The sequence below is a fragment of the Pinus tabuliformis genome, chromosome 7, assembly GCF_031772625.1.
Source record: "Pinus tabuliformis cultivar Carrire ecotype Pingquan chromosome 7, CPIR1, whole genome shotgun sequence".
Taxonomy (NCBI): domain Eukaryota; kingdom Viridiplantae; phylum Streptophyta; class Pinopsida; order Pinales; family Pinaceae; genus Pinus; species Pinus tabuliformis.
The window spans coordinates 759,349,381-759,493,559 of NC_142293.1; positions in this window are offsets into that span (position 1 = coordinate 759,349,381).

The following is a 144,179-nucleotide window of genomic DNA, read 5'->3' on the forward strand; positions in this document are numbered from 1 at the left end:
TAAACCGACCCTCTCAGCCCATTGGTGGATTTCCTATTAAACACCTCCTCTCAACATGCAACCAATGCATTAGTTATAACATCACAATATCATAAAAAATAATTCATATGCCAAATCTTGCATGCCATCATGAAAATATAACATCATAATTATTACAACATCCTAAATAGTAAGGAACTACATGCTCATGCATGTCATCATTATACATCTCATCATTAAAGCTGCATGCAACTACCACATACCCTAAAATCATGAAATTTCATCATAATATTATAATGTTAATATATCTATCAAAGATATAGCATTACATCAAGATCATAAATATAACATTTAATATAAAAACATAGCTTAACATCGCAATATGATAATCATCTCAACACATACCACATGGAGAGAAACAAAACCATTCTTTTCGTGATTCATCAATCACATTTATTAACATGCATAAAGAATAAATACTATCTATTTCATTATAATGCAACAATATCGCTAAATATCCATTTAGGATTTATTTGGCTAAGTTGGTTAGCTTAGTTTGGATCCTCAACAATATGAGTGTCATGTTTTCATCAAAATACCAATTACTTTTCAATAATCATTTCCACTTTTTTCAACTAGGAAGTTAGCAATATACACAGTAGGTATAGTCATGTATTCTTCCTTCTCCAAGGAAAATTAGTGAATTTAATCATTAAGATATTACTAGTCGCACAATTATTCTTTAAATCTTCAATATCAAAATTAAAATTCCATGACGAGCATACATATTTTTCATATCCATATAGGTATTGGGGGAGGCAGGGGAAACCTTTTCTCACGAGAAACCCTCGTTCGGGTTGCTTTCTTGTGCTTGATGCTTATTTTTTTATGCCTCTATTTCCATCGCCCTACTAGTGTGGATCTCATCGACCTATTGTCTTGGATAATTGTGTGGATTTCGGTGGTGTTTCATTCTGCCGTTGATGTTGCCTATGTGGATTTTGACTACCTATTGCTATTGTTGTTTGTTACCATCATTTTTTCCCTCTGAGTTGTCATCATCATTGCCCTCTGAGTTTCTATCAATTGCTATCTTTTTTCTCCAAGTGTGGTTTGGGGATGTTCAGTGCTTTGGTCACTATGGATTTTTTGGATGGTCTACCTATCAACATTGTTTGTTTTGTCACCATCGCCTCCTTCTACCTATGCCTATATGCAGTTCTAAATGGTTTTCTTCAGACATATTTTTTGTTGTTGTTATCCCATATTATTGTTTCAACGATTATTGTTAGAAGTTGATTTTTTCTATTGTCACCTCGCTTTGTAAGATTGAACTAAGATCATCTTGTGGGCTCTAGGGTTTATCTTGTTGAATAAAAGAAAGCTTTTTTGGGCCCTGTTATGATGTTTCTTAAGCTTTTTTTTGGTTTTTTTTTGTTTCTACATACTTCTCTTTTGTAATAGCCCCTGGTTGATTTTCCATGTAAAAAATATAATACCAAGCTTATGGGACACGTATTCCAAGCTGATGATGGGCAAACATCATAGTGGATGTCACTTTGGTTTATTTATGACTAAGGAAATTGGAAAAGGAATTGGTAAATTCAAATAGGCAATAATTGGCATTTTATTTATGAAAATAAGGGAAAATGAAGAAAATAGAGGCCTCAATGATAAAAAAGGCTTCTGAGGATCAATTCACAGACTTTGTTAGGCCCCTATACTACTAGTGTAACCCCTTATTGTTATTAGTATAACCCACTTATTATATTGATGTACCCATGTAGTGCCCATATTGTTACTATTGTGCCCCATAGAAGCCCACTATTGTTATTATTGTGCCCTTACATTATTATTGTTATGTCGGCTCTGATTATGTTATGACCCCTTAGACTCCTATATATAGAAAGGAGGCCTTTTCATTTGATCATCCAAGAATTGTTCATTTATGTAATGTAAAGGAGGTTGCCCCCTCGAAGAGGCTGAATTCTAAGGCGTGGATCTCTCTTTTCTATCTTTTTGTGAGCTGGTTTCATAACATTTGGTATCAGAGCTTTCGATTCTAGGGTTTCGCTGCTCCAAACAGGTCATCATGGAATTTTCGCTATAACTTTTTTTCTGTGACATTTCAGAAGTCACAAAAAAAACTCATTTGAGAAAAAATCGCGCTGAACCTTGGGTCCGAATTTCAGAGCTTTTTGCGCAATATTTGCGGAGATATGATCTGAGGAAGTTGGTCTTTTTGTAGACTCCTGAATTACACTCAAAACAGGTGACCTGGGGAAAATCGTCATAACTTTCTTTCTGAGCATCGGATTGAAACTTCGTAAGAAGGTATAGAAAGAGGACGGACTGCAGTCTTTTTTTATATATTTTTCAGAGTCAAATATTGAAACAGTGACACGTGGAACTTCATACAAATTCGCTCTACTGAACTAGCCTACAATCAGGTCACTGCGGGAGATTGTGCATAACTCTTTCTTGGAGAATCCAATTTGGATCAGACTAGTGGCATTGGAAAGAGGACACAGAAGGCTACTACAGGTTGCAATTTTAGAACTTAAAGATCGAAAAGTACAGAGTTACAATCGTTTCAAGGTCGAGCTCCTAAAATCAAGAAAAAGCAAGATGAGGAAGTTTGATGGCAAGGATCCGGTAAATTGGATACTCCAGATGGAGCAATATTTTGATCTACATGGTGTACAACTGTTACAAAAGGTAGGTATTGCATCTTCATATTTAGAACCAGATCATTTTTTATGGTATTAAGGGCTTTGTTCTCGTAAAAAACTTGTTACGTGGTCAATTTTCACGGAGGAAATGATAGCACATTATGAGGATACAAAGAGCAACACCACAACAATTGGAAAGAGTAAAAGGGCTTTGTGACATAATGGAAAGCAAAATTATGGAAACCAGGAAGCATACCCCTCACAACTATAAATATGGAAGTGTTGTTTCTCCCAGCCTTCCACAACCTACAAGGGTTACACCACAACAATTGGAAGAAAAAAGAGAAAAAGGGCTTTGTTACAATTGTGATAGCAAATGCACTAAAGGTCATAGGTGTGCTGAGAAGAAATTATTCTACATAGAATATGAATAGGAGGAAGAAAAGGATCAAGAAACATCAAAAGAAGAGGATATACGCCAGGACACCACCCCAGAGAAAGAAGAAATGAATCAGACTATATCTTGTAAAGCATTGGCAAGAATTACCACTCCTGAAACTATCAAGATAGAAGGACACATCAAGAAGAAAAATGTTCAAGAAGTGAAAGATCACATCGAGCATCAAGAAATGAATCCGACCATATCTTGTAAAGGACTGGAAGAAATTACCACTCCTCAAAAGATAGAAGGACATATCAAGAAGAAAAAGGTTCAAGCAGAGAAAGATCACATCGAGCATCAACAGCAAGTTCCCCAACTTTTAAAGGATAACGCCACTTCGGTGCAAAATCAAACGAAACAACAGGTAGATCAACATCATAGTGAAAAATGTTTTGATGTAGGTGATTGGGTATTTTTATTGCTACATCTCAAGCAAGCTATTTATGAGAAGGAAATGTTGGCGATACTACATGCACTTAAAAAATGGCGACCTTACCAAATGGGAAGACTCTTCAAGGATGAGGATGTGGAAGAATTGTTTTGTGCTATTTATATTATCCAACCAGATTGGATAAACGAAGCAAGGGATGAATGGAATAAGGACGAAGAAGCATGGCCACTTATTCAAAAGTTGCAAAAGATCCAAATTCAAGCAATATTGCCAGAAATTGAAGAGGAAGGAAAAATCATATTGGAACCTGAAGCAGTCACAGAAACAAGAACCCGACAGCTACAAAATCGATCAATTTCAAAGTATCTCATCAAGTGGAAGAACTTACCCGCTGAATATTCCACATGCGAGGACAAGAATTTTATACAGAAGCATCAAGAACTACTCAAGCGTTGAGGACAACGCTTTTTGAAGGAGAGGGGCATGTTAGGCCCCTATACTACTGGTGTAACCCCTTATTGTTATTAGTATAACCCACTTATTATATTGATGTACCCATGTAGTGCCCATATTGTTACTATTGTGCCCCATAGAAGCCCACTATTGTTATTATTGTGCCCTTACATTATTATTGTTATGTCGGCTCTGATTATGTTATGACCCCTTAGACTCCTATATATAGAAAGGAGGCCTTTTCATTTGATCATCCAAGAATTGTTCATTTATGTAATGTAAAGGAGGTTGCCCCCTCGAAGAGGCTGAATTCTAAGGCGTGGATCTCTCTTTTCTATCTTTTTGTGAGCTGGTTTCATAACAGACTTTTTTTAGTTCAATTTTGGAGCTCTCTTTTATTCTCTTATTCTCTCTTACTCTTGCACACTTAGATCATTCTTGGAGAATTCTAGTTTCACTTGGATTGGAGAAAGAAGGCAAAGGAAAGTAGGAAAGCGAAAGAGAATAGGTGGATCAACAGCTATAGCTAGAATTCTTTGCAGGTAACAAGTTGCATGTATGATTTCCTTGCTAGTTTTAGCATACATGGTACATGCATGTGGTTTCTTGGTATGTATTTTAATTGGCATGGAGATCTGCCTGGATTGACAGTGGGTTTAGCCTTGCCTTGCCATTTCCTGGATAGCTATCAGGGAAAATTTTAAGAATCCCCCCTAAATTTATAAATATAATAAATGGGCGAATCTTCATGGTATATAGGAAAAATGGAAGGCGATTTTATCAATAATATAATATGTATATATAATTTTTTGGCGAATCTTTCACCAGGCATGGCGAATATTTTACTCAATTATAAAATCTTGTAAGATCTTGGCGAGTCTTTCACTAAATAATAAAACTTTGTAAAGTCCTAGTGAATCTTAGCATAGGCTACATGCTGGTTTAATTCCCCCATTTAAATAGGTTACATTCCAGGTGAATACCATGGGTCAATACCATGTGCCATTTTGGTGAATACCATGGGTCAATACCATGTGCCATTTTTATTTTTATTAATTCTAATATTAGGGTTAATAATGGTTTTTTGCATGGTATTAATAACAATCTAGTCCATGGTATTTGTCCCATAGTATTTTGGCCATAGGTTTCACCTAAATATAACCCATTTTTTGAGTGTTCGTAAATATAAGGTGACTTATGGAGTAAATATAAAAAAATGTTTTATTTGTTTACCATACCTCTCGTTTATTTATATTTTTATTAATTTACCATACTTCTTTTACAAATATGGTATTTGGCCCATAGGATTCACTTAAATAAAACCTCTTTCTTGAGCCTCCATAAATAAACGGAGGGTTATGGACTAAATATAAAAAGAGGTTTTATTTATTTACGATACGTCTAGTTTATTTATATTTTTATTTATTTACCATACCTTTTGAGTAAGTATAAAAAGACATTTTATTTATTTACCATACCTCCACTTTACTTATATTAGTAAATATAAAAAATGTTTTATTTATTTACCATACCTCTCATTTATTTATATTTTTATTAATTTACCATACCTCTTTTATAAATATGGTATTTGGCCCATAGGATTTACTTAAATAAAACCTATTCTTGAAAATGGGCGAATGGATTCACTTAAATAAAACCTATTCTTGAAAATGGGCGAATGGAAGGTTCTAAGTCCTAATTTCAAGGGCTAAATTTACCTTTTTTACCCTCTCCCTTAAAATAAGGTGGGCTATTTGAGGTGATTTGTAAAAATGTACTATGATACAAAATATTCGCCCACTAAAAATTTAAAACCCCTTAATTTCGCCAAAGGGCGAACATTCGCCCCTAAAATTATCCTTGATAGCTATGGTGTTGTGGGTTTTTCCATTTGTTGTTTTCTAGTTGGTGCTCAAGTTCCTTATCACTGTGGGTTGAGTTACTAGTTCCTAGAGCCGTTGGTTGGAACAAATGCTCTGGAATCCTTGGAACAACTTGGGTTGAGTTACTAGTCCTAGAGCCTAGATTAGGACAAATACTCTGGAGCCCTTAGTGGATTGAGTTACTAGTCCCTAGAGATGGGTTGGAAAAATGCTTTGCAGCCCTAGAAGGTTGTGGGTTGAGTTATTAGTTCTTGGAGCCGTAGTTGGAACAAACACTCTGGAGCCCTGGACAACTTGGGTAGAAACGGTTGGTGTTAGTGATGTCTGTTTGTGAGGTGGAATCACTGGTTGAGGGTTGAGGTAGTTTAGCCTCTGGAATCCCGGGCCTGGTTTTGTTTGTTTTATTCTATGAGACCCAAATTCATGCTTGGAATATGGAATTGGGGTGATTGGTTGAAAGAGAGATTTGATTCAGCCCAATTTATGGTTGGGTGGTACATGGAAGTCCTTGACTTGGTTGGATTTTGCATATGATAATAAGATCTCTTTCCCTATTATATTCTATGAGTATTTGTACTTGTTATTATGTGGGTTTGGTGGATGTTCTATCATGGTTAATATTATGGTTAAATGTTGGTTATGAGCATGGTTCCATAACATGTTCTAGCTATGGCTCTTGATATGTTTGATTAGTTGATGAATGGTTAATGAATGCATGATCTAACAAATGTTATTGGAACTATTATGAGAGGGAATTAGACCTTATTGGTGATTCTCAGATAAGTTTCATACCCCTACATTCAAATATGCATTCATGACCTGTAGATTACTTGTTCACCATATGTTTGACAAAATGACGATCATGGTTAGGCTTAGTTAGGTCAAGACCTTGATCAAGTTTTGTATGAATGGATCATGAGGGCTTCACTCAATGAACATCTGACATAGCATGTGCATTTGTGGCATACTAAACAATACCCTTAGTTTGACTACATATTGGAAAATACCTCTAAAAATCACATTATTTAACCCCCTACCAATATGAACCCAATACAGATTCTAAATTTATAAAACCCCTACTTTCCCTAGATATTGTAGGTATCCATTTTTTCATTAACATTTTTTATACCCCTTTATATTTTTTCATTAACATTGATCTCCATTTTTTATACCTACCAATATAAAAACCCTTTACCCCCTATTTTATGCTCAATATATTATGTTAATTTTTCCTCAATATATATCCCCCAATAAGAATGCAAGTGGTATGGTATTTCCCCCAGTGAAGCCCCCATGGAACGGATTTGTCGTGATATTATTTATCATTCTGGAAAATCTCTTTGAGTTTTTTGTAGTGGTTTGGAGGCTATCCTAAATGGTGGCTCAGAATCCAGGACCGCACCCTCTGAACTAGAATTTATGGGCTATAACTCCACTCTTACAAGCTTATGCATGCATTTGGACCCCTATAATGGCATGGAGGCCTTATCATGCATGTGATTGTTGGCCCAGGTCACTAAAACAATAATCCAGCTGGCACCTGGGGTGGTTGTTCTGCCTCTAAATGTCTTGTAAGCCCTGTAGGATGTTATTTTGTGGTTGGTAAGTTCCAGTTGTCGGCCCCACTTCCTTAATTGGATCTAGGAGGTTGGGTCATGTCATTGTAGCCCTCAACTCATGTTTACACCAATAGGCCAGGTAAAGTGGATAAATGTGGGAGGGGTGGTTATAGGGTGGTATCATAGTGGGTTTATGTTCTATTTGGGTGATATGTGATACCACGGGGTGGTATCAAGGCTCCCAGGCTCAAACACTTAGAGTAGATGGGCAGAATGTGTTTGTCATGCATGCATGTTAGTTGTATATGTGTCATTATGCATGCATGGTGATGGTCATTATCATGGCTTTGTGTCGTCCTGATGCTGTTGGTATGTTATGATGTTGATATGATTGGCCGAGATGGGTGTTGAGCCTCCATTTTGTCCATATTTTCATGCCTTTCGCTGAATAACACTATGAATGTATTGAATGTTTATAGTCATTATTATTCTTTTTATGCATTATTGGGTTATTATCTAGAGGCATTTAGAGGTAACAATGATTGATTTATAAATTCTTCTTGTTTGGTTAATTTGAAAAGCATTTAATGTGAAAGTAGCATTAGTAATAGGCTCTCTTGGTGGCAAGTGAAAAATTCTTATTTTTGCAATTCCTGTACCAGCAGTGCAAAGATACTAATGTTGTTGGATTTGATTATGCACTAAACAGGGCGTTGTCTGCCATCTCTGAGCTTTGTGGAATGGCTTGGCATGGACTTTGACATTCACCGGGAGATGCCCTCTACAAGGAAGATCGATACAATATTTGTCTCTAATGCTTGTTAACATATTTAAGATCCACAACATTTAAACAATGACTGTTATTCCTAATTAGCAGTGAAGTGGAACCTACACCAACAGCTTCAAATGTGCTTCACAGTCAGATTACAGACTTTTCCCAATGCATTAGTATCTCTTTAGCATCACAAGACCACTTCTTTGGTTGAATTAACATAGAAGTAGCAGTTCCAATTGTTGACTCTAAAATTGGCACGGAGCTTGTTTGGAATTCCATGAAACCTCTCCTAGAACCACTTGTCACTCTAGAAACTATAAAATACCAGCCTGTCCGTGAGTTACAAGAGTTGTGCCAAAAGGAGTCTTACAAATACCATTTTCATCATTCTCAAGAGGAAGGTGACTTATCAGATGTGCAGAGAATTAGCTTATACTCATAATGAGATTGGGGTATGTCATAGAGACATCAAGTGGTAGAACCTTTTGGTCAATCCCCACTCACACCAGCTCAAGCTATGTGATTTTGGAAGAGCCAAAGTTCTAGTTAGGAGTAAGATGACAACTATTAGTTGCGCATCTGATATATATTCAGTCTTGGATGTCATGCTTACCATTTTCTTGCTCACAGACCTCTTCTGGAATGTAACAACAATGCTCAGATATATACAAGTAAGAAATTTCCACATCCATTGCAATACAAGATTCTTCTCAGGATCCAAACTACAAGCCAATCTTCTCCAATGCAGGCTTATAACTTGGCAATCGATGATCTTGATAAAAAGCTTGATCATTTGAAAAGAGCTTTCGAGGATGAATTGGTGTGTTTTCAATCAAGAAACATAGAAGGTTTATAGAAAATAGTTCCTCTAACATACTTGTCCCATGAGAGCTTTTCAAATGTCCCTCTAGAGCTTATACAAGATTTACGACAAATTTTTAGTGCAAACGAATCATTAAGGCTAGGTGCTTTGGATTTCACAGGTTCTTCCTTCTTTCATGATGGTACAAGATTATGTGCTCTCCGTTTTCTCGATCATATGTTGGAGTGGTCCAAAAATGGATCCTAAATAAACCTCTAAGTATAAAAGACTTCATATAAGAGGTAAAAGGTACCAAATGGCACAAATCCTTTGTAAATCAAAGGAAAATGAAAATCCAAGGAAGTTCCTAGAAATAGCCCCATTGCAGAGATCGTCTCATTCTGAATCTACTGCAACTTTAATGGAAAAAAACTGACCTAGGATGCAGAAGTTATAACAAAATGAAGCTGCCCTTTTTCCTTTAGAAAAAGAGGCAAAGTCCTCTAAAAAGGCAAAAAAACCCTTCAAAAGGGGAAATCGGATCGGACCAGGGAAAAAGAGTGGATTAAGTGAAAAAGGGAAGCCACTCCCAATCACTGATCCCCGACATATCGGGTCAAAGGAAGGCACATGTGATATAACATAGGGATCGGGCCGAGTGATATCTCGATCGCCGATATCGGCGGATTGCAATCAGCGTCGACATCGGTCATGCCATATGGGAAACCCTGGGCCCATGCAATACGCAATTGCGATATCGCAATATCGCGTTGGGGTCATGCGACGGAGCGGGCCACATATATCTGTGCCGATGTGATGCGATGGACCCGAAAGGGTTTTGTAAATGCCACTGCATAAATATTTCAAGTCTCTCTAAAGCGATTTTACAAGCTTTTTCAGTGTTTTAACATATTTTCCAAATGCAAAGGAAATCCACGAAACAAGTGGGGTTTTGGGAGGAACAAGGCGATAAGAGGTTTTGGCTGGGCTCTGCCCAAGCCCATACAATGGTTTTCATGTGTCCAGGCCGAGGAGAGAGAAAACTACCCTTATCGGATGGTTAACCCCCATACGAAAGGGCTGCCGAAATGAACTGCCGCCGTTGGATCTAGATCTCCCAAATCAATGATGGGGATGCGATACATGATTTAAAAGGCGGACTCGAAGGAATATAAGGTTGAGTTCATAGTTTTGAAGTCTGATAGACGCGTTTGGGTGGATTTTACAGGCTTTCTGTGTGTTTTCCTATGTAAGCCAAGAATGGCCGTTTCAGGGATTTCAAAGGCCCGGTGCACTCATCCATTGCATAACAAGTGGCCACCTCCCCAAAAGGCATTATGCCATGATTACTAACGCTTAGAAGAGGGATTCGAGCAGACAGAGGTCGGGAGATAGAAATCCGAGAGGAAAAATGAACCGACAGCACCGATTTGGCCTAAAAAAACCACAAAACGACAAAGACAAAGGTGGAAGGTTATTGTTGGAATTGTTGCTGAAACCAAGCATAAGCTGAAAGAAAAGCCAAAGCAAGAAGTTAAGGCAAAAAAGAGTAGAAAGAGGTAGCGCAGAAGGAAAAAGAACAGCCAAGGGAGTCACTTGGAAGTCAAGTGAAAAGCCAAGAGAGCTGTAAACTGATAGAGGGTCAAAGAAGCCAGAGCCAAAGCCAAGAGCTTCAAGAGCCAAGGAATGACATGGTGTCTGAACCCACTATTTTTTTGTAAAACAGTATGAGTTGAGCCAATAGCTTGTAAAAGTACCTACCATAATCCTAGAGAGCCTAGTCAAGTTGACTAGAGCTCAAGGAGACGTAGCCCAAGAGTTTGGGTGAACTCCAGATTAAATTGTTGTCTTATGTGCTTGTTTTACTGCTGCATTATTTATTTTTGTATGTATTTATATATCAGTTTCATCACATTAATTTACAACACCAGAACAGTTTAAAACAAATACCAGCATACACCTTAATATCAAGCACTTATTAATTCCGCCTTTGTTAATCAATAAGACTTGGGAATATTTAAAGCTTTGGAAGTGGGAGAGGTTCTTGTAAGTTAGACAAGAAGCCTAAGTGCCCCATTTTCAGATCAGGTGGTATCAGAGCTTAATATTGATTAACCCCACCTTCAAAGAAGGTTATATTAGAATGCTTGATTGACAAAGCAAAGACTACTTGCCTAAAAGGTGTTTGAACAACAAGAGGCTGATTGTATGCTTGTTTTGCAGACTGACTATTTTCTGAGTTTGCAGAGGTAAAGGATAAGTTGTCGCTAGCTCAGTCCAGGAAGAAAAAATAGGAAGAAGGTTTGAAGGCATTCTTCTATCCCAACAAGCTCAAGGCAATCCTTGGAGCACAAGCGGTTTGTTGCAAAAGGTTGTTGAAATAAGCTCTTTATTAATCTTGTTCGAAGTTGTTTGTTCATTGGCATAATGACAACTTCTTCAAGTGTATCCTCGAATTATTCCTTCTTCATCACAAGACTCTTTGATGGAGACTTGAAGCAGGACTTGCTCATCATGATGGAAAAGGTGAGAGAAATGTATGAGGATGGAAAAAAGAGCAGCATACTTAGAGAGCAGTTGAATTCCATGAAGGAAGAGAAGCAATTGCTTTTTGATAGACTGCAGGAAATGGAGAGGCAACTTCATATCGCAAATATGAACCTGAAGAGGATGCATGAGTTCGAGGCACAGCTCTTTGTTGACCAAGAAGCCTTGGTCAAATATCAACTTGAAGAAGAGGTAAACCATTCCAGTTTGTCTTCAAATTCTTCTAAGAATGCTTATATTGGTTCTTTTGAAAAACATACTAGAGGCATAGGTTCCAAGCTAATGTCCAAGATGGGCTTTGAAGGAAAGTGCTTGGGAAAGCATGCACAAGGTATTTTTGAACCAATAATGGCTGAAGAAAGGCCTAAGTATTTGGGTCTTAGCTATGGACAGTCTTATGGGGAGAGTTCCAAAGCTGCCATGAAGGCCATTGAAACAGCTCCAAGAAAGAGTTGCATTGCAGAGTGTGAAGGTTGTATTCAAGAGGAATGCAATGGCTTGAAACATCATTTGCAAGATGTAGGTGTTCAGAAGCACACACTTGAACCAGAGAGTTGTGGGAACTTGAACAACCTTGAAGAGATTGATGGTGTTGCAAAGGGAGCCACCTCTTCATTTGCTTCACCTCCTCATGAAGGCAATGTTAATGTCGGTATCTTCATCCCTCCGTCAGAGATCAAATCCTCTTGTTGCATTGCATATTAGGTGTCCCACTCAGTCAGCTGCATTCCATTAGGAAGCATGGATCATCTGACAGTAGTGGCTTGTTGTAAATTTTCCCTCGTGTCCTTTACCTACTGACCCATTTTTATTCATCAAGATCATCTGCAGTCACTTTTGTCATTAAAATTTCAAGAGTCATCTTTTAGGGTTTCACTGTCATTAGATCTAGGGTTTCATCAAAAAGGGTTTTAAAATGTCCAATAACAGGCAGCAGGCACATGAGGAGGTTCCAGTACCAATAAATTTTATAAAAAATTGCTCAGAGATGTAGGAAAAACAGAGTATTTCAAGTTTTATTGTATAAATTCATGTAATTTCATTTCTTTCATATGTAAATCACTTCACCTACAATCCTGGTCACTTTCCCTAGCCTCAGTAGCTCCAATCCCCTACAAAGAAAACAAAACACAAGTCATTCAGTTCATCACAAGCTCAAATAAAGTCAAAAGTTCAAAAAACAGAGTTCAAAAGTAAAGCTGTATTGTAAACATTGTAAAAGTGGGTTTTTATGAAACAAAAATTAAAAGTCCTTGTATATAAATCATTTCTTCAATTCAAAGGCTCATTTGCATTCAAAGAACAAAGTGTGAGCAGAGCAAGGCCGTGTGTGAGCAAACAAGTGAAATTGGAGAGAAATTGTGCAAAATCAGAGGCACGGCGCACTGGGTGAGAGGCACGGCGCATATAGTAGGCGCGGCACATAGGGCCGCGATTCTCAGTGTAAATCTGAACTGGCACAGTGCACACAAAGGGCACGGCGTGTTGGGTTTGAGGCACAGCGCATAGAGCTGCCAAGCCCAACTCTCTCCAAAACTCTTTGAAATTGCCAAAATCATTCAAGACTTCCATTGTCCAAGTAAGTTAAGATCTCTTCATTGCTAGTAAACGAGTTTTTTATACAATTTATGGTGGTTGTCTAAAGGAAAAATCAAACCCTACCTTCTTGCCATTTATCCATAGGGTTTGCATTTGGTTATTTTGGCTGCCAATTCCATTCTGCCATTCCCTCACCATTTCACTCCTTTACTCATTTTCTCATCTTATTCCCCCATTTCCTAACTCCCATATTCCCAAAAATTATCTATCCCTATCCCCAATTCCCATTTCCCAAATCCTAACTACAAATCCCTAAACCCTAAGTGTTGTCCCTAAAGCTTACATATCACTCCCTAACTCCCTGTTTCCCTAACAAAACCCTATCCCAACAGTCCCAAAATCCCTTATACTCACTCCCTCCACAGTCCCTCATATACTTTTCCCTTGGTGGCATAAAATTAAAGATACCATAAATTCCTACTACTCATTCAGAAAACTCACTTACTAGCAAAAATGGAGTCTGATCCTTCATATGGTCATGAAGAGGAGACACACGGTGACGCTCCAACAGAAGTACATGCACCAAGGAGGCCTCATAAGGGTGGCAAACACATATGAGAGGAACCTACTACCCTTGCTGAGCTACAGGCCTGCCCTCTTGCCATAACAAGTTTCCAGCACCAGTCCTTCTATGAGTTCTGTGACATGGTTGCTAGAGTCTAGTTTCACCATGAGTTGGCCCGTTTGTTTGTGCTTCATTTACATGATGGTCAAGCCACTCTAGCTGGTGTCACATTCACTTTAGCACCAGAATCTATTTCTCTAGTGATCGGTATTCCTAATATTGGAGAGCAATGGAACAAGAGGCAGCAAATTGACAGACAACATTATGAACCATACATCAAGCCCGGTTATTTGAGACAACTCAGCAAATTTTTTCCTTTTCAGTACTTGAAAGATTCCTATGCTCCTTTGATGAAACTGATAATGAAGTATTTCAGCTGTGAGGGCCGGTTTTCTTGTTTATATGCCTATCATATCATGTTGTTGATGCATTTTACCAAGGTGAGGATGATGAATCTCCCCTACTTCATGTGCCGAAATATTGAGAAGATGACCACCCTAGTACAAAAAAAGACTCCTTAGCAGTAGTTCAACAGTATTTACCATTTTGCTCTCATTAATATTGTGGTCATCCATCAGCTTGGTTTGCAGGGCATCACTTGGGAGGATTTCATTTCTCGTGAATTCTTCATAGCTCTTCAAGGACCTCCAGAGGCAGTGAATGAGATAGGTGGACCTTCACATCAGCGGGAAGGTTATGAGACACAGATCGCTAGTATGCTGGTGTTTGTCACCTATCAGAAGGGCACTAGATGGTTATTTGCAGCAGCAAAGCGAGTATTATCTCCACCCAAGGTGGAAGGGGTCCCACTTCCTTCATCAGCATAGCAGGTTCAGGACAAGGGAAAGAGGCCAGTACATGATGAGGGGCCTTCAGGTGAGCAGGAGACAGATTTCATTCTCATTCATGATGATGACACGAATTTGGGCCCACAAATCTCAAAGCTCAAGGAAGTCATCCAAGAGCAACAGACGGACATCAATGTTCTATCCCTCAATTTAGACATATCCAAATGGATAATAAAGTACCTGGAGCAAAGAAATAAGCAGCTTGAGGATCAGCAAGTGATTATGGAATTGCAAAATATTCGGGAAAATCGCCAAGCTGCCAAAAGGAGGAAGGTGAAGCTCACCTCACTTGAGCAAGAAATCAATGCAGATCAAGAATCATGGCTTGAAAGAGCTAATATCCACTTGTAGAGGAGGTTGGAGAAGGCCAACAAGGAGAAGGCATTGTTGAGGCATATGGCTTATCATTACATGGCGAGAAACAAAGTCTGTAAGGCAAGAATCAGGAGCTTGAAGGCAAAATTGAAGAGGGCATCGAGGAGGCGAAAGGAGAAAGATAGATTTCAGATATTGGCTGAGGCTTCCTTGGCCCAACACAGCTCTTGATGGAGTAGACTGAGCCCAAATTTCAAAAAATTTGGGGCACTTTTTGCATTTTTGGAATTTTTGGCTCAAAAAACAGGATTTTCTGCCCTATGCACCACGCCACCTGGTACTCGCTTTTGATGGGAGCCTCCAAATGATAAAAACTTAGCATTTTTGGATTTTGCATGGAAAAATATGCTTTCTTACCAATGGCCAAGAAATTTTGACAGGTTTTGAGCCCTCAAAAAGGTAAAAAACACTCAAAAAATGACCTTACTGCCCTTATTTTGACACACATGAAGCAGTGTTGGGAGAACTAAATCTTGGAGGGGAAAATGGAGACCAAATTCAAAAATTCCACTTGGGTTGGAAAGTAGATTAGCAGACCTTTTCAACAATTACACTTGGAGCAAATTTGGACACCAGGAAGGCCTCCAAAAGTGGCTGCAAACAGGCGCTACGCCTAGGGAATTGGGCACGGCGCATTGGGTAAATTTGGCACAGTTTGACCAAGAATGCTCTGTTTTTCGCCTAGCTTTTGATAGTTTGACTTTTTCTCCTTCTTAATGTCAAAATTATGTTGTAATTTAATGTAAATGGATGGATTATGATGTAAATATGTTAAATTTTCACTTATGGAGGTAGATTCATCTATCAAAAAGTTGTTTGAAACTGAATGAATCAGTTCCCTAGTTTCTAGAGGCAAGCTATTCCACTGCCTGATTTCTAGTTCTTAGTTTAGAATTAGTTGGAACAGCTCCTAAACTTGTGAGCTCGACCCCTAGAGTCTAGGATGAGTTATGGTTTGTCTATATCTTGTGATCTTTTAGTCATTAGCATGGTTGGACTTTTGAGAAAGCAAGGAGCTTCATTGTATACTCATCTCAGCATTTTGGCTAAGGAATTGAGACCAGGGATTGTAGCAGTCTTTGGGATTCATGTGGAATTTTGTCTTGGAATAGTGCTTTCTTATGTAATTTTGAATTTACTTATGTGTTATGTATGCCATTATCTATCTTGTTTCTTCTTAACTAAAACAAACAAGGGAAAAGGTAGAATCCATTGAAAGTGCAGTGCTCTACCTAGGGTTTGCTTTAGTTTTTTATGTTTTCAGCTATTTGAAGAGGATCCCTGAGCTTTCTTACCCTCTTCAACCCCTCACCTGTCTAAACTCTCCATATCATTCAATTTAAAGTGCCAAATCAGTTTTCCTACCTTGCCCCATTGAGATCTCTACAAAACTGAGCCTCATTCCCTACACCCAAAATCTGCTTTTCCATTTGAGCCACCAAAAACATCATTTTATTCAATGAAATTCTTTCGCATACATACCTAGCCTAAAATCAGTCAGCATATCAGTCATCTCAAGCTCTTGTTGATCATATCTTTTCTGAGATTCACCAGGAGAGATCCCTCTCCCGACCTGGGAGGGCTAGCTACCAGGTTAAGCGTGGTTTGATGTTGTCCTAGATCCTACCTTTCTCAGCCTGAGGTAGATTTAGGCACTAACAGGAAAGAAAGGTGAAAGAGGCAGGTATAAATCTGGTTCTAGTCATATTCCTTTTGATTTTGCAAAGCATGGTAAATTTCCACATAAGCATGGGAAAATAATTGCAAGTTCCTTTTGTGGTTTGGATAGCCATCATGTTTCTAGATGTTGGAAGAGTACGACCACATACAGGAAACTTTTGAAGGAAAAGAATAAAAAAGCCAAAATTCCATTGGACAAGGCAAATCATGTTGTCAAGAGAATGCACATGCAGTGCACTTACTACCATAAGCAAGGGCATCTTGTTGAAAGGTGTTGGACTCTGAATCCAACAATGCTTCCACAAAAGCTGAAGAAAGTGGAAAGAGAAGATGGCAGAAATGGGAATGAAGTTTCCATGAATGATGTGCTTCAAAATGAGTCACATGTTGATGTTGATGTGTAGACAAAGGCAAGTCCTTTGAAGTGGATTGGTAAGAAATGTTTAAAGCTCTTTTGCAATTAAGGTTGCATGTCTATTGATGCATCTATTTGCATTTCTTGTCAATGAGATGCAAGTTGCAGGTTTCTACCAAGATGGTGAATGGAAAAAGGTTGAGTAGGAGACTCACTTTGTTGTTGCAACATTATATTTCATTTTAGCTTCGAAAGTACAGTGTGCTTAAGTGAAAGTTGAAAGATGAAATGCATGCATAAGCATGATGTGCATGAACACAGGGATGTTGATGTTTTCCTTGTATTTGAACATGTATGAGTAATTAACTTAAAGGGTTGATTGCTTTGTTGTAAACATGCATGTGATTCCATATTGACTTGAGAAAAGTTGACTTGGTCTCCAAGATGGAGATAGTGATGAAATGTTTATCTTTTGAAAGGAGTCCTAATGGTCTTTTTCTACATGCTTGGCTTGAAGGATCATTTGTTTTAAATGCATGTTTTGTGGGCTTGTTGTCTAGTCCATCATTTATATGAAGATGTAAGACATGGAGGTGTTCACAATATGTGAAATTTGTTTCTTTGTTGAAGCAGGAGTTTAGTCCATCCAGTTGTTGTCTGTATTTCTGTTGTTGCTAACAGTTGTTGTTGACAGCTTGTCAAATAGGTACAAATGAAAATTTTGTGGAGCAGTTGTACTTCAAATTTGTTAAGCCACCTTGGATCAATGAACAAGGCAGAGAAGCTAAAAACTACCTTCTATAACCATTTCAGCAGGAGTTCTACAGGAAGGCAAGGAGGAAGACAGTTCTTCCCAGGAAGATCAGCCCATCCAAGAGGGGAAGTGGTCAGAGACTTTGGTTCAGAGGCACTATGCAAAGGCAAGTGTAGGGAGGCTAAAAGAAGAGGGTGAGTCACTCTCATTTACTGTTCGGATTAGTATATCAGTCTTTTGGAGACCAAAAGTTCTTTAGTGGGAAGGTGTGATCCAAAAATGGATCCTGAATAAACCTCTAAGTCTAAAAGACTTCATATAAGAGGTAAAAGGTGCCAAATGGCACAAATCCTCTGTAAATTAGAGGAAAATGAAAATCCAAGGAAGTTCCTAGAACTAGCCCCATTGCAGAGATCGTCTCATTCTGAATCTACTGCAACTTGAATGGGAAAAAACTAACTTAGGATGCAGAAGTTATAACAAAATCAAGCTACCCTTTTTCCTTTAGAAAAAGAGGCAAAATCCTCTAAAAAGGAAAAAAAACCCTTCAAAAGGGGAAATCGCATCGAACCAGGGCAAAAGAGCAGATTAAATGAAAAAGGGAAGCCACCCCCGATCACCAACCCCCAACATATCGGGTTGGAGGAAGGCACATGTGATATAATATAGGGATCGGGCCGAGCGATATGTCGGTCGCCGATATCAGTGGATCACAATCGGCGTCAACATCGATCATGCCATATGGGAAACCCCGAGCCCATGCGATACACGATTGCGATATCACAATATCGCATTAGGGTCATGTGACGGAGTGGGCCACATATATCTACGTTGATGCGATGCGATGGACCCGAAAGGGTTCTGTAAACGCCACTGCATAAACATTTCAAGTCCGTCTAAAGCGATTTTATGGGGTTTTTCAGTGTTTTAACGTATTTTCCAAATGCAAAGGAAATCCACGAAACAAGTGGGATTTCGGGAGGAACAAGTGTTGAAAAGTGTGCAACAAGAAATGCTTGTTGAGTGATCATAGTATGAGTGATCAAAGTCTATTTTTAGACTGGCTGTCAAAAATAGAAAAGTCAAATATTATTGTCTCATAATAATATTTAGACTATAAACTTGATCTTATTCTCTTGGAGCACTTCAGTTTGAGCTACAGAGGTGGCACATGCAGCTGTCAGAAGGAAATACGATTTTCTTATGAGTCAGTTGAGTTGTTGCATGCATGACTTCAGTTAGAACTCAAGTGAGTTGAGTTTAGTGGACTGGAGGTGCAGTTGATGGAGTTGTGTTCAATTTAGCTTTGTTAAACTAGTTGTATTTAGTCTAACTGATCAATAGACTAGAGATGAGTTGGGTGAATTAGTTATTAATTAATTCACAAGTTATTAACTCATAATGCAACTATAGAATACATCAGTTAACTTAGTTGCATGTCAGTGCATGTTCAGTTCAACAGGGACAGGTGGTAGAGAATCAGATTGCTATCAGTTTTGACTATAGTTGTGCACCAGATCTTGCACAATCAAGGGATTGAGTATGCCAATGAGTTTTCTCACGTATTTGCCCAGTATTGTAGCCTCTTCTCACGTCCAACAAAGTGTGAGTGATTATTTTGAGGTGAAATACGAGTTTGGTGAGCCATTCTCATCAGTTCTTGAGCAGGTATTGAGCTGGAGAGGCAGGCAAGCAGTGGAATAGATTTGGAGATCAGATCTGAGCTGTATTGTGTGTAACAGGTGGAGCTGGTACTGGATTGCTTGTGATAAGCATTGTACTTTGTAATGTTACATGATTCAATCAATATAATATACAGATAGTGTGGGGTTTTTAGCGAGATTCTTTCCCCGGGATACATACTGTGTTAATGAGTTTGATTGATGCTTCTATGTGTGCCTGTGAATGTTTCTGCTTCTGTAAATTGATGATCAACGTAGAGGAGATTATGTATTATACATGTTCCACTTATAATTGTATGATCAAGATAATCTCTGTGAATATGTGTTAAATTATTCAAAATTTCTACATTGTATCAGAGCTGCTTGATTTGTAGAAGAGATTTTTACAGGATATCAAGCGAGGATTGATCATCAGATCTATTATTCGGGAAGTGCTTACATTTTATTTCTTCAGGCAGAGTCTGTAATCAGGCCAGGTAGCCTCTGGATTCATCCTTCTTTTGGAAGGTGAGATATCCGGTGAATGCCCATACAGTCAATCTCTGTACAAGAAATACTTTGTTCTCACGAATTCTAGATCGAAAGCGGTTGAGTTTTGTGCTGGTGGAATTTGAATTTAATTCCAAAGCAAGAAATAAACTCAGAAACATTCAGTGTGAGAATGGAGACAGTATGCCCCAGTATCTCACGAAGTTCACCCAATGCCGGGATGAGCTGGGAAGTGTGGGGGTGACTGTCGGATGAGGATGGTGAGTCTAGCACTCCTTGACCTTCCTAAGAGTTGGCATAGCTACCAGGACTCGGTGAATGGAAGGGAGAAACTGCCAAATTGGGAACGACTATGGTCGGATTTGATGCAGGAGGAGATTAGACGGAGCACTAGAGACGGTTCTTCATCCATGCAGGATGAGGAGAACTGTGCCTTAGCGAGTAAGGCGAAGAAGGGGAAGGGGAAGGTTTCTCTTTCTGAATCTAGTTCTTCCAATGATGGGAAGAAGGTTGACAAGGCGAAGGTGAGATGCTTTCGTTGTCATGAGTTGGGTCATTATGCTACTAATTGCCCAAAGAAGAAGTCCAAGAAGGGATTCGGGGAAGGATCTAAAGGTGAGGTAGCCTCACTTGCTTCATAGTTTGAGTTGGACTTCACACTCTTCGCATGCATGGTTTCATCCATGGTGGGAAGTGGTTGGTTTCTTTACAGTGGAGCTTCTTTCCACATGACCGGTGACAAAAGTTTGTTCAGTACTTTGGAGGAGAAAGATCTCCAGATACTCATAGGGATGGGTAATGATGAGAAGTATAGTGTCTCAGGTGTAGGCATGGTTATTTTTCAGAGGGAGCATGGAGCTCGCCTTACCTTGACCGATGTCAAGTATGTACCAGGACTAAAGAGAAACTTGGTGTCGATCGCGATGTTGGAAGACAGAGGCTATGATGTGGTCTTTAGTAAGGGAAAGGTTTTCCTTAGACACATCATCACTAGACAGGTGAAGCAGATTGGTTCATGGGTCAAGAACCTATATGCTCTTGAGGTTAAAGATGCATGCAAAGCCTTGAGCAACGAGGCAACTGATGGAGACTTGGTGGTTGAGAGGGAGCGTATATTACCTCTCAACATGTAGAGCCGGAAGAAGTCTCAAACGATTGTGGAGGAGCCACGATTGGTGCAGCAGCTTCAGGAGGTTGTGGAGGAGCCACAACAGGGGAAGCTGAGAGGAGATCGAGTAGAGACATCTACTCATTCCAGAGACCTCCAGTAGGGGGAAACTTCGAGCCAGATGGGCTGAAGGATCACATGCAGGCATAACTCCAGGTAGGAGGTGGGGTGATGTGGATTGATTGTCCCAAGGAGGAGGGGCAGGATCCTTGAGGTACCCAACCTCTTAGATGAGACCTTGCTACGGGAGCCCCGATGTGTAGTAGCAGGAACTGACTGATTGGGTAGAAACAGATGCGGATGGAGCGGCAGAGAGAGCGACAGTGCAGGGAATCCCAGGACAGCGCATAGCTAGCAGGTTGTAGCAATGCGAGAGGCACAAGTGCTTTGCACAGTGCTAGGTGGCACAGAGAGGTGTGAAATGGTGCGAGATGCATGGAGATGTTGCAGTAGTGCAGATGTCAGAGAGGGAGCACTTGTCAGCAGCAGGTAGAGCTTCAGCATCATAGGGTGTTTCTATCCCAACAGGGAGGTCAGTTGGGAGGTGCAGTGCGGATGCAATGCTGGGAGATAGAATCAGCAACAGCACGGATGCAGTCAGAGATCAAAGTGACAGAGGCTAGAGCAGTCAGATACTGAAGAGCACAGAGATGCATAGTTTCAGTCGACAGAGGCAATAGCAATCAGAGACTTTGATGACAGAGCAAGTGGACCGGCCAGATGTGTTGCATGGAGAACATTCCAGAGTTACAGGATCGGGTTTGAGAGGAAGCCTTTCTTGTTGAGAGGGAGTGTTGAAAAGTGTGCAACAAGAAATGCTTGTTGAGAGTGCAACAAGATGATGGAGCTTAGTGAAAAGAGTCGCCTTCACTAAGTGGGCCCGTAGGCTATTTTTGGTGCAAGTCTATTTTTAGACTATGTCTATTTTTAGACATATGGATCATGTCTATGGATTGCAGGTTGCTGTTTATGGATGATTGGTCAAGTTGGGAAAAATAGATGGACTTCTATTTTTGATCAAAGTGTGAGTGATCACAGTGTGAGTGATCAAAGTATATTTTTAGACTGGCTGTCAAAAATAGAAAAGTCAAATATTATTGTCTCATAATAATATTTGGACTATAAACTTGATCTTATTCTCTTGGAGCACTTCAGTTTGAGCTACAGAGGTGGCACATGCAGTTGTCAGAAGGAAATACGATTTTCTTATGATTCAGTTGAGTTGTTGCATGCATGACTTCAGTTAGCACTCAAGTGAGTTGAGTTTAGTGGACTGGAGGTGCAGTTGATGGAGTTGTGTTCAGTTTAGCTTTGTTAAACTAGTTGTATTTAGTCTAACTGATCAATAGACTAGAGATGAGTTGGGTGAATTAGTTATTAATTAATTCACAAGTTATTAACTCATAATGCAACTATAGAATACATCAGTTAATTCAGTTGCATGTCAGTGCATGTTCAGTTCAACAGGGACAGGTGGTAGAGAATCAGATTGCTATCAGTTGTGACTATAGTTGTGCACCAGATCTTGCACAATCAAGGGATTGAGTATGCCAATGAGTTTGCTCACGTATTTGCCCAGTATTGTAGCCTTTTCTCACGTCCAACAAAGTGTGAGTGATTATTTTGAGGTGAAATACGAGTTTGGTGAGCCATTCTCATCAGTTCTTGAGCAGGTATTGAGCTGGAGAGGCAGGCAAGCAGTGGAATAGATTTGGAGATCAGATCTGAGTTGTATTGTGTGTAACAGGTGGAGCTAGTACTGGATTGCTTGTGATAAGTGTTACACTAAAAAATGTCACCATGGCTATTTACAGTTGGTATGGCTCTATCAACAGTCATACTACCCTCTTGAGCAAGTCTTATGCCTCTACTATTCATGTCAAACTCGAAGAAAGAGAGAAAGTCCTTATAAAAATGTTTATCTCTGGGTACGCAGGTTCTCTCAAGCCTTGCCTGCGGGTACGCACCTATTGTTCATGAGGTCTGCGTCCAAGGACGCTCTGTATCTAAAGGGGCAGGTGCGTCCCTCTGAAAAGGTTAAAATGCGCAAGTTTTATCTTCAAAAACTTACTTGTGGTCATTTCTAGAGCATTCTAGAAGGTTGTTCGACGTGTATTGAGCGCCTCCAGATGGTTCATGCACCCCTACCAAAGAGGAACTTATCCCATCAATAAGGGAGTGATCCCATCTAAAGAGGGGACTATCCCATTGATGGTGGACCTGATTAACCTCCTCTTGAGTACTATAAATACAAGCATTGGGCCAAAAGGAGGGGAGGTTGAAAGCTATAGATTTCTAAGGGTAAATGCTGCAGGAATTAGGACTCCCATTTAGAAGCTTGTGAGGAGAGATTGTCATCTTTACTTGTTCTATTTGGAAGTGGGTGAGCTTTGTCAAAGTAGAGGAAGACTCTTGTGGACCCTGGAAGGAGCTTGCACAACACCAAGGCTCAGGTTGTAATGGTTCCTTTTGATTACCTTTAATGCAAATTGGTTCATTCTTCTCAATAACTTGTTGTTGATGGGTTATTTCATGTACTCCTTGGTCTATATGTTGAATATGCTTTGTTTTATGTTATAATCAGGTGCTATTTAATTGTTTGACTGTTGGTGATTGCAGGTTTTGGAGAAAAGGAGGAGCTCATCCAGATCAACAAAGCTTGGACTTCTACAACAGCGTTTGGACAAAGGTAAGAACGAAACACTTGATTTCTCATATCATAATGTATGTTTAGAGAAGGATAGCTCCAGTTTGTTTTGTTTGTCATTAGAATGTCTTAGACTTCATTAGAATGTACCTTGATTTGCATCATTATGCTGGAGGCATGTGAACTTATAACAAGCATAGTTTTTCGTTTCAAGCTTGCATAAACATGAAACCGGATACGAGGATAGTTTTGTTCCTGTCTCAACCTCGTTAAAAAATGAAACTGGATGTTGCGAGGATAGTTTTTTCTTGTATCAACCTCATTAAAAAATGAAACAAGGAGTACGAGGAAAGTTCCTTTTACTGTGTCAACCTCGTTAAAAAATGAATCAGTGTGTACGAGGATAGTTTTTTCCTGTATCAACCTCGTTAAAAAATGAAATAGGCTGTAACGAGGAAAGTTCCTTTTACTGTGTCAACCTCGTTAAAAAATGAATCAGTGTGTACGAGGATAGTTTTTTCCTGTATCAACCTCGTTAAAAAATGAAATAGGCTAGCGTGAGGATAGTTTCTTCTAGTCTCAACCTCATTAAAAAATGAAACTGGAAGTCATGAGCATAGTTCCTTGTCTTGTGTCAAGCTCATTAAAAAATGAAACAAGGAGTTGTGAGGAAAGTTCCTTTTACTGTGTCAACCTCATTAAAAAATGAATTAGTGTGTACGAGGAAAGTTCCTTTTACTGTGTCGACCTCATTAAAAAATGAATCAGTGTGTACGAGGATAGTTTTTTCCTGTATCAACCTCGTTAAAAAATGAAATAGGTTATTATGAGGATAGTTCTTTTACTGAGTCAACCTCATTAAAAAATGAATCAGGTAGATTTTAGGATATGACGGTAGATTGTAGAAAGTAGGGTTTGAGGATAGTTCCTGTTACTGAGTCAACCTCGTTAAAAAATGAATCAGGTATGAGGATAGTTCTTTTCTTGTGTCAACCTCCTTAAAAATGAAACAACTCCCTTTTCAAGTTAAATATTGAGAGTAAACCTTCATTCCTTTCATCCATCTAGTTGAATGCAATGAAGCCTGGGGGGCATGTACCTCATTTTGCATCATTAAACTGGGGGCATGCGAAATTTTTGAGCATAGTTCATTGTCTTGTGTCAAGCTCGCTAACAAATGAAACAAGGATAGATTAAGCAGGTAGACTGTAGAGCGTAGTCATGAGCATAGTTCCTTGTCTTGTGTCAAGCTCATTAAAAAATGAATCAAGGATTTTAGAGCATAGTTCCCTGTCTTGTGTCAAGCTCGTTAAAAAATGAATCAAGGTTTTTAGAGTAGAGGTTTTGTTAGGTAGATTGTAGAGAGTAGTTATGAGCATAGTTCCTTATCTTGTGTCAAGCTCGTTTAAAAAATGAAACAAGGGTTTTGAGGATAGTTCTTTTCCTGTTTCAACCTCACTAAAAAATAAAACATCTCCCACAAGTCTTTCCAAGATTTTGAAAGTAAAGCTTCATTCCATCCACCTCATTGAATGCAATGAAGCTTGGGGGGCATGTACCTTGATTTGCATCATTATGCTGGAGGCATGTGAACTTATAACAAGCATAGTTTTTCGTTTCAAGCTTGCATAAACATGAAACCGGATCCGAGCATAGTTCTTTTCCTGTGTCAAGCTCGTTAAAAAATGAAACAAATCCTCCTCTAATTGAGTCGAGAGATTGACGAGATCTTATAAATGTTAAGTTTTTAGGTTAGTTATTTCAGTGTTTTGCATAATTTTCTTATAGTTTTAGGTCGAGTCTTTCAAATGATCTCGTAACTCAGCCTTCATTTCATCCAACTGGCTGAATGAAATGAAGCTAGGGGGGCATGCACTCTAGCAGTTATGCTTAGGGGGCATCAAGCACAGTTTTCTTTCTGTTTCAAGCTTGTATAAAAATAAAACTACTTTGAAGCATAGTTTTTCTCTGTTTCAAGCTTTTGTAAAAATGAAACCTATCTCGAGTCAATTTCAGTTATTTTCAAGACTCGTTAAAACTCATGAAAATCCCGAGATTATTTTGCTATCTTTCATTCTCGTAAAACAAATGAAAATGCCGAGTTCTTTCCGTCTTTTCCTGCTCGTAAATTAAATTGAAAGTCGGCCATATGAGTACATTTTTATCCCTTTTTCGAACTCATTAAAATTTACGAAAAAGTGAAAACCATGAGTACATTTTTATCCCTTTTTCGAACTCGTTAAAACTTACGAAAAAGTGAAACCTTGGAGTTCTCTTTTAAGCCCTTTTTAGACTCCTAAAATATGAAAAGATTGTCGAGCGTTTCTTTTACACTCGTTAAAACGGAATTAAAAGACGGTCCCCTTATAGCTCTTTTCTGACCGTAAAATCAGGAAAAGATTGCCGGGTTTTTGTCGTTTCAAACTCGATACGGAAATAAAACGACGTGTCCTTGATCGCTTTTTACTTTTCAGGTCAGTGGCACTAATTATGAAAGTACTCCTTGGTCGCAATATCAAGCGGTTCCCCCAGGTATTATTTTATACTTTTTCGGGCTTGAGGGACACAAATCTACGAAAAAGTTCAACTTGGAGTTTCCTTAAGTTTTTCAGACTCTCTAAAATTGAAAAACGCCGAGTTTCTCCTATACTGGGCTCGTTAAACATTTCACAGTAAAGGACCTGTTCAATTACAAACAGGAACGAACCACTCCTTCCTAGGGTTCGAATCAAAACTGGGTTGGACTCATCCGAAGGATGAGCTTATAATCAAGCATATGTTATCCTCCTCAAGCTTGTTAAAAAATAAAGGGGTACTTGCCAGAAATGGTGGGGGAAAAAAAGAGAAGAATGAGCCTATTTGTTACCTTTTGTCTCAAAAGAAACTTTATTACCACTCTTGGACACGACACTTTTCATTCACCTGGGTTGGGAAATCTTTTACCTCACAGTCAATCAAACCACTTTTGAAAGTCTTCAACCGGGTTCCGAGGATTAACTTTGAGTTATTCAGCACCAAACCATCTGTCGTGTCGTTATGTGTCCAAGAGGTCTGCAAACAAAACTTTCACCTACAAAATACTTGTCATCCATTTGACCATCCCTGAGTCAGTCCTTACAACAATATTTCTTCAACTTGAACAATGATTTCGTGTTGTGGGCTTGCCCGCAACGGGTCACTTTCTATCGACATCAGCACATTATCTAGAGAGATGACTTAGAAATCGTCAGTGCCTTGAAGTCTGCATGCATCAATGGCAGGTTTCTCGCCTTTGACGTCAGTTTACATCATTGACTTTCGATCGAAGGATTCCGTGAAATGTTCGACATCAACTCATTCATTCACATCTCATGGATTGTACTGGGTACTTTGAGAACCATTGACATTACTGGTGGTCTCTCTCACACTTGTTAACAGTTTACATCATCGACTGGTAATCAAGTGGTTTCTACCATGTTCGACATCAACTCATTTATTCGCATGGCTAGAATCGTACCAATTCGAGAAGTAGGAATGAAGACCCTGGATCAAATCTTTACCATCCAGGCTGCGAGGAGTTTTGTATTCATTATCTAAGTAGACTAATCATAAACAGATGGTTGCGCCCATACTGTGTCTACAAAAGTCTATGATTATGATGTACTGCAAAAACATTCCTATATCAGAGTAGTTAGTCTGTTAGTTAAAGTTTTTATCTGAGTATGGGAATGCCTACCTCAGTGATGATATAATCTTATCCATGTATTTTGTGTTGAAAATTGCAGGTTCCAACCAGGTTCTCCACGAGATAATCCTCGAAATGATAAAGCGCTTCACCCTTCCTAGATAATACAAAACCCTAATCTATTCCAGGCTTCGCACTTTAGGGGGCAATCTGTTACACTAAAAAATGTCACCATGGCTATTTACAGTTGGTATGGCTCTATCAACAGTCATACTACCCTCTTGAGCAAGTCTTATGCCTCTACTATTCATGTCAAACTCCAAGAAAGAGAGAAAGTCCTTATAAAAATGTTTATCTCTGGGTACGCAGGTTCTCTCAAGCCTTGCCTGCGGGTACGCACCTTTTGTTCATAATGTCTGCGTCCAAGGACGCTCTGTATCTAAAGGGGCAGGTGCGTCCCTCTGAAAAGGTTAAAATGCGCAAGTTTTATCTTCAAAAACTTACTTGTGGTCATTTCTAGAGCATTCTAGAAGGTTGTTTGAAGTGTATTGAGCGCCTCCAGATGGTTCATGCACTCCTATCAAAGAGGAACTTATCCCATCAATAAGGGAGTGATCCCATCCAAAGAGGGGGACTATCCCATTGATGGTGGACCTGATTAACTTCCTCTTGAGCACTATAAAAAGAGGCATTGAGCCAGAAGGAAGAGAGGTTGAAGCTATACATTTTCTAAGGGTAAATGCTGCAGGAATTAGGACTCCCATTTAGAAACTTGTGAGGAGAGATTGCCATCTTTGCTTGTTCTATTTGGAAGTGGGTGAGCTTTGTTAAAGTAGAGGAAGACTCTTGTGGACCCTGGAAGGAGCTTGCACAACACCGAGGCTCAGGTTGTAATGGTTCCTTTTGATTACCTTTAATGCAAATTGGTCCATTCTTCTCAATAACTTGTTGTTAATGGGTTATTTCATGTACTCCTTGGTCTATATGTTGAATATGCTTTGTTTTATGTTATAATCAGGTGCTATTTAATTGTTTGACTGTTGGTGATTACAGGTTTTGGAGAAAAGGAGGAGCTCATCCAGATCAACAAAGCTTGGACTTCTACAACAGCGTTTGGACAAAGGTAAGAACGAAACACTTGATTTCTCATATCATAATGTATGTTTAGAGAAGGATAGCTCCAGTTTGTTTTGTTTGTCATTAGAATGTCTTAGACTTCTAGGAAGGTCAGTTGTGTCCGCACCCTTGACTGATTCCGTGTGACAATAAGCATTGTACTTTGTAATGTTACATGATTCAATCAATATAATATACAAATAGTGTGGGGTTTTTAGCGAGATTCTTTCCCCGGGATACATACTGTGTTAATGAGTTTGATTGATGCTTCTATGTGTGCCTGTGAATGTTTCTGCTTCTGTAAATTGATGATCAACGTAGAGGAGATTATGTATTATACATGTTCCGCTTATAATTGTATGATCAGGATAATCTCTGTGAATATGTGTTAAATTATTCAAAATTTCTACATTGTATCAGAGCTGCTTGATTTGTAGAAGAGATTTTTACAGGATATCAAGCGAGGATTGATCATCAGATCTATTATTCGGGAAGTGTTTACATTTTATTTCTTCAGGCAGAGTCTGTAATCGGGCCAGGTAGCCTCTGGATTCATCCTTCTTTTGGAAGGTGAGATATCCAGTGAATGCCCAGACAGTCAATCTCTGTACAAGAAATACTTTGTTCTCACGAATTCTAGATCGAAAGCGGTTGAGTTTTGTGCTGGTGGAATTTGAATTTAATTCCAAAGCAAGAAATAAACTCAGAAACATTCAGTGTGAGAATGGAGACAGTATGCCCCAGTATCTGTTGAAAAGTGTGCAACAAGAAATGCTTGTTGAGAGTGCAACAAGATGATGGAGCTTAGTGAAAAGAGTCGCCTTCACTAAGTGGGCCCGCAGGCTATTTTTGGCGCAAGTCTATTTTTAGACTATGTCTATTTTTAGACATATGGATCATGTCTATGGATGATTGATCAAGTTGGGAAAAATAGATGGACTTCTATTTTTGATGAAAGTGTGAGTGATCACAGTGTGAGTGATTACAGTGTGAGTGATCACAGTGTGAGTGATCAAAGTCAAAAATAGAAAAGTCAAATATTATTATCTCACAATAATATTTGGACTATAAACTTAATCTTATTCTCTTGGAGCACTTCAGTTTGAGCTACGGAAGTGGCACATGCAGCTGTCAGAAGGAAATTCGTTTTTCTTATGAGTCAGTTGAGTTGTTGCATGCATGACTTCAGTTAGAACTCAAGTGAGTTGAGTTTAGTGGACTGGAGGTACAGTTGATGGAGTTGTGTTCAGTTTAGCTTTGTTAAACTGGTTGTATTTAGTCTAACTGATCAATAGACTAAAGATGAGTTGGGTGAATTAGTTATTAATTAATTCACAAGTTATTAACTCATAATGCAACTATAGAATACATCAGTTAACTCAGTTGCATGTCAGTGCATGTTCAGTTCAGCAGGGACAGGTGTTAGAGGATCAGATTGCTATCAGTTGTGACTATAGCTGTGCATGATGATTTGCACAATCAAAGGATTGAGTATGCCAATGAGTTTGCTCACGTATCTTCATGATATTATAGCTGTTGCTCACGTCCAACATAGTGTGGGTGACTATTTTGCAGTGTAAAATCGAGTTTGGGAAGCTAATTCTCATCAGTTCTCGAGCAGGTTTGAGCAGTGGAGGCAGGCAAGCAGCGGGAGAGATTTGGAGATCAAATCTGAGCTGTATTGTGTGTAACAGGTGGAGATACTTGTGAGAAGTATTATGCTTTGTATTGTTACATGATTCAATCAATATAATATACAGATAGTGTGGGGTTTTTAGCGAGATGCTTTCCCCGGGATACATACTGTGTTTATGAGTTTGATTGATGCTTCTATGTGTGCCTGTGGATGTTTCTGCTTCTGTAATTTGATGATCAACGTAGAGGAGATTATGTATTATACATGTTTCTCTTAAATTGTATGATCAGGATAATCTCTGTTGAATATGTGTCATATTATTCAAAATTTCTACATGGTATCGGAGCTGCTTGATTTGTAGAAGAGATTTTTACAGGATATCAAGCGAGGATTGATCATCAGATCTACTATTCAGGAAGTGTTTACATTATATTTCTCTAGGCAGAGCCTGTAATCGGGCCAGGTAGCCTCTGGATTCATCCTTCCTTTGGAAGGTGAAATATCCGGTGAAAGCCCATACAGTCAATCTCTGTACGAGAAATATTGTGTTCTCACGAATTCTAGATCGGAAGCAGTTGATTTTTGTGCTGGTGGAATTCGAATTTAATTCCAAAGCAAGAGATAAAACTCAGAAACATTCAGTTCGAGAATGGAGATGGTATGCCCCAGTATCTCACGAGGTTCACTCAGTGTCGAGATGAGCTGGGAAGTGTGGGGGTTACTGTTGATGATGAGGATGGTGAGTCTAGGACTCCTTGACCTTCCTAAGAGTTGGCATAGCTACCAGAACTCGGTGAATGGAAGGGAGAAACTGCCAAGATGGAAGAGACTTTGGTCGGATCTTGTGCAGGAGGAGATTAGACGGAGCACCAGAGACGGTTCTTCATCCATGCAGGATGAGGAGAACTGTGCCTTAGCGAGTAAGGCGAAGAAGGGGAAGGGGAAGGTTTCTCTTTCCGAATCTTGTTCTTCCAATGATGGGAAGAATGTTGACAAATCGAAGGTGAGATGCTTTCGTTGTCATCAGATTGGTTCACGGGTCAGGAACCTGTATGCTCTTGAGGTTCAAGATGCATGCAAAGCCTTGAGCAGCAAGGCAACTGATGGAGACTTGGTGGTTGAGAGGGAGCGTATATTACCTCTCAACATGCAGAGCCAAAAGAAGTCTCAGACGATTGTGGAGGAGCCACGATTGGTGCAGCAGCTTCAGGAGGTTGTGGAGGAGCCACAACAGGGGAAGCTGAAAGGAGATCGAGTAGAGACATCTACTCATCCAGAGACCTCCAGTAGGGGGAAACTTCGAGCCAGGTGGGCTGAGGGATCGCATGCATCCATACCTCCAGGTAGGAGGTGGGGTGATGTGGATTGATTGTCCCAAGGAGGAGGGGCAGGATCCTTGAGGTACCCAACCTCTTGGATGAGACCTTGCTACGGGAGCCCCGATGTGTAGTAGCAGGAACTGACTGATTGGGTAGAGACAGATGCGGATGGAGCGGCAGAGAGAGCGACAGTGCAGGGAATCCCAGGACAGCGCATAGCTAGCAGGCTGTAGCAATGCGAGAGGCACAAGTGTTTTGCACAGTGTTAGGTGGCACAGAGAGGTGTGCAATGGTGCGAGATGCATGGAGATGTTGCAGTAGCGCAGATGTCAGAGAGGGAGCACTTGTCAGCAGCAGGTAGAGCTTCAGCATCAGAGGATGTTTCTATCCCAACAGGGAGGTCAGTTGGGAGGTGCAGTGCGGATGCAATGCTGGGAGATAGAACCAGCAGCAGCACGGATGCAGTCAGAGATCAAAGTGACAGAGGCTAGAGCAGTCAGATACTGAAGAGCACAGAGATGCAGAGTTTCAGTCGACAGAGGCAATAGCAGTCAGAGACTTTGATGACAGAGCAAGTGGACCAGCCAGATGTGTTGCATGGAGAACATTCCAGAGTTACAGGATCGGGTTTGAGAGGAAGCCTTTCTTGTTGAGAGGGAGTGTTGAAAAGTGTGCAACAAGAAATGCTTGTTGAGAGTGCAACAAGATGATGGAGCTTAGTGAAAAGAGTCGCCTTCACTAAGTGGGCCCACAGGCTATTTTTGGCGCAAGTCTATTTTTAGACTATGTCTATTTTTAGACATATGGATCATGTCTATGGATGATTGATCAAGTTGGGAAAAATAGATGGACTTCTATTTTTGATGAAAGTGTGAGTGATCACAGTGTGAGTGATTACAGTGTGAGTGATCACAGTGTGAGTGATCAAAGTCAAAAATAGAAAAGTCAAATATTATTATCTCACAATAATATTTGGACTATAAACTTAATCTTATTCTCTTGGAGCACTTCAGTTTGAGCTACGGAAGTGGCACATGCAGCTGTCAGAAGGAAATTCGTTTTTCTTATGAGTCAGTTGAGTTGTTGCATGCATGACTTCAGTTAGAACTCAAGTGAGTTGAGTTTAGTGGACTGGAGGTACAGTTGATGGAGTTGTGTTCAGTTTAGCTTTGTTAAACTGGTTGTATTTAGTCTAACTGATCAATAGACTAAAGATGAGTTGGGTGAATTAGTTATTAATTAATTCACAAGTTATTAACTCATAATGCAACTATAGAATACATCAGTTAACTCAGTTGCATGTCAGTGCATGTTCAGTTCAGCAGGGACAGGTGTTAGAGGATCAGATTGCTATCAGCTGTGACTATAGCTGTGCATGATGATTTGCACAATCAAAGGATTGAGTATGCCAATGAGTTTTCTCACGTATCTTCATGATATTATAGCTATTTCTCACGTCCAACATAGTGTGGGTGACTATTTTGCAGTGTAAAATCGAGTTTGGGAAGCTAATTCTCATCAGTTCTCGAGCAGGTTTGAGCAGTGGAGGCAGGCAAGCAGCGGGAGAGATTTGGAGATCAAATCTGAGCTGTATTGTGTGTAACAGGTGGAGATACTTGTGAGAAGTATTATGCTTTGTATTGTTACATGATTCAATCAATATAATATACAGATAGTGTGGGGTTTTTAGCGAGATGCTTTCCCCGGGATACATACTGTGTTTATGAGTTTGATTGATGCTTCTATGTGTGCCTGTGGATGTTTCTGCTTCTGTAATTTGATGATCAACGTAGAGGAGATTATGTATTATACATGTTCTGCTTAAATTGTATGATCAGGATAATCTCTGTTGAATATGTGTCATATTATTCAAAATTTCTACAGTATCTCACAAAGTTCACCCAATGCCGGGATGAGCTGGGAAGCGTGGGGGTGACTGTCGGATAAGGATGGTAAGTCTAGCACTCCTTGACCTTCCTAAGAGTTGGCATAGCTACCAGGACTCGGTGAATGGAAGGGAGAAACTGCCAAATTGGGAATGACTATGGTCGGATTTGATGCAGGAGGAGATTAGACGGAGCACCAGAGACGGTTCTTCATCCATGCAAGATGAGGAGAACTGTGCCTTAGCGAGTAAGGCGAAGAAGGGGGAGGGGAAGGTTTCTCTTTCCGAATCCAGTTCTTCCAATGATGGGAAGAAGGTTGACAAGGCGAAGGTGAGATGCTTTTGTTGTCATGAGTTGGGTCATTATGCTACTAATTGCCCAAAGAAGAAGTCCAAGAAGGGATCCGAGGAAGGATCTGAATGTGAGGCAGCCTCACTTGCTTCACAGTTTGAGTTGGACTTCACACTCTTCACATGCATGGTTTCATCCATGGTGGGAAGTGGTTGGTTTCTTTACAGTGGAGCTTCTTTCCACATGACCGGTGACAAAAGTTTGTTCAGTACTTTGGAGGAGAAAGATCTCCAGATACTCATAGGGATGGGTAATGATGAGAAGTATAGTGTCTCAGGTGTAGGCACAGTTATTTTTCAGAGGGAGCATGGAGCTCGCCTTACCTTGACTGATGTCAAGTATGTACCAGGACTGAAGAGAAACTTGGTGTCGATCGCGATGTTGGAAGACAGAGGCTATGATGTGGTCTTTAGTAAGGGAAAGGTTTTCCTTAGACACATCATCACTAGACAGGTGAAGCAGATTGGTTCACGGGTCAAGAACCTGTATGCTCTTGAGGTTCAAGATGAATGCAAAGCCTTGAGCAGCGAGGCAACTGATGGAGATTTGGTGGTTGAGAGGGAGCGTATATTACCTTTCAACATGCAGAGCCGGAAGAAGTCTCAGACGATTGTGGAGGAGCCACGATTGGTGCAGCAGCTTCAGGAGTTTGTGGAGGAGCCACAATAGGGGAAGCTGAGAGGAGATCGAGTAGAGACATCTACTCATCCAGAGACCTCCAGTAGGGGGAAACTTCGAGCTAGATGGGCTGAAGGATCGCATGCATGCATACCTCTAGGTAGGAGGTGGGGTGATGTGGATTGATTGTCCCAAGGAGGAGGGGCAGGATCCTTGAGGTACCCAACCTCTTAGATGAGACCTTGCTACGGGAGCCCCGATGTGTAGTAGCAGGAACTGACTGATTGGGTAGAAATAGATGCGGATGGAGCGGCAGAGAGAGCGACAGTGCAGGGAATCCCAGGACAGCGCATAGCTAGCAGGTTGTAGCAATGCGAGAGGCACAAGTGTTTTGCACATTGCTACGTGGCACAGAGAGGTGTGCAATGGTGCGAGATGCATGGAGATGTTGCAGTAGTGCATATGTCAGAGAGGGAGCACTTGTCAGCAGCAGGTAGAGCTTCAGCATCAGAGGGTGTTTCTATCCCAACAGGGAGGTCAGTTGGGAGGTGCAGTGCGGATGCAATGCTGGGAGATAGAACCAGCAGCAGCACGGATGCAGTCCGAGATCAAAGTGACAGAGGCTAGAGCAGTCAGATACTGAAGAGCACAGAGATGCAGAGTTTCAGTCGACAGAGGCAATAGCAGTTAGAGACTTTGATGACAGAGCAAGTGGACCGGCCAGATGTGTTGCATGGAGAACATTCCAGAGTTACAGGATCGGATTTGAGAGGAAGCCTTTCTTGTTGAGAGGGAGTGTTGAAAAGTGTGCAACAAGAAATGCTTTTTGAGAGTGCAACAAGATGATGGAGCTTAGTGAAAAGAGTCGCCTTCACTAAGTGGGCCCGCAGTCTATTTTTGGCGCAAGTCTATTTTTAGACATATGGATTATGTCTATGGATTGCAAGTTGTTGTTTATGGATGATTGGTCAAGTTGGGAAAAATAGATGGACTTCTATTTTTTATCAAAGTGTGAGTGATCAAAGTCTATTTTTAGACTGGCTGTCAAAAATAGAAAAGTCAAATATTATTGTCTCATAATAATATTTGGACTATAAACTTGATCTTATTCTCTTGGAGCACTTCAGTTTGAGCTACAGAGGTGGCACATGCAGCTGTCAGAAGGAAGTACGCTTTTCTTATGAGTCAGTTGAGTTGTTGCATGCATGACTTCAGTTAGAACTCAAGTGAGTTGAGTTTAGTGGACTGGAGGTGCAGTTGATGGAGTTGTGTTCAGTTTAGCTTTGTTAAACTAGTTGTATTTAGTCTAACTGATCAATAGACTAGAGATGAGTTGGGTGAATTAGTTATTAATTAATTCACAAGTTATTAACTCATAATGCAACTATAGAATACATCAATTAACTTAGTTGCATGTCAGTGCATGTTCAGTTCAACAAGGACAGGTGGTAGAGAATCAGATTGCTATCAGTTGTGACTATAGTTGTGCACCAGATCTTGCACAATCAAGGGATTGAGTATGCCAATGAGTTTGCTCACGTATTTGCCCAGTATTGTAGCCTTTGCTCACGTCCAACAAAGTGTGAGTGATTATTTTGAGGTGAAATACGAGTTTGGTGAGCCATTCTCATCAGTTCTTGAGCAGGTATTGAGCTGGAGAGGCAGGCAAGCAGTGGAATAGATTTGGAGATCAGATCTGAGCTGTATTGTGTGTAACAGGTGAAGCTGGTACTGGATTGCTTGTGATAAGCATTGTACTTTGTAATGTTACATGATTCAATCAATATAATATACAGATAGTGTGGGGTTTTTAGCGAGATGCTTTCCCTGGGATACATATTGTGTTAATGAGTTTGATTGATGCTTCTATGTGTGCCTGTGAATGTTTCTGCTTCTGTAAATTGATGATCAATGTAGAGGAGATTATGTATTATACATGTTCCGCTTATAATTGTATGATCAGGATAATCTCTGTGAATATGTGTTAAATTATTCAAAATTTCTATAACAAGGCGGTAAGAGGTTTTGGCTGGGCTCCGCCCGAGCCCATACAATCGTTGCCACGTGTCCATCCCGAGGAGAGAGAAAACCACCCTTATCGGGTGGTTAACCCCGTATGAAAGGGTCGCCCGAAATGAACCGCCACTGTTGGATCTAGATAACCCTGATCAACAGTGGGGATGTGATACACGATTTAAAAGGTGGACACAAAGGAATATAAGGCAGAGTTCATAGTTTTGAAGTCCGATAGATGCGTTTGGGCAGATTTTACAGGCTTTCTGTGTATTTTCCTGTGTAAGCCGAGAATGGCCGTTTCAGGGATTTCAAAGGCCCGATGCACTCATCCATTGCAGAACAGGTGGCCACCTCCCCAAAAGGCGTTATGCCATGATTGCTAATGCTTAGAAGAGGGATTTGAGCAGACATCGGCCAGGAGATAGAAAGCCGAGAGGGAAAATGAACCGATAGCGTCGATTTGGCTTTAAAAAGCCATAAAACGATAGAGACAAAGGTGGAAGGTTGTTGTTGGAATTGTTGTTGAAACCAAGCATCAGCTGAAAAAAAAGCCAAAGCAAGAAGCTAAGGTGAAAAAGACTAGAAAGAGGCAGCACAAAAGGAAAAATAACATCCAAGGGAGTCACTTGGAAGTCAAGTGAAAAGCCAAGAGAGTTGTAAACTGATAGAGGGCCAAAGAAGCCAGAGCCGAAGAGCCAGAGCTTCAAGAGCCAGGGAATGACATGGTGTCTGAACCCACTGTTTCTTTGTAAAACAATAGGAGTTGAGCCAAGAGCTTGTAAAAGGACCTACCATAATCCCAGAGAGCCTAGTCATGTTGACTAGAGCTCAAGGAGACGTAGCCCAAGAGTTTTGGGTAAACTCCAGATTAAATTGTTGTCTTATGTGCTTGTTTTAATGCTGCATTATTTACTGTTGTATGTATTTATATATCAGTTTCAGCACATTAATTTACAACACTTGAACAGTTTAAAACAACTACCAACATACACCTTAATATCAAGCACTTATTAATTCTGCATTGGTTAATCAATAAGACTTGGGAATTTTAAAGATTTGGAAGTGGGAGAGGTTCTTGTAAGTTAGAAAAGAAGCCTAAGTGCCCCATTTTCAGATCATGGAGAGAGATAACATGCAGAAGTCTAAGTTTCTAAAAGCTTTTTCAGGGATGTGGAAATACTTTGATGCTCATGTGTGCATATTTCATTCTCATTCCATGTTCGAACCATGTGGTTGACAGCAATGCGATATCGTCAAACTACTCCTAGAATGACATAGTTGTCAATAGCGTATTGGCACTGGTTGTTGTATTATCTTCAGAACTTAGTCAAATCAGATTTCCTTGTTTTGGTTTCAAATTAGTTTTAACAACCATGCTAAAATTGTACGCATAGATCCAAGTAATTGGGGAAGCGTTGCCGCTATAAGACAAAGGGTTGTGCACTGAAAGGGGATAGAGAATTATATTATGTTCATCGCATTTGTTGCAGAAGAGGAGGATCGATTTCATTGTGCAGGGAAGGGAGGAGCCTGCGCGCCCAGTGGGATGATCCTTGGAGGGGACCACTAAAGCCCAGCGCTGCATTGTCTAGTAATTCTGTAACAGGATTCATCATCAATTTAAATTGGCATTTGATTCTGTGTTTTTGTTTCTTCTGAATGTTCTAATATTGTGATTTAATTGCTGCAAGGGCAACGAGCTGGGTGGTTGGGTCCACGAGCCAGTTTGTTGCCCCAAACCTCTTAGAATTCTTCCGAATTTTATTTTAGATGCATGGTGTGAGTGTGATTTAATATAGTTCTGCAATTTCATTTCTCATTTCTTCTTCTTTCTCTAGTTGTTTGATTTACGATTTCATTCCATAATTTATTTTCCATTACTCTGGTAATTTAAGTTCAATGATGTTGTTGTTCTCTTGGAACGTATTTTTATAAAAAGAGTACATGCAGTGAATGCTTTTAACTACATCTCCTATTTAGTGTGACACTTACCCTGATCTTATTTGATGCATAACAAGGATATTATGGTTTACTAAGAATTATGGTTGATTAAACTCATGACTACCTTAAACTATTTGAGATGCGAGACTGATTCCTGCACTATGAAGAGAAACATTTGTTCTTGAAATTTTAATAATTAAATTCCGAGATCAACTTGAGGAGAAGTTGCAACCTTGTATTCTATTTGGAAAAATGGGAGCGCTCACAAAATTCCTTCATTATAATTGAACGATGCACATATCATAGAGAATATTTTGGTGTTGCAGAGAAAGTATTTAGTGATTTTATAAGATCAGGGTGAAAAACAGAAATGTCTTTATCTTATTCACTTCTATTGCACACTTTCCTTACAGCTGAAACATTGATTTGTCTTTAGAGAATCAATGCACATGTAGTCTAGATTCTTTTAAAATCATTCAAATTAGTTGGAATGTAGTTTCTTTATGATTCCTGGTTTTATTTCATGCTTTTCATCTTTGCAACATAGCAGTAATTTTTAAGAGGTTTTGCATTCTTTCTTTCCTGAATAGCATTCTTTACTTCCTGTATGGTTTTTCAATTTGAATGAGGCCTACATTCCCTGTCCCCTAGACAACTAAGGAAGACTTTCTGCAGGAGTCAACTCAACCCAGAAGAGGAGCCAGAAGTAGATTCCCAGTGTGTTTACTTTGCTTTGAAGAGTCTTGTTCCTTTTTCCTGAATGATGCCTTTTTGAATTTCTTGCAAGAGCTTGATTTTTATTTGACATATCCTTGAGGTTGTATTCTGGCATATATTGTGCTACGCCTCTAAGCTTACCAACCCATATTGATAATTTAAATGTTGGTGTAAATATTGCATTTATGCTGCCCAACAATGGGTAGGAGATGTAAATTTTCAGAGTGAGGTTGCAACGTTGTACCTCAGCGTAAGAGAAGATCGTCATACAATTTTGTGTGTTGGCTTGCAGGTGTGTTGGTTAATGGTTGTTATAAGCATTATGGTCATGTACATGCCTATCACTTTATTTTTGTTATGGTTGCATGCATGATAGATTATAGCTAATTAGTGTGGTCATATGCATATGCATCGAAGAGTCATGAAGGGTAGTAACTTGTTGCTATATGCATTGCAGCCATATGCATGATCAGTATGGTCAGTGCAGTTAGTATCTTGATGTTATATGTATTATGTTCATCTGGATCATCCTATGCAGATGGTTATGGTTATGATATTTAGGTATGAGTCGATATACTTGTGATAATGTGTCGTACTAATCTAGACCTACTCGTGCCGATGTGATAGCCTCCCTTGCAATACATTGAGGTATGAGTTTGATTATGTTGTCTATTTGGTTTATCTAACCTGGTATGTTTACAAGTTGTCTGAATGTTTGATTAAATGCATGATATGATTATGTGTCTATAAGATTGTATGAAGGAATGATCTTGTTTTAATATGGTTATACTAACACAATATGTGCTGAGACAGCTGATATGTACTTGAGAACTAGTGGGTGCTAGTTGTAGTATTATGACTGATGACTATGAGCTGATTATGACATGGTTGTTAGCCTTGGTAAAGGATGATCTCAAATTAATAGACACGATGTCTTGATATTTTGAACGTGTGACAGACATATGTGAATAGTTGTAGGGAAACATGCTTGGAATTAGCATGACAAGGTAACAATTGATTTATTTATATAACTAATAGCTAGGTGATGTGATAGCACATAATAAGAATGAATTGTAGCAAGGAAAAACTTAAAAGAAAGGAATTGGGTGAGAATTCCTTTGGCTATGTTTGCAAAACACAATTCCAAATGAATGAGTGCTTTGCATGAATACATGAACTCTTCTCAACCTTACATTAGGGGAATTTTGAGGTCTAAAATGGGCCTCCTCAGGAAATTGTTGGGTGATTTAATGGTTAGTTAAATCCCTATCATTTAATTTGTCAACCTAGGGGTTTCGTAAACTGATGAGGTATAGCTGTACTATATGTACTAGGTGGTTATCTTTCAGATTAGATTAATCTAAATGCAATTAAAACTCAAAAACTAAATCAATCTAATCTAATATAATCCCATACAAACCAAACATAAAGAAACTAAAATCACACTTGCATAAATGAAAATCACACCACACTTAAAGAATTGAAAGCACTCTTACTGAAAGGAAATCACACTCACACTTGCATAATTGAAAGCACACTTGCATGAAAAGAAATAAAATAACAATACTATACTATGTTACCAATGTACAAAGATGTGAAAACTGTGGTATATTGGGGCCCTCCATTCCTCAGCAATCACACCAAACTACCATCACATCTTCAAAGTAATAATATGCTGGAGAATCTTGGATTGAACTATTTTATTGATTCGAAGAATAGAATACATAGATAGATAGATGGGTTCCTTTGAAGGATGCACCCCTAGTTATACAAAAAATGAGGATGACTGATCAATAAATGTAGATCCCTCAACTCTCCTAAATCCACATTTATCTCATGTGGTTACAACCAATCTCCTAAAAATGAGATACACATCCTCTCAAAATCCTCTCATCCATGATTCTTCTCCTTTGAATATGCATAGATAATGATCTTCATCTTCTATAATTACTCCACAAATCTTCATGAGTTGGAACTTGAAATTCGAATTTGTAGTTAGGAGGCCAAGTAGGACCCTTCTAGAAGCTCCAAGTAGGCCTACAATATCACAAAACTTATACCACTTTCATGTATATATGAAAACATGTTAATTTTATAATATTTAATCACAAATTCACTTAAAATACTTAAAATAAATGACTTTGGAAAATATAATGCTAAACCCATATGATCATGAAAATGGTTACTTAATGTAGGGTTATGTAGTTACAGAGTTACGGAATGAGGGTAAAATGATGGACATTAAGGTGAAAGTGGATGAAATTTTTGAGGCCCAACAGAAATTATAAAATAATAGTGTAAATAATAAAATAAGATTAGAATACATCATCAAATTTTAGAGGGAAAAAAGAAAAAACTATTTTTTCAACTCGTATTTTCAACTTATCTCCCTATGGGTTTACTCAAATTTCGAGCGACAACACTCGTTGGATGCAGAATTTGATTCTTCATCCAAGAAGTACTCATGTTTCATACTTTCAATGGACCTTTATACATGAAAAACATGATTACAATCACATTTTTTCATGTATTTCACATCTTTCGTGTAGTAGGGTCCATCGAAAGTATACAACATGGTTACTCCTTGGATGGGGAATTAAATTTTTCATCCAACGAGTAATCCTGCTCGAAATTTGAGTAAAACCTTAGGGATATAAGTTGAAAAAATAGTTTTATTATTTTATTAATTTTTAATCTTTTTACTTTTTTACTCCAAAAATGGTGAATCATCCCCCATGGTTGACATCATCATCTTGAATCCTATTGGTTCTTATAAAGTTTATTTTGGTTGTACATTTTTGTTATGAGGCCCATTTTAGACCTTAAAATTCCCCTAATGATTTTGTCTGACATTATGTGGATATGTGCTATATTCATGAACTTGTATTTGATAGGTATAACAACTGTTTTCTAGATATGGTTGGCATCGTCAAGGAACTAAAATTATTGAAGAGATGATATATGTACGTATTTAGTTACAAGGTAGTGTGCTTGGCACAATAACGTAAGGTAACCAATATATTGTGATATATGGTTATGCACTGACAATTATATGTTTATGGCAGTATGATACAGTGGATCACATGGCAAAGGAGACTACCATGAAATATTGAAGGAGGCTCAGGTTTAGCTTTCCCTTGGAAGCATTGGGAACCATGGGATTGAGTCATGGTGTTTGTTGCTACTTATGTGCTTTCAGTATTTTGTGATTTGTTTGCACTTGATTTGTGGTTGTGATTGTGTTTTGTTCATGGTCATGCCACTTTGTTTATGGTGTCGTATTGTTATTGGTTTTTCATGGTTTTATTCTTGTTTGTTTCTTGTTATTTCCTTTTGTGTTTTGAGGGTCTTGGGAATTGGTTGGGGAAGGAGGAAAGTTAGTGGAGCTTGGGGAGAGCTTGATGAAACTCAACATCTAATGTAATACCTTGATGAAGCTGGTGCATGTGTAAGGGAAACTAAAGGCAATAATATGACATTCAGTTGGATTTCTTGGGTCCATTGGTGTAAATGGATGGTGGAAGGACATTCATGAGAAAGCTAACAATAAAGGTAAAGTAAATGGATTTGAGGTGTCAAATGCCTTGTCTATGTTGGGAACTCTTGTTCTCAATGTTGTGCATGTTTTGCACTGATAAAGGGAGTTCTTTTAACCTTGACCTTATGATATTTGGTAATTATGTTGTGATCATTCTAATGTTCGTATATGTATACATGTATGTATGCATGTGGTTTTCTGACAGGGTCACCAGGGATCATGCTTGTGGAGGAATGATTGCTTATGCAAGTGAATGGCATGAAGAGGTTCTTGGTATCAAGTGGGAAGATTAGCCCTAACATGTCTATGAGGTAAGTATAATGTGGGTATACTATGTCTATGTTTATGTTATGGATAGGCTATGTTGAGGGATACATCAGTTGAATGAAAGAAGTGTTATCTGTGACATGCTGGGACAAGCATGGATAGTAGAAGACACTAGAAGTTGTTAAATTTCAGATTGTTCTATGTTGTATCAATTACTTTAGCCAAAATAAATACTTCAATTAAAAATATTTCTAATTAAAATTAGTCTTTCCATTCATCATCAATAATTGAAGATAGAAAAATAAATGAAATGACAAAGAAGACAATCAGTACATCAACAAGAGACACTAGGTTTGGTCAAAGACAGTGGAAAACCCCCACGAGGGGAAAACCCTTTGAAATTCTTCTTCTATTAGATTATCATAAAAATTTCGGCAAAGAGTACAATGAGCCCAATACAATATTATCAACAAAATAACCCAACAACATTCAGAAATAAGTTTCCAGCATCAGAATATATCAGAGACAACTTTTCCTTTATGCGGTCAACTTTGGTCTTCGGTCAAATATGAGTCAAACTTCCCAATCGCATGCAACAGGAGATATGTGAGCGACTGGAGACTTCCAGTCACACTCTTGATGCCTACAAACCAGTGACTATGGTCGAATTTTCCTTGTTACGTGCTTGTGACTGTAATCCAAAAACCTTATAATAGATGTCAGCCTTGGACCCTATAATTTCTTACTTTTGCATATTTATGTTGTTGTCCCTGCCTCAGACCTGTGCGAGCCAATCGATGAAGAAGAGTAGATGAATAGTGTGGTGATATCCAAATGAGCTTGAGGTCACTTGTATTTAGAGGCCTCCAAGAGTGACCAATTTGCTTTAGGGTTGACCTTGTCCAAATGTGCATATGTGGGCTTTCCTTTATAAGTACACTTTCCCTTATTTGATTTAAGTGATCTTTAGGTTGATTTTGGTCCTCTCAAAAAGAGGAATTCAATTCAATCATCATCTCCATAAAATGATTTTTCCAAAGTAGAATTTGACCATAGTTACATATTTTAACACTCCCTCTCAACTAGGGAGAATTCCAGCTGTCAATATCTAACCATATGAATATCCTATCGTCATAGCACGTCCCATCTATACTAAACTTTATCTGATGAAATATTTTTGAATATAAAGAAGAAGAACCATCAAGGAGCTAATGTTTCCACCCTCTATATATTCAGAGAGAATATCTCAATATGAAACCACATTGGGGAGTACATCTAAACCCCAAATCTCATGAGGGAGCTAAATATATTCGACCCCATATTGAGCAATAGGTGATATAGGGGAGCACATCTCAACCCATCCTATAGCCTACCAATGTTCCCAAAAATGACCCTTAAGAGTCATGTGGTAAAAAACCTGCATCATAATCTGAGCTTGGGGGAGATACCTGAATTACCAAAAGGTAAGGATCACACACCCTCAAGCCTCCTCAACTCGTTGGATAGACAGGGAGGGAAAATCCCAACAAACCCAGAATGTGGGTATGATTCCAACTAGGGTAAACTTTGTAAAGACTAATATAAGGGAGAAACGTCCCCAACCCTATGGGTAATAGATAGGGATGATACCCTATTGTCTAGAGATCCCTCAACCCCTGGAGCCCTCTATCTCAATTCCACACCTTGGGAGCTCAAATAGGTGGTAAGAGTTAGCTTAGTGTCCTCAATCAACGATGACCCTTATCAGGAGGGGTCACATCCATCAGTCCAAGTTTCTCTCTGAAGACCAAGAACTTCCCTTTCAGTAAAGCCTTGGTGAGAATATCTACAATCTACTCATTTTTCAATATGTGATGGATTCTAACGGCTCCTCATTGCACCATGTCTCAAATCAAGTGATATTGAATCTCTATGTGCTTGGACTTATCATGAAATACATGATTCTCTACTAGATGGATCCCACTCTTATTGTCACAATATATCACTGTAGTATCTAAGACCTAATTAAATAGCTCTCTAAAGAGCTTCCTCAACCAAACTGGTTCATAACTAGCGATGCTAGCGGTAATATACTATGATTCAACGATACTCAATGCTACGCACTTCTACTTCTTGTTCATCTAAGATATATTGGAAGATCTAAGGCTAAAACAACATCCAGATGTACTCTTCTTGTTGACAATGTTTCCTGCCCAATCAGCATCAGTGTATCCATGAAGTTGAACATCTTTGGCAGAATATCTCAAACCAAGTGTGATCAACCCATGCAAATATATCAAAATGTGTTTGGCATTTATCCAGTGCTCATGGAGAGGCTCAGTCATGAATTGACTCAACATATTCACTGCATAATATATGTCTGAACGGGTGTTCACTAGGAACATTAGTGCCCCAATAAACTATCTCTACTTGGATGGATTCGCCAAATCGAGGCCTACATCTTCTCCACATATCTTCTTGAAGTCCATTTCCATCAGTGTGGTTAATGACTTGCATTTTGTCATTCCAAATATTTCCAGAATCTTCACAGCATATTTTCCTTTTGAAAGGAAATATCACCAGGCCTTTGCCACAACTCAAGGCCTAGAATATAATGCATGACTCCAAGGTCCTTCATCTCGAATTCAAAGGCTAAATCCGTCCTACACTCGATCATCGGGGGCTCACTACCTGTCAAGAATAGATCGTCAACATATAAACCAAAATAAATGACATGCCTTGGACTAACTTGAAGTAGAGGTTGTGATCGGAATTATTTCTTGTGAACCCCAACTTCATCAAATAAATGTCTATGCCAGTGTACCATGCTCTGGGGGCTTGATTCAAACCATACAATTATTTCTTCAACCTACAAACATGTGTTTTTAGATCCTCAACTTCAAATCCCTGTGGTTTCTCAATGTACACTTCTTCTTGTAACATGCCATGAAGGAATGCAGTCTTAATGTCCATCTGATGAAGGGTCCATCCTTGACTTGCAGCAAGGGAAACCATCAAACGAATGGTTGTATATCCAGCCTCATGTGAAAATATATCATCATAATCTTCTCCCTCTTTTTGGGAGAATACTTAACCCACGAATCTTGCCTTGTATTTCTCAATGCTACCATAAACTCCATGCTTGATCTTGAATAACCACTTTGAAGTCACCACGGATTTCCTTTTTGGTCTCGGCACAACATCCCATACGTCATTCTTCATAATAGATTCATATTATATGACCGTACCATCTTTCCAAACTTATTCTTTTATGGCTTCTTTGAATGTGAGAGGTTCAAATTAATTAATATTTCTCATGGCTACAACATATCCCTGGTACCTATATGGATTCTTCCTTTCTCTAAATGATCTTCGAACGGAAGCTCATCTCTCATCATCTTGTAATGTGTCTCGAAGCCAAAGTGGTCTCTTGCTAGAGGGAGGATCACATGGAGGAGGATCTAAGGGATCCATGGGATCCATAGGATCATCAACAATATTTGTCCTAGATTTGGGCATGTAAGGACCATATAAAATATCCATATCATCATTCTTCTCAGGAGGAGGAGGAGGAGAAAGGTCCCTTTCTTTTCCAAGGGTGACATCTTCATCAAATGTAACATCCCTTCTAATTTCAACCTTCCTTTGACCAGGAATATATATTCTCAATTCTTTACAATTTTCACAATATCCAACAAACGTACATTTTCTTCCTGAGGCTTCCAACTTTTTCCTTTTGTCCTTCAACACATGAAATTATACAAGAAATCCAAAGATACAGATATGGCCAACATTGGGCTTGACACCTGTGAATACTTCTTCAGGGGTCTTGTTGTCTAATGTTTGATGAGGTACCCTATTTTGAACATATACAACGCATTTTTTGCTTCTCCCCAAAGGAAATTTGATAACTTTTGATCATGGAGCATGACACAAGCAACTTCTATAATAGACCTTTCTTTCTTTCAGCCACTCCATTTTGTTTGGGAGTATAGGGCACAATTGTTTCTTTCTTGATTCCTTCCTTCTTGTAAAAATCAATGAATTCCTTTGATGTGTACTCTCCACCATTGTTGGATCTCAATATTTTGATTTTCTTCCCTGATTGATTTTCAATCAAAGTTTTGAACTCCTTGAACATTTCGAAGGCTTCATCCTTATGCTTCGATTAATATATACATGTCCTTCTTGAGATGTCATCAATGAAGGTGATATAGTAGAGATGGCCACAAATAGAATGTACGAGCATCAAACCACATATGTCAGAATGGATGAGATGGAGGATGTCATTTGTCTTGTTCTCGTTAGAGGGGAATGGTCCCCTCGTCTTCTTCCCACTAGCACATCCTGGACATACTCCATCCTGATAGACTTGAACCTTGGGAATCTATGAGACCATTTTTTTCTAATTTTGGAAGAGCATCATAATGTAGATGGGCCAATCTTCGATGCCATATCTCACTTAGATTATTAGTATCATGAACCAATGCTAGGATAGGTCTTCTAGTAACCCTATAGATTCCTTCATATCTTGATCCCAATGTGAATGCATCTCTCATAGGTGATCCAACAGGTCAAGTAATAACCTTTCCCTTGATGAAGGCAACCCTCATCCCTTTGTCTTACAAAGTGGATATTGATACCAAATTCTTCTTCAATCCTAGAATATACATTACATCATGGAGCAAAATAGATTCTCCAAATTCAAATGAAATTTGATGGACCCAAAACCTTTAACGGGATGAGTGGAGTTGTCTCCAAGAATGATTTTCAAATTTGACTCCCTCTCTACCAAATTAGAGAGAACTTCCTTATAACCAGAGAAGTGATGAGTGGCCCCACTATTAACCAACCAATTATCCCACGAATCCATAGGAGATGAACTAGTAAGGGCATAAATAAGAATATATTCAGATTGATTTGCAACATTGCTTTCATACCTGGAGAATTTTGACTTCTTTTGTGGATGAAGCTCTTCTTCATGATCACTTAGAGAATCTCTTATTCTTCTTTCATCTCTTCCATTGCGATCATTCCTTTGGTCATATCTCCTCCTTTGATCATTGAACATGTTGTTGTTTCTTCTAGTATTGTAATGTGGTCCATTGTTCTTCTCAGGTCAATCTCGAGCATAGTGGCCTTTCTTATGACAATTGTAGCATTCGACGTGCAAAGATTCCTTCCTTATATTTGGATTTCGAGGAGGATGATTTCTTGAATTTGATGGATCTCCTTTCGCTTTCTTCTTATTCTTGTCATGAGTGATGAATGTGGTAGGCTCTCATTGTTCATGATTTTGAATCCTTCCTCTTGATATCATCCTTGATTCTTCTTGAGTGATATTTCCAATGATTTCATCGAATGATGAGAGGACATTGTTGTTGCTTATAGTAGTAATAAAGGTTTCCCAAATAGGAGGGAGACCTATTCAAGTCACAATACCAATTCCCTGTCAGGCATAGATTCCCAAACTCTTTTAAATTGATCTCTAAGACGAGATATCCTCATTATGTAGGATTTTATGGACTCTCCTTTGTTCATATTTGGGTCTTTGAGTTGATCTTTCAAGGAGATGATTTCATTCTAATTGTTGACTTCATACATGCCAAATACCTTATCATACATGTTCTTATACCTTCTCAAGTTTAAAACATATACAAGTAAATTATCTTGTAAACCATAAACTATTATTTACTTTGCTTTTAACTCACCTTTATTATGTTTGTTCTTGGCATTCTCTAAAGGATCTGGTACTTTTCCTCGAGTGTAGTCCAAAACACCATTGTTGTCAGCTTTGATCTCCAACCTGACTTTCCATGAGGGGATTTTTGAGGTCTAAAATGGGCCTCCCAAGGAAATTATAAAATAATAGTGAAAATAGTAAAATAAGATTAGAATACATCATCAAATTTAGGAAGGAAAAAATACAAAAGTATTTTTTCAACTCGTATTTTCAACTTATCTCCTCATGGGTTTACTCAAATTTCAACTGGAAACACTCGTTGGATGTAAAATTTGATTCCTCGTATAAGGAGTACCCATGTTGCATACTTTCAATGGACCTTGCTACACAAAAAATGAGAAATACATGAAAAACATGATTGCAATCACGTTTTTTCGTGTATTTCTCATTTTTTGTGTAGTAGGTTCATCGAAAGTATGCAATATGGGTACTCCTTGGATGAGGAATTAAATTTTGTATCCAACGAGTAATCCCGCTCAAAATTTGAGTAAAAACTTAAGGAGATAAGTTGAAAAAATAGTTTTATTCTTTTATTATTTTTTAATCTTTGTACTTTTTTACTCCAAAAATGGTGAATCATCCCCCATGGTTGACATCATCATCTTAAATCCTATTGGTTCTTATAAAGTTTATTTTGGTTGTACATTTTTCTTAGGAGGCCCATTTTAGACCTCAAAATTCCTCTAATGCAAAAATTGGATGAGTCACCCAACTTCTCATTTCCTTTAAAGAAGGAAGTCACCTTGACTTGGCTAGATCGGCTTTTTCAATTATTGCATCAATGCTTGTCTCCTTTTGGGCTTGTCCTTCACCTTAGCTCTAATACCATGTTAAATTTTCAGATTGTTATATGTTGTAAATTACTTTAGCCCAAATCAATGCTTCAATTAGTAATATTTCAAATTACAATTAGTCTTTCCATTCATCATGAGTAATTGAAGATAGAACAATAAATGCAATGATAAAGGAGACAAAAAACACACTAACAAGAGACACCAGGTTTGGGAAAAGACTAGGGGAAAACCCCACTAGGGGGGAAACCCTTTGAAATTATTCTTTTATTAGATTGTCATAAAATGTTCAGTAGAGATTACAATGAGCCCAATACAATATTATTAGAAAAACAACCCAACAACATTCAGAAATAAATTTCCAACATCAAAATATATTAGAGACAACTTTTCCTTTATTCGGTCAACTGCGGTCAACTTCGTTCTTTAGTCAAACATAAGTCAAACTTCCCAATTGTATCTAGGAGGAGTTGTGTGAACGAATGGAGGCTTCTAGTTTCACCCTTGATGCTTGCAAGTTAGCGACTATGGTTGAATTTTCCCTATTACGTGCCTGCAACTGTAATCCAAAAACCCTAAAACATATGCAAGCCTCAGACCCTGTAATTTCATACTTTTGTGAACTTATGTTATCGTCCCCACCTCAGACCTATGTGAGCCAATCAATGAAGAAGATAAGAGGAAGATTCTTGGTGATATCCAAATAAGCTTGAGGTAACTTGTACTTATAGGCATCCAAGGGTGACTAATTTGCTTTAGGGTCGACCTTGTCCAAATGTGCATATGTGGGATTTCCTTTATAACTACACTTTCCCTTATCTGATTTGAGTGATCTTTAGGTCGATTTTGGTCCTCTCAAAAAGAGGAATTAAATGAAATCTTCATATACATCAAATGAGTTATCCAAATTGTAATTTGACCATAGTTTCATATTTTAATAGAAGCATGGTTGCTTGGTAGAGTCATTGTGGTCTATGGATGTGTTGTTGTCTATATGTTTTACATGTTGTATATGCGGTGAAGTGTATAGACAGTGTTGTGTACATGTTGTATATGTGATGCTATGTATAGATAGTGTTGTGTACATGTTGTATATGTGATATTGTGTATGTGTGGTGTTGTGTACATGTTGTACACGTGGTTTTGTGTACATGTCGTACATGTTGTGTTGTGTATATGCGCTACTGTGTTATGTGTTGTGTAGTCCTTGTATCATGACATGTGTATTCATTTTGTTGTACTCTGTGTATGTATACGTATTGTGTTATAAATTGGGTGTAGGTGTATGTATTATGTTGTACACCAGGTGTAGGTGTATGTATTATGTTGTACACCGGGTGTAGGTGTATGTATTATGTGGTGTTGTACACCGTATGTGGGTGTATGTGTTGTGATGTATATTATGTGTATGAGTACGTTATTGAAGAGAAGAGAAGTATTGGGTGCTTGCTGAGTGTGGAAACTGATTCGTTATGTGTACGGAAAGGACAAGAATAAAGGTAGAAGCAAAGAACCGATTGAAATATAAGTATCAATATTCTATTTTAGTTTTAATTATGCATGTGATCTATGACTCTAATTTATGATGGTTAAATGTGATCCATAATTCTGGTTTATGACAGTTGAGTTTTGAGCTAACTGGATGTGATATGTTTATACATGATGATTTGATCGAAGAGCTAGTTTGACTTATTATGAAAAGAAGTAAACAATATTGCAGGTGTACCTTATTGTTGATCTACAAATGAGGTATGAATTTAATTTATTTCAATTTATTTTAAATCTAATGGAAGTTATGCACTTAGTATAGGAAAGTATGGTTGAAAATTCTCAGTTTGGGTGGATGGAACTAACTGCAACAATAATAGAGAAAGGAATTGGAATAAGCAAAAATATGTTGGTAAAGAATTCAGGAGTAGGGCCATTGTGGTACATTGGTACCCAATAGTGTCAATTGATTTCCATGAGCATGATATGACCAGTATGATGGTTTTGAGGAAAGGATATGCCTTGGGTTTTGGACCTTTCAATGCGAGGAAACCTTGTCAAGGGATGGATCGCCTGAGGGAATGTGTAGAAGAGAAGGGGATGCCAGTGGAACTTGGAAGGTGTGTGACTGCACAGAAGGGGGTGACAAGATTGCCCAAGGGAATAAAACACCGAGGACGGTGTTCCCCCAAGGGAGATGGGCTTGTAACAACCCTCGGTTGATTTCTCATGTAAAAAATATAAGACCAAGGTCATGGGACACATATTCCAAGATGAATGGTGGCTAAACATCCTAGTGGGTGTCACTTCATTTTATTTATGGCTAAGGAAATTGGTAAAGGAAAAGAGACATTAATTGGCATTTTATTTATGAAAATAAATGAAAATAGGAGAAAAGGAAAATGAAGAAAATAGAGGCCTCAATGATAAAAAGGCTTCTGAGGATTAGTTCACATACTTTTGTCAATTTAGTTTTGGAGCTCTCTTCTATTCTCTCATTCTCTCTTACTCGTGCACACTTAGAGAATTATTTGAGCATGCTTGGAGCATTCTAGTTTCATTTGGATTGGAGAAAGAAGGCAAAGGAAAGTAGGAAAGCGCAAGGGAGCATGTGGATCAACAACTACAGTTGGATTTATCTAAAAGTAACAGGTTGCATGTATGATTTCCTTGCTAGTTTTGGCCCACATGGTACATGCATGTGGTCTCTTGGTATGTTTTTTCATTGGCATGGAGATATGCGTGGATTAACAATGGTTTTAGCCTTGCCTTGCCATTTCCTAGATAGTTATGGTGTTGTGGGTTTTTCCACTTATTGTTTTTTGGTTGGTGTTTAGGTTCCTTTTGGTTGTGGGTTGAGTTACTAGTTCTTAGAGCCGTTGGTTGGAACAAATGCTCTGGAAGCCCTAGAACAACTTAGGTTGAGTTACTAGTCCTACAATCTAGGTTGGGACAAATGCTCTAGAGCCCTTGGTGGGTTGAGTTACTAGTCATTGGAGTCAGGTTGGATAAACACTCTGGAGCCTTGGAAGTTTGTAGGTTGATCTATTAGGAACAAACACTCTAGAGCCCTAGACATCTTGGGTAGAGACTAATCTGGTTGGTTTTAGTGATGTCTGATTGTAAGGTGGAATCATTGGTTGAGGTTTGAGGTAGTTTTTCCTCTGGAAGCCCTGGCTTGGTTTTGTTTGGTTCATTCCATGAGATCCCACATTCATGCTTGGAATATGGCACGAGAGTGATTGGTTGAAAGAGAGATTTGGTTCATCCCAATCTATGGTCAGGTGGTATGTGGAAGTCCCTGACTTGGTTGGCTTGCATATGATAATAAGAGCTCTTTCCCTATTGTATTCTATGAGTATTTGTACTTATAATTATGTGGCTTTGATGGATGTTCTATCATGGTTAATATTATGGTTAAATGTTGGCTATGAGCATGGTTCCATAACAGGTTCTAGCTATGGCTCTTGATATGTTTGATTAGTTAATGAATAGTTAATGAATGCATGAGATAAAAATTGTAATTGCAGTTATTTTTAGAGAGGATTGGACCTCCCTGGCGATTCTCAGATAAGTTTCAGACCACTATGCTCACATATGCATTCCTGACTTGTAGATTACTTGTTCACCATATATTTAACAGAATGACTATCATGGTTAGGTCTGGTTAGGTCAATTCCTTGATCAAGTTTTGTGTGAATGGATTTGTCTTGATGTTATTTATCATTCTAGAAAGTCTCATTGAGTTATGGGCAATGGTCTGGAGGCTAGCTTGAAATGGTGGATTATAATCTAGGACGACACCCTCTGAACTGGAAGTTTTGGGCTATAACAACACCCTTATAGGCTTATGCATGTGGTTGGAGGGTTATAACTACATAGGGCCTTATCACACATGCAGCTATGGTCCTAAGTCTCTAAACCAATAATCTAGCTAAGGGTTTAGGTACCTAGAGTGGTTATTCTGCCAATCAGTGTCCTGTAAGCCCTATAGGATGTCAATTTATGGTTGGTAATTTCCAGTCGTCAACCCCACTTCCTTAATTGGATCTAGGAGGTTGGGTCCTGTCATAGTAGCCCTCAACTCATGTTTACTTTGACAGACTAGTTAAAGTGGGTAAATGTGGGAGGGGTGGTTACATATTTGTATCTACCCTTCTCTATGGAGAATTTGGCTTAAATGTTCTAATATGCATGTTGATCTTGGTGATGTGATATTTCTCCATCTAAGAATAGGTTTTTTATATGATAGTTGCTCTATTTTTATTTTTCCTTTTTAAACTAAAATGTATGACTTCTTTTGGGATACTTCAGTAATACACTTTTGTAGTGTATATTTGAAATGTAGCTTCATCATTTTATTATGAATTAAATTACAAGTATTTTTCTAATCTATCTATATATATATATGAAAAAGACCCATATTTTTCTTATCTGTTATAGTATCATTCTACTCGATGACACACAAACACTAGGTCATCATTAATTCAGTATGTTGTTATGCTTAATCTACTTGCCCGAGGGATTTTTGATCCTTGGTGATTTATCCATCACTTGGTGACTATCGTTGTTCATCCTCAAAAATATTTGCTTATCTCATCAAGTTCCCATCTCAATATCACTTGATCTATTCTATCATAGATTCACTTTTGACTTTTGAAGATTATCTTTGATCTAGAATTTGAAGCACTAGAACCATTACTACCACTAGCATGCACCAAAAGGTTTTGTATGCTTTGTGTGCTTGATAATAACTTATTTCGAAACTAATTCACAAAATAAGTAGTTTTTTATGGGAGGTATCAATATATCATTAATCCACTCATGAAATAATGCGTACAAATTAGTCAAATTCACCTCCTATTAGTTGATATGATGCTTTGTCAATTTATGCATAATTCTTCTAAAGGCATGTTTATAAAATTTCCATCAACTTTCCTTCTTACACTTCATGCTAGGATTTTCTTTCTAATCTTCATATTCTATTTCCTTTGCCAAAGGTAGAAAATTTGTATCCTCAATCTTTTAAACCTCTAAACATTTTCCTAGTTTATCCCCCATATTTCCTCACCAATTACGATTGTTCAAAACTTTCTATATCAATATTTTTAAATTATGTAGGTCATCACTATGACCCTCACCAATCATGTTTCCCAATCTACTCATCAATATCCATAAGATAACTTTCCACTTAAGAGAGAGGCTCATTAATTTCATCACTTAAATTAACCCTAGACATTATTACATTTTCATCGTTCCTTTCACACTTTAATGGTATACACCTTAAATAATTGTATGAGTTTTAATTAGTTACTCCAATCCTAAGTTGTTATTCACAATAGCACCCTGCTCACTATCACTAATCTTGAACTTACCATGAAATGCTACCTTTATACTAAGGCATTTTCCCTTTTTCCACTTGCAAAATATTCCCAATTTATATTTATATCTTCTTTATTCACATCATGCAGACACTCATGGATTTATTACTTCTATAATCGCATGTTACCATGATTCCTGCAACTCTTCAAAAATGATTTTCATCATTATCTAATCCTTTAAATACATTGATTTATTGATAATATTTTCCTTCCGATGGGAATAATTCTTCATTAGACCTTATAGTGATTCTCATCATGTCTCCTAGCAAGAAAAATTTCTATGTTTTAACAACAAATTTTTAAATGGTTACTTATTCATGTGTTACCTCAAGAGTGTTATGTTACTTCCTTGTGACAATAAAAAAGCTTCTATCATGTTGTAGGATAGATTAATGATTGTCATTAAATTCTTATTTTTGTTTGTGAAACTTCCACTAACCCCACCTTAGTATATATGCAATCTTCTTTTCCATTCATCTCATCATTTTAGATTTTTCATGGTTACAAGTGTTATCCGGAAAACTAGTGTCTATTTAGAGCTGCTAGTCCCCCTAAGACGGGTAGCTATCTTAGAAACAAATAGATTAAAGTTACTTATGTTTTCCTTTATGAGAGATAGATGAGAGAGAAGCGGAGAGCACAAACCTCAGTCTTTCGCTAGTCTCCTTACTTGTTTCCTCTCTCCTTTGATAGAGATTTCGCCACTCCTTTCTCACTTGTCCCGCTTCAAAGAACACCTGTAGAGCCAAGGCAGCAAAATACCATCAAAGCATAGAGATCTATAACCATAAATAATGTAGGATCAGATGTACATTAACCATATAAATGCATACATAAACAAGATTCAGAGATATACAAGCATATGGAGGAAAACTCAAATCGCTTTATTGGTAGTAGTAGAAGAGAGGATTACAACCAGGCTGTCTGATCCAGCATCATCCTCCCAGCATGAAAGCCTTCTTCACCTCACACAAAGCAAGATCACCGAACAATGTCTTCAAAGAGAAACCAACAGCACTTCCTTGCAAATTACAAAATTCCAGCCACTGGATCTCTTGGATGAGGGATCCATATATAGATGTTTTCAGGAGAGTGAGTCAGCTTCTGGGATCTTGATTAGTGTCATTTCACTGATATTTCTTGGTTCCACTTGGAGATTTTAGATATCTTACTCATCCCTGGGCGAACTCAAAGAGGCAAGTGTCATATGAGCATTTTCTAGAACATTCTATGGGTTTCCACCTAGCACACTGCTTCTGCCATTTGTCTGCTCTCACTCATCACACCCTACAGAAGGGCTTTCCAGTATGAATCGCACCCCCTGTGTGTAATAGGTGAGATGCATCGCACTTTGACCATGGAGCAGGTGAGATGGTCTAGTTTTGACCAGTTCTGAGCAGTTTTTCATGGAGAACTTCTGGGAGATGATGTAATCAGCTGACCTTGTTCCTTTAGGGTATGAAACAACACTTTTAGGGACTTAGAAGCCCTTGGTTTAAGGACATATAAGATTGGGGTTGCAGTCCCCAAATATGTCTATAACAGTTGCCCCCTAAAGCATGAGGTCGTAAATCTTTTGATGTCGGGTGAAATGCTTTATCATGAGGATCCGAGGTTTTTTCGCACTGGAAGGTGACCTGTAATAAGATACAATACAATACATTATCTTCATAATATTTTCATGATCTAGCTAAGGTGGGCATTCCCATGCTCAGCGTTTATAAATTCATTTTCATGTACATAAGACAGACAACGTCTGAATGGCAGACTGATGATTCTGGTAGAGCCATCATCCTTTGGCTTGGATGATTATCTGTGTAGCTATGATGTACATTTTATGTCTTTATTTTCCTAAATATATCACAGCCCGGATGGATGAAACTAGATCCAGGGTCTTCAAACTCGTTTAATCTTCGCCCGAAGTACAAGTTGATCCATGTGAAAAGATGTTCTGATGTCAAACATGGAAAGACATCGCCTGATTACCAGCCAATGATGTAAGTTGTTAACAGGCGCGAGAGGAATCACCGATAATGATGATGACCGTCAAGGTACTGTAGTACAATTCACGTGGTGTGAATACATGAGCCGATGTCGAACACCACGTAAAATATTTCGGTCGAAGGCCATTAATGTAAACCTATCGCCACAAGTGAGAAACTTACCATTGAGGCATGCAAGCTTCAAAGTACTGAAAGGGTTGTCCCTAAGTCAACTTCTTGGATAATGAGCTGATGTCGACAAGAAGTGACCCATCATAGGAGGGCCTTAATGAATCCCAAATCTACAACATGGAATGGAGCTAATGATTTTGTGGAGGTGAAAACGATCTGATGATACAAGGTTCAGGGTGGCGGTCATGAAAAATGGAGAATGAAGGTATTGCAGTGGATGAGATGTTAGCTAGGTTGGTGAATTCTCTGAGCGACTTCTCTTGAACATATCGGTGACACTGAAATGGATTGGTAGCATTAACCCCAAGGTGGATGGTACAGTGGATCAATGGTGATGTGACCGGTGAACGGAATAACCCAACTCGACACAGTCATGGTGACAGAGTGAAAGTGTCACGTTCAAGAGCGACCTGCTACCAATGAAGCTATTCAAGTTTTCTTCCCTTTTTCCCCAGTCATTGCTGACCAGTACCTCTTTATTTTTGTCAAGCTTCAGGAGGATAACATATGCTTGTTCTATAATTTTCCCTTCGGGCAAACCTGTCGCTATGTTTTAACGAGCCTAGCGACAGTGAAACTCACCCTTATCTGCATGGACAAGTTTGTCGCTATTGTTTTAACGAGTTTAACGACAAAGATAACTCGGTCCTTTTCAATTTTAGAGAGTCTAAAAAGGGATGGAAAGGCAACTCCATTGGTCCTTTTGCATAATGTAATCCCTTGAGTCCGAAAAAGTCTAAAATAATATGAAAGGGTTGACTTTTCGATAGTTTTAACGAGCCGAACAAGAAAAGTGCTCGATCTTTTTGTGTAATAATCCCTCAGGTCCAAAAAGATTAAAATCTAGAGGAGGGATAGCACTTCCGGTCGCTTTAACGAGCTGGAGAGGCCAATCACTCGGCAATATTTTCATATTTTATGAGTTAGATGAAAAGAGCTTAAAGGAGACTCGTTTTTTGAGGTACGAGTGATGTTTTTGGATAGCAACTGGTTCCAGGAAAGGCTTGGAACTTTCAATCATGGCAGTTGAAAGAGGGTGGCTAATAAAATCACTCGTCACAGTTGTTCCTCAAAAGGGTAAACAATCAAATGGAGGCGTATGATCTGCTAAAAAAGAGTGGAGGTGTTGGTAAGAACACGACCAAGGTTCAAAAGCTGATAGTCATGCGAATGGTTATTTACCGGAGGTGGGGTTCATTTTTTAATGAGCTTGAACTCTATGGAAACATTTGCTCATTGTTAGGTTTATTTTTTAACGAGCTTGAACTTCGTGTAAAACTACTCATGGCGAGGTTTATTTTTTAACAAGCTTGAACTTTGCGTAAAACTACTCTTGCCAGTCACATAATAAGGAAGTCTCATCGATAGGTTCATTTTTTAGGGAACTTGCCCCATTTGAAACTTTGCTCCGGATCCTTTCATTATGCAAGCTAGGAATGACCAATCCTACAAGTTTAAAGGGTTAAGAACCTACAAACTAAGAAAATAAATGGTCGATTTTCACTTGCATACAAGAAAGTTTGCATGCCCCCAGGTATAACGAAGTAGAGTTTCCAGGTTACCATTCAATTTGTAGACAAAACACTTCCTTGGCTCTGTCGGGAAAGGCGTACCTTCTGATGGAGGAATCTTATTCTAGTCTAATCCAATTTTCCTAAATGGACAGGTGTGTCAAACTAGTCATATTCCTATGTGGAAACCTACCTTATAACTGGGTTTTTCCTGCTGAAGCAGACCAGGGCACATGCCTCTTAGGTTTCAGTCACAATCACCGAATCACTCGCGCTCATCAGGTGGACGAACTAGAGATTGATGAGACATTCCTTGCGCAAAAAGACTAGTTAGGGATGGCACTTGACTATTAGCTATGTGTGAACCAGGGAATGAAAATTGGTCTACGAGCTGGACCACTTTGCCTTCATGCGGAAAACACATCACTCAAAAGAGTGAGGAAACAATAGCTCCCATGCTATAAATGTAGTCACGCCCAAGGAGTAGATTGCAATCTAAAGGTCCTTGGACTACCATCACGTTTAGATAAATGGATTTCCTTCTCAAAGTTATAGGCAAATTTGGAAGGATCCCTAACGGTCGACTAGTTCCTTTGTCGAAGCCTGTCAGATTTCGCATCTCAGGCAGAAGCGATGGCGAACCAAGCGCTTTCCAAGTAGTTGAGGAAAGGATACTCATAGAAGCCCCTTCATCTATGATAGTACCGACCATGACCACTCTGTAAGCTTGTACTATGATTTGAAATGGTACATTAGATAGTAGACGGGGTCTGCCTAGTAGATTCCAATCCAAGGAAACGACTAGGTTGCTTGGAGGTGGGACCAAATAAATGGCCGGATACATATCTGATGAACTTCCTTCCTACCGTAAAGGAACGGGTAGATTTCCCCCATGTTCATCGGAGTCTGTGTTTACGAAAATAATTTGAACAGTGTCATTCTCATTCTCTTTGGTGACTATATCATCTGAAGGTAGACCTTCTGAAGACAAGACTGGGTCGACTGCTGTCTCGACCTGTTGACTTTGGTCCGGTGTGGACTCAGAGGGTTTATCTTCAATGATAGATGCTTCAACTAACCACAAAGGTGTGTCAGTTGGATTTTTAACTAGTGATGGACTCGGCAAGATTTTCTTGTATCCAGGAGGAAGCCGTAGCGATGAAGCAGGACGGTTATCCAAGACTCTTTTAACTTCATCTAGGAAGGGACAATGGTGGATGGCATGATCACCTTCACATAGTCTACAAGGAATTTTAGATCTTCCTTTCTATCCAGTGACTTCGCTTTCACTAGTTGACAGTGTACTTTCAACATGATCGTCAGAGGTTGAGGACACCGGATTGTGCAAGCGGGGAGACCAGTCCCTTAAGATCCGTGGGATGCAAGGACAATCTCGATGATAGTGGTCCCCTTTTCAAATGACACATGGAGATTTAGGTTTGGATGGTGTAGTGTGTGGATTTTTGCTAGACGATGCTTGGTTGCCCCCTTTCGTTGTTGGCTTCTTCTTCTTCTTCTCCTTCCCTTTCTTCTTCTTCTCAGTTACTTGGTTTTTAGCTTTACTAGCTTCACCAAGCGAAGAGGAAGAAGGAGAGGGAGAAACAAACGAAGTAGAAGGTTGGGGGGTAACTCTAGTATCATCTGGTTGCTGATTTTATTGCTCATGAATCATGGTGCTTTGAATGACAGAGGTCGAGAAGAGCCATACTGGAAGGCCAATTGTTAGTCCTGGAAGGGACAATGTGGCCATATGAGGTGCACCAACATCTCCCCAAGAGGAGAAAGGACTAGGATTTCCCACAAGGGGAAATCCTTGGTTTGTGGACTCCATTTTCTCAACATAAGATCGATGAGGGAACAGTGACGTTATTCCGATTAAAATAAATTTTATGACGCTTTGACACAACTTGCTTTTTCAATTTTTAAGAGTTGAGAAAAAGCTAAAGATGACTCTAGTCGCCTTCAATTTTTAATGACCTTGAAGTGACAAGTGCTCAGATGGACCTTTTCTTTTAAGGAGTCTGAAAAGGAACGAAAGTGACTACTCTAGAAATCTAGACAGAGGGATTACCAAACCAATCGCAAAACTGCAGAATACTTTTTACGGTATGGCAGTCAATCTTCCCGAATGATGTGTTCAGTGCATTGCGATCGATAGGGCGGCAGACACGGCTTCCTAAGGATAAAGGATAAAGCCTATTGTGGTCTGCCAATATATACTCGACGGTACGTGAGAGCACAAGTCCGTACTGGCACTTGTCGTCTCAAAGAGGAGGAATCACCCAACCTACAATGAAAGCGATAGTTACCAGGTTTTACGACGCCGGAATACGTCTCTAGCCTAGACTTATAAATGTTGTGCGTTAGGTTCCAAAGCGTTTTTATGTTCATTGAAATTTATTTTATAGTTGATCTTTCTTAAGAAGTTTTCCTTTAAGGTTCACCATGTGATGTAGATATAAAATTCCTAAATATGCAATCTAAGATGATAAATAGTCGTTTACTTTCTTTTTGCAGTGAAAATCCTAGCTACTAAAGAAAGAGAGATGAAATTCTTTCAACATAGAGCAGAGAGCACACACTAGATGCACTTTTCCTAAATCAACTTCAGCATGCAGTCTTAATGCAAATGCACATGCATGTATTGTTTTTTAGTTTCCTTAATGTGAGAATGACAAAAAGAAAGCAAAGTGTAGATCTCAACTATTCTTTTTCAAAGCGACAGTACTAACAATTTTATTTTCAAAAAAGAAAGTAGGGTCAAGATGACACTTTGTGATTTTGAATTTAAACTGCTTTCGACACTTGAAATACTAATGATTCAAATCAAATACAATGGAAAAATTGTAATCGACTATCTAAAAGAGGAATGCTTTGTAATACTCTTTTTCTTGACTAAAAATGACACTTGCAACACTTTCAAATCAAAAGACGACAGTTTGATTAAGCTATTGTTTGCACAAGAGAACTGTAAATGATGAAAAATACATTAAAAAACATTCACAATTCTTTATCGATGGAGGCTGAATAATGCAAAGGAAGATGGTTTCAACAGAGACATACTGATCATAGATAACAAAACTACTTAATAAAGTTGAAGACAATGAGGAAAAAACCAAAATATGGAGGCAGAAACAGTGTTATTTGATCATCGCACCTGTAACACAAGGAAATAGGAATGCATCTCACCTACAGCACACAGGAGGTGCGATGCATCCAAATTGCCAAGAAGAGACAGTACGATGGTCCAGGGACGAGACTGAGCTTGATTTTTGCTCACAGTTTGCAGCTAAGTTCAGGGGTTTAGGCTGAGCTAGCAATAGGCAGTAAACACAAAGTATAGAGTTTTATCTAATGAGGTTATTTGAGCTACCACCAGGGCACTTAGGATGTTTGAAAGCTAGATGTTCAGTTCATAAACCAACCCGGAGATTGACTGAAGTAGCGTTGATCTACTTTGCAATTGCATAGCAAAAGCAGTTCGAAGGCTAGCTAGCTTGACTTCAGGCTCCGTCTGTGGTTTATAAAGTGAACAACAGTAACAAAACAAACAAACTATTCACTCCCTAGTGGAGTCGCCATTTTGTTATCGGCAAAACTAGTGTCTATTTAGAGCTGCTAGTCCCACTAAGACGGGTAGCTATCTTAGAAACAAACAGATTAAAATTACTTATGTTTTCCTTTATGAGAGATAGATGAGAGAGAAGCAGAGAGCACCAACCTCAGTCTTTCGCTAGTCTCCTTGCTTGTTTCCTCTCTCCTTTGATAGAGGTTTCGCCACTCCTTTCTCACTTATCCCACTTCAAATAACACCTGTAGAGCCAAGGCAGAAAAATACCATCAAAGCATAGAGATCTATAACCATAAATAATGTAGGATCAGATGTACATTAACCATATAAATGCATACATAAACAAGATTCAGAGATATACAAGCATATGGAGGAAAACTCAAATAGATTTATTGATAGAAGTAGTAGAAGAGAGGATTACAACCAGGCTATCTGATCCAGCATCATCATCCCAGCATGAAAGCCCTCTTCACCTCATACAAAGCAAGATCACCCAACAATGTCTTCAAAGAGAAACCAACAACACTTCCTTGCAAATTACAAAAGTCCAACCTCTGGATCTCTTGGATGAGGGATCCATATATAGATGTTTTCAGGAGAGTGAGTCAGCTTCTAGGATCTTGATTAGTGTCGTTTCACTGATAGTTCTTGGTTCCAATTGGAGATTTTAGATCTCTTACTCATCCCTAGGCAAACTCAGAGAGGCAAGTGTCATATGAGCAGTTTCTAGAAGATTCTCTGGGTTTCCACCTAGCACACTACTTCTGCCATTTGTCTGCTCTCACTCATCGCACCCTACAGAAGGGCTTTCCAATATGCATCGCACCCCCTGTCTGTAATAGGTGAGATGCATTTCACTTTGACCATGGAGCAGGTGAGATGGTCCAGTTTTGACCAGTTCTGAGCAGTTTTTCATGGAGAACATCTGGGAGATGATGTAATTAGCTGACCTTGTTCCTTTAGGGTATGAAACAACACTTTTAGGGACTTATAAGCCCTTGGTTTAAGGACATATAAGATTGGGGTTGCAATGCCCAAATATGTCTATAACAACAAGGGATACTCTTCGTCATCATCATTAGAAAATCTATAAATTTCTCCTTTATCCTTCCTCCCTGGATAAATTTATCCAAATATCACCACTATTGTCGAGCATCACCTTAAAAAAATCATTTATTTTGTCAATCCCATCTTCTCAAATAGGTTCATTATCCTTCTAGGATAGTTTCATACTACTCCTCCCTTCAACTTTGACTTCATTTGACATGTACTTTCATGAAATTATTATTCTCTCAATTTGATCATTATAATTTCTCCACATCTTTCATGAATAGCTAGTGTTCTTCATTACATCCTCAAGTTACCTCAACATGTTTATCATATTAAATTATAGTATGTTTCTTCATATATTATGACCATAGTTAGGCCTCAATGTCTAAACTATTAGGCATGGGTAAAAATTTAATATACATTTTGATTCTTATCATGCACTCACAAATACATGATAATTGTTAGGATATTCCGACACATAGGAAATAGTTAAGTACAACTTGGTCTAGTATAGAGTTAGGTAAAGTGTGTTTCTTTACTATGTACATTTTGTAACTTACAATCCGACGGTCACGATATGTAGTGATCCGACGATTCATTCTCTCCTCGGTATTACCGACACTTGATCCTTGGCTTAGCACCCGATTGGTCCATGATCTCTATTTAAAGAGCATGGAGGGTCATTTGTAGGGGAATCCATCTATGAGAGAAGCATATGTAAATTTTCATTCTTTTATTAATAAATTGCCTGAAGTGGCCGCGTTGGCTCAGGCCGTGGACTGTTTCCCTCTTTGGGGGTTTTAACCACGTCAAAATACTGGTGTATTGATCTATGATCTGTTTGTGAGTGGTGTCCTTTGGTGTTCTATCTGAGGAACTTACCCTGTAAATTCCTACATTGTATCAGAGCTATTTGAGGGCCGCGTCCGTTGGTGATCCAAATCTGAAGCCAGTAGAACTGCATCCGACTACCGTTTCCTAGATCTACTGTTTCTGACTGCTTTCAAGCCGAGAGGACTGCTCTGTTGTGTTGGGAGCATCTGTTCCAGTGAGGAACCCCTTTCGTTTCACGCGAAAAGGTTTCCGGTAGCCATAGCTGCGTCATTTTTGAGATCTGGAGGTTACAGTGTTTATTTGCAGTTTACAGTTATTTTCTCTCTGTTTATTTCGGTTTTTGGTTTATTTAGCCTTTTTTATTACCGAATCTATACCTTTCATTTCTGCGCATGCTCTTTGCACTGCGACTCTGTGTGATCTGGGCAAATCAGAACAGAAAGGAAGGATTTTTCTCATGCATATGCTCTTTTCCGCTGCGCCTTAGTGTGATCTCGGAAAATCAGAAACATTGAGGAAAATATTTAGTGTCCGGCTAAAGCTAACTTCGAGCCGCAAGGTTCATTTTTGAAAATATTTAGTTTCCGGCTAAAGCTAACTTCGAGCCATAAGGTTCTTTTTTTTTTGTATGTCCGTGTTGGGTTTTGTGTTTTTTGTTTTGTAGGGAAAAAGAGCTTTCTCAAAGCAAGCACGCAACCCAAAGCATCAATCCCCCTCTCTCTCTCTCTCTCTCCCAAACTTTTTGTATAGCTCACTTGGTGCAAAGCTAATTTATGAGAGTAGAGGTCTTGGGTTCAAGTCTGCTTTTTGTGGGGGCGGAATTTTAAATTTCCGCACATTCCCGCACTTCGTCGGCGACTTCATCAAATTTTCTTCAAAAAGCCATAACTTCTTCATCCGGAAGCCATTTTCAGAACCATTTTTTTTAAACAGCCTAATTTTTCGAGATCTTTCCATTGCAACACTTAGTTTCAACATCTATAGCTTCATTTTTTTTTTAAAATGGAAAGTCCATGCCAAGTTATTCTTGACAGCACCAACTACTTCCAATGGTGGTCCTACATTGTGGATTTACTTAGAAGTAAAGGTCTTTACAGAATAGCCATAGGCCAAGAGACCAAACCGAAAGATGAAAACAAGGCAGCTAAATGGGAAAATAGGCAAGACCAAGCACGTGGGTTGATAGGGATGTCTATTTCTCCAGATCTTAGATTCCATATTGCAGAACTTGATACTCCTAATGAAGTAATGAAACAGATTACTAAAGTCTTTGGAATTAAAAATGAACTTAAAGCCCATCAACTTGAAAATGAATTGCTTACATTGGACCCCAATAATTTTTCTTTCATTGAAGATTTTTTGTCCAAGTTCAAGACCCTTAAACTTCTCTTGGAAGGTGTTAAGGTTAAGAAAGAAGATAGTAGCCTTATCTACTCCATTCTTACTAAGTTGGGACCAGACTATTCTGTGTTTGTTTCCACCTTCCATTCTACAAGAGAAGCCTTCATTTCTCAAGGACAAACCTACAAGTCCCCTTCCTCTTATTCCTTTTGTGATTCTTTAATAAGAGAACAAGAAAAACTCTTACACCTTGGTCTTCTTCATCTTGGAAACTCTTCTAAGAAAGCGTTAGCCGCCCAACAGCAACCAAATCCAAAGAATCCTAAGAAGTTGTATCCTAAAAAGAATGGTCCTAAACCAAACTAGGGTCCTAAGCAATTTCAGCCTCAAAATGAAAAATCATTTCAACAAAATGATAAGACAAATATAAAAAAAGGGAAGAAGACTGATAGACATTGCAACTTTTGTAATCGAGATGACCACTTAGAATCCAAATGCTTTAAAAGATGGAAGCCTTGGAAGCAGCAATGAAGAAGCATAACATCCATTTGGAGCAATCTTCAACTTCAACTTCATCTTCAGGAATGGCACTTTCTGCATGTGGTTGTCAAGCATCTCGATCTGGCTATGCACTAAATGTATCTTCTTCTTCTCATTCTCATGAGTGGCTCATTGATTCTGGAGCTTCTTATCACATGGCCAAAAACAAAGCCATGTTTTCTTCTTTAAATGATTGTAACACCAAAAATATATATGTTGGTGATGATAGATCTCTTAGTGTTGTAGGGACTGGAACTGTTCATCTAGACAATGGCCAGTTTAATGATGTATTATGTGTTCCAACCTTATCCTGCAACCTTCTATCTGTATATCAGATAACTCATTCAAGTGAAGGTAAAATCGTTGAATTTTCACCTCACAATGTTGTAATTAAGGACCTAAGAGATCCTAGACAGATTTTAGCTACTGGCATTGCTGATGATTCTACAAGGTTGTATAAGTTTCACAACTTTAGGTCATCAAATCTTCCCTCAGTATTTGTTGCTCATAATGATGAAGTGAGCAAACTTTGGCATGAGCGATTTGATCACTTAAACTATCGCTCTCTTCAGAATCTATGTAAAGAAAATATGGTGACAGGTCTTCCAATGGTATCTTGCAGAGATGGTGTTTGTTCCGGATGTGTACTCGGAAAACATCATCGGGACAGTTTTGAAAAACGTGCCTCTTGGCACGCCTCAGCCCCTTTACAGCTCGTGCATAGTGATTTATGTGGTCCACTTCCAGTTGATTCATTCTCTGGCTACAAGTATTTCTTAACTTTCATTGATGATTTCTCCAGACGCACTTGGGTATACTTCTTAAAACTCAAGAGTGAAGTATTTAACATGTTCTTGGCCTTTAAGGCCTTTGTTGAAAAACAATCTGGACATCAAATTCTTAAGCTAAGATCTGATAATGGCGGAGAATATGTTAAAAACACATTCATCAACTTTTGCACTGAGAATGGAATTCAAATGCAACATACTGTTCCATATACTCCACAACAAAATGGTGTAGCTGAAAGGAAGAATCGCACCTTAAAGGAAATGGCTAATTGTATGCTTCAATCTAAAGGACTTAGTCTTAATTATTGGGCAGAAGCAATTAACTGTGCAAATTACATAATAAATCGCACTCCTACTAAGGTTTTAAAGAATATCACTCTAGAAGAAGCATGGAGCTCAATCAAACCAGATGTAAGTCACTTTTGTGTTTTTGGAAGTGAAGCATGGGCCCATATTCCAAAAGAGAAACATAAAGCTTTAGAACCTAAGAATGAAAAATGTATTTTTGTTGGATATTCTGAAGATGTCAAAGGATATAGACTTATTCCACTTAAGTCCAAAAATGTTATCATTAGAAGAGATGTAAAGTTTGTTGAAAATATATTGACCTGCGAGCCTAGTTCGGCGGATGTGCCACCTCTCCCTATCTCTTCTACTTTTGAAAATATTTCTTCTTCAGATGATGAAAGTGAGGATGAAACTCCTCCCCCACCTTCTCAGGATCCTCCTTTAGCTCCTCAGCTTCCAAAATGGGTCTGTGCTACTCGGGATGCAGCAGGTGATCTTGCCGGTGATCCTACAGATCAGTGACGTACACGTTCTCAGTTCGAGAGAGCCTCTTCTTTACTGGCTCAAAATTCAGTGAATTATGATCCTGACACCTTTGCAGAAGCTTCAGGCCATCCAGATTGGGAAGCAGCTACGAATGAAGAATATCATTCATTATTGGCAAATGATACATGGGATCTTGTTCCTCTACCAAAGGGATGGAAACTTGTTAGATGCAAATGGGTTTACAGAACCAAGTATGGACCAGATGGGAAAGTTGATAAACATAAAGCTCGTCTTGTTGCTAAGGGTTTTTCACAAGTTGAAGGCATTGACTATACTGAAACCTTCTCCCCTGTTGCCAAAATGAACTCTATCCGCCTTGTTCTTTCCCTTGCTGCCTCTTTCAAATGGGAAGTCCATTAGATGGATGTTAAATCCGCCTTCTTGCATGGGGACTTGCATGAAGAAATCTATATGGAACAACCTATTAGCTTTATACAAACAGACTCCAGCGTTGTATGTTGGCTTAAGAAATCCCTTTATGGTCTCAAGCAAGCTCCTCGAGCTTGGTATGCCAAAATGGATAACTTTCTTTTAGAAAATGGATTTTCTAGGTGTCATTCTGACAATACTGTCTACACCAAGAAAGTGGGCAAGTCTCTTATCATTCTTGTTCTTTATGTTGATGATCTTGTCCTGACTGGTAGTGATCCCAACCTCATAAACCATGTGAAGTCTAGCCTTAAAAGGAAGTTTGAAATGACAGACTTAGGACACTTACATTATTTTCTCGGTCTTCAAGTCTTGCAATCCAAGGAAGGTATTTCCCTTTCCCAGTCCAAGTATGCTTGTGATATTCTACGCCATTTTCACATGGAAGATTGTAAGCCAGCCCCTTCTCCCTTTCAGTTTGGAGTCAAACTTTCAGTCACTTGTACTTCTCCTGAAGTTGATGCTACCTTATACCATCAACTTGTAGGAAAACTTTTGTATCTAACCCATACTCGTCCTGACCTTTCCTTTGTTGTTGGCCTTGTTGCTCAGTTTATGAAAAACCCACGGGAAAGTCATTGGAAAGCAGCTAAAAGAATACTTCATTATGTTCGAGGTACAGTTCAGTTTGGGATTCATTACAGTGCCGAAGCATCTCCTCTATTGGTTGGTTTCACTGATTCTGATTGGGCTGGTGACCCTGATGATCAAAAGTCTACTGCAGGTTATGTGTTCACTCTTGGTTCAGGACCTATTACATGGGCTTGCAAGAAACAAGGTGCCATTTCTCTTTCTTCAGCAAAAGCAGAGTATCGTGGTGCCGTAGAAGCTAGTAAGGAAGCCTTGTGGCTTCGTCAGATCTTGTCAGAGTTTGGCTTTTAGCAGCAGCATTCGACTACACTTTGGTGTGATAATCAAAGTGCCATTCAACTATGCAAAGATCCAGTCCAACATCAGCGCAACAAACACATTGAACTGCACATGCACTTCATCAGAAAGCTCATTCATGACCATGTTCTTGAAGTGCAATATTGTTCAACAGATGATCAAGTTGCAGACATCTTTACAAAGGCTCTCACAGAGGCGAAGTTCACTAAACTTCGATTTATGGTTGGAGTTCAGGAAGTTGTCACTAAGGGGGGATAGGCTCTAGTGCCTCCTTCCTTCTCCTATTGTGTCATATTTGTAAATCCTTCAATCCTATCCCAAGTTGTTCTTAAGGGGGGATGTTAGGATATTCTGACACATAGGAAATAGTTAAATACAACTTGGTCTAGTATAGACTTAGGTATAGAGTTAGGTAAAGTGTGTTTCTTTACTATGTACATTTTGTAACTTACAATCCGACGGTCATGATATGTTGTGATCTGACGGTTCATTCTCTCCTCGGTATTATCGACACTTGATCCGTGGCTTAACACCCGATTGGTCCATGATCTCTATTTAAAGAGCATGGAGGGTCATTTGTAGGGTAATCCGTCTATGAGAGAAGCATATGTAAATTTTCATTCTTTTATTAATAAATTTCCTGAAGTGGCCGCGTTGGCTCAGGCCGTGGACTGTTTCCCTCTTTGAGGGTTTTAACCACGTCAAAATATTGGTGTATTGATCTGTGATCTATTTGTGAGCAGTGTCCTTTGGTGTTCTGTCTGAGGAACTTACCCTATAAATTCCTACAATAATCATGATCTTATTTCTTCTTATTTGGTTCTGTGTGTGATCATGCTATAAGAAACATATCCTACTATAAGGGAAGACACATCCTACAGAAATACAATAACTACATTATTGCAATATCATCCCTAGAAAGAAGAACTAGCTAACTCCCAAACACTATTTTACCTTTCTTCTCCTCTTGAGAAGCAACGTCCATAGAGGAAAGTCAAGTAGATGACCATTAACTATGACTTAAGTTCAACAATGACATTGAATATCTATTATATGTGTACCTATCATTCACTCTCTATTGTTGCTAAATTTTATTACATATATAAGAACATGGGTTGTTTGTGCACCTCTAAAAACAACTAAATTTAGTTTCAATGGTTTAATAAAGTTTAGAAAAGTATATCCATATACACGTAAAATTTATCTCAAATTTAACAAACAAATATTTGATTATGGGAAACATACTCCATGGGCTAGGTTAGTTTTAATATCGCCTTTGAATATATCTTATCAACATATACTAAAGTAATACCAAACAATTATATATTTTAAATATGTTATTCCATAAATGTAATGATTATCTTTACAATAACAACCTATTCACACATTTTCACTCAACATTAGTGCATATTACTCACACTATTTACATCAAAATAACATAAATGCATATAAGAGAATCTAAGTCAATGTGATGTTACCAGTTAGTTTGTTGATCGAGTTCTTTTATTATCATTCTACCCCTCTTCAAAAGATGATGGCATTCAAGCAAAATCTATAAATATCCCTTTCAGTATGCTTTAAGGTACTCATATTTTTAATAAATATTATGATTATATAATGATATAAAATATCATTATTTCAAAACAACTAATTTAAGACACACATCAATAAATTACTTTAAATTAACAATATACGACACTTATCATAATCAAAATATTTAACTTACTATTAATAAGTTAAAAAATAATATTTTCAATAAATTAATCATTAAATATATAATAATAATATCATGATAGCACATTTATATTTTAGAAAAAGAAGTTAATTTGCTTACTTACACCAGATGCATTGATTTTAGTGTCAATGTTGGTTTATAATCCTATTTTCTTACTTGCACTAGATGCATTGATTTGAGTGTAAATGTTGATTTCTAATTCTATTTGATTGCTTGCATTAGATGCATTGATTTCAGTGCAAATGTTGTTTTCTAATCTTTTTTTATTGCTTGCATTAGATGCATCGATTTGAATGTAGATGTTGATTTCTGATTTGATGTAATTGGATGTATGATGGTACATTAATTTTAAAGTGATTGGATTAACATTCTGCATTGATTTCAATGTAAGCACAAAAAATTATTGATAATGTACATTGATTTTTGTGTTATAGTAGTTCAACCTATTAATATTGGAGAGAAAGAAAGACAAGGTATGATGTTTACTACAATAGCTTGAGCTAAAGATTTAAATGGTTTACGATTTAACCTATCCTTTTCATATAATCAATATGAAAAGATGGCAATCGATATGAAAAGATGACAAAAGTAACAAGGTTGACAATAAGAATAGTAGAAGAAAATAGTTTGAGAATAATCACAATGAATAGTTTGAGATTAATCACAGTGAAGACTATTTGTAATTGACTATATTCTTATTATTCACATTTTCTATCATTCAACACTATTACATTATCACTTTACATTCAAAAATTTTATTTCAACATTTTTCATCATTAAAGTTATTAACGATATTTATCATATCAACAAACTAAGGTAACTAAGCAAATTTAGAGTTAAAATGACCAGATTAATCTCAGACATATTTAACATATTTAAAATGATTATATTAATATTAGATGAATTTACATATTATTGATAAAATTAATTATATGTTCGTTAAATTTTCTTTGGTCGCACATGACTGAAACCAGTCTAGATCCATCTTAACTTTAGATCTACCAAGTGCCGCGAGGGATCAAACCTCTCAAGGTGCAAATATTTCCTCAAGTTTTGCACTCAAAAACGATGTTTGCACCTCGAGATATTTGATCCCTCTCGGCACTTGATAGATCCGGACTTAAGATGGATCTAGGTTGGTTTAGTGTGACAATACTACATCAATAACTTATGGAAAGCAATAACGTACGAAAAGAAAATCTTTCAAATATCGGAATATTAATGCCTCAAAGTTTTAAATAAATATAATTTCCATATTATAAGTTTAATTTTGTTATTTATATATATATAACCCATATTTGAATGATTTTGTTTATATATATAATATAAGTAGTCTTTAAATGTGATTTTTTAGAAAGTTTTTTGGTTTATTTTTTTATCTAATTTATCTAAAATCCAACAGGGATTCTTTGAAACCACAAGTTTGATAGGTGAACACTCCACAATCGAAGTGCCCCGGAGGTTTTTGAGGTTGCTAAATCCATACTAAACTACTTTAAACAACACAAATCAAGATTTGGCCACAAAATTTTTCACTGGATTCCATCCAGAAATCCACTCTTAACTCTAAAAAGTCACACTTAAACACTACCCCTATATTCCATAGCTAACCTTGTTAACTAAATTATTCGCTGCTTCATAATAATAAATATATAGCAATCCTAAAACTTCAATATTTGTAAACCTTGGGTTGTGATGCTAAGTGTTATTTAAAGAGGAAGAACCAACTTTATAAATAACTATATACTTTTATGTTGGTAAACAAAAAGTCCACAAATAAATAGCGTATTCCTCTCACATCACGTCTATGTTGATCGATGTGTGATTTTTAAAATGTCTTCTCCAAGATTGTATGTCTACCTTTGGGGCGAGGACTGCATGGTCAACAATGTGACGTGGGATGACCCTTAATTTCCTTCATCATGCCCATGGTAAATTGAAACATGACATGCAAAAAAAAATTGCAACCATTGTAAACCCTTTTTTCTTCGCATAAATTTTACTCATTCTCCAAACGTGGAAACATGTCTTTGTAATACAAGAATCAAATGGAGAAGCAATTTGTCCTATAGGCTATCTTTAGCCTCGTGGATGTTAAAAATAATTTCTTTCTTTCTTTCCAATTTTTTATTAAGATGTGATTCAATTTTCTAATTTTGGCTAATCCTTTGGTTAAAGGAAACATAAGATCATATATGCTAACCACATGGCATTTTGGTGATCTAGTAGTAGCAATTCATTTGTTTGACTTGGAGATAGAAAAAGTTTGTGCTAAGCAGTACTTTGATACTACAAGGCTTAATTTTCATAGAATTATCAATATTGATGAGGAAATGAAGAAAATTTAACTAATCTTAATTTGTCAACTTGTGAATAATAACTTTATGCTTCTCAATTTACTTGATTTTCATATTTTTATTGAAAATAGAAGGTATATATATTCAAATTGACAACGATTGACAACCCTTTAATTAAAGAGTCGAAATTGTAGTCTTTTGTAATATATCTATTAACATTAGTTTTTTTGTCATTCTTATAGCACATATAATAGACTCATTGCAGAATGTCGGCATGAAAGTTAACTCAAAACTTTATACCTAATATGTTCATTGAAAAAAAACCACCCATCCATACAACATGCATGATATTCAATATATATAATTATTTATTAAATAAAATAATCTAATATTAATTGAAATACTAATCAATTAAGAAGAGATAACACAAAGGTCCAATAGTGTTGAAAGCTAATCTCTAATACCATAGGCAACGCCCCAAAATTAAAACATGCAAATTACTTACATAAATTAAGTCCATTAATCATTAACATAAAGAAGATTTCAGCTAGTTAGTATATAATTTATGAAAGCCATGAGAGATGAGAAACTTACCTGTAGAATGAAGAATTAACTTACTTGAAATTTGAGAAGTGTTGTGCTATTCGGATCCAGTTGATCACAACAGCACGATTCTCCGCCCAATCATAGGCTCAATTGCACTCTGTCTTTCTACAACTAGCCATCCCCGAGCCCTCAATCAACTACCTACGCTAATGAATCTATAACACATATCCTTATCTAACCTTATTGGTTGACCTAATTCAATATGTGATGTTTTTTCTTGGAAACCTAATATATTTCTCTCAAAGTATGTTCACTCAACCACTTTTTCCTCTACTGCCTATTTTGTTGTAGCAATTTTATCTTTCTCTAAACATTCCTCTACAATTTTAATTTTCGTAGTTGTAAGAATATTTTTTGGCTTCCTAATGGGATCAACCACCTAACAAGTTTAGCGGAGGCATTTGGATATATATCAGATGCTTATGGACTCTCATTCCAGATACTTGAACATTTTTATTTTGCAATTATGTGACCATCATGGCTCCTTTTCTTGGAAACGATGTAGGATTTGACACATGATCACTTCTTGATCATCAGTTTTCAAACCAAACTTTTCCCTACGTATTATGACCTCTACATCATGGTGTCCTACCTCATCCATTTTGTCATACAAGATCCAATGCTAGTGCATCTCTTTCTACATATGAGGAAGGGACATTCACACCTATGTCTTGGATGGCTACTTTCCCTCCACTGCCACAAACATTTCCAACAACCGCTAAAATCACTGATTGGAACTTAGTTCCTTGGCATCCCATTGAATAAAAAAAAAATACACTACCTCATCATCATTTGAAGCCCAATATAATGTGACTAAAAACAATGAGGAAGAGATTAATACACTACTACATGCTCCAACTACAGAAAGAGGATACCATGGAGAATGAACTGAAAAGGATTAGATTTGCAATTTTTTTGTTTGCACGAAAAGGTTGACGAAATGCATAAATCATTGGAATGTATTTCCTTATATCACCAATAGTTGGCACTTAGATGGTTGCAATCCAAATTAATATGCAACAGATAGAGAAAAATGTTTACAACTTAGTCTAACCTTGAGCAAGATGGTATTGTGGTTGTTACACGAGAAATTTCAAAGTAATGGCAGCACTAGGGCTTTGCAAAGGTTCCAGTAGAAAAGGTAACTCCCAATGACTAAACTATTCATTAAGAAAGTGGTTCATCAAGACACGAAAGTGTTGAGAATGATAACATATTGGCTTTAGTGACAAGGCACGGGACATAGGTAAATCTTGTTAATAATCTATTCAGACAAGAATTCCTCTCATATTTGATCTCAAGTTGGATTACAGTTCATAGGCTTTCAGAGAAGTTTCTCCAATTGTCAAAATCTATTGAAATCCTTTAATGGGGACTATGTGCATCTCTATTGGACAATGAAGCTAATCAACCTGGAAGATAATAATATCAATGAACTTAAAGGAATACCAAAAAGACTTGAAGAAGGAATCCAATTAAATAAGAAAACTTTTTTTTCAATAACCTCAAGAGTAATGAGTTAGAGCATCACTTCATCTGACATCATGCCAATGTTATGAACTTGTTGATCCAACAATAGAAAATAATTAATCTTCTCAAAGCAAAGTGTAGCATGGTTAGAAATTTGGCTCTGAACCTTGGGAAGGGAAGTATGTTTTCAACCTCAAATAATCAGGCTTTTGACAACTCAACACAACCACAGTTTCATGGACAAAGTTGCACACATATGACATAAACAATAAAATATTTGACTCATATCTATTTTAAATAGTTATTTTATATAAGTGCCAAAAAGGAAATCAGTTGAAGGAGAGTGTAATATCTATGCGCAGTAATCTTGGAAGGTAGAAGGAAAATTGCACCAAAATTTGGGTAGACATGCCCATTCAGCATATACCCTGAAATCATGGTTGTTCATAGAGCAACATGATATGGTGACTTAATTGCATTTACCCATAGGATGCTCCCATCGTCCACACCTTCCCATCAAACTCGAAATAATGGGAATATGATAAAAGTGTCTAACCTACCCCTTGAAGATTCTAAGAAGATTGCTAAACAAGAAATACCATAATTCATAAAGTCCAGTTCTATTTCTTATGTTTGTGTTTGCACTTGTGGATGGGACCTAGTGTGATTTGTATTGTAATAAGAGGAATCTACCAAAAGAAAATATTGGTAACCAACAAAAGTTAGAGCTTACAAAAATAATAGTAATTGAGACAAGGTTAGAAAGATCTACAAGTTGCAACATGATGAAAACAAAGCAATAATAATCTCAAATTAAGAATTGCTAATGAATCATTGTTAGATTGCAAGTAGAAAGTATGAAATCTTGGAGAATTTTGTAGAAAGAGCCAGGATTGGCCAAGATATTATCACGGTTATGAAGAATAAGTCTAACTTTGGGAATTGGGTATGAAAACTCTTAACCGGGATACGGAGAAGTTGAACCCTTGAATTTGTTGAACCTGGTGCACACATAGGAGGTTTTATTGAATAATATGAAAATGTATAATTTTATTAATATTTTTAATGGTACAAAGACTGGGGATTGCAATAGCTACATGGCATGAAAGGTCAAAGGTGAGAGTAGCTACTAGATCAAAATCTAAAGATATAACCATGAACTATTTTTCTTCAATTCTTTGACTATCTGAAGCATTAATATTTGAGTCTTTTATTGATGTAAATTCCATTAGCATATTGGCCTAAATGCTATAAGCATTATATGTCAATTTTGTCAAATAACCTAAGGCTTTCTCTTAGCTTCAATTAGGTTACTTGTAGATCTATCTTAAACAAGTTAAAATTAGCCTATGCCACTAACTTATTTGTGACTACAAGAGATGTTATGACTGTAAAGATGCATTGTTGTGAGCATGTCTACCTTGCAGGATAGATTAGAAACCACGATGCAAAATTATAGAATTTATACAGAGTATTAACCACCTTTTTGGGACTTTAGATTCTCAAATAATTTCCTTTCCAGGCATCTACACCCTCTATTATGATGGAAGATTTGATAAATGTCAAGGTTTAGAGTTATAAAGACTATGTGAAATTTTATGTAGATAGAGATATCGCTCCCTTATTTCAATCATTGGATAAAAACTGTGAGTCACACACCAAAACAGATCAAAATTACCTATGTGAGCATTTATTCCTTTAGTTATGGTGAAGTCTTTGGGCACTATGCATACATGTTTGTGTGTGTGTCTGTGTGTAATTAAGCCTATACATTGCATGCAAGCCTTTCAATGCTCTTTCCACCAGATGTATTCTTGCAATGGTCAATTGTTCACATTAAGGCTTGTAAACACATATATTTGTATGGTCGCATGTATGGTAGTTGTATGTCAACGTTTTCATTTCCAACCAAGCTCATTAGCGCCCCTCCCCACCCCCCCCCCCCCCCCAAAAAAAAAAAAAAACAAAAATAGCATTACAACTTATATTGTCTCAATATTTTAGGCTCAATAAGTTTATTTAGAGAACTGTATAGGAATGGGATTATTACCCAGGGTTGCATGCAAAATTGTTTGAGTTGAATTTTATTTCCCACCTACATGGGAATCTGATGCATCGTAATCATACATCATGTTCCTAAAAGCACTTAATAACACTGCCATTTGTGCATAAAAGAAATTTAGGCATTTAAGGACTCTCGGCAGTTCCAGAAGCACATATAGTTTCACTATTCATATTATTTTGGTTCCTATATTTAATGCCACATAACTTCTGCCTATTCCAAAGCATGAACACATATAACATGCAATTTACATATATTTACATATATATTTCAGGTTTCCCGCTTATGAGATCAAACACATTCCCAAATTTGAAACAACTGAAAACCAAGGAAACCTATGAACAACATTCTAACAATCTTATGAAATATACATATATCAGTACATTTATAAACATGTATATACCTTTCCATGAGTTGTACAACATAATTACCACTACAAGTTATGCTTAACAAAAAACCATGGTCCAGCATGCATTCAACAGTAGCAGTAATTTGCAATACCATTAACATGTGAGAACTTATATCTCAAACTAGAATGGGCAATGGATTAGGTACATAACTCACCTTACAACCATAAACTAACTATGATCAAACCTTTTATGTATTCATCTCCCCCAAACCAGATTCCAAGGTGTAAGGGGATTGCTCCAAGGACAAATCCCAAGTTACCAATTGATCCAGGAATTCTAGTGACCGAATCTCCCTCCTGGCTAAGTAAGATTCTTCCCCTTGAATTTTCTTTCCCATATGCTCCCTCAAGATGGGTACAGGGATAAATATTCAAGTCAAACACCAACAATTCTTATCAATCCTTTGTTAGGGTTTCCATTCCTTCCTGCTTGTCCTATTTTTTTTGTCAGTGTGGCCCAAAATTTGTGGGCCAATCAAATGCAACCCATTTGTCATCTTGTTTCATTTTCTGTTTTAGTTGATCTTACCATCACTAATTGATCTTTTTGTGTCTTCCTTCCCAACCAACCATAAAAAAGACACCTACCCCTCATCTTTCCATTTGTCAATCTTCAAAATAACCCCAGAAGCTAAAACCTCCTTAGCCCTGGAATTAATGTCCCTTTACCTCAACCTATGTTCCCTACTTTCCAAAATATTATAACATTTTTAAAGGTGAAAGGTGACCAGGGTTATCATAGAATCCTTAATATCCCAGAATTCTCCTAAGAAAAGAATAATGCCTCACATCCTCCTTCTCATCCATTAAATAGAACAATTTGTTCCAAAAATGGAAAGATAATCTTCATGAACATAATCCATGTGTCATCATGCAAATTTCTATTTTTTTGTCTTAAGTTTTCTTCAACTTGGTTTTTTCCATAATTAACTCTTGCTTATTTTATTCTTTTACTTTTTATTAACTTCACTTTATTCTTACTATTTTTATAGTCTCCTTTATTTATTTCTTCTAAACTCCACTTTATTGTTTATTGTTCTTATCTTCTCTTTTTTATTTATTATTTTATTTATTTATTTATTAATATTCTCACTTTTATTGTTTATTATTTTATTTATTATTTTTATCATCATTGTTGATTGATTTAATAATACAGGCATTATAGATCTCCACATAGGCCTACAAGTAGTATGAGAGGAAAAATGCACTTAAAATTGAAAACAAGAATTTGAAAGTGAAATTCTCATGAAGAGACCCAAATTAGAGGGACAATCATCATAGCCTCCTAAAGAAAATGTGGATCTTCGATTGCAAGAAGCAAATAAAATGTGATGCAAACAATGGCAATTTGGGAATATGTATGACGAAATACTTCACCTTCAATCCAAGGCAATGTCAGTCCTCTCTTTTGACAATACTTGTGTTATGGTTTTATGTCTTTTTTGGCCTTAGGAACACCTCCCTTAGTCATTTATGGAAACATTTTCTCATATTTTTCCATATAATCACTTTCTCAAGGTATTTTATTGATATTTTTAATTTTTAAAATTTTGTGTAATTAGTTGCATTGTAAACGAAAATTACAAATTTCAGTAAAATTAGTAAATTGTCCTTTGGTATGATATTTGTAGGAAGTTTGAGTAAATTATAAGACATGGGTTTTTCTTGTGGATGTCCCAAGATGTTGAGATTCCTATTCTTCTGACCTGAAATAGCTCTAAAGTATTCGACCAACACGTGGTCAACGTGGGTACTCTAACAAGCAAACACAAAATGAAATGGAAAATCCACCCAGATCTGAATTTTAGATATCAAATCCATGATTTGAGCACCCAAGAAGGTAGATTTGGATTAGATTTCATCTCTAAAATAGGCTGCAATTAATAGAGAATAAGATTTTGGGGCATTTTGTTAAGTATTTTCCTATAAAGGCAAGCAAACTTTGCTTGCCAAGACATCTCGGTATTTCTGAGACTTTGGATTTCGACTTGAGAGATCATAATTTGTTTTCATACTTTTTTTCAGTCATTTTAATAAACTCATAGAGTTCCTTTGAATTTTCAATCATCAATTCTTGCTATGTATGCTTGTTGAGTTGTGGAAGGGCCCCCATCACTCAAATCAATACATTATTTCATTGTTGTGCATAAGTCTAGTATATATTTACTTTTTAATGTTGTTTATTGTCATTTTTCCTTTATTTATATGCTCAAAATTATATTTGGTACATTCATATGCAAAGTTTTTCATAAAACTAGTTTCCTAGTTGTTATGTAGATATGCTTACAAAATAGTTTAAATCCTTTGTTTATAAGCATTATTTTTTGGTTATACCATAGTGATATCATCTAATTTTTAGTGTTATTAATGTTGTTTTTATTTAATTATATGAGTTGATTCTTAGTGTGATCTCACTAGACATCATAAACTACATATCACTATATTGCATTGGTATATCATAACAACCACATTCATATCTATATATATGTCTTATTTATAATAGAGATTTTTTTTGAGAGAACAATGTAATTGGAAAATTTTACCAAGGCACTAGGAGTGTCATTCACCATCTTTCTCTATGAAGAAGAACTCAACTATCTTGATAGATTTTACACTTAGCCTTGGGATAACAAACATCATAGTTCCTTGTTTTAATTTAATACTTTCATTGTATTAGATCAATGGTTTGGAAACATATTGGTTAAAAGGATGAGTAGAAGACTATGAGTGACCACTCCTTTTCACTTTCACAAATGGGAAAGGTCGTAGTGCATTCTCAACCTTTTAATTAATACTAGGTCAAGATCTATATATTGCCTAAAATATTGTCAAAGTGTATGCTTTCCTTCAATGGCAAGAAATGCCCTAGTGCATTTATCGATCCCTTGGATTAAAACCCCCTTGACCATTTTCATTCCCAAACATTTGATTGTGAACTTGGTATTTTGAACATGATTGCATATAGAACTTTGAATTTTGTAAGAAGTCTTAGTATATGCCCAATCTGAAGTGTTCATAAATAAATTAGGTGTGTTTTACATTTCAAGCATGTGTGATTAGAATAGAGTTTTGTTTCATGCTTCCTTGACTTAGTCTTTAGTTTTGACTTTTGATTTTAATTCAACCTAGAAGTGACAACTAATCTAATCTAACTCATTACATATTACAGTGTGTTTCCAAGTTTATGAACACCATATTGATATGAATATTGTGGCTTAATATAGCACTCTAAATTAGCCTGACATCTTGTACCAAGGAAGTAGTGGCCAGATTCATTTATCAAAATATAGTGACATGATTTGGATGCCTACTAACTCTTATCAATGATTGGGGCGCATAATTTGTCAATGCCACAATCAAAATGTTGTTGCAAAAATCATGATGAAACATAGAAAGACAATAGCATATCACCCATAGACTAATGATGCAGTTGAGTTATTCAATAAAACTCTTCATAAACAAATTACGAAAATATGTAGAATTGGTAGAGATGGTTGAGATGACGAAGTACTAGCAGTTTTATGGGCATATATGATTTCTTTCAAGTGATCAACTAGACATACTTTGTTCAAGTTGTTATATTTCTAGGAAGCTATAATTTCATTTAGCAGCAAACACAACCAGGGTGTCGATTGTCCTAAAGTACAAAATCCACAAAGTATAAAAGGAGCGTCTCTACTTGGTAAAGCAAGGGAAATTTTTATTGAGTCTGTCAAGCAGAAGAAGTTAGTAGAATAAGAAAAATAAAAGGAATAAGATCAATAGGAGCAAATTATAGCTCAATCATAGAAGTCGACAAGTGCATCCCCAACAACAAATACTAAAGGGAAGTCGGATTGAATAATGAAACCAAGGACAAAACAATCACAATCACCAGTCGACTTAATAATTGGCTCCCAACTAGTTGAAGGAACAATAATAGAAGAAGAAATTAGTAAACAAAAATTGCAGCAAAGGACAAGGGGATTCAATCCAAGGTGTTTCATCGAAACATATATAGTGATCTCACATGTGCAAAGAGATAAGAATTAACAAAGAATCACATGATTTAGATGTAGTAAATGGCCTACCTCAACAACAATAATGATAATAACAACAACAAAAATCAACAAAAGGTTAATCAAATGGTGTTTTGAAACATTCAAGACATTCTCACCAATTGACCCGACCAATAACTCAAACTCCAGTGTTGGGTTCCTTTAAGAGACAAAATGGACAAATACACAGTGAAAATTTAAAGAAATCGAAGGGACATTCTACTCTTACGCCACAACCTATACCAAGTCCAACAACATAGGATCTAACAAATGTGTTGTATAATAAGGTATTTCAATTGCTTCTTGGTGTCCCTAAAGAGGTTTTTACCATATACAAGAGAATGCGAACAATAGTTGTTAGGATGCAACAAAAGAAAGAAAGGGAAGAAGTTGTCTAGAATAACTACATAAATTTAGCTATGGGAAAACTACAATTGTCTTACTGAAGCCAAAGTGAATACTAACTGGAGTCCATGCAAGAATTACTTCATCAACTTGTTGAACAAAATTTCTAGATGAAATAACAGGTTGAACAATTACAACAACAAAATAAAAAAACAAAAGATAGATGAGCTATCCTTTGTACTTGAGTGGGAATTTGTTGACTTGAAAGAGGTAAAGAATAAACTAGAAGAAACAATGGATAAGGCAACTACTCTTAATGCTATCCTCAATAACTAGCTAACCTATTTGTCGACCACTTGTAATTGACTATGGATTCAAAAAGTACTTATTAAGGATTTGTTGGAGAGGTAGAAATGTATATTTGAGTCTGAGGAAATATCAACCCTTGAGAACTAGATAATTTAAGAGAAAAAGTTTCAAACAAAATTAATTCAAGAAGAAAGGAAATGATTGAGAGAGGGAAAGAAAGCACAAATAGAAGTTGCCAATCCCATTGAATACTTGCATAGTATCAATGATAAAATAAATAAGCTAGAGAAAGTTACCAAGATTTCAAGATAGCTCATTGTCAGATAAGTTGAAATCTTTAATAAAGATGAAAGATATAAAAGCACAGGAACTGTTGAAAAATGCAGCACGAAATTCTCAATTTGATTTTGCCTTGATTAAATGGAGAAAAATCTAATTTCCACATCTACAGACAACTTGGATTATGTTAACTTGTATGATATGGCTTGTGTCACCTAATTTACTCAGTAAATTCGAGTTGGAGGAGCTAGAGGTCAGTTCAGCATGTGTGGTTGCTAATTTGTAGCAACCAAGGTGAGTTATCTTAGGTTGTTTTTAGTTAAAATAGTTCCAACTTTTGGAGGAACTAGTGGAAGGCCAGTTAAACAGTGGGACTTTAGTCAAACTCAGTGATCATCTAATTAACTTATCAATCAACCCAAAATAGCTAGTTCATGCAGAGAATTTGAGTTCCCTAGGCTTGGTCGATATTCCAAGGCAATCTAACATCAGTTATCGACTAGTCTTGAGTGTACAAGTGTTGCATGCAGTTAGAGGATCAACCTAAAGGAATTGCGCAATCAATTTGATGAATTTCCTAAATAATAGGGGCCAAATTTCTCAAGGAACAGTGCAAGGAAATAAGAGCTCAAGCAAAGGAAAAATTTGACTAATTTTGGGTCAGAGCTTCTCAGTGAGCAAAGAGATAGGTTATACGCGTACAGGTTGTGCTCAGTTGAGAAAAGAAATTGTAATACATCTCTATTCATCATATTAATGTAAGCAGGCATTAGGTATTTTAGCAGTTTGCTTTCCTCGAGAAAAATATTATTTGCATGTGTGTGATTTCTTATTACATGTCTGATATTTTTGTTCTAAATTGTGAATTAATGTCCGCAGAGCAGTAGAGTAGGTTTGTGTCTTGTGGTTTTGATTAAAATTTCATGAGAAATTACAAATCTACATCGTAATTTATACATGGTATCAAAGCAAGATTTACATTAGAGCAGGAATTTCGAAGTTTTTCCTCGGGAGGTTTGAATTTGGAGTTCATTGTATGTTATGAAACCAGCTCACAAAAAGATAGAAAAGAGAGATCAACGCCTTAGGAATAAGCCTCTTCGAGGGGGCAATCTCCTTTCCATTACACAAATGAACAATTCTTGGATGATACAAATGATAAGACCTTCTTTGTATATATAGGAGTCTAAGGGGTCATAATATAATCAGAGCCGACATAACAATAATAATGTAAGGGCACAATAATAACAATAGTGGGTTTCTATGGGGCACAATAATAACAATATGGGGACTACATGGGTACAACAATATAATAAGGGGGTTGTACTAATAACAATAAGGGGTTACACTAGTAGTATAGGGGCCTAACATGCCCCTCTCCTTCAAAAAAGGTTGTCCTCAATGCTTGAGTAGTTCTTGATGCTTCTGTATAAAATTCTTGTCCTTCCATGTGAAATCTTCAACAGGTAAGTTCTTCCACTTGATGAGATGCTTTGAAATTAATCGATTTCGTAGATGTCGACTTCTCGCTTTTGTAAATGCTTCAGGTTCCAATATGATTTTTCCTTCCTTGTCAAGTTTTGGCAATATTGTTGGAACTGGGATATTCGAAAACTTTTGAATGAGTTCCCACCCTGCTTCACCATTCTTCCATTCATACCTTCCTTTGTTTATCAAATTTGGTTGGATAATTATACCAACCTCTACCATTTTTGCAACCATATGTTCAATTTCACTCCTTTGAGCATATGGATATCTATAAGGCTTGACGTTTGGAGGAACACATCTTGGAATAAAATGAATAGCATGATCATGATCACAAATATGTGGGAGACCTTTGGGAGCCTCAAATACCTTGGAATGATTGTCCAAGACTTTTTGGAGATCTAGAGAAATACATGATTTCGATGTGCGAACAGTTAGCGAACATAATTGTGCAATTACACCTTGTTGTTATTTCTTTAGAAGCTTTGTCATTCCGTCAGAGTTGATTATCTTTCCTGGTTTCCCTGTGATACCCCTTAATTCAACTTCCTTTCCTTCCGAAGAAAATTTCATAAAACATTCTTGAAAATTAAAAGCTATTGTACCCAAGGATTGTAGCCATTGGACTCCTAGTACAACATCAGCACCACCCATTGGAATGGAAAACATTGGGCTATTCAATACATATTCTCCCATGGATAGCTTGATATTATGGCACTTTCCAAAGCAATTTATGGTTCCTCCACTTACAACCATCACTTGACACTCTGGTGTTGGATCTAGGAAGAAATTCAAGTCCTTGGCTATATTACAATTAATAAAATTATGGGTAATACCCGAATCAATCAACACTATTACCTTTTTATTCTTGATATGTCCTTCTATCTTTACAGTTTGAGGAGTGGTAATTCCGACGAATGCATTACAAGATATGGTCGGATTCATTTCTTCTTTCTCTAGGGTTGGTTCCTGGTGAGTATCCTTTTCTTTTGATGTTTCTTGATACTTTTCTTCCTGATATTTCACTGTTTGAACCTTCTTCTTCTTGATATGTCCTTCTATCTTGAGAGTTTTGGGAGTGGTAATTTATTCCCATGCTTTACAAGATATGGTCAGATTCATTTCTTGATGCTCGATGTGATCTTTCACTTAAACATTTTTCTTCTTGATATGTCCTTCTATTTGGATAGTTTGAGGAGTGGTAATTTCGGCCAATGCATTACAAGATATGGTTGGATTCATTTCTTAGTTCTTGATGTGATCTTTCACTTCTTGAACCTTTTTCTTCTTGACATGTCCTTCTATCTTGAGAGTTTGAGGAGTGGTAATTCTTGCCAATGCTTTACAAGATATGGTCGGATTCATTTCTTCTTTCTCTGGGGTTGGGTCTTGGCGCATATCCTCTTCTTTTGATGTTTCTTGATCCTTTTCTTCCTCCTCTTCATACTCTATGTAAAATAATTTCTTCTTAGCGCACTTATGACCTTTAGTGCATTTGCTATCACAATTGTAACAAAGCCCTTTTTTTCTTTCTTCTTCCAATTGTTGTGGTGTAACCCTTGTAGGTTATGGAAGGCTAGGAGGAACAACAATTCCATTATTATAGTTGTGAGGGGTAGACTTCCTTGTTGCCATAATTTTACTTTCCACTTTGTAACAAAACCCTTTTTCTCTTTCCAATTCTTGTGGTGTTGCTCTAAAGAAGGTGTTTCTCTTTGTATCCTCATAATGTGCTATCATTTCCTCGGTGAAAATTGACCAGGTAACAAGTTGTTTACGATAACAAAGCCCTTCATACCATAAAAATTGATCTGGTTCTAAATATGAAGATGCAATACATACCTTTTGTAATAGTGGTACACCATGTAGATCAAAATATTGCTCCATCTAAAGTATCCAATTTACTGGATCCTTGCCATCAAACTTCCTCATATCGCCTTTTATTGATTTTAGGATCTCGACCTTGAAGCAACTATAACTCTGTAATTTCGGTTCTTCTAGTTCTAAAATTGCGACCTGTAGTAGCACTTTGTGTCCTCTTTCCAATTCTACCCATATGATCGAATTTAGATTCTCCAAGAAAGAGTTATGCACAATCTCCCAAGATGACTTGATTATATACCTTTTCAGAAGGGCGAACTTGTATGACGTGCCACATGTCACTGTGTTAACCTTAGGATCTAAAAAATATACAGAGGAAACTACAGTCCGTCCTCTTTCTATAACTTCTTACGAAATTTCAATATGATGCTCAAAACAAAAGTTATGATGATTTTACCCAAGTCACCTGTTTGGAGTGTAATTCAGGAGTCTGCAAAAAGGCCAAATTCCTCAGATCATATCTCCGCAAATATAGCGCGAAAAGCTCTGAAATTCGGACCCAAGCTTTAGAATGATTTCAACCCAAATGCGTTTTTGTTTTAGCGTCTGCAACATCGCAAAAAAATAGTTATAGCGCAAATGCCACGATGCCTTGTTTGGAGTAGCGAAACCCTAGAATCCAAAGCTCTGATACCAAATGTTATGAAACCAGCTCACAAAAAGATAGAAAAGATAGATCAACGCCTTAGAATTTAGCCTCTTTGAGGGGGAAACCTCCTTTACATTACATAAATGAACAATTCTTCGATGATACAAATGAAAATACCTCCTTTCTATATATAGGAGTCTAAGGGGTCATAATATAATCAGAGCTGACATAACAATAATAATGTAAGGGCACAATAATAACAATAGTGGGCTTCTATGGGGCACAATAGTAACAATATGGGCACTACATGGGTACATCAATATAATAAGGGGGTTGTACTAATAACAATAAGGGGTTACACTAGTAGTATAGGGGTGTAACCGTGTAGCAGGATTTATTCAGAGATGAAAAGATGGCCTTCAATGGACTAAGGCTAGAGTATGCCTTGGAAGGAACCTCCAATTTTATTGCATGGAAGGATCACATGGAGGTGGAATTGGATGACAATGGATTGCTAGAATACATCAAGACAGATGTTGCAAAACCACTAGATTCTAATGCCCATAACCTTTCTTAATGGAATAAAGATGTAGCCAAGGTGAGGAGAATAATATTAGAGGGAGTATAGGATCACATATTTCAAATATCCATGGAAAATAAACTTCATTCACAATATGGAAAGCACTCACAGAATTGTTCAAGAATAATAGTGACCATAGGAAGATGATGCTCAAGGATAAACTTCGAAGTATCAAGATATAGAAAAATGACACGATTCTACAATATATGAGCAAGTTCACATAATGTCGTGATGATATTGGAGAGGTTAGTGTTGATGTCCCTGGAGAAGACTTGGTAAGCCTGGCCCTTTTGGGGCTTCCCAAGAGTTGGCATAGTTATCAAGATTTGGTGACTAAGAGGGATAAACTACTGAATTGGGAATGCTTATGATTTGATTGGGTACAGGAGGAAATAAGGTGGAATACCATAGATGGGGCTTCATCCAAGGGCAGGGATGAAGAAAATTTTGCATTGGATGGAAGGGAAAATAAGGGAAAAGGGGAGAAATCTCAATCCAAACCAGAATCCAGTCAAGGGGATAAGAAGAAAGATTTGTCCAAAATTAAATGCTTCCATTGTCATGAATTCCGGCACTATGCCATGAAGTGTCCACACAAAAAGGAAAGAAAGAAGGCCTTAGGAGGAACAATAGGTGAACCCTTGGTTTCACAGTTCGAGATTGAATTTATCCTTATCGCATGCATGACCAGCACAGTGATGGGGAGCATGTGGTACTTCGACTCAGATGCGTCGTTCCACATGACAGGGTGTAGATATTTTTTTAGTGACTTGGAAGAAAAATATTTGTATATGCACATTGAGATGAGGGACGACGAAAGGTATAGCGCGACCTGGATTCATACAATCACCTTTCAGAGGGAGTCGAGCTTCCCCATCATGCTCAAGGATGTCATGTTCATTCCGAACCTAAAGAAAAATCTCATCTCTGTTGTGGTTTTAGAAGACTGTGGTTATGATGTGATCTTCAACAAAGGAAAGGCATTTTTGAGACACATAACCACGGGACAAGTGAAGCAAATCAGGGTTCGTGTGAAGAACTTGTATAAGCTATATGTGGAAGATTTTGTTGCATTAAGCACAAAGGAGGAGAAGGTGCAGAGTCACAACGTTAGTGAACTTTGGCATAAAAGACTTGGCCATTTGCATCATGGTACCCTAAAGATTATGCAACAAATAACCACAAGCCTCCCCAAAGGAGCACTTGAGCAGCAAGATGTGTGCAAAAGATGTACTTTGGGGAAGTACACAAAATCCAGTTTTCATGATCAAAACAACAAAGCACATGCATTCCTTGAAAGGATCCACTCTGATGTCTGTGGACCTTTCTTGACAGTTTCCACTGCCAAACACAAATATTTTGTCATTTTTATTGATGACTTCTCATGGAAGTGTTGGATCTTCTTCATGCAGAAGAAAGATGAGACATTCTCTAAGTTCGTAGAATTCAAGGCACTGATTAAGAAAGAAACCGCAATAAGGTGAAGGCTCTTAGGAGCGATAATGGAGGTGAGTATGTGTCAAATGAATTTAAAAATTTATGTGAAACATAAGGCATTCGAAGAGAGTTTCCCAAAACCCACAGCAGAATGGGGTGGCTGAGAGAAAGAACCGTAGCATTGTGGGAGAAGTAAGGGCGATGTTGCATGACCAAGGCCTACCTCTACACTTGTGGGTCAAGGCATGAAAGACAATAGTCTATTTGTAGAACCGGAGTCCTCATCAAATTCTAGGTATGATTACACCAGAGGAGGCTTTCTCGAGGAGAAAATCGGATGCGTCGCATTTCAATATATTTGGAGCCTATGTTTACTACCATGTCTAAAAAAGAATGAAGGAAGAAGCTAAATTCAACATCATAATTGGGGGTATTTGTGGGTTACATAGAAACTCCCCACAACTACCATGTGTAATTTCCATCCCTCATAATGATAGTTGTGCTAAGGGATGTAAAATTTGATGAGGAGAAATCCATGTGATGCTCTCTTGAGAGGGAGGCTCGGATCCCACTGGAAGAGGAGATTTTAGCTCCAAAGGAGGAACCTCAAGAAGTTGTGGAGCATCCACAAATTGAGGATCAGAGAGTGGAGACTCCCATTCAAGCAGAACCATCCAAAGAAGGTAGAAAAAGAACCAAAGAAGCTTAGAGACTTGTGCAGGATGTGAGGGAGAATGTGGGTACTTCTTCAAATCAACACAGGCAGATAAGGTCACCAGATTGGTACACTGGCTACATGGCTCTAACGAATGAGCTTGTAGAGACTGAGCCATCATCTTTAGAGAAAACAATAGAGAAACCTGTATGGTTTGATTCCATGGTGGAGGAAGACGAATCCATTGTAAAGAACAATGTTTGAGAAGTGGTTCCAAGACCAACAGATAAATTAGTGGTGGGTTCGAGATGGATCTTCAAGGTAAAGCAGGTAGCAGATGGAAGCATAGATAAGTACAAGGCCATATTTGTGGCCAAGGAGTACTCTCAAGTTGAAGGGATTGACTATGAAGAAACCTTTACTCCTGTAGCAAGGTACTCATCCATTAGATCAATTCTTGCTCTGGTTGTGCAGATGGGGTGGAAGATCCACCAGATGGATGTAAAACATCATTCCTCATTGGAGTTATTGAGGAGGAGGTGTACATCAAGCAACTAGATGGCTTTGAGAATTTTTATAAGGAGTCTCATGTGTGAAGACTCAAGTGAGAATTATACGGTCTCAAGCAAGCAACCCATTCTTGGTACACCAAGATTGATAGTTATCTCATTGGTTTGGGCTTCACCAAAAGTGAAGTGGATGTAAACCTCTATCATATTTTGGTAGAAGGTAAATTGTTGATTATTCTCTTATTTGTTGATGACTTGATTTTAACTGATGATAAGCAACTGATCAGATCTTGCAAAGTATGGCAAGACGATGGGGAACTATTCGTATCTCAAGGCAAGTATACAAATGAGACACTATAGAGGTTTCACATGGATAGTTTCAAATCGATGGAAACACCTCTAGTGACCAACTGGAGGAAGGAGGATGCCACTTGAGGTGAAGAAGTGGATGCTACCATTTATTGGCAGTTAGTGGGTTCAGTGATGTATCTTATGAACACATGACCATATATGTGTGATGCAATCAACCAGCTAAGCCAAGCTATGGTTAGTCCAACCAAATTATTTTTGAGGGAAACTAAGCATGTTCTACGGTACCTCAAAGGCACTGCCAAGTTGGGACTATGGTACAAATGGAAAGAGGGAGTGAAGCTATGTGGCTTCACAAATTCAGATTAGGTAGGGATTCCATCAGACCGAAAGAGTACAGCAGGTAGAATTTTTAGTGTTGGGTCCTCAGTGGTTTCCTGGTAGAGTAGAAAGCAAAGATTTGTGGCGCTCAGCTCGGTAGAAGTAGAATACATGGCTGCAAGTCAAGAAACATGTGAGGCAATCTAGATGAGAAAGATACTTGTTGGATTGTCTAGTCAGATGATAGATCCAACTGTGATCTACTGTGATAATCATAGTTGTATTAATCTCTCTAAGAATATTGTTTTTCACGATCGATCCAAACATATAGATATCTTATATCACCATTTACGAGACTATGTGCAGAGGTGGATAATGTTGTTGCATTACATTCCAATAGAGTAACAAGATGCTAACATTTGAACAAAGGCCTTGTCAAGTTGGAAATTTGAGTTCCATAGTTGCAGGATATGGGTGGTTGATAATCCCTTTTTTGCTGAGAGGGAGTGTTGAAAAATGTAGCAAGAAATTCTCAATTTGATTTTGCCTTAATTAAATTGAGAAAAATCAAATTTCCACATCGGCAGACAACTTGGATGATGTTAACTTGTGTGACATGGCTTCTGTCACCTAGTTTAGTTAGTAAATTCAAGTTGGAGGGGTTAGAGTTCAGTTCAGCATGTGTGGTTGCTAATTTGTAGCAATCAAGGTCATTTATCTCGGGTTGTTTTCAGTTAAACTAGTTCCATCTTTTGGAGGAACTAATGGAAGGTCAATTAAGCAATGGAACTTTTGTCAAAATTAGTGATCATCCAATTAATTGATCAATCAGCCCAAAATAGCTAGTGCATGCATATCATTTCATCAGGCTTGGCGGAGATTCCAAGGCAATGTAACATCAATTGTAAACGAGTCTTGAGTGTACAAGTGTTGCATGAAGTTACAGGATCAACCTAAAGGAATTTCACAATCAATTTGAGGAATTTCCTAAATAATAGGATCCTAATTTCTCAAGGAACAACGTAAGGAAATAGGAGCTCAAGCAGAGGAAAAATTTGACTAAGTTTGGGTCAGAGCTTCTTAGTGAGCAGAGAGATAGGTTATGCACTTGCAAGTTGTGCTCAGTTGAGCAAAACAATTGTAATACATCTATATTCATTAGATTAATGTAAGTACGCACTGGGGGTTTTAGCAGTTTTCTTTCCCTGGGAAAAATAATATTTGCATGTGTGTCATTTATTATTGCATTTCTGAGATTTTTGTTCTAAATTGTGAATTAATGTCTACAGAGCAGTAGAGTAGGTTTGTGTCTTGTGATTTTGATTAAAACCTTATGACCAATTGAAAATCTACATCATAATTTCTACAAGCACAATATAAGTCAAGGATTGGTCGACATTCGAATGATATATTCAAATATTTTCTCTAATAATACATAAAATAAAATTCGGTGGTATTCCATCTCCAGTACCCTCATCTCAACCACCTCCTCCAAGACCAAAGTATATGTTCTTCACTCCAAATATTTGGAATGTGGTCCCTCCATACAACAAGCATAATTAGCCACTCCAAAAATTGAATTTGAAGGATCAAACTAGTCAGCTAGAGAAAGAGAAAGATAAGGCATAACAACATTGAGCCCATAGGCACCATTGTATAAAGGGAAGGAAGAGTATCATACCAAATTATTTGACCATACAAAACTAGTTGATTCATCGAAACAAGTCAACCCAACTCCAATAACCACCAAGTGAATTCAGTCATCATGTGATCCAACCTCTCAAATTTCTCTCCATTCTCATTCTTCTCATCATAAATTTATTTTTCTAAAGTTTTGTAAATATAACAATCCCAAATCTCCCCTTATTTGGGATAAAGAAAGCATTGAGGGTGGGGGATATGTTGGAGGGGCTAGTCGACTTGTCTCGTCAAGTCATATCTGACAGAGTCTTGATCTACAATGTAAGTCAGTTGAATCCATGTCGATTTGACCTACCAAGTCGGTTAGACAATGTAACTGCTATAACTATTCAAAGCAAATAAATATGCTTGTACTTGAGATTATGAGAGTAAGTTGATTTTTGTTATTCTATTCAATATAAGGGTGATTTTTCTAGATCTCCACTACTTTTGTTATCTGTATTTATTTTTATATGTGATGCAGTATACGATTGCTTGGTGTACACAACTAATATTGACTAGCACTTACAATTCACTAGATTACAGCAATGATCGTAATAAAAATGCTTGTTTCTAAGCAAACTACATATATGGTGTTTTGTTTCTTTGGAATGTTCTACAAGTGCGATTTCTTAAATTTATCGTAAATGTTAGCGCCAAGTTCTTTTAGTCTAGTCTGGATTGAATGGACAGTCCCACTAATGTATACCTTTCCACAACCACGCGGGATCAAATAAACACCTTTATTCTTTTTAGGATCAATTAGGTCTTTTGAGTGGTCCAACATTTTCAAGAAGGTGTTAGGAAGAGAGAAAGTAACCCTAATTTTCTTTTTATTGAGGAAATTGGCTATTTTGTCTATGGTTCCTTTGATATAAGGCAATTTAATGGGTTTTATAAAGTCATCTTTACCTTTTTTTACTTTTTTATTCTCAACAGAATTCTGGATGGTTTTTTAATTTGTCATTCATTGTACCCATGGCTTTGAATACCTATGTCAAATTTTTTATATAGGGTGATGGTGAGAATCTTCTTGAATATATATATCCGTGTGGGTTTTCTTACGGTATACTTGATGGGTCAACAATCTATCAAGTTTTTTGGAGAGAATGATGTCAAGGAAAGGTAGTTTCCCATTCACCTCAATTTCTGCGATGAACTTTATTTCTTCCATTTGTTTGTTCATGTTTTCTAATAATTCGACAACTATCTCTATCATGGGGCCAAATGAAATAGGTGACATACAAAAATCTAGCTGACCCTGGCATTCTCCAAACATATATGGTGTTTCATTCTTTGGAGTGTTCCAATTTATCATGAATCATTTCAACACCATGTTCTTTTATTATGGTCTATATTGAGCAGTTAATCTCACCAATGTATACCTTTCCACAGTCACATGGGATCAAATAGACACCTTTGTTCTTTTTAGGGTCATTTAGGTCTTTTGAGTGGTCCAACATTTTCTACAAGGTGTCATCTAATAGTGGTGATGACCCTGACAAACACCAAACATATATAGTGTTTCATTTCTTTGGAGTGTTCCACAAGTGTTGATTTCTTAGATCTATCATGAATGATATAAGCACCAGGTTTTTTAGTTTTATAATTAATTTTTACATTAGTTTTATCTTATTACATATTTGATCTAATTAACATATTGATGCTTGTATTTGGGATTGATTTTGGAAAAGTGATTGATGCAAGGTAGGTACTATAATATAACTTTTATTTCTTTTGGTCAATGTTTATTATTGCCATACTCCATCTTAACTAATGGTTGTTTGTAGGTTTACTGCCTCATCATAGTAATGATTATGCCTTCTATGATGATCTTGATTCTTTAGCATCTACCAAAAAACAAATTAAAATATGAACACAAAAACTTGCAAGTTTGATATCAAATAGTTGAGAAGAAAGCATCAAAAAACAATATTGGTTTCTTTCAAGGATCAATGAATTCAAAGTATGAAATTTGATAAACTCAGTTTCTTGAATCAATGCAATTATATATTTGTATGAATTATACTTGAAATAAATTTCTTTATAGCAATTCTTGAGACAAGATGTCATGGGCATTGGGCATATCACACCTACATCTACTCTTGGTGCATCTACTTTTGCTACTAGTGTTGTTGCCCCTAATCCTTCATCTATTGCTAGTGCATATTATCCTAGACATATTGTTACCACCATGAGAACTATTACACCTAGTACTAGTGGTGCCTCCACTCTTGGTCCTTTTAATACCCGTACATTAGATATTAATATAACTCCCTTCTTGGTTTTAATTATTAATAGTACTTGGGAATTTCTCATTTCTTTACACATATATGATGAAATTATTTTGTTGAAGGGATTAATTACTATCTCTCAACTCATTTTGTTTTTATACAAAATTAATATTTTGATTTTGATTTTATAAGTTCAATCATAACATATGATTGCATTGGTAGGGAATAACTTGTTTTATAAACAAATGTGCAAGAATGCATATTGTCTTTTCACATCGACAATCAAAACTAGCTATCAACACCAAAACCTCGATTTGAAAAAAGAGTTTCTTAATCAAATGAGGTGCCTTTTTGGTCTAGTATTCATTCAAAAAAAAAATTATTCTATGGTAGGGAAGTATCAAAAGATAGTGTGGGACATCTATTGTGCATGTCTAATATGCTACTATCTTTATGAGCACCCTTCAATAGTTCTCAAAAGTGAATAAGATGCACTTGTGGAGGATTTTAAGAAGAAGAAGATGGGAAAAGAGGAAATGAAGCTGAGAGTTGGAGATTTGAAAAGGTAATTATAATATAATTTACATCGAACTTATAATTTTCCATTTGACCTAACTCACTAAATAATAAAAATATGTGTCAAACTTTTGATAGGCTTAAAAGCATTTTGAAGGCCATAAAGGCTAGATTAGACAAGGTTAGACATCATAAACGTAACCTTAGAGGCTATGTTAAAATAGAAGGGAGATATGTAAGTATTATAATTTAAAGGTTAGCTTTCTCGATAAATTGTTAATTTCTTATTTAAATCTAAGTCAAACTTAATTACATCATATTATGATATGTAGACTGTTGGGTGCAATATTTGAGGATATTTAAGGCATCCTTTTATCCAATTTTGGCAATTTTCCCTCATTGAACCTACAATTTCCCCAGTACAATGTCACTCCCTCTAATAAAGAAGCAACCTTTTTCTTTGACATATTATTATGCTTTACTAAGTATTGAACGAAACAATGCCTTCTTTGGGATGACCAACCATGATATCATTGGAAGAGTTCTTTTGATTGTTTTTCTTTCAGGTGTTGCCATAACTACTGATAGCCATGGGTAAACACATGTTGTTGTTATTTTTTGTTACAAGGTGTGAGTTGTTGTTACTTTTTGTTATACCATGGGTTTTCCATTTCCTGTTGTTACACCACAAAGTTTTTGTTACACCATGAAGCTGTTATTACAACGCGAATTGTCAAGACTGCAGCCGTCATTTTCAAAGACAGCTTTCAAAGGTCGCATGAAGTAATTCCATGCAGACAATTAAGAATATCTGAGTAGTTACAATTGTGTCTAACAAGAGTGGTGTACCCATAACAAATATTTATTAAAAGTAGTTTGTAGCAATTTCTATCTTTTTTTTTTTTTTTTTAGTTTAATCAGCATGAGAATCGCGAGATTCTCATGACTGATTCATTTCCCTAATTTTGGTGCTTTGTAAAGACTTTATAAAAGATATTAGTCTCATGAGAAAGAGATGATGGAACAGAGATAATACCAACATTATGATCTTGTACTTTTCCAATATTTAAATAAAACCATATATCTGGTGATGTTACTGATCAGCCTCTAAATTAGACATAAATTAAGGCCCATGCCTCTAAACATAAATTAAGGCCTATGACCATCCTTCAGTACATTAAACCTCTCTTTTTAATTAAATAATGTATTTTTAACTTTAATATATTCATTAGGAAGGTCTATGGATAATTGCATATTTGTGCCTAATATTATTTATTTTTGTGGAATATTATGAGAATATTGGGCAAATTATGAAGATTTGGAGGAGGAGATAATTTAGGGACTTGCTCCCTACTATAGGAGGATCACTATTAAATAATAAATCAACAAGATATTATGGAATTATGGCACAGATTGTGGAACTCCAATGATTGAGAAAATATAGGAATGTGTTCCCTGCCATTTAATGCAGATTCCTAGTATTGGGAACCAGATCCACTAATCAAGGGATTTTGGTGGGGAAAGCTTCCTCCATTCATGGGGAATGATTCCTAATCATTTTGTATAAGTACCAAGTCGAATTTTCCTTTAAGGATAGATTTTCATTAGTGTTCTTGTTGAGAGAACTCGTATTTCTGCAGTTTCGTTGTATTTTCTTACAGGGATGTAATTGTATTGATGAAAATAATGAATATTGGTGTCATGTTCAGCTTCTAAATCTTGTTCTCCTCCATAGGTCTCTGATTTTCCTTGGGCTTGGCCATCCCAGGAGCCTCAGAGCCCTTTTGTATCATTTTCTTTCCTTCTTTTCACTTCTTATTCACATGCATATCTTGTTTTTATTTCTTTCTATTTCTGCATTTAGTATTAATGATTTCTTGTTGTAGGATTGGGTTAAATGGTTTACATAAGTTCTTTTGCAGGATCACAAGCATCATTTCATCCTTGGAAAGGCTTTGGAAGGTCATAGTAATCATTGAGCTACTTGGATTAGATTTCTTATTCCCAAATCTAGATTTCTGGAACTCCTTTGTGGCAAAGAACAGTGAATTTCTGCTATTTTTTAGAGCATGCTAACGAGTTTCAATCAAGTTGGTTCCACTTGCATTAGATCATAAAAAAAATTCTAGTTCATAATAAAAATTACCCCACTGCATTTTCACTTTATTAGGTTAGACATTTTATAGATTTATTAGCTCATTAGTTCTCGAATTTCTAGATTTTAACCTAGTAATTTTGTGCTATTTTTTAGCATGGGTTAACAGAGGTCTTTTTGAGTGATTCCACTTGGAATGGGGACGTAAGACATCCTAGTCAATAGAAAAATTTGTCTCATCCAAATTGGATTTGTTTTTCTTGGTCATTCGATGAATTATAATTTCATATAGTAAATTTGTAACATCTTGTAGTAAATGAGGGGATCCTGTAGGAGAACTAGGAGATCATGTAGGAGAACTAGTACATCCTGTAGGAATTTCTATAGCGGGATATTTTGAGCCCGAATTAAGAAAAAACATCATTGAAGCTAGGATTAGGCCCCTACTTGACCTCCAAGCCATCAAAATCATTGTACCCCTCTTGCTCCACACCTGTCTCCCATGCCAAAGATCAAGGAAAGATTATCATTTGCATTTATAAAGAAAAAAGATTTTAAAAATGAGCTCTTTTATATTTACACATGCACATAGCAATTAGTACTCTCTAGATCAGATTTCATGCTTAGATTAGTTAAAAAATCACATGTGACAAATAGGGAAATAGGGTTCTTTTGCAAGCAAAGTGTGTTAATAAGTAGATAGAGGATTTCATGTTACTTTATAAGAATTTTTAAATTTAGTCTTTCGTTCCTACAAATAGGCAACATTTCTTTTCTCTCATGACAGCAAAGGAAGGACACATTGTATGTTTCACATATAATGTCGATACCTCTTAAGTTTATACGAACCCTGGGTTGATAATTAAACTCGGTAGCCTTGGGAGTTGCAACATTCTTGTTGTGATACCGAGGCTCATCACTTTTTGGCACCGTTTCTAGGGAGGTGTCAAAGTTTGCATTGTTTTTTTCCCTAGTTGATTCATTTCTTTTTACTTTTTGCGAAAACAAAAAAAATATTTGCACTAGGCATATTTAATTTCAAAAGTAGAAAATTGCATTGCATTATAGTTTTCATTCAATCATAAAAAATAAAAATAAAAAATCCTCCAACACCAACCCATCCCCCCCCCCCCCCCCCCCCCCATTTGATCACATGGTGTAGTAAGAGCCATATCACCATCCACTTTTGCAGGTAGAAGAAGAAGAAGAGATGGCAAAGAATGTAGAATAAATGGATGGAGAAGATAACAATGAGGAAGATCCTCTCGGATTCCCCATTCAAGATACTAATATCAATGTGCACATGAAGAACATCCCTCAATATTTTCTTCCAAACTTTAATGGTCTAAGGTCAGAGGATTCAGAAACCTTTCTCTTTGAATTTGAAATTGTTTGTATATCTTATGGTTACTTATTAAAAACTCAAAAATTGAGATTGTTTCTGACAACATTGAAGGACGGAGCTCTTAAATGGTTCATGGGTTTAGGGACTAATTCATAAGATCATGGAATGATATGCAAAAGACATTTCTAGAAAAATATAAAGATCATGATCTTAAAGAAAAAAACTTTAGAATTAATCAAAGAGAAGATGAGAGCCTTGAGGATCTAATAGAGAGGTTCATGTATAATGTTAAGAGGGAAAAACTACATCATTTAGGATCTGACACACTAAAAACCCTCTTACTTAGAACAATTGGGGGGATGAATGGATTAATCTCCTTAATCTCATGAGTAGAGGTGATGTATACCAATTATCATTTGAATAAATTTGTGAAACATGCAAACACATGTCAAGAGAAACAACAAGAGTAGGTCAATCAACATCAAGATCGGTAAGTCAAGCTGAACTTGGAAATTTGTTTGATGACTTTAAAATAGAAACCAAGCAAGTAGAAATGTTAAGAATACAAAATGAGAAGAAAGAAGATGTTGATATTTGTGTTGTAGAATCAAATGATGTCAAATATTGCCCCTCATTACCAAGGTTGAAGGAACTTTACCAAGAGGAAAATGGAGCAAATCAATTTCCAATGAAACTATGTTATGTAGCTCCAAGAGGACCATGGCAGCCTATTCAACCTGATATGATACAAGAGCCTAATTCACAATTTCAAGCTTATGCACATCCATCTCAAAGTAATTGGAGCACACCCTTTCCTTTGCAACATTGGCCATCTCAACCCCAAAACCAATTTTGGCAACAAGGTTGGCAAGGAACTTATGGGAGCCATCCACAATATCCTCAATATTTTCCTCAATATCCTCCATACCCAACTCCATGTTATCCTTACCATTCACCTCCACCACAACCACAACCCCAACCACATCCATCTCAAATATCCACTCCCACTCAACTACCTGTACCACCATTTCCAAACCCACACATTGAAGTAGCTCAGCCCACTTACAATGTTGAGGTACAACACTTCCAAACATCTCCTCTTGAGATCAATGGTATTCACCATAGCTCAGGAAGAGTATTGCAAAAAAGAGATTATCTTGATATCATTGAAGGACCACATCCAGAAGAAGAAGATTCAAATGAAAAGACCACAAAATCATGGGCTGCACTTGATGAAGAGAAGACATCAAAATCAAAGATCGAGAGATCTCCCTCATGGTTACCATCAAATCCTCCATTTATTCAAGAGAACAATTAGCAAAAAGAGGAAGATTTGAAGGTCATGGTAGACGAAGACATGAAGAATGATCCAGATAAGCAAGAAAACCAAGGACATCAAAGTTATAATGAGTTTTTGTTCCAGAAAATCAACAAGATGGAGCATCACTCTCTTCTTCAACTATGCTTGATCCTTTCAAAGTCAAATCATTTGGTCTCTGAAATTCAGGTACATGTCAAAGCATACATTTCAAGCCTACACATTATTTTGTCTGTCATCTTGATGTGCACATGGCTCCATTGGAAGTACTCTTATACTTGAAAGTGATTTTGTTTTTCAAGTAGGGTAGGGTAGAAAAAAAATGAAAAATAAGATAAAAATAAAAATCTCAAGAGAAAACCTCCATGGAGGCGCCTCAGATTGGCTCATTGATTGAAAACCTCCATGAGGTGGTCAATGGATTGGGAAAAAAGAAAAAAGAGAAAAAAGAAAAGATTTTAGGTGAAAACCTCCTTTGAGGCACCTAGGCATACCTACTAGTTGAAAACCTCCTTTGTAGGTTTTAATCCTGTACAGAAATTACCTGCATATGAATTCTAAAACACAGAAAATAAACAATGCGAGATCATAACACATAAAACACATATACACAGAGATTTTCCCCTGGATCCCAAAACCGAGACTACCAGCTTGATTTTTCATTATATTCCTTTCAATGTTACAATACATATTTATACATGTCGAAGCATCCAATACCATGGACCGAAAACCATCGCATCCAAAACCATGGACCGAAAACCATTGCGTCCAAAAACATGTGCGAAAATCATGCACAAAACCATAGGTACCCCTCAAACCCCTTGTGACCTCCCCCCCTCTAACCCCCTGGTAACTACGTGGGCTAGTCATGGAAAGAATATAACACAACCCAACATTCTCCCACTTGTTGTTTTCTTTCCACAGGGGGCCACAAGAGAGCTTAGTCATTTCTTCAGCCCTGCAACGCCCATTGTTTCTCTACACCAAGAGAACTTCTCAGAGCTCACAGATTTTGTCAATGCATCTGTAGTATTCTTAAAAGTGTCCACCTTTACCAGCAACACCTTTTTGTCTTCTATCATATCCCTCACAAATTGATACTGAACATCAATGTGCTTTTTCTTTGAATGATATGCAGGGTTCTTTGCCAAGAAAATTGCACTTTGGCTGTCACAGTCTATCCTTATAGCTCCCTGTACTAACCCCATACTTGAACACAATATCTGCAACCAAACTGCTTCCTTGCTTGCATGAGTGGCTGCCATGTATTCTGCCTCTGTAGTTGATAGTGCCACTACAGATTGTTTCTTACTCATCCAACTGACTGCACCTCCAAATAGGTTAAACACATACCCACTTGTAAATCTTCTCTGATCCAGATCTCCAGCCCAGTCTGCATCAACAAAGCCACGAATATCCAACACTCTATCCAATCCTGGTCTTCCCTAGTAGCACAAACCATAATTACTAGTGCCACACAAATACATGAAAACCCGCTTCACTGTTGTCCAATTCTCCTTCCCTGGTTTTGACATAAACCTGCTCAATAGTCCCACTGCACGTACAATGTCTGGTCTAGTACAGACCATTGCATACATCAGGCTACCAACTGCACTTGCATATGGAACACGGGACATGTCCTCTTCCTCTTCTTGTGTCTTGGGACACTGTTCAGTAGATAACCTCACACCTACAGGAATAGGAACCTTCACCGGTTTACTATCCTGCATATTAAACCTCTGCAGTATTGTCTCGACATACTTCCTCTGGTTTAACCAGAGCTTCCTCTTTGCCCGATCTCTTTTAATTCCATGGCCAAAATATAATTTGAGCAACAAGATCTTTCATGTCGAATTTGGAGGACAATTGGGTCTTCAAATCGTGGATAATTTCTTTGTCATTTCCAACCAGCAACATATCATCCACATACAAGACCAGATAAATAACACGGTCACCAATTAATTTAAAATACACACAGTGATCTTCTTTGCTTCTGTTGAAGCCAAGTCCCCGTATAAATGTATCAAATTTCAGATACCACATCCTTGGTGATTGTTTTAACCCATACAGAGACTTCATTAACTTGCATAACAGTTCTTTCTTACCCTTCACCACAAAGCCTTCAGGTTGCTTCATGTAGATCTCATCTTCCAAATCCTCGTGAAGAAATGTTGTCTTCACATCCATCTGTTCTACCTCAAAATCAAAAGCAGCAGCAACAGATAAAAGTAATCTAATAGAAGTTACCTTGGCAACAAGAGAAAAAATATCACCAAAATCAATTTCCAGCACCTGGGAATAACCTTTTCCTACCAACCGAGCTTTGTATTTCTCCACTTTTCCTTCTGCATTTGTCTTCTTTTGGAACACCCATTTGCTGCCAATGGGTTTCCTTCCAACTGGAAACTCCACTAGATCCCAAGCCTCATTTTTTTGCAAAGATGCCATTTCATCAACCATGGCCTCTTTCCAGAGTTTTCCATCCTCTGAATCTACTGCTTCCTTCACAGTTTTGGGTTCATCATCAGTAATAGATAAAGCAAGATTTGAACAGAAAGCAGATGAACTATACCTTTCTGGTTGCCTTCTTTCTCGAACTGATCTTCTCACACCCGAAGTTTGTGGCTCTTTATCTTCTGATTCCTCCTCTATTGTAGAGCCTGATTCTTCCTCGTTTAGCTCAAACTCTATCTTCTCAGGTTCCTTTGGTTACATTTCATGTTTAATAACATCTTTTACCTCTCTGAACACCACATCTCGACTGTACACAACCTTCCTTGTTACAGGGTTCCAAAGCTTATAACCCTTTAAACCATCCTTATACCCAATAAAGATGCACTTTTCAGATTTACTATCCAACTTGGTTCGTTTCTCCTTTAGAACATGTACATATGCATCACATCCAAATACCCTCCTATGTGAAAGAGAGGGTTTCTTACCAGTCCATACCTCTTGTGGAGTCTTATCCTCCAACGCTGATGAAGGTGACCTGTTGACCAGGTAACATGCAGTATCCACTGCCTCTGCCCAAAATTCCTGTCCTAACCTGGCACCACTAAGCATGCTTCTTGCCTTTTCCATCAACGTCTTGTTCATTATTTCTACAACTCCATTTTGCTGAGGTGTATATGGAGTAGTCTTCTATCGTGCTATACCACACTTCTTATAGAATTCTTTGAATTCCTTGCTGCAAAAATCTCCACCATTATCTGTCCTCAGCACCTTTATCTTCTTCTCTGTCTGATTTTCCATGAGAGTCTTAAATTCTTTAAACCTGTCAAAGACTTCAGATTTCTTCTTAAGGAAATATATCCATGTATTCCTTGAGAACTCATCTATAAATGACATACTTAAGTGATGGAACCTTCACAGGATTGTGCACAAGCTCTTCCTACTACTCAAATATATTTTCACAGAAATCATGTATTACCATGAAGTATTCGAAGAACTTTGATCATCTATAAATTTATATGATAACATGATACATGGGAGGCGATTTTATCAATAATATAACATGTATATATAATTTTTTTGGCAAATCTCTCACTAGATTATATTATCTTGTACAGTAATGGAGAATTTTTCACTGAATTATAAAATCTTGTAAGATCTTGGCAAATCTTTTACTGAATAATAAAACATTGTGAAGTCTTGGCGAATGTTTTGTTAAAGTATGAAACCATATATGATAATAAGAAAACATATTCATTAAACTGTAATATACTAACATACATGTTTGGGAAAAAGAAACATAATTTTCTCTTCCTACAAACAATGTTCCAAGTTTCAGTGGCCATGTTTGTCAAGGTTCTTACAATACACTCTTTCATATCCTTCTATTAGTTTTGATAATATTCCACAACAAATTTCTTGTAGGTGTTGATATTGGCAACGAGTTCTGTCAAGGTAGGAGAGATTAATCTTTTCTCTACAACTTTTGTCAAGCTACCACTTTTTTCAAGTTATCAAATTTCTTTCTTATTCCATAGACTCCAACTGCGAGATAAAAAAAAACACATCAAGTTTGTTTACCCCAACACGCCAACAAGTAGCAAGCCCCAACTATATTATATAAGAAAGTATTAGGTATCCTAAAGGCTTGAAGGAGATCTAATTCAAAGAAGTGACCATTGTGAGAATCCTCCCACTCAATATATGAATATTATTATTTTAATTGGAAATCTCCAATTAAATAATAAAATTTAATTACGTCTCTCCCAATCTAAATTTCTTATTAGCATAATTCACTACCCTCATAGGTCTCGCATTTTTTAACAGCATTGTAATATGTAGATTAATTTCCTTTTTGGTGAAAAATCTCCACCTTTTAGGAAAATATGGTGCAATGGCTCCAAGGAAAATTTTAAGGATGGAAAATTTTCTTGAAGTTTAAAAACATTGGCGAATCTCACTAATCCCTAATATGCAAACTATAAATTTTTTAATGATATATTTGCAAAATTATTCAAATTTATAATGATTTTATATATAGTCTCTATATAATGTTGGCGATTTTTAAGATAAAATAATTTTATATTCTAAAATTTGGGCGAATCATCTTTTATAAAAATTGGAAATTGGCGAATCATTTTTTGGAAAAATCATGGAAAATTAGCCCACTGGGCGAACATTAGCCCCTAAAATTTTCCATGAATGGCTCCAACCCCTACAGATCATTAGGACAAACTAAGCATAACACAGAAGATGAAAGGTTGTACAAACTAGCTTATTTTTCAAACAACTAATCCAAATTTTTCATGAAGATATCATATTGAGAATGTTTGAAAAATGGTGAGAAATCTTTTGCGAGGGTGAGGTGGAAAGAGTGATAAGGTTTCATTGTTTTGAATTTTTTTTGTTAAATCAGAAAAAGTTAAAAACCAATATTAATGGAGATATTGGTATTTTTTACTAAATTTTGTGAAGTGACTAAATGTAGCTTTAACCATTCACCTTAAGATGTTTTTACAATATAATTTCCTAAGTCTATTTAATATCTTCATTATCATAAAAACCAACCTATATCCATCTTAACTCCACATCTACCACACTTAGGGGGATGAAATCTATTTATCCCTCTGAGCACTTGGTAGACCCAGAATTAAGATGGATCTAAGATGATAGAATTTCCCCTTTAAATAGTCTATGCTATCATGAATACCATGGGTTATCATAAACTCGAAGCTTAAAAATTACTATTAGTAATTTATAAAAATTAATAAAATTAATAATTGATTTTTATTTTATTTTTTATTTTAACCAAGTTAAAATGTTTAACATACATTAAATTACAACATCCATTTTTACTCTTTATCCACCAAGCCCCTAGAGGGATCATATATTTTTTCACTCTATGCTAGTTTGCATATCACAATATTTGATCCCTCTCGGGGCTTAGTAGATCCAGAGTAAAGATGAATCTATGCTGGTTTAATTCCCCCATTTAAATAGGCTACATTCCACATGAATACCATGTGTCAATACCATGTGCCATTTTTATTTTTATTAATACTAATATTAGGGTTAGTAATGTTTTTTTGCATGGTATTAATAATAATCTAGCCCATGGTATTTGGACCATAGTATTTTGCCCATAGGTTTCACCTATATATAACGCATTTTTTGAGTGTTTGTAAATATAAGGTGACTTATGGAGTAAATATAAAAAAATGTTTTATTTGTTTACCATACCTCTAGTTTATTTATATTTTTATTAATTTACCATACCTCTTTTACAAATATGGTATTTGGCCTATAGGATTCACTTAAATAAAACCTCTTTTTTGAGCCTTCATAAATAGAAAGATGGTTATGGACTAAATATAAAAAGAGGGTTTATTTATTTACCATACGTCTAGTTTATTTATATTTTTATTTATTTACCATACCTTTTGAGTAAGTATAAAAAGAGGTTTTATTTATTTACCATACCTCCAATTTATTTATATTTTTATTTGTTTACACCCTTGCATGTATATAAGGTGACTTATGGAGTAAATATAAAAAATGCTTTATTTATTTACCATACCTCTCATTTATTTATATTTTTATTAATTTACCATACCTCTTTTATAAATATGGTATTTGGCCCATAGGATTCACTTAAATAAAACCTATTCTTGAAAATTAGGGTGAATGGAAGGTTGTAACTCCTAATTTCAAGGGCTAAATTTACCTTTTTTACCCTCTCTCTTAAAATAAGGTGGGCTATTTGAGGCGATTTGTAAAAATGTACTATGATACAAAATAGTTGTCCACTAAAAATTTAAAACCCCTTAATTTCGCCAAAGGGCGAACTTTCACCCCTAAAATTTTCCATGCACAACATGGTCTTCTCTCTAGAGACCACTAGACCTTCTGCTCCACTTTCAAGAACCACAAAACTATTGCAACCATCAATAACAATGCTACCTTGCAGCTTGTACAGAGTTCCAATCTGAAGTCCCTGCATCAATACCAGTGCTCCCCGAACCATTTTGCAAGTATCCTTCTCGAACACTGTTTTTACACCTACATCATCCAGCTTGCTTACAGAAATCAGATTTCTAGCCAATGCAAGAATATGCAGAACACCTGGAAGTGTTCTAACTCTTCCACCTTGCAATTTCAACTTTACTTTTCCACGGCCAACGATTCTAGCCTTCCTATCATCCACCAAGAAGACATCACCACCATCATATTCTTCATACTCGCAAAACCACTCTCTATGGGGAGTGAAGTGAAAGGATGCACCTAAGTCAATTAACCATGCCTCATGATCTACATGTGTACTTGAAGAAGCCAACTACACATCCCCACCTTCATCTGACGTGGTTTTTTCCTCTGTAGAAGGAGCATCATCAGATCCCTTTCCTTTATCAGGAGCTTTAGATTTACAATCCCTTTTGTAGTGCCCTTCCTTTCCGCATTTCTAGCCCACCTTTATAGGTTTTCCTGGAGATTTAGATCTCCCTCTAGATTTAGATCTCCCACTTAATGACTTATTTCTGTTTCTGTTCTGGGACCGTCCTCGTACAGACAGGGCATCACCATTCTGGCTCTCCATATTTTTCCATCTCATCTCCTCCGTCAGCGAGGATGAGACTGTTTCATCAAACTGCAAGGCAGTTGCATTGCTACCTATTGCAATAACTAGACTATCCCACGAATCTGGTAGAGAACACAACAAACTGATGCACTTATCTTCATCTGAAGTTTAATATCAACAGATGCTAATTGACTTACCATAGTATTAAATGCGTTCAGATGCTATGTCACTGAGTCTCAATCTTTCATCCTCAAGTTATACAGCTTTTTCCACAGGAATAGTTTATTCACCAGAGACTTAGATTGGTACAAAGTCCCTAACTTGTCCCACAAAGCCTTCGTCGTAGCTTCCCCTGATACATTCAGTAATACTGAACCTGAGACACACAATCGTATTGTGCTCTTTACCTTCCGATCCAACTTCTTCCATTCTTCATCGCGCACTCCTGTTGGTTTAGTACCTGGATCTACCGCGATCCACTGATCTTTATCCACCAACAAATCCTCCATCTTGAGTTTCCACAACTCAAAACTCTGACCATTGAATTCATCGATCTCTATCTTTCAACTACTCACCATTTTCTTTCACCACCAGAATCGATCTCGCAGATCTCCCACTGAACAAGGTCTACCATAGGCCCGAGCGAAACCCCTCAGCAACAAAAGCATCCCCTTGAAGCCAAAATAGCTCTTATACCAAATGTAGGTTTTAACCCCGTTCAGAAATTACCTGCATACGAATTCTAAAACACAAAAAATAAACAATGAGAGAGAATAACACATAAAACACATATACACAAAGGTTTTCCCCTAGATCCCAAAACGGGAACTACCAGCTTGATTTTTCATTATATTCCTTTCAAAGCTACAATACATATTTATACATGTCGAAGCATCTAATACCATGGACCGAAAACCATCGCGTCCAAAACCATGGACCGAAAACCATCGCGCCCAAAAACATGTGCGAAAATCATGCACAAAACCATAGGTGGGTCTGCCCAACCTAACATAGAGTCCAAAACCAAAATTTTTCGAGGCATTGCCCCGACCCCATAAAGTGGGGTTGCGAGTACCCCTCAAACCCCGTGTGACCTCCCCCCCTCTAACCCTCGGTAACTACGTGGGCTAGTCATGGAAAGAATATAACACAACCCAACATCCTTCAAGTGGCTAGTAGGCCTAGAAGAAGAAAAAGGGAAAAAATAAAAAATCTTTGCTCCATGTATCTCTTTGATGGATGTAGGTGTTTTCCAACATCTACAAGGAACAAAAGCAAATTGCCACCAAAGAAAGAAAAAATAGGTCAAACCTAGTCAAAAGAAGTCAAATTTTGAATTTCTCCTCCTTTTCTCAAATTCTTCAACAAGGCCAAGGTCATGCCAATCCATCACCCTCATATATTTCCACCATCCACCCATCATTCTCAAGCTTTTCCCATTCAATTTGCTTGTTGTCCTAAAAAACTACATGAAGGCTCTGTTTTACTACAGGAAACAAAATACATAGAGTAGAAATTTATTTTTGCCATAACTTGAAAACCATGCATCCATTTAAAAATATGTTTCATGGGGAGATGCATATGAATGATGGTAACATGCCCAAGCAATTTTAGCAAATTCCAGTGCACGGTTTCCAAGAAATTGGCCTCCGTCACCTTCAGAAATTTTTTGTTTTTCTCTAGATCCATGCATCCATTAACCAATTTATTTTTATGGGGAGGTGCATAATGATGATGGAGACATGCTCAGAAATGTTTAGGTCAATCCATTCTACCGTTTGTGAGATATGGACAAAACAAGTTTGCTACAAGAGGTTGTCTTGAATTACTACAGGAGTTTCCTATAGTACTACAGGAAGTTCTGAAAATCTACAAGAAGGCCGAGAAGAAGCTACAAGAGGAAATATGATGGAGAAATGGGTCAGATATTCTTTAGGAAGGTTGATATAGGTCCCCCAACACCTACACATCAACATCAACTCAGCAGTAGCATGCACGTATCTCCAACAACCATCAAGTAGGTACATGTATGCAATATTCCTGACCTCTTCTCTTGAGCATATTATAGTTAGAAATTTGTTGTCAATGCATGAGAGATGAGGTTTTATAAGCTAAGTATGGGTCAACAGTCTCAGCCACCTTCAACTAGTTAATTGCAGCTCACTCCTTCACTCATGCAATGTTGAAAAGTCAAATTATGAAGGGTGATGATTTCAAGGAATGAGGACAGCAGTTAAAAGAATAATTTTTTGCAAAGGCCAAGTCACCACAGCACCCCAAGCCCTCCATCCACTTCATATTCACTATCTATTCATCATCCATCCATCCCATTTCATTCTTGAAAAATAAAAAATAAAAAACAAAGCATCCTCTCCATTTTCACAAACCTACACTACTCCCTCTGAGCCCTAGCATCATCATCTAATCCATCTTCATCATTTCTCATCATTCCCATACAGTTAGAAGACCTTGAAAGAGGAGGAATGACTACCACAAGAAGGCATAATGTTGCTACAAGAAGGGAGAAATCAACAAATTATGATAAACCCTAAGATGGCAGAGCTTAAGAGATACCTAATCAAAGCAGAGAACTCCAAGGCCATTAGGCAGTCATCTAGGCCACAAGAGAGAAGAAGAAGGAAACAAAAGGAAATGAGGCATTCACCATCAAAACAGAACTCAAACTGCAGTGACGAAAATATGTTTTCCAAGAGGTCTCCAATCTCTTTCTAGCTTTTGTCCAAGGCCTAAAAATGGGAAAAAGGCATGAGAGTCAAGTTGAGGGTATGTCCTAGGCTCAGAATATCATTTATGCTCAAAAAGGGTTTCCTGTAGTTTTGATAGAAATTACTACAAGATGTTCTAGTTCTCATCTAAAGACATTTTGAAGGTTTCAGAGGTTTCCAAATGGTGGAACAAGGTAGCCGAAGGTTCATTAGGATGTGGAAGGCCTTGCCAAACTAAAAAATATTCAAGAACCATCTTGAATAAGGGGAAGAAGGAAAAATAATGGTCTCAAGAAACAAGGATTTTTCATTGCACAAATATGTTTTTGGGCATGTCCTTACAAAACTTATAGCCAAGATTCTTAATGCACAAAAGAGAGGCCACCAGGGCCATGAATGAGGCATAATGAGGTCACTAAGTTGCTCAGAGGATTTTCAACACTTTCAGCAAGGGGGTATGATGGGCCTCTAAATTAGGCATAAATTAAGGCCCATGCCTCTAAATTAAACATAAATTAAGGCCTATGACCATTCTTCAACACATTAAACCTCTCTTTTTGCATTAGATAATGTATTTTTAACTTTAATATATTCATTAGGAAGGTTTATGAATAACTGCATATTTGTGCCTAATATTATTTTTTGTGGAATGTTGTGAGAATATTAGACATATTATGAAGATTTGGAAGACAAGATAATTTAGGGACTTTCTCCCTACTACAGGAGGATCACTATTAAATAATAAATCAACAAGATATTATGGAATTATGGCATAGATTGTGGAACTCCAATGATTGAGAAAATATAGGAATGTGTTCCTTGCCATTTAATGCAGATTCCTAGTATTAGGAACCAAATCCACTAATCAAGGGATTTGGGTGGGGAAATCTTCCTGCATTCATGGGGAATGATTCCTAATCATTTTTAATAAGTACCAAGTCAAATTTTCCTCTAGGGATAGATTTTCATTAATGTTCTTGTGGAGATAACTCGTATTTCTACAGTTCCATTGTATTTTCTTGCAGGGATGTAATTGTATTAATGAAAATAATGAAGATTTGTGTCATGTTCAGCTTCTAAATCTTGTTCTCCTCCATAGGTCTTTGAGTTTCCTTGGGATTGGCCATCCCAAGAGCCTCAGAGCCCTTTTGTATCATTTTCTTTCCTTCTTTTCACTTCTTATTCACATGCATCTCTTGTTTTTATTTCTTTCTATTTCTGCATTTAGTATTAATGATTTCTTGTTGTAGGATTGGGTTAAATGGTTTATGTAAGTTAATTTGCGGGAGAAAAATCATAATTTCATCCTTGGAAAAGCTTTGGAAGGTCATAGTAATCATTGAGCTACTTGGATTAGCTTTCTTATTCCCAAATATAGATTTCTGGAACTCTTTTGTGGCAAAGAACAGTCAATTTCTGCTATTTTTTAAAGCATGCTAACGAGTTTCAATCAAGTTAGTTCCACTTGCATTAGATCAAAAAAACATTCTAGTTCATAACAAAAATTACCCCACTGCATTTGCACTTGATTAGGTTAGGCATTTTATAGATTTACTAGCTCACTAGTTCTCGAATTTCTAGATTTTCGACTAGTAATTTTGTACTATTTTTTAGCATGGGTTAATAGAGGTCTTTTTGAGTGATTCCACTTGGAATGAGGACCTAAGACATCCTAGGAAATAACAAAATTTTTCCCATCCAATTTGGATTTGATTTTCTTGGTCATTCAATGAATTATAATTTTGTATAATAAATATGTAACATCATGTAGTAAATCAGGGGATCCTGTAAGAAAACTAGGAGATCTTATAAGAGAACTAGTAAATCCTATAGGAAATCCTGTAGCAGCCTGTTTTGAGCCCGAATTGAGAAAAATCATCATTGAATTTGGGATTAGGCCCCTACTTGACCTCCAAGCCATCAAAATCATTGTACCCCTCTTGCTCCATACCTATCTCCCCTGCCAAAGATCAAGGAAAGATTAGCATTTGCACTTATAAAGAAAAAAGATTAAAAAAATGAGTTCTTTTATATTTACACATGCACATAGCAGTTAGTACTCTCTAGATCAGATTTCATGCTTGGATTAGTTAAAACATAACATGTGACAAATAGGGTTAAAATAGGGTTCTTTTGCAAGCAAAGTGTGTTAATAAGTAGATAGAGGATTTCATGTTACTTTATAAGCATTTTTAAATTCAGTCTTTCATTCCTGCAAATAGGCAGCTTTTCTTTTGTATCATGATAGCAAAGGAAGGACACATTGTATGATGCACATATAGTGTCGATACCTCTTAAGTTTGTATGAACCCTGGGTTGATAATTAAAGTCGGTAGCCTTGGGAGTTGCAGCATTCTTGTTGCAATACCGAGGCTCATCAGTTACTGCAAATTCCGTGTTGAATTCTTAAATAGTTTTCGTTTTACTCCTGCACCTTGCTAGGGTGGAAGGGCCCTCCTCTTTAGCAAGGATCACGGTGTTAATAGGATATTTTTTTTATGTGTTAGTGTGGATTTCTTATTATTGTTGCACACGTTTCATTGTGGGATACATACACTTCTGCTTTCAAATTTATTGTGTGTTGTTACACAGGTTAATCAATTCTATTTTATTTAATTATTGTTATATATTTAGTTGATAGTTTATGGTGTGCCTATCTTTATTCTGAAGTTCTTATGAAGTGTGGATTCTTTCCTTGCCGAGTGTGTTTCATTCCTACAGTGTGCCTTGTAATTCATGCAAGCGTTTATTTCCATTCTGCAAGAGTGCTTTAATTATGTAAGTGTGTTTAACGGCATCTTTCCTGTTTTACCTAGTTGTTACATGTATTGGCACAAATAGTGCAGACGTCTTTGAAATAAAACGACCTACCCCGGTTGATAATGAATAATTGTGTTTTAGTTACTTTAGGAGTGATAAAACCTCACAAACATGTTTCCGATGTTGTCGGGGAAGGTTGTCAATGATATAGTCATCCAACGCTTTCTTTTGAATTTCATTTTGATAGAGTGTCTCTAATTTTATAGACGTCGGGCAGTAAGACGAGAGGTAAGAACCTGCACATCTCTCTAACATACCTGAGTGGGCTCACCACTGTAATAATTAGGACACTTAGGGTGTGCAAATAATTACACATTGGGTCCATGTGTAGAATGTATGAGTGAAGAAGAAGAAAAAAGTAGGAACCCTAATAAACCTACAGAAAAAAGGGGTTGAAAAATAATAATAATAATAATAATGATTAAGGGAGAGTAACATTTATCCAAGAATTGATCTCAAAAGTAGAAAGGGAGAAGTCAACACCACATAGGGATGTGAGAAAAACAGGCCCACAGAAATTTGTTTCTTCTACATTAAAATCAGGAGTATCTGGTTCCTCTGTTTTAGGACCCCATTTTCCTCAAACTAGCCTACAAACTCCCAAATTTGTAAACTCAACTCAGGAACAACAAGGAGAAACTAGTGGCCAGGATTTTGGATTAGAAGGACAAGGGGAAACTAGTGGGAAATATCAAGAACTAGAATTGGAAGAACATTCTTTCACTTTCCAATACCCAGACTCAGGCAGTGCAGTAAAACAGCCAGCCCTAGAACAATCCAAGAAATTATCACAAGAATCCCTATCTACAGAACATTCGTCCGAGAAATATTTAGAAGGATACTTACCAGAACAAGAATCAAGAGAATTTCCAATGGGGGATAACAAAAAAAATAACGGGATAGATGCCACTATTAACACTTTTTAATTTCCAATAAGTGATATAAGGGGAGAAGTCCCCATTAAAAGTATCCCTCTATCAGCCCTTCCATATTTCCAGGGATTGACTCTAGAAGATCCCGATACTTTTCTATTTGAGTTTGATGTTATGTGTAGGAGTTATGACTACGCTTTAGATGCTAAAAGCTAAAACTATTTCTTTCCACTCTAAAAGGAGCAACATTAAGATGTTTTATGGGACTAGGTTCTTCCACTATCCGAACATGGGGATATCTAAAGACTATGTTTCTAGAAAAATACCACGACTATTTGCAAACCAGATATTTAAGAGAGGAGATATTCAGAATGACGCAGAAGGAAGAAGATAACTTGGAAGATTACGTGGAATGGTTCCATTATAATCTACAAAGGTTCAAACATAGCGATCTGGCTCCAAAGATTTTGAAAATAATATTGATTTGAGGGATGAGAGGTGACTAAATTGACATGTTGAACCTGTTAGGAAAAGGAGATATATCTCAGAATCCATACAATGATATAATAAAACTTTTATTAAGGTGTTTGCGAGGATCATCATGAGGGAGAAGCATGGCACGAGATGCCTCTGTTAAAATACAGAAATTCCCAAATGGAGGTGTGACCGGAGCTAAGCTTGGTAACCTGTTTGAGAATCTCAAGACCGATCTTCTCAATACCTTATCCACCCAATTGACTACAACACAAGTGAAATAGACAAAGGATGAAGCTGATAAGGCCTTGGTCGTGTTCTTACCAAAACGTAAAGAGAAACATTCCCTGAAGGAATGCAGAGTCAACAACATTAACTTGTGCAATCTTCCTGACATGGAGCATTCTACAGGCTATTGTCCAAAGCTCCCAAGATTGAAGGTTGAACTCAAGGAATCAGGCGAGGAGGCTCAGTCTTCTTACTTTATTGGGTCTAGGAAGCCTTGACAACCACGACCATCAGGTATGTCTCAAGATTTTTCTTTCAATTCGTGGAATAATGTATATAATACTCAACAATTTCCATGGCAGTATCCCACTCCCCCTCCAGCTCAATTTCCTTCACCATGGAACTAATGGTCTCCTTCTCCACCTTTCAGTATCCTCCATCTCAATCATACTCTTGGCCTCATAATTGGAGGGGAAACTCTTTAGGCCCAGTCCCTCCTTTGTTACCAATGCAACAACAATTACAACTTCTGCCTATTTCATCATCTGCTACCACTCCTCCCATACATCCCCAATTACATGTACAATCTAACCCTAACCCAAATAATAAGGCAGCTCAGAATATAGAAGCCCCCACTTCTTTCCAGACTTACTACATTACCCCTGTTGAATGCAATGAGATCCACCTTCGATCAAGAAAAGTAGTAAACTAAAAAACCTCCCCTATCATTACTGAAGAGGAATGTGAATCACCTAGGGATGATCCTGTGGATTTTTACGAAACTGCTATACCTATAACAATTGATTCAAATAATGCTGACACGTCTATAACAGTAAATCCAACTACCATAGTGACAAAGGACCCTCCATATCCCCAAATATTAGCTGAATCTAGGATGATTCCACAACCCGAATCTGATTTTCTCAGAGAGTTGAAGAATCTACACATAAGGACTCACTTGTTGCAAGCCATTAAGAATGTCCCCATCTATGCGAAAACAGTAAGATACCTATGTGTTAGGAAACCCGAAAGGAATCCCAAAGATCATGTTACCATCCATGTGATGGGAAAATTGTAGGAACTAATGACCGGTCAGCCTCTTTTGGATAAATACAATGACCTAGGGAATCCTATAGTCATTTTTTATATTTATGAGAATCCCATTTCGAACACATTAATTGATTTAGGGGTAGAAATCAATGTAATGACTAAGGAAATCTTTACCACTTTAGGGTTGCACGGGCTGAGATAAACACCTACAATGCTAGAACTAGCAGATAGGTCACGTGTTAAACCTGAAGGAGTGGTGGAAGACATAGTCGTCACAGTAGATTCCTAGAGGTACCCAGTAGACTTTCTTATTTTGCAAGCCAAGTCAAATCTGGGGGTACATCCCCTGGTATTAGGAAGGCTTTGATTGGCGACTACAGGCACATTTATAGGTTGTAGGTCGGCCTTCATGACGATTTTAGATGGACAAGCCACAAAGAACCTCAACCTCTATCCTCCTGCAAAACCAAGTAAGGATTTGGAAAATCCCTTATGGGATGAATTTGAACCTGAATCAGATCATTCCTAGCCACTCCTCACTCTTGGAAAATCCCAGTATTTTAAGAATGAAACAAAGGATGACATTATCAATGGATTTATCAGTGATTCTCTTGTTGTGACTTCTATTGAAGATTTAGGTGTAGAAGATACCATGGAAGACTTGAGTCTAGAACATATGAAAACTACCCCTAATCTCAAGAGAATCTCAGTTGAAATAGAGCCAAGCAAAAATCTAAATATTAATCCTAATCTAACTCCCAAACAGAACATGATGTTGTTACAACTATTACAAATACATAAAAAGGCATTTGCATGGGATTACATAGACATGAAAGGCATTCACCCCAGCCTGTGTACCCACCACATCTACTTGAAAGGAGACTACAATCCAGTTAGGTAGCCACAACGACACATGAACCCAACACTTAAAGAAGTAGTAAAAGAAGAATTGCAAAATCTTCTAAATGCCAACTTCATTTATCCCATCTCTGACAGCCAATGCGTATCTCCACTTGTTATTGTTCCTAAAAATAATGGCAAGTGGAGGGTCTGTGTAGATTACAGAGAACTTAACAAAGCCACTCAAAAGGACCATTTTCCTTTGCCATTTATAGATCAAGTCCTTGACACCTTATCTAGAAAAAAAATATTTTCATTTCTAGATGGGTTTAGTGGTTATAATCAGATACAGATTGCCCTAGAGGATAAGGATAAAACCACCTTTACTTGCTCATGGGGGAATTTTTCATACAAATTTCTCCCTTTTGGACTTTGTAATGCACAAGCAACCTTCATGAGTGAAATATTGGGGATATTTGTGGATTTGCTAAATGATTGTTTAGAAGTATTTATGGATGACTTTACACCTTATGGTGATGGTTTTCAAACAACATTAACCAATATCGAAAAAGTGCTAGAGCGATGTGAATGAATTAATCTTGGTTTAAGCACCGAAAAATGTCACATGATGATGAATGAAGGAATTGTGCTTGGGCATTATATTTCTGCTGCAGGAATAAAAGTAGACCCTGCTAAGATAGAAGTAATTCTGAAAATTCCAACTCCCAAAACATATAAGGAATTATGTAGTTTTTTGGGACATGCAAGGTATTACAAAAGGTTTATAGAAAAAATTTAAAATTGCATCTCCATTATTTTATCTGCTTACTAAAGATGTGAATTTTTTTTGGACATGGAAATGTGAACATGACTTTACAGAGTTAAACCAGTGTGTATCAGTAGCCCCTGTTTTGTGAGGACCAAACTAGGATCTGTCATTTCATATAGAACCAGATGCATCTAATACTGCTATAGGAATTGCGTTAGGTAAACTAGAAGACAAGAAGCCATATGCCATCTAATACATCAGAAAGAATCTAACTCCAGCAAAGGTAAATTATATGGTTATAGAAAAAGAGTTTCTTGCAATAGTGCATGCCATTAATAAATTTAGGCACTACATTACATATTATCAAATATTTGTGCATGCTGACGACTCTGCCATTCGTTTCTTAATGAATAAACTTGTTACTAATGGTAGGGTTACACGTTGGTTGTTGTTGTTACAAGAATTTGACATAACAATCTTAGATAAACCTGGAAAAGATAATGTAGTGGCTGATTTTCTTTCTATGCTAACTTTTAATAGTGATTGCATGCTCGTTGAGGATTATTTTCCAAATGAATATCCTTTTTCTATTTCAAATCACTCACCGTGGTATGCATACATAGTTAACTAACCTTGCTACAGGGAGATTTTCACAATATTTGTCCTCAAAAGAAGATAGGAAGATTGTTCAGCAAAGTGCAAGATACTCTTAGGTAAAAGTGTAGGTTTTAACCCTGTATAGAAATTACCTGCATACAAATTCTAAAACACAGAAAATAAACAATGCGAGAGCATAACACATAAAACACATATACACAAAGATTTTCCCCTGGATTCCAAAACCGGGACTACCAGCTTGATTTTTCATTATGTTCCTTTCAATATTACAATACATGTATATACATGTCGAAGCATCCAATACCATGAACCGAAAACCATTGCGCCCAAAACCATGTGTGAAAACCATGCACAAAACTATAGGTAGGTCGCCCACCTAATATAGGGTCCAAAAACATTTTCCCTGGGGCGCTACCTTGGACCCTGTAGACGGGGGCTAACCACCCCCCTTGAACCCCCTGTGACCCCCCCCAGTTGCGCAGTCGGCACAACGAAGGGGGGGGCTCCACCCCCACTCTAACCCCCCGGTTAACTAGGGCAGCTAGTTGTGGAAATAATATAACACAACCCAACATTCTCCCACTTGTTGTTTTCTTTCCACAGGTAGCCACAGGAGAGCTTAGTCATTTATCTAGCCCTGCAATGCCCATTGTTTCTCTACACCAAGAGAACTTCTCAGAGCTCACAGATTTTGTCAATGCATCTATAGTATTCTTCGAAGTGTCCACCTTTACCAGCAACATCTTTTTGTCTTCTATCATATCCCTCACAAACTGATACTGAACATCAATGTGCTTTGTCTTTGAATGATAAGCAGGGTTCTTTGCCAAGAAAATTGCATTTTGGCTATCACAGTCTATCCTTATAGCTCCCTGTACTAACCCCATACTTGAACACAGTCTCTACAACCAAACTGCTTCCTTGCTTGCATGAGTGGCTACCATGTATTCTGTCTCTGTAGTTGATAGTGCCACTACAGATTGTTTCTTACTCATCGAACTGACTGCACCTCCAAATAGGTTAAACACATACCCACTTGTAGATCTTCTCTGATCCAGATCTATAGCCCAGTCTGCATCAATAAAGCCATGAATATCCAACACTCTGTCCAATCCTAGTCTTCCTTGGTAGTACAAACCATAATCACTAGTGCCACGCAAATACCTGAAAACCCGCTTCACTGTTGTCCAGTGCTCCTTCCCTGGTTTTGGCATAAAACTACTCAATACTCCCACTGCATGTCCAATGTCTGGTCTAGTACAAACCATCGCATACATCAAGCTACCGACTACACTTGCATATGGAACACGGTACATGTCCTCTTCCTCTTCTTGTGTCTTGGGACACTGTTCAGTAGATAACTTCACACCTATAGGAATAGGAACCTTCACCGGTTTACTATCTTACATATTAAACCTCTACAATATTGTCTCGACATACTTCCTCTGGTTTAACCAGAGCTTCCTCTTTGCCCGATCTCTTTTAATTTCCATGCCTAAAATATAGTTTGCAGCACCAAGATCTTTCATGTCGAATTTGGAGGAAAATTGGGTCTTCAAATCCTGGATAATTTCTTTGTCATTTCCAACCATCAACATATCATCCACATACAAGACCAAATAAATAACACGGTCACCAATCAATTTAAAATACGCACAGTGATCTACTTTGCTTCTGGTGAAGCCAAGTCCCCGTATAAATGTATCAAATTTCTGATACCGCATCCCTGGTGACTGTTTTAACCCATACAGAGACCTTTTTAACTTGCATACCAGTTCTTTCTTACCCTTCACCACAAAGCCTTAAGGTTGCTTCATGTAGATCTCCCCTTCCAGATCCCCATGAAGAAATTTTGTCTTCACATCCATCTGTTCTACCTCAAAATCAAAAGTAGCATAAACAGATAAAAGTAATCTAATAGAAGCTACCTCGGCAACAGGAGAACAAATATCACCAAAATCAATTCCCGACACCTAGGAATAACGTTTTGCTACCAACCGAGCTTTGTATTTCTCCACCTTTCCTCCTGCATTTGTCTTCTTCTTGAACACCCATTTGCTGCCAACGGGTTTCCTTCCAGTCGGCAACTCCGCCAGATCTCAAGCCTCATTTTTGGGCAAAGATGCCATTTCATCAACCATGGCCTCTTTCCAAAGTTTTCCATCCTCTGAATCTATTGCTTCCTTCATAGTTCTGGGATCATCATCAGTAATAGATAAAGCAAAATTTGAACAAAAAGAAGATGGACTATACCTTTCTGGCTGCCTTCTTTCTCGAACTGATCTTCTCACAACCGGAGTTTGTGCTCCTTCGTCTGTTGATTCTTCTTCTACTATAGAGTCTAATTCATCTTCCTTTAGCTCAAACTCTATCTCTTAGGTTCCTTTGAAGGGAATTCATGTTTGATAACATCTTTCACCTCTCTAAACACTACATCTCGACTGTACACAACCTTCCTTGTTACTAGGTTCCAAAGTTTATAACCCTTTAAACCATCCTTATACCCAATAAAGATGCACTTTTCAGATTTACTATTCAACTTTTCTCTTTTCTCCTTTGGAACATGTACATATGCATCACATCCAAATACCCTCAGATGTGAAAGAGAGGTTTCATTACCAGTCCATACCTCTTGTGGATACTTATCCTCCAACGCTGATGAAGGTGATATGTTGACTCGGTAACATGCAGTCTCTACCGCCTCTGCCCAGAATTCTTGTCCTAACCCGGCACCACTGAGCATGCTTCTTGCCCTTTCCAGCAACGTCTTGTTCATTCTTTCTACAACTCCATTTTTCTCAGGTGTGTATGGAGTAGTCTTCTGCCATGCTATACCACACTTCTTATAGAATTCTTCAAATTCCTTCTTGAAAAACTCTCCACCATTATCTGTCCTCAGCACTTTTATCTTCTTCTCTATCTGGTTTTCCACCAGAGCCTTAAATTATTTAAACCTATCAAAGACTTCAGATTTCTTCTTAAGGAAATATATCCATGTATTCCTTGAGAACTCATCTATAAATCATACATAGTACATAGACTTACCCAGTGATGGAACCTTCACAATTCCAAACACATCACTGTGCACAAGCTCTAATATTTGTTTCGCCCTCTTACCACCAAAGGGGAAACTCACCCGATTTTGCTTCTCATATGCACAATTTTCACAGAAATCAAAATCTAGAGATCTATTAGTCATACCTTTACCATGAATTATTTGAAGGCCCTTCTCTCCAATATGTCCAAGCATTTGATGCCATATTATGGTCTTTTCTCCAGAGACCACTCGATTTTCTGCTCCACTTTCAGGAACCACAGAACTGTTGCACCCATCAATAATAGTGCAACCTTGCAGCTTGTACAGAGTTCCAATCCAAACTCCCCACACCAATACCAGTGCTCCCCAAACCATATTATAGGTATCTTTCTCGAACACTGTTTTCACACTGGCATCATCCAGCTTGCTTACAGAAATTAGATTTCTAGCTAATGCAAGAATATGCAGAACACCCGAAAGTGTTCCAATCCTTCCACCTTGCAACATCAACTTGACTTTTCCGCAACCAACGATTCTAGCCATCCTATCATCCTCGAAGAAGACATCACCACCATCATATTTCTCATACTAGCAGAACCACTCTCTATGGGGAGTGAAGTGAAAGGATTCACCTGAGTCAATCAACCATGCCTCATGATCTACATGTGTACTTGAAGAAGCCAAGTACACATCTCCACCTTCATCTTAGGTGGCTTTCACCTCTACAGAAGGAGCATCATCAAATTCCTTTCCTTTATCAGGAGCTTTAGATTTACAGTCCCTTTTGTTGTGCCCTTCCTTTCTGCATTTCCAACACACCTTTACAAGTTTTCCTGGAGATTTAGATCTCCCTCTAAATTTAGATCTCCCACTCGATGACTTATTTTTGTTTCTGTTCTAGGACCTTCTTCATATAGACAAGGCATCACCATTTTGGCTCTCCCTATTTTTCTGTCTCATCTCCTTCATTAGCAAGGATGAGACTATTTCATCAAACTTCAAAGCAATTGCATTGCTACCTATTATAATAACCAAACTATCCCGTGAATTTGGTAGAGAACACAACAAATTGATGCACTTATCTTCATCTGAAATTTTAATATCAACATATAATAACTGACTTACCATAGTATTAAATGTGTTTAGATGCTTTGTCACCGAGTCTCCATCTTTCATCCTTAGGTTGTACATATTTTTCTGTAGGAACAGTTTATTCACTAGAGACTTAGATCGATATAAAGACCCTAACTTGTCCCACAAAGCCTTCGCCGTAGCTTCCCCTGATACATTCAACAATACTGAATCTGAAACACACAATCGTATTGTGCTCTTTTCCTTCATATCCAACTTCTTCCATTCTTCATCGAACACTCTCATTGGTTTAGTACCCAGATCTACCACAATCCACTAATCTTTATCCACCAACAGATCCTCCATCTTGAGTTTCCACAACTCAAAACTCTGACCATTAAATTTCTCGATCTCTATCTTTCCACTGCTTGCCATCTTCTTTCACCACCAAAATCGATCCCACAGATCTCCCACTGAATAGGGTCCACCAGAGGCCCGAGCAAAACCCCTCAGCAACAAAGGTGTCCCCTTTAAGCCAAAACAACTCTGATACCAAATGTAGGTTTTAACCCCATACAAAAATTACCTGCATACGAATTCTAAAAGACAAAAAATAAACAATGCGAGAGTATAACACATAAAACACATATACATAGAGATTTTCCCCTGGATCCCAAAACCGAGACTACCAACTTGATTTTATTATGTTCCTTTCAATGTTACAATACATATATATACATGCCAAAGCATCCAAAACCATGAACCGAAAACCATCCCACCCAAAACCATGTGCGAAAACCATGCACAAAACTATAGGTAGGTCATGGAAAGAATATAACATAACCCAACAAGAAGGACACCTCTACTACACATGGCCAAATCATCAAATTAGGCGTTATGTGAGAGAGGATGAGATTTTTGACATCCTCAGAGCCTGTCATGAGGAACCTTGCGAGGGACACTTTGCTGACAAGAGGACGGGGCATAAAGTGCTTTCCACAAGATATTATTGGCCTACCATATTCCAGGATAAAAAGAAATTTGTGAAGGGATGTGATAGCTGTCAGAGAATGGGTCAACCACTTCGGTTAGATGAAATGTCGTTACAACCTCAAATAGTCTTGGAACCATTTGAGAAGTGGACCTTAGACTTTATAGGACCAATTAATCCTTCATCTCAATAGAAGTCCTACATTCTAGTATGTACAGATTATGTCACAAAATGGGTTGAAGCAAAGGCACTAACCAGGGAAACTAAACAGGTTGTTTCATATTTCTTATTTGAAGACATTTTTTTTCGCTTTGGAGTACCTCGAGAAATAGTGACAGATGGAGGACCACAGTTCACATCTCATTTGATCCAGAGGTTAGTTGATAAATTCAGGATTTGTCATAGAATCACCTCACCACATCATCCATAGTCAAATGGTCAAGTGGAGAGAACTAATAAGGTTATTGAAGGAATTCTCACTAAGATTGTAGCTAGCCACCGGAGGAACTGGGCTGATAAACTTCCAGAAGCACTGTGGGCATACAGAACTACATGGAGAAATACTACTAGATTTTCACCATATGAATTGGTGTATGGTAAAAACCCATTATTTCCCATTGAGTTCGAAATAAAAACACTCAGAACAGCATTGCAAGTGAACCTGGATTTGACTACAGCTTAGAAACATCGGTTGAACCAGTTAAATGAACTAGATGAGAAGAGATTGGATGCCATCCAACAAACATACATCATCCAGTGGCAGAGGGCTAAGTGGCATGACAAGTTTATAAAAAATAAGGTGTTTCAAAAAGGCAATTGGGCTCTACTGTATGATTCATGATTCAAAGACTTCAAGGGGAAGCTCTGCACCAGATGGCTAGGTCCTTATGAGGTAGATACAATCTTTGACAATGGGACCGTGAGATTAATTACCATAGACAATGCGAAAGTTCCATTGCTTTCAATGGGCATCGTCTTCGGTTATATCATAAACCAAACTCAAAGGATTCATTTATCAACATTGTCTCTAGATTTGAACTTCAAGTTATGAGGGCAGGGGAAAATTATCCAGTGTTGTCAAATTATTATTTTCCAATAAGTGTAGCAGTTGAAAACCAACTTTTGTTGGAAATTGATACATTAATATATATATATATATATATATATATATATATATATATATATGATTAAATCTGCCTATGAAATCCTCTTGTGGGGCACGGATAGATAGTTGTACCAGCGAAAAACCACTTTATGGAAGCTCATACACATTTTCCTTTTAATAAATTATGTAAACATCATGATGTTACACATATGTCATAGATGTCATGTTGTTACAAGCCCATTTTATTCATTTCATTGTATTATTCTGAGAATTCTTTTGTGGGAACAAATTGTAATGCCTTCAAAGGAATACATTATTGTAATAAAGTACTGCTGCAGATTGATTCAACCATCATGGAGAAATTATTTTGTTGTTACATCTGTAGCAGCCGATCCGATGGAGACAACTATAGCATGGAACCAATTGTAGTTGTCTGCTTCAATAATCACCATCACCAGCACTCTGCTGTTGGTATCAATCAAATCACCCTCCGGTAAGTCATTAAAAAAATAATGTTGTTTTTTTCTTTATTTAGCAATTATGGCAGTTAATACGTCATTTCATTTTGACGGTCGAGGACAATCTTTGCATTTTAGTTTGGGGGAGGGGAATCATTTTTGGATTCATGACATAACCCGATTTGAAGTGACAATACCTGTTAATCATTACCACCTTTCATGACTGATCATCTCATTAATTCGAACTGTATCCAAGTCAGATTTTCACACCTTTGAATTAATGATGAAACGATAACCTGTATCGCACAATTTTCTGACTTGATATCCTTTCCTATCGCCCTAATATCTGCCTTGACGTAGCTTTGCACCCTCATTGCAAAGATTTTTCAAGAATTGTGACAGCAAGCAGGTGAAAGTTCATAGTGATTGTTGCAACAATTAGTGAAGGGTCTATAACAACGAAGGATGGGAGGAGTAGAAATAAGGCATGAACCGATTCCATCAAGGCTTTGGAAAAATGCTCGGAAGCATATCAAATTTTTATAGAAGCAGGATGGATCAAGTTTTTAAACCGACTCAGGGATTCAGATGAGAGTTTTGCTTTGGAATTTGCTCGAAATCTGAACAAGAATCGAACTTAGGTCAGAGGCAAAAGGCTAGAGATTATGGAGGAAGTGATTGCTAGAGTAACAACACTTCGACCTAAAGGAAGAGGTGGTTCAACTGAAAAATTAATGACCCATCCCTTAAAGTTGAATTCTTGTAGGGAGAAGAAATGTTGGTTAAGAAGGGAAGAGAAATTGATCGCCTTTCCCTTCCTCAGTCGTGGAACAATGTTGCCTTGTTCATTATCAAGTACATTACATGTGAGGGGTGCTCGACAATAGTTTTCAACTATCATTTTCTGTTGTTGAGCCATCTTCGGCATGGGCAACTGGTTAATCTTCCCCATTTTCTATTGGAGAATTTGAAACACATGGTTGCCTCGGTAAAGGTAGCATCGCATCCATAGGGCTGCATTACCAATCATGGCCTCATAAAATTGATCGTAATGGAAGCTCTAGAGTAGCAAGGAAGAAATTGGGAAGATTTTATCAGTGAAGGAACAGAAACCCCATGATAGAGACAAGCTAAAACTCCTACATATTCTCTAGGGGAAGTTGATACAATTAAAAAGCAGGGATAGTCTTCAGGAATTAGAGTTAAGAAGAGGTTATTTAAGAAACATGTGGGTGGTAGAATACTGAAGAAAAGGTTTAAGTTTGGTACTCAACCAAAACCCTTGCCACCGCCCAAGAAGAAACTAGGCAAGCAAAAAGAACAAAAGGGGAAGCAAGAAGAGACAAAGAAGCAGAAGAAGAAGAAGAAGAAACATACCAAGAAGGAAGACACTTCTTCATCAAGTAAGAACAAAACCCTAACTTTTCTGCTTAAAATTAAGAAGCTAGAAGTAGAAAATAAGGAATTAAAGTGGCAATTAGGAGGTAGAAAAATGAAAACAAAGGTTCTGGGTCTCGATACATTGGCTGAGGTTGTTGATAAGTTGGGATCAAAAACCACATAGGGGCCTTTATGTATAGCATGTTATGAGGGTTTGGAAATAGTAGGATATAAGATTGCATTGCAAACACCATCTCAGAAGAAACCCAAACAAAACCATGGGAGGTTGACACACAAGAACCCGTTGACGTTGTTGCTGACACACAAGAACCAGTAGTTGAAATAGAGCACCCCATTTAACTTGGAAACTGATACACAAGAACCTGTCAACGATGTTGCTGATACACAAGAACTAGGAGTTGATACAGAGGTTTTTAAGGAAGAAAAATTGAGATTTGTTCCACAAGAACCTATCAACGAAGCTATTGATACACAAGAACCAACAACTAAGGTAGAGCAACTCAAAACACGAGATGTTGTTACACCCTCTATGTAACAGCCCTAGTGAAAATTCCATGTAAAAATATATAAATACCACGGATGATGGGACACATATTCCAAGTTGAATGTTGGGAAAGACATCCTAGTGGGTGTTCATTTGGTTGTGTATGGCTAAGGAAATTGGCAAAGGCAATGGCTAAGGCATTAAAGAGGCAGAAAGGTATTTTGGCACATTTATTTATGAAAATAATGGAAATTAGGAGAAAAGGAAGGTGAAAGGTCACATTTTGCATGTGAGGATGAAATTGAAGGAAAATAATGGAAAATGAAGAAAATAGAAGCCTCATTAATAAAAATCCTTATGAGGATCAGTGGGCAAGATTTGGTTGGTTTAGTTTTGAAGCTCTCTCATTATTCTCTCTCTCTCTCTCATACTCTTGGTTACTTAGAATTTTCTTGGAGCACTTTGGCATTGGAGAAAGAAAGGAAAAGAAGGCAAGAGGAAGCAAAGATCAAGTAGGGAAAGGCAGGATCAAGCAGCTACAACAGGCTTCATTGCAGGTATCAACTTGCATGTGTATTTTCCTTGCTAGATTTGGCATGCATGGGATTGCATGTGTATTTTCCTTGCTAGATTTGGCATGCATGGTATTGCATGTGTTTCTTTTTCTACCATGGCATGGGTTTTTCTAGGTGTGACAGTATTTTCAGCCTAACCTTGCCATTTCCTGATAGCTTTGATGAGATGGGTTCTCTCATGCGTTTTGTGGGGGATGGCCGAATTGGATTCAAAGCTGAGTGGGGTGGATCTCCGAATTGACAAACACATGGTGGTAGTGGTCCCTGAACCGGACTGAGGATGCACGAAGCCACTGGCCTAGTAACCCCTGAATTGGACTGTGGGTTGCGTAAATCTAGATTGTGTGCCTTGGTGGGCCTAGGAATCCTTGCCAGTGAATGGCGGGATATACAGTAAAGCCAAGAGGTGGATTTTCTCTCCGTTGGGCCTAGTGATTCTAGGATGGAATGCATAGTAAATCCTGGAGAGTATGTCTCGGTGTAGGGCCTAGTGATCCCTGGATCAGACTGTGGATGCACGGTAAAGCCTGAGAGACTAGGAAGCACTCAAATTCCTCACGGTGTAGGTGGAGAACTCCGGTGGCATCCACATTAATTGGTGTTTTTTAATGTGTTCTATGAGACCCACATTCATGATTGGAATATGGCATGGGGGCGATTGGCTGAAGAGAGACTTGGCTCAACCAATCTATGGTCAGGTGGAATGTGGTAGTCCCATCACCAGTTGGTTCATTGCATTTATTAATGCAAAAATTCATTCCCTTGATTTTCATGTGAAAATGTACTGATATATATATATGGATTTTGATGGTTGATATGTTTATTGTATTTATGTTCCCATTATGTTGTTTATATGCACAATTACCTTAGAGGTTGTTACACTCTACTACTGTTGCACATAAAACAACACAGGACCTTGAAGCAGGTTGCCATTCAGAAAGACTTCTGTTGATATCAGAATTGGAGAATTGGAAGCAAATGGCACTTTCCCTAAAAAAGGGAGTGATTTATTTGGAAGAACATCAGAGGGCTATTCATACCCTTAAGGATCAATGGGTTGAAGAGTTGCTGATAGAAGAGTTGATAAAGCGGGAAACGAGGAAGCTGAGATGGAAAAGGAATAACAGAGACAACAATTACAACAAGAGGTCAAGAAGCTGACTGAAGAGAAAGGTAAAATGTATGAGTTATCCCTAAGCCTTTTAGGTTGCAGGATTCCATCTCTGTTCTACTCGATATTCTTGTGGGAGAAAATTTTATCTTTTCCATTTGAGAGCCATCCATGAGAACAGACCCTACAAGATCATTTCCACTAAAACTTTTATGGATGTACTTCGCTCATGTGATTTCGATGAGCAGAGTTTTTTATGCAAATTCTTCCTGCATGATATATTTGTTGAGCATTCTAGCATGTAGATGGTTGGAGACCCTTCCCCTACATTGGAGATTTGCAGCTACGAGATTTTATACCTTTCAAGAGAAATCAAATTGATTGGCACCTCACCATAAAATCATATGTTATGAATGAAGACAAGGAAACCCTGAAGATAAGACTAGAACCTGATATGGTCGTTGCTATGAGGCATGAATTCAAAAATTTTCTCAGTAAACCTGACATGGTAGAACAACTATCCCTCTATAGGAGAAGGATTGTTGGGTTTTGCCTTAATATTTATGAACAATTGAAAAGTAAAGCATTAGTTGGAAGCCTGAAATGATGGGAATCTTGTAGTGAAACACTAAAAGCAGGGGATCCCTTTGGGTACCCCAATTTCGTGATAGTTGTTACTCAAGTCCCTGAATATGTACGAATTGTCAAAATGATGGGAGCTTTCTGGATGGGGCTCAAATTCAAGTTTCCTCTAATTTGGCTTTTGATTGAGAAATACTAGCCTCACTTCCACCTAAGCAAGTATGATGAATGTTCCTGGACACATCGGCTCATGTCTACCCAGGGGTATAGGAAAGACGATGAAGACACTCTCGACACCTATGATTTCACCAAACTACATTAACAACGTGACAATGTCACAATAGATGAGGACCCTGAACATTCTGAAGAATCTGCATGAGGACATGTTGTGGCTTCAGTTGGGGGGTGATGTTGGGTGCAATATTTGAGCATATTTCATGCATCCTTTTATCCATTTTTGGCCATTTTCTCTCATTGAACCTATAATTTCCCCAATACAATGTCACTCCCTCTAATAAAGAAGCAACCCTTTTATTTGACATATTATTATCCTATTCCCTGCTAAGTATTGAACGAAACAATGCTTTCTTTGGGATGACTAACTAAGGTATCTTTGGAAGAGTTCTTTTGAATGTTTTTCTTTCAGGTGTTTCCATAACTACTGATAGCCATGGGTGACCAGTTGTTGCCATTACTTGTTTTTACATGGTGTGAGTTTACACCCTGGGTTTCACATTTCATGTTGTTACACCACAAAGTTGCTATTACACTACGAATTGTCAACACTGTAGCCACCATTTTCAAAGACAGTTGTCAAGGGAAGCACGAAGTAATTTAATGCAGACATTTAAGAAGATATAAGAAATTACAATTGTGTCTAAATAAGAGTGGTGTATCCATAACAAATCTTTATTAAAAGCAGTTTGTAACAATTTCTATCTTTTTATTATTTCTGTTAGCTTAATTAGCATGAGAATTGCAAGATTCTCATGACTAATTCGTTTCCCTAATTTTGGGGCTTTGTAAAGACTTTATAAAAGAGCTTAGTCTCATGAGAAGGGGACGATGACAGACATTTGATCTTGTACTTTCCGCTATTTTAATACAAGCATATATCTGGTGATGTTACTACAAATTTCGTGTTGAATTCTTAAATAGTTTTCATTTTACTCATGCACCCTGCTAGGGAGGAAGGGCCCTCCTCTTTAGCAGGGATCGCAATGTTAATAGGATATTTGTTTTTTATGTGTTAGTGTGGATTTCTTATTACTGTTGCACATGTTTCATTGTGGGATAGATACACTTCTGCTTTTAGATTTATTGTGTGTTGTTACACAGGTTAATCAATTCTATGCTATTCAATTGTTGTTATATCTTTAGCTGATAGTGTATGGCGCACCTATCTTTATTATGAAGTGTGGATTATTTCCTTGCCGAGTGTGTTTCATTCTTGCAGCATGCCTTTTAATTCCTGCAAGTGTGTATTTCCATTCTGCAAGAGTTCTTTAATTTCTGCAAGTGTGTTCAATGACATCTTTTCTGTTTTACCTGGTTGTTACATGTATCAGCACAAATAGTGCAGACGTCTTTGAAATAAAAAGACCTACCCTAGTTGATAATTAATGATTGTGGTTTAGTTACTTTAGGAGTGATAAAACCTCACAAACATAGACAATGAAGTATGACAAGATTCCCACCTCATATTATCAAAAATTAAGGCTTTAAAGGGGGGCATAATTCTTTGGTTGAATTGAAGGAGGCATGTGACAAAATACTACTAGTTTCACATGGAGATAAATAAGTGAAATATATTTTGAATAGTTAAATTATAAACGAATTTAAGGTTTATGTATTTTAAAATAATTATAATTATTTTTTTTTAACAGTAATGAGTACATTCCACTAGGCACAATCGGTAAATTCATAGAAACGGTTGCCACTATTCCACCTAGTAGAACCAATATTTCATAAATACCACAAGGGCCTCATATCTCCTAAGACTTGAACCCACGCTACTTGGGACACAAATTGTGGACCATACCATTTGAGCTAAGTTCCTTTGACTCAAATAATTATAATTTTTATTGTAAGTGCATGAAGATGTTGTTATGGATGATATGTTTATTACTAAGGTTGTTTTTGGTGATTAGTGAAAGGTTGACCATACCACCATGTATTTACATTGGGTACTATTCACAATACTAAATTGGATGTTTCATCAATTTTTTGTATTTTTTATGTTCTATAATATGAACAATATGACTTATAAGTGGTTTTCTTTTATTATAGATGTGGGTCCTACTCAACCATGCACATAGAGGCATATTTTGCATTCTCAATAACAATGCACATTTAGACAGCAAGAACATCAACATAATATTAGTACTTTTGGTGATATTTTATTTTGTATTTGATTGGTATATAATGTTATTTTAATTTGCATATGAGCTTTTTCCTTCTCATGGTTGGCCATTACTAGAAAATCAAGAATTATTAAACTCAAGAAACTTTCAAGTAGTAAGGGAAATTCCACACCCTGAGCCAATTAATGGTTTATAATTAGATTTTCGTTGAATTCTTATATTTTTTTCTCATATGCATATCGAATCATATGTTAATCAATCTTTGTGGTTTCCATTGCAAGTGAATTTTGATAAAATAATGGATTATGAGATGAGTAAAAAATAGTACAAAGTAACGTTATATAATGTGTTCAATAAGCTTGACAAGAAGATTAGCACAACTATTGGGATGGGATCCCCAGGGGTAGAATTGAATAAACTAGTCAATTTTTGTAAAGAATTTTGTAAGAGATGTAAAGTCTCCACAAAATGTGGATGCGGAGCACGCAGATAGATAGAGTCAAGGGGCTTTAGCCCCTTGTTTTTGGTAGGCTTTGAAGACTCACCCATGAGTCGGGGGCCATGGTATTGTATTAGAAAAGCTATAAATAATTGAATCTTAGCGAGTCTTAGAGACAACTTTGAATAGAGATTGGAGTACGTTGAAGAGTTTTTGTTGTCTTGAGCAAGGGCTAAGGCAGGAAGGCTCTGTTTCCTGCGCTTAGGTAGATAAAGGGAGGCTCCTGCAACTGAGTGCATAGGAGGCCTGGATAGAGTCCGTAGCTGAGTGCATGGACCCCTAAAGTTGTGTGCGCAGGGTAAGAAGAGTCTTTAATCGGTGAATTGAAGATCAATAAAGACAACTTTTTGAAGAATTGTTGAGTGTTTCCATTGTATCTGTTTATGTTATATGTTATCGATTAATGATATGTTTTATGAAAGAATGATTGAATGTTACACGAATTTACTAAATTTGTCTTAATAAGGTATGAAATGAATGCTTAGCCACTTCCGTGAAGTTACAGGCCATTTCTCTTATGTTTTCTAATGAATTAAGTAGATCTACACGAAATCTGATCTAGGGTTGCTTGTTGATGCGCGAAATTAGGTAAATCAACCATTGAAGGTCCACAAGGACTGATCGTGGACCTTCGCCAAGGTGTGAAGTTAGCTTTAACTTAGTTACAGTAACGAGACCTAGAATTTTATCAATCTGCACAGAGGCATATCTAAGGCGTTGGAAGACATCACACTAGTCTCTGGATGCAGAAACTTGGTTCTTGCGTTCCCCAATAATGCTTCGAGTGAGACTGCAGCCTGCGCTACACAAGTTGTTTCTGAAAGGGCCAGCAATGTAGGGTTCTTTGGTTGGTGCAACTAACTCTGAACTTGGGTCAGGACCACCTAAGCCAACAATTGGTTCCATTGTCGGGACCGGGATCTTCTTAAAAGAGATGTGTGATGTCGCATCATTGGAATCCAGCTAAGAAAGAAATTGAAAAGTGGTTAGATCGGAAGATTCACGAGTTTGCAGCTCAAGAAAATAGGAATCCATGCATGTCGAAGGAGGATTGGTTTAATAGGTATCTGTATACAAAGGTACACGGAATTTTCTTTAGCACTTTCCCAATTGAATTATATGAGTAGTTAGCTAAATTGGCAAACAGTCAAGGAAGGTGGAAGCTCGACAATCTTATAGTGTGGACACCAGAATTGGTGTGAAGATTAGAGATAATCGACAATAAGATCACGCGGGCTGTCGATCACTGGCTTTATCAATTTCTGGGAGGATTTGTTACTGAATTTGCAGTAGACACATCAGTTAGCTATAGCGAAGCAGAGCGGAAATTCTTCAAAGGAACGCGAGGTAAGTACATCAAGTCATTGAATACTTGGATTAAGATGGTGTTGTGTGAAAAGCGAATAATTCCATTACCTTGATGTTCAGAGCTATGCAAAGTGGAAGATTCTTTAGAAATCGTGAAGAATCAGGAGCAGAGTATAGCCCATTGATTGGAACTCCTTCAAGGGACGATAAAGGGGCGGTGCAGACTACGCCACGAAGTGTTGTTCAGCTAATAACTCAGGGTATTCCTAGAACACATAATCCATCCACTCCACCTCCACCCCCACCTCCACTGCCACCATTCAACATGGCGAAAACAATGAAGATGTCGATCTTCAAAGGCATAGGGAGTGAAGATCCAAAGTAGTTTTGGTTTGTTGTGAATGATGTATGGACAGTGGAATAAATCATTGATGATAATATAAAGAAGGCACAATTGGTTACCACATTGCAGGATCGCGCGCTAACCTGGTACATTAAGTATTGTGCTGACAATCCTCATGCATCACTAGCAGAAACTCAGATAGCTTTGAACAAAGAGTTTAGTAAGCCTAAATCTAAGGTGCAATCAGTAAGTGAATTTAAGGAGATCCTAATGAGGGTTGAGGAGACACCTTGGAACTTTGATCAGAGGTTGAAGTGCCAGACCAAACAGGCTAACTTTCAAATCTCAAATAGCCAACATCGTGATTGGTTTATCGCATCACTTTTGCCCCATTTAAGAATTGCTTTGTCACAGCAGAAGAGAGCAAAGTAGGCAGAAGCCTTGGAGATCGCGATGAGGCTGCACACATCACCTATTCAGGATACGAACCTAGGGGTACAATAGATCCACTCGCATTTACCGAGCCTACCCCTAGAATTATAGAGTTTGAAGAAAGAAAAGGAGACTAGGCCAAAAGTGTGCGCAGAGGTTTCATGCTTGAATTGCAAGGGCCACGGGCATGATAAATATCATTGTCTAATATACGTGAACTATCTTATAGGGGGAGGGCAGCCCCCCTGAAGCCAGAAGCCCCAGTCGGGCCAAGAACGAGAGCTATGCTATGGTGCACCATTTGTCAAGTCACTGGGCAACATGCAACGAATAACTACCACTTGCTTCATAAGTTCGTTCAGACACCTCAGCAATTGTTCTGTAATTTCTATAAATCTGTGCACCACGATGAGCGCCACTGTCAAAGCTATGAACTGATGATGGAAAGAACCCTTACTTACTGTATGCAAGAAGAAATGCAACCTCCAAATCAAGGTGCAAGAGGAGCACACAAGGGTTTTCAGGGCCGAGGACGAGGGCAAGGAGGAGGGCCTGGTAGAGGTCATGGTCAGATTATTTGCTACAACTGCAGACAGTCTTAGAACTTCACGTGAGATTTCCCGAATCCTACACATCCTTCATGTCAATACTGCAGACAGTTCGACCATGCAATAGAATAATGTCCGGTGTTAATAGCTAAGATGCAAGAGAATAAAATGTAGCCTACGCAGAATTTACAAATGATGAGGGCTGAGCCCCACGAGGAGGACCAGAAAATTAATATTGTACTAAGAAGCGGTATAATGACTGGCATAGATAAGGGTAAGCATCTTGAAGAAGATGGATGGGGCCACAAATAATTGCGATAACGAAACATTCCTCGAGGTAAAGAAGAGCTTCGTTGAGGCTTCCACCTCAGGAAGTCAGACACCAAGACTAAGTGCGACACAAGAGGTTGATCCTTCCATACTCACTACATTCTTGGAAACCTGTATGAAGCTATTGCATGACAGAAAGGTCGTGGAAGGATTGCAAGACTTAATAGACAAGTGCACCAATAAGGAAAAGACTTCTACGGAGTAGCGTGCAGTTAGAAAGATTGGTAAGCATAAGGCACGAACATGACGTGAGATGTGGCTAACATCGTAGATAAGCGATTATGAAATGGACCAGGTCATCTTGGATCTAGGGTCCGATGTGAATGTTCTGCCAAAACAAACATGGGAAAGGATGGGGAGACCTGCGGTGCAATGGTCTCCAATTCAGCTTAAGATGGCGAATCAACAGAAAATCATCCCTATGGGACGATTATACAGAGTAACGGTTGATATTGAAGGTGTGAGTGCATTAGCAGACTTTGAAGTTATAGAAATTATCGATGACAGTAATCCCTACCCTATGCTCCTGGGGATCGACTAGGCTATTGAAATGAATGGTGTCATTAATTTGAAGAAGAGGACAATGTCGTTTGAAATAAAGTCGCTAAGGGTTATAGTGCCACTAGACCCTGTGGAAGGAGTGCGCTATACTGAACCAGTTCGTGATTATGTAGAAAGTGACAATGAGCTGGATCAAATCTACAAGATAATAGCACGAGATCAAGATTGGATCAATCCAACGGCATATGGGATGATCACATGGGACTGGAAGAGTTCTTGCACTTCTGACTCAAATGAAGAATTAGAGCATTGGCAAAATCGCTTACATGAAGTATCTACATTGCGATGCAATATGATGATGAAGTCACTGCGTTGCATTTCGTTAGAGGTAAGAAAGTTACCTTATTATGATGGTTTAACTGACGTAGATATGTTCCTAGATGAATTTGAGCACAAATTCCCTTAAGACCACTGTTTTCAAGCATTTAATTGGAATTGTGCGCTATGCCCGCATGATGGTGGGGTACGCATAAGGATAATTTTGTTGGATGGAGTGATTACAGGAGAATGATGAAGTTATGATTTGGGTATGCTAATATAAGACTAACTGAAAAGTATAATGGGAAGGATGAGTCATGCGATCACATGGAAAAGTGGACTAAGGCGTGGGGGATGGAACAACAGCCAGGGTGGATAAATATATTTTTTCATACCTTGGATACAATCCCCATGAACTGGTACCTCGAAACAGAGCTCCACCACGGCACTGCAGAATGGGATGTATTAAGGTAGGGATTCTTACGAAGTGCTTCAAGAAATTAAAGTGGTTATCTTCAGAACACCAAAGGAACCTATGGAAAGGACCCAACCGGATTGGAGAACCCAGCTGTGCCACGCATTCAAATGCTATAATGTGACCGCTGAAGAGGAGGAAGAAGACCCGAGAAATATCAATATTCCGGAAATAGAAGGGCATCGTGAGGTAGAAGGACTACAAGTAGAGTACCCAAACATTTATGCACCTTAAAAAATAAGACAAGTAAACGTTGGCACTGAAGAAGAATAGAAGTTCAGGAAGATTGGAGACTATTGGGATGACGCTACATTAGACAAAGTTGTTGAATTACTTCGCGAATACCAGGATCTCTTCCCCACTAAGTTTTCAGATTTAAAGGGCATACTTGGTGATTTGGGCGTTATGAGGATCACATTGAAGATGGACAAGAAGCCTGTCAAACAAAGGCCTTATCGCCTTAATCCAAAGTAAGAGGAAAAATTTCGCCAAGAGCTAGATAAAATGTTGGAGGCGGACATTATAGAACCTGTTGATGAGTCTAATTAGGTGAGCCCGATGGTAATCCAAGAGAAGAAACAAAAGGGAAAAATAAGGATCTGCGTAGATCTATGGAAGCTTAATGATGCCTGCGTTCATGATCCATTTTCAGCGCCATTTACAGATGAAGTGATAGATAATGTCAGAGGGAAGGAGGCCTATTCCTTTACTGACAGGTTTTCCAGGTATCATCAAATCAAGATCGTGCTAGAGGATAGAAGCAAAACAACCTTCACAACAGAGTGAGGTTTCTTTCAGTACACTGTTATCCCTTTTGGTTTAAAGAACACGCCTACAATATTTTCCCGTGTAGTCATAGAAGCATTTAAAGAATTCATCCATAAGTTTCTAGAAGTATACTTTGATGACTGGACTGTGTTTGGCTTGGTCAAACACCATGTAGCAAGTTTGTGCCTACTATTGGATACATGTCAAAGACACAAGATTGCGTTGAATTTGAAAAAGTGTATCTTCTGTGTTCCTTTTGGGATCTTGTTGGTTCATGTAGTTTGTAAGCAAGGGTTGATGGTGGACCCTGCAAAGATTGTTGTGATTGTGAACTTGGAAGCCCCTAGGAACGTCAACCAACTGCGCGCAACTCTGGGACACACAAGATGCTATAGAAAATTCATTAAAGCTTACGCTCAAATTATTGCGCCCATGGAAAGACTGCTAAAGAAGGATGCGACATTATGTTGGGATGAAGAATGTAAGTGAAGCTTGGATGTGTTAAAGGAAAATATGATAACTACGCCAATCTTGGTATTTCCCGATTGGAAAAAGGAGTTTCATGTACACGTGGATGCTTCTTTCATTGCGTTGGGTGCAGTACTCATACACGCAAGTGAAGGATAACTAGACAATCCCATAGCATTCGCAAGTATGAAGTTATCCAAGGCTAAGGAAAAATATTCAACAATAGAGAATGAAGGGTTGGCCATGGTCTACGCACTGCAAAAATTCAGGCATTATCTGTTAGGAGGACATTTCAAGATGTATACAGATCATTCTGCCTTAAAATACCTGGTCAACAAGCCTGTGTTGGGGGGGAAGATTTGCAGGTGGTTGTTATTATTTCAGGAGTACAATTTTGAAGTAATTGTGAAGCTGAGGAAGTTGAATGCTGGACCTGACCATCTGTCGAGAATTGAAATAGGTGAAGAACCCAGTAATTTGGAGGAAGGGTTGCCTGATGCACAGCTCTTTGTGTTACGTGTAGTTGATGACCATTTTGCTAACATTATTCACTTCTTAACTACAGGAATGGCACATGAAGGATATACAAATTAGCAGAAGAAAGAATTAGTGGCTCGCGCAGCCGATTTTTCAGTTATTGTGGGACATTTGTACAAAATGGGAGCAGATGAAATATTGCGAAGATATGTGTTGGATTTTGAGCGTGATAGTATTCTTGCTGAAGGTCATAAGGGAGCTGTGGGTGACCATTATGCAGGCAAAGCAACTGCGCAGAATATTTTGCGCGTAGGACTATGGTGACCAACTTTGCACAAGGATTCCAAAGCATACTGTAAAGTGTGCGATGCATGTCAAAGGACTGGAATACCACCGCAAAGGGACGAACTACCGCTACATCCTCAGGTCACTCTACAGGCATTTGAGAAATGGGAGATTGAATTTATTGGGCCATTTCAGCCACCTAGAAAGAAAACGGGCGCGCGCACTACATTATCACTGCAATGGAATATTTAACCAAATGGGTGGAAGCACAACTAGTAAAGGATTGTACGGGGGCTACGGTAGCAAAATTCTTATTTGAACAAGTCTTAACATGATTCGGATGCCCAAAAGTATTAATGAGTGATAGGGGAATGCACTTTTTGAATGAAACAATTAGCGCATTGACAAATGAATTCCAAGTTTACCATCAGAAGATTACAGCATATCACCCGCAGGTGAATGGGACAGTCAAAGCTTTTAACAAAATCTTGGATAACACGTTGAAAAATTTATGTAACATGCAGAAGAATGACTGGGATATGTGCATACCTACAGTACTATGGGCCTATAGGACAACTTGTAAGAAGATGACAGGAAAAACGTCATTCATATTAGTCTATGGGGTTGAAGCAGTAATTCCTATGAAATACATTGTGCCTAGACTGTGCATAGTAGCTTTGATGGATATGTCGTATAGCGAGGCATTGGAGGAATGGCTCATGCAGCGAATCGAGTTAGAGGAAGACCATTTCCTAGTAGGATTCCACCAACAAGTGCAGAAGGAACGTGAAAAATCATGCCATGATCACCATATCAAACTTCTCACATTCAAGGTAAATGATATTGTGTTGTTATATGATAGTAAGTCACTAAATTTATGAGTAAATTCCAGAGGCACTGGTTAGGACCATATATTTTCAAGGAAATTACAAACGGTGGTGCAGTTCAGCTCACGAAGCTGAATGGAGATCCATTACTGAGAAAAGTAAATGGGAGCAGGATGAAACTGTATACGAGGAATCTTGCACAATGACTATATGGCAACAGGACAGTCTTAGTGCTCCAGGCAGTTGCAAGGGAGCACGAGACTATAAATTACACTACTTGATGTGGAGGACAAGGCAACAAGCAGGCTATGCGAAAATTGATTAGGGTGCACCAGTTGAAGCTGCGCTTAGGACGTTGTGCCATGGAGGAGGGTGTTACACAACCCAGTAGGAAAATGACCGTTGGAGTTACTGTTCATGATTTAATGGCCAGAAAGTAGTTAAGAGGAGCGCAGAGGCGACAATTAAGGTGAAAATATTTGAAGATATGCCGCCAAAGCAGTATTTATTATCAAATTTTGGGGGAACGGTTAGATTTTAATTCAAATCCCCCTATAAATTATGTGTGTCGGTCCAACAGAGAACACTTTGTATTCTCAAAGTTTCTTGCGCATTTTGTTATCTAACGCGTATGAATCAGGCGTTCTGGGAAGAGTACCGCAGAAGAGGTACAACAAGCAACAAAACAAAATACCACAGAGCTTCAGGCATTGACCAAGGCATTTAGAGAACTCTGCCAGAAAGTCGAACAACCAGTGGAGTGACTCGAGGGTGATTCACGATCTTTTTGTTGGGGGCCTGTTGGGATGGGGTCCCTAGGGGTAGAATTGAATAAACTAGTCAATTTTTGTAAATAGTTTTGTAAGAGATGTAAAGTCTCCGCAAAATGTGGATGCGAAGCCCCAGATATATAGAGTCAAAGGGGCTTTATCCCCTTGTTTTTGGTTGGCTTTGAAGACTCACCATGAGCCAAGGGCCATGGTATTGTATTAGAAAAGCTATAAATAATTGAGTCATAGTGAGTCTTAGAGATAAGTTTGAATACAAATTCGAGTATCTTGAAGAGTTTTTTTTGTCTTGAGCAAGGGCTAAGGTAGGAAGGCTCTGCTTCCTACACTTATGTAGAGAAAGGGAGGCTCCTGCAGCTGAGTTCTGAGGATGACTGGGTAGAGTCTGCAGTTGAGTGCGCGGACCCCTGCAATTGTGTGCACATGGTAAGAAGAGTCTGTAATCGATAAATTGAAGATCAATAAAGACAACTTTTTGAAGAATTGTTGAGTGTTTCCATTATATCTGTTTATGTTATATGTTGTCGATTAATGATATGTTTTATGAAATAATGATTGAATGCTACACGAATTTACTGAATCTGTCTTAATAATGTATGAAATGAATGCTTAGCCACTTCCACAAAGTTACAGGTCATTTCTCTTATGTTTTCTAATGAATTAAGTAGATCTACGCGAACTCCAATCTAGGGTTGCTTGTTGATGCGCGAAAGTAGGTAAATCGACTGTTTAAGGTCCGCAAGGACTGATCATGGACCTTCGCGAAGGTTTGAAGGCAACTTTAACTTAGTTATAATAATGAGCCCTAGAAGTCTATCGATCTGCGCAGAGGCAACTCTAAGGCGCTGGAAGACATCACACTAGTCTTTGGATGCAGAAACTTGGTTCTTGCATCCCCAAATACTGCTTCGGGTGAGACTGTAGCCTACGCTACACAAGTTGTTGTCAAAAGGGCCAGCAGTGTAGGGTTCTGTTGGTTGGCGCAACTAAATATGAACCTAGGTCAAGGCCCCCTAAGCCATCAACAACATTGGTTGTTAATTGTGAGATTGTGATTGATACAAAATTTGGTGGTTTGTATAAAACAAATTGTTTGTTTATGGGAAATGAATTCAAATTCCATTAGTTATGGAACCATTTTTTTCCTCATGTGAAAAAATTAATTATAGTAATATATACATAAAATAGTATCATGGAAAAGGCAAGGTATGGAAATAAGGTGGTATAGGCCCTTCTATAGATAAAATTTTATCATGCACATTATCTCTAAAAGGATGGAAATAAGGTCACATAGACCCATGTTCTTGGGTATATATATAGTCAAGCCAAATAGTTTTTAACTCCTTCCACTGTGATTATACATTTTATCAATTCCACCATAGTTCAAATACTAAAAGGAATCATTTAGCTCTAATAGGTAGAATTCCCTAAGAAGTGGTAGAGTACCGATCATCATTAATCTCTCACGAAAATACTTTTCCCTTGACTCCTTATTGTTAAAGGTTGCAATCCCACATCCCAATTCATGTAGTATTTCCAAATAACGTCTTAATGAAAATCAACAACACAAATGTTGTCTTTAAGAGTCTAAAAAAGGTATTATGCATGAACAATGATGTGGTCCCTTATTGAAGAATAAAACTCCAAAGTATTTGATTTTACAGTGGAGATTGAAATGATATAGGAAATATAATGTTGTTTATGGCAAGACAACCATTTAAATGGATCCCAAAACTTTGCCATCAAAAGTATATCCCCACCATTTAGGCTATAACTAATACACAATAGTTGAAAACCGTTTCCATTGGCCTTGGAGTCCCTATAAAAAACATTATTTTGATGAAGAAATGTAATTTTTCTTCATGTGTATATTGTCTCTCTCCATTGTTTGAACTTTTGTTCCTCTACTAATAACTTCTTGGAAACATTGTAAATTTTAAAATTTATTTTCACAAGAGACCTATTGATTCCTTGAAAGGAAACATGGAAACATTTCCATTGGCCTTGGAGTGCCTATAAAAAACATTATTTTTATGAAGAAATGTAATTTTTCTTCATGTGTATATTGTCTCTCTCCATTGTTTGAACCTTTTTTCCTCTACTAATAACTTCTTGGAAACATTGTAAATTTTAAAATTTATTTTCACGAGAGACCTATTGATTCCTTGAAAGGAAACATGGTCCTTTCCTAAACTATTATTTTCATCCATATTATCATCTCCATTACATTGGGATGTTGTGAACTACTATAGAATATGTTATTTTCTATTTTGAATGTCCTTAGACTTCATTCATCAATATATTAGGTTTTGTGTTTTTAATAACTGAGTTTCAAGTGTAATGGAAGATTTTTATAAATTCCATGAAAGAGTAACTCCATAATAAATATATCAATATACTTGGGAAAGACATGATGGATATAGGTTTATGATCAAGATAGAAAATATATATTTCAAGATGACATATACAAAATCTCTTTCTTTCTAATAGATAGTAAATCTTGCGTGCATAGCTATTATTATGTTTCCTATTCATATAAGATAAAGTAAGATAACTTTACTAAGGTCCAAAAAATGACCAAAAGGAAAGGTCAATAGGATTGAAGGTACAATCATTGATATCAATATGTAGGATGCTCTGCTCTACTCTAAAAGCATAAAGAAAAACATTCCTTCTCATGTTATGGAACATGATTTTACAAGTTCTAAAACAATAGCTTTTGTTATTGTTGGTTCAAAATTATCACTTGTTTGTATAAAAAAAATCTTTTCTCATTTCAGTTATATTAGAACCACTCAACAAAAGTGGATGTGTACTTGTGATTGGTTTCCATTAATTTGTAGTTTTCATGTGTTGTTGTGGTTTGAATACCATGAAATTGTTTTTTTTGTTTGTTACTTTTCGATGACTCATAGGGCTATCCTTTGGCTAAGAAACCATGATCCAAGGGAATCTAAGACATAAAAATCACTTGGGGGTTGCAACCTAACCAATCCACACCACCCCATAACATGGTTGGATTTCTTGTAGCCACAAGGTTTTGAGTCGACAACCTTCACACAAGGAATGCCTTAACATAATAACTTGTCGTTGATTATTCTACGTCTCATGGGTCCATGAAATTTGTTGTTCCACGCTTGTATTCTGCAACACTTTATTATAATTTTTGTCATGCATATATTTAATTAATTTAGGGCCTCTCTAGGAGACCTTTTCCGTTGTGTCTATAGTGAATTGGCCTCTTGAGGGAAGCTGTATTTCAAGGATGCCTTGATCAAACATACTAGCCAAGCAATCAAAACTAGATGTTGTTGGTGTAGTGATTACATCATCTACACCTATAACTGTTTTATTTTCATGATGTTTTAAGAAAACAATAAATGAAGAAGAAGAAGAAGAAAAAGAAAATGGTGAAAATATGTTTTTGGTGCTAATGGACTTTGGAATGGTAGAAAAATAATTTGGATGATATTCCTTGGTAGTAAATCATTCTAATTATGACAATCCCCTAGGTGCAATTAGATAGACCTTGTTTAAAAATCAACTTGCTATTGGACAAGGTACAAGGGGGGAAACAAATTCAAATTCCAATTGTTTCTAAGCCTACTATTTGAATAATTTGTGAGTCTAGGAAATTTCTAAGCTATAACATGCTACAAATCAATGTTTTCGATGGCTACATAACCCTATTTTTTGTTAGTAAACAACAAATCCCTATTTCTAGTAGCTATTGAACCCTATTTTCTAAAGAATTTTCAACATGTTATGGATCCCTATTGTAAGTAGCTACAAAAACCTATTTTCTAAAATAACATTTTCAATCGTTACAAATCCTATTTTTAGCAACTATGTAACACAATTTCATGGTGCTCGACATGTTTTTATACATGTGTTCATACACCCATCATAATGAATGTGTCCTTTATCCCTTCCTCTAGGTCATGCCATATTTTCCATATTACACATGTTTGGTGGCTATGTGCATGCTGACACCTTTGCCTCTATGTTGCAGACATTGAGGTTTCTTGCTCCAAAGGACACTTCCATTTCTTTTTTTCATAATCAAACATGACACAATTCGTAAGTACAAGTATATTTTTTTTTTAAATCTAGGATAATCGGTAACTGGTGAGAGTTATCCTGAACAGACCCAGGATCAAATCTAACTCGCTGCCACTATAAACCTAGGCTACTTGCAACCACCTACAAGACACACAATAGCAGGAAACTTATGCCTCAACAAGAGCCCAGACGTCCGCTATGGGGTCAGCTACTCTTCTAGCCAAGATACAACAGGTCATATATATACTCAATGAGATTTGAACCCTCATCTCGTGGGTTTCACCCAGCGAAACTTACCGTTAAACCCCATATCACTGTATGTAAGTACAAGTATATTACCATTGTTTCTAATAATTTGTGAGGGATAATTGGATTTTATGGACCTATACTTGAAATGACCTTAAGTCTTATCAATAGCCTCTCCTTCCCAATTTTTTATCTTCTTGTCATCATTGATTTTCTTGAATATACTACATTGCATTGTTCAAAGGAGATGAAGGCTTGCTTTGAAAAAACATTAATCCAAAAAAAATAGTATTAGTTATTGGATGTTTCTTTGATATTTAGTGTGATTACATATTGATTTTTTGATATTTGTTCAACATCTCAAATGTCAAACTAACATTGAAGGTTCAATATTTACATCAACAAGACATTAGACATTCAATGTTTGCTATAATCACACAACAATTTTCAATGGTTCTTTGATGTCTCAAATGTTGAATTGAAATTTAAGTTTCAACATTTACATCAACCATACATCATGTATTTGATGTAAGGCTTCTTCAATGCTTTTGAAAATTTGGATTTCCACACCACATGGATGTGTGGAAATTTGATTTGATAGGGAATTGGTTTCAATTAACCAATGAATAATGGAAATTAATGGACATTTTTTTAATGTGGCCACTATTAGTTTTTGGATGTGTAGTTTGCATTCCAAATATTGATATGATGTCGTGCTAGTGTAGATTAATTTAATGAATAATAGAAATGAAATGAAAACAAATTGATGTATTTATTGTCAGTTTTTTTATGTGTATTTTATGTTCCAAATGTCAAATATGCAACATCACAAACTCAACATAAACTGAAAATAAGGATTGTCACATTTAACATTTGTTTGATGCTTTAAATGTTGATTTTACATCCAATTATGGACTAAAAAGTAGTAGTGATGGGTCATTATGTATGATGAAAAAAGTGCACAATAACCCTCTTAGCTCTTTTGGATTTCCTAACCCACAAGGGGTACCTTCTTGATCTAGCCTTGTTTGCTTGAACCATAGTAGGCCCCACTATATGGTCAACTAGTAGGTTGGAAGAAGGTGGGAGCATGTATTCCATTTTTCTACTAAACCCCCACGTAGAGAAAAATAACTCCCCATATTGGCATTCGCTATCTTAGAGGGGTTGAAGCCCTTGGTGTTTCCTACTAATGGATGCATCCTTGTGGTTCTCATTGATGTTAAGTTTTAGTGATTGAATAGGTAAATGCCCTAAAAAACCATGGCTAGTCTCCTCATATGGTTGGTTGTGCCATAGGATATATGTGTATGATTTGAGCATATGCCTTATGATTTTTATGGCTATGACTATGACTCACAATGAGGGTTGTTTTGGCACTAGCCAACTCCACTTTTTTACTTTTAGACTTGCTAGGAAAGGTTGCATTGGCACTGTATCCATTTTTTGTAGACACGATTTAGGATATTATGGTTAGAATGGACATAAACAAAGAATACAAATTGGGATTCACAGAGACATTATTTGATCAAATTTGAGTTATATATATGGCCAGAAGGGGCTCAATAGGGACACAATGAAACACAGAAAGGGATGAAAAAATGCATAAAATTATAAGACAAGGGAAACAAAATATATTAAATGTGACACATAAGGATGTTAGTTGAAAAAACAATCCCTTTTTACACCTTTTTCTTGGTTATTAATAGCTAGAATCAAGTTAAGTTCAAAGTTTTGAAACCCTCTTGGAACCTCCATGATGCTTCTAGAAGTGTCCGATGGATTCCCACATGTTACTAACTCCTTATATTCAAATTATGATG